Raw genomic sequence first — 144179 nt, forward strand, 5'->3', positions numbered from 1 at the left:
TGACACATTTCCTTACCCAGTTTGTGTATTAATTTGAAGGTATAAGCTGACAGGAATGTGGAACAGTGCAGGACTCTTGGGGACAGAATTTGGGGGGGTTGTTTGTTAACTGTAAAGAGTCCTAATAGAGGCTTGTGGTCAGTGAAGATTGTAAACTCTTGACCATATAAATAATCATGAATTTTTTTTACCCCAGCAACAATAGCTAGTGCTTCCTTGTCGATCTGGGCATAATTTCTTTCTGCTTTAGTTAAGGTTCTGGAATAGAATGCTATGGGTTTCTGGGTCCCTCCTTCCTCTAAGTGGCTGAGTACGGCGCCAGCCCCATACGGGGAGGCATCGCAAGCCAGGCATATGGGTTTATGCTCATTGTAGTGGGTTATCGTTGAATTACTAGACAGTAATTCCTTCAGTTCCTTGAAGCAAGCTTCATGGAGGGAGGTCCACTGCCACGGGGTGTTTTTATCTAAAAGTCTGTGTAAGGGCTCTGCCTTAGCTGCTTTGTGATGAAGGAATGTATGATAAAAATTTAACAGCCCCCAAAAGGCTTGTAACTCCGCTTTGTTTTTTGGTGTCGGTGCTTTTTTAATTGCCCTAACCTTTGATTCTGTGGGGTGAATTCCCTGAGCATCTATTCGAAATCCCAGGAACTCTGTGGATTTCACTCCGATGGAGCATTTTTCTTTTTTCAATTTTAACCCTGTGGCTCGAAATCTGTCTAATACTGTTTCTAATCTTCCTGCTAGTTCTGCTTCGTTTTCCCCGGCTATTAGGATTTCATCGAAATATGGACACACCCCCGGGATGGCTTTCAAGGTTCACTCCATGATTTCTTGAAAAATCCCTGGTGCGACTGAAATGCCAAACTGAAGTCTGTGGACTTTGAAAGCCCTGCGGTGGGTAACTATTGTCTGCACATTTGCGGTCTCCCTGGTGACAGGGAGTTGCAAGTAAGCATGCACGAGATCCAGCTTACAGAACATGGCGCCAGACTGAATGGCCGAGAAAACGTGCTTTACTGCAGGAACAGGGTAAGTATGGGGGTTCAGGGCCCGGTTCAGGGTTGATTTATAATCTGTGCAAATACGCACCTCCCTGTTAGGTTTTAGGGGTGTGACAATTGGGGTTTCCCATGTTCCTCCCTCTACAGGTTCCAACACCCCTAGTTTAATTAGGCATTCCAGTTCGTCCTCGATTTTTTTCTTGAGGGTGAATGGAACCCTTCGGGCTTTAATTCAGATGGGAAGGACTTCGGGTCTGAGTTTAAGGGATATTGGGGGCCCTGTGTATTTCCCTAATGTGCCATCGAAGACGTCTGCAAACCGTTTGCAGACGGATTCGTGGCTTTTGGGCTGGGTGTAGTGGACTCCTCCTATCCAAATTCCCAGGGCCTGGAACCAGTTTAGGCCAATTAGGCTAGCCCCACTTCCCTGGGCTACTAGGACTTCTAGGGGTCCCTGGAAATTTTTATACTGTTCGGATAGTGTGGCGATGCCCTTAATTTTTATTGGGGCTTGTTGAAAATCCGCCAGTTTCATGGAAGTTGGTTTAAGCAAAATCCTCCTTTTGCTGAGGCCCCGAATTTTTTGAAAGATGTTCATTGAAATTATTGAGACGGAGGACCCGGAGTCCACCTCCATTTCACAAGGAATTCCTTGTAATTGGACTTTAATCCTAATTTTGGGCCTCAGTAGCTGGTGGATTTTTTACCGGTTGTCAGGTTTCCCCAGCCAATTTGTGGTTTGCACTAAGGGCTTTGGGGGCTCTGCATTTACGAAAAGGGGCTTGATCATACCTGGCAGGGAGGAGTCCAGGTCGTTAATGTTGGCATGGTTCTTGCTGCGGCAGATGGTACGGATGTGGCCGGTCTTTCCGCATTCATGGCACCTGGCGTTCCTAAATTTGCAGGATGCCCGAGGGTGAGGTGCTCCGCAGCTTGCACATCTTTGTCCTGAGTTTGTCATGCGGGGAGTTTGTGGCTTGTTAGAGCCCCGTCTGTCATATTGTTGTACTTGAGCCTTAGTGTTTTGGAGTGCGTTGATCTCGTTATTGGCTCCCGTGAGTTTTTCCTCGCCGTCAGTATGCACACATTGATGGACCAAGTTGTTGGCCCCGTTGGCGGGGAATTCTTGATGCTTGTCGCGTGTGGCCTCGTAAGCCTGGATTTTGCTGACTACCTCAGCAAGCCTTAAGGTCGGCTTGGTGACTATCTTCCTCTGGAGTCTCTTGTCTGAGAGTCCGTGGACAATCTGGTCCCGGATCCTGTCTTCTAGGTCCGGGAAGTGGCACCGGCGTGTGGCATGTCGAACGGCCACGATGAAGTCATTTGCCGCTTCGTCGGGCCTCTGGGTACATTGGGCGAATTTGAGCCGCCAGTAGAGCTCTAATTGGGTTGGTACGAAATGCTTGTTCAGCTTGTCCATCAGCTCTGCGTACGGTATGGCACTCACTGGGTCCGGATTGCAGAGGCCAGCCGCGACATCATATACGGCCGTGCCACTGAGGCAAAGTAGTTATTCTGTTGAACAAGAGGTATCCTTCTACTTGACCCAGGTGTGACTCCCATCGTTCTGGGTATTTTAGGTCGAATTCCTTGATTTGTCCAACCGCTGCCATGCTGTCACGGTTCTTACTGCTTCACGGTAGTTCGGGAATTAATTTCCCTCAGTGACTCTGCTCAGTGACTAGTCAGCTCGTGACTTTGCTCTTGTTTCCAGTGAAGCAGTACCACCCTCATCGCCAGTTGTAGTGTTTGCAGCGGGTTGCCAGTAAGAAAGCAGGACAGCTGGCTTAACCCAACAGTTGTTTTATTTGCCTCACAGGAACAAACAAGTAGGGGACAATCTCCCCTTATATAGGGATGCCAGCTGGTGGCTAGCCAATCCCTGTCTTAGAACACTTCCCACCATTTCGGCTCCTTCCAATCCACGTGGACCATGTGTGCAGCTGTCAAACTCAGGTGTCAACTGTAGCCACGTGTGGAGCTGTCAACGGAAACCATGTGTGCGGCTGTCAGCTGTCAAAGGGAGCTGACATGCGTTTCTTATATTGAACAGTGTTGATAATTACATACAATACAGTTCCCATCTTCAGAAAAGAGGTGGGGGGGAACAGATCCAGGAAACTGCAGAAAAATCAGGCTGACATCAATATGTGGGAAGATCCTGGATGAGATAATTAAGCAACAGATCTGCAAGCACCTGGAAGCAAGCAAAGTTATAACTAGAAGCCCACATGGGGTTGACAAAAAGAGATTGTACCAAACAAATTGTATTTCATTCTTTGACAAAGGGACTAAATTAGTGGATCAGTGAAATGCTGTGGACTTAATATATTTGGACTTCAGTAAGTCATTAGACAAAGTAGACCACAACCTACTTCTTAGCAAGATTGAAAAGTGTGGGATAGATGGCACCACAAGTGATGGAGTTGTAACTAGCTAACAAACTGTACTCAACAAGCAGTTATTAATGCAACTGCATCTACATGGAGGGAAGGAAGTAGTGGGATACCCCAGAGTTGCGTTTTAGGCCTGGTTCTCTTCAACATCTTTATAAACAATCTACATGAGAGAATAGAAGGGGAACTCATTCATATTTGCAGATGAAACTGAGCTGGCAGGAATAGCTGACACCCCAGAAGGTGGGCTCCAGATGGATCACAATAGACTTGAACACTGGGCCCTCTCTAACAAAATGAAATTCATGGGAGAGGAAAAAAAGGTTCCACAAGAAAAACCAAAGGTACAAGGACAGATTTGGTGAAACGTGGCTCAATAGCAGTGACTGTGAGGAACCTTGGAGTCCTAGTGGACAATCACTTAAATATGAGCCAGTTGTGTGTGGCAGCAGCCAAAAAAGCCAATACAATCCTAGATTGCATTAACAGAGGGGTTGAATCAAGACCATGTATTAGCACCACTTTGTAAAGCCTTAGTAAGACCACACTTGGAATCCTGCATCCAGTTTTGGTAACCACAATATAAAAAAGATGTCTATACTCTCGAAAGAGTGCAGAGAAGAACAGCAAAGATGATTGGAGTCCTGGAGGCTAAAACATATGAAGAACAGTTACAGGAATTGGGAATATCTATGTGCTGCCACCACATGGCTGTTTTGGGAAATTATAATATGTTAATTGGGTCTACCAGCACCTTTCCCCTTTGTGATGTATTTCCTGTCCTGCTCATGATGCTGTACTAGGATCCACCCCTACTGGGTTGGACTTCTCCTTCTCCTTGTTCCCTTGTGTTCCATCCTCCATCGTAACATCTGAACACAAGCCATGCGGACAGTAATCCTGTTACTGTCTTTTGACCTTAAAGTACCGTCCAGACTTCACCTGACCACACCTTCTCTGCTGTAACCTTCTTCTACATGCAAAATAAAGGTATTTCAGGTGAACCAGGTGCTTTATGAGTTCACTGTCTGGAAAGGGCCGTTAACTGTGACTAAATTCACTTAAACAGACCAGTGCAAGTGTCTTAACAAGGAATTAAATCACTAGCACAATGAGCTTGATCCAGAATACTCTAGTTTAGATAAAAGAAGGACCGGGGGGACATGATAGTAGTCTTCCCCTAGCTACCCCAAAGAAGAGGTGGGGGAGGGTGTTCCACCTATTTTCCAAAGCACCTGAAAGTAGGACAAGAGCCTCCTCCAACCCCGAGTCACCCAGAGCTCCACTTAACGATCTAGATATTCATATATCAATACATCGAGGAGAATGGAGGGGGACGTTAGGTTTTACACTTCACTTAATGGCTGTCACACCCGGCAACCATAATAGGCAGACTCTGCCTGCATGTTTTACGATTATTATCATTGAAATGATAAAAATACGAGAAATGATTTAGTTATTAAATTCCTTTGCTTCCCCATTTCCCCACAAGATGACTCTGGGTGGCTTCCACTGTACACAAAGTTAGTGTAATTATTCCTGCTGATTAGTACAGCATTTGTGATGTTGTGAGCCCTGCACCTTCCCCTTTGCTCTTGATCTGCCTCTGTCTCTCTCTTGATCCTCCAGCCTGAGGAAGCTCCATCCCTGCAACTCATCACAACATCAGGCAAGGCCTGCAGACAAATTCACGGGGCAGGTTAGTAGCAGATTTCTCCCTTAGCCATAGAATTGGGGGGCTGAATTGTAATCATAAGTCGAGGACTTCCTGAATAGCTTCAGAAAACACAAAGGGGACAGGAGGACCAGCCAATCTTCTTCATGAGATATCTACCAATCTAGCAGGATGTAATATAAAATCTGCTTTTTCCACTTCAACGTCTGCTGTCAGGGTCTATTTGGGCTGCCGAATGCAACCCAGATTTATTTATTTCTTTTTTTTGTATATATATTTTACTAGAATTTTTTTCTTTAACATAACATAGATCATTGTAAAACAAAATGTTGTCTGGGTAACATTTATAAAACAATCTTTAACAATTAATTTCTATAATCTATATTCCATCTGTTAATTTCATTTGATTTCCCGTATCCTTAACGTATCGTTCCTCGCAAGGCATTAGATTGAAACAGTTTTATTTATTTAAACAACAGTTAAATATATAGTTTCAATAATCCTATATATCGTTTTAGTTGCCTTATCATAAATCCTGTCACTATATTTATTTCAGCTTATTTTCCCACCAAGCCAGATTTCTTTCTTGATCAGCTGCCATCAACCAACAGCCCAGAATGGATAGGATTGTTCATTTTTCTCCCAAAAATGCTTTGCTTTTAATAATAATAATAATAATAATAATAATAATAATAATAATAATAATAATAAGAAGAAGAAGAAGAAGAAGAAGAAGAAGAAGAAGAAGTTGGAAGGACCTTGGAGGTCATCTAGTCCAACCCCCTGCTCAGGCAGGAAACCTTATACCATTTCAGGCAAATGGCTGTCCAGTCTCTTCTTAAAAACCTCCAGTGTTGGAGCATTCACCACCTCTGGAGGCAGGTTGTTCCACTGGTTAATTGTTCTAACTGTCAGGAAGTTTCTCCTTAGTTCTAGGTTGCTTCTCTCCTTGACTAGTTTCCATCCGTTGCTTCTTGTCCTGCTTTCAGGTGCTTTGGAGAATAGCTTGACTCCCTCTTCTTTGTGGCAGCCCCTGAGATATTGGAACACTGCTATCATGTCACCCCTCACTCTTCTCTTCATTAAACTACACATACCCAATTCCAGCAACCGTTCCCTATATGTTTTAGCCTCCAGCCCCCTAATCATCTTGGTTGCTCTTCTCTGTACCCTTTCTAGAGTCTCGACATCTTTTTTACATCGTGTTGACCAAAACTGGATGCAGTATTCCAGGTGTGGCCTTACCAAAGCATTGTAAAGTGGTATTAGTACTTCACTTGATCTTAATTCTATCCCTCTGTTAATGCAGCCTAGCACTGTGTTGGCTTTTTTGGCAGCTGCAGCACACTGCTGGCTCATATTGAAGTGATTGTCTACTAGGACTCCAAGATCCCTCTCACAGTTACTACTATTGAGCAAGGTACCACCTATACCATACCTGTGCATTTGATTTTTCCTGCCTAAATGTAGAACCTTACTTTTTTCACCATTGAAAAGGACTGAAAAAAAGGGACACAGTGGCTCAGTGGGTTAGGACGCTGAGCTTGTTGATCAGAAGGTCGGCAGTTTGGTGGGTCGAATCCCGAGTGCCGCGTAACAGAGTGAGTGCCTGTTACTCGTCCCAGCTTCTGCCAACTTAGCAATTCGAAAGCACGTAAAAATGCAAGTAGAAAAATAGGGACCACTACGGTGGGAAGGTAACAGCATTCCGTGCACCTTTGGCGTCTAGTCATGCCGGCCACATGACCACGGAGACATCCTCGGACAAGCGCTGGCTCTTCGGCTTTGAGATGGAGATGAGCACCGGCCCCTAGAGTCGGAAACGACTAGCACACACCTTTACCTTTACCTTTAAGGACTGAAAGAAATCCAGGTTTTTAGTGCCTTTTCAAAGGTTGGCCTGAAACAACCAATAAAATACTTGGGTCCCCCAAAGGCTTCTGGAGCAGTGGGTGTTATACGGTTTTGTAACTTCTAGATGGTCTTTGAGGGAAACCCTATGTGGATTTGGATGTCATAATCCAACTGGGATACAAATAAGGCAGGAACCTCCCAAATGTGCCATTCTTTAAGACAAAAACCAAGATTCTCACATGTTCCCTCCTTACCCCATAAGCAAGACCCTCAGTAAGAAAGATCAGGGCCTTAAAAAATGGGAAATTATATCTGCTCTTCACACCTGTCCCTGGTCGAATGTCCAAATGACATGTGATCACAGACCTGAATAGCGAAAGGAGACAATATTGTTACACAATATTGTCACATGCAGAAGGATCCTGAGAGAGAAAGAGGCAGACCTCACAACTCCCCTCCACTCTCCCCAATGTATCGATAAATGAACATCCAGGTCGTTAAGCGAGACACCCAGTAAGAAAGGTCAGGTCCTTGAAAAACTGGAAATTATACCTGCTTTTCACACACGTCCCTGGCCAAATGCATCAGCCACACCATCAGCTCATCCACAGAGGATGATCCCTCCAAAAGAGGACTATCTGCCAGAAGGAAGGAAAGGTCGCAGTGAGCAAGAATCGCTCGCCTAATCAATTGTAGTTTTCCAAGTAAGCCTTAAGACTCACAAACTCTTAGGCAAGAAAAAGGATGCAATGATTATTCTCCAATTGTTGTAAAAGCAATAAGAGTCACAATAAAAAAAACTTAGTTTTATCTCATAAATATTCATTGTGGCAGATCATAAATTAATTGCTGCCATCTCTATGCCAATAAAGTTTGGTTCAACATACTGATGCAATCAAAAGTATAATGCTGTAAAATACGTTTATTGGGTCAAAAAGGTCCTAAATAGCAGGTTTCTGGGTGGCAAAGTTAATCATTCTTCATCCAAGAAATTTAACACTGTATATCCTGAATATATGTTTGAGAAATATATGGAATAAATATTAAGTATTTGAGATAAGTGGCTAAATAAATCCAAACAAAAAATGAATAATATTGATGTTGTCGGCTGCGTTTCATTGCACAGATTGTTACATGGTTTTTGTATGGTTTTCTTTTTACTTTTTAATATTTTAATGTTTTTATGTCGTTTTTAATTGCTCTAAGTTGTCCAGTCACATACAGTATCTGAGGCAGCTGTGAATAAAAGAATGAAGAAATTTTAAAAAAAACCACAGGCAGTATAAATAATTTAAAAGTTGGAAACTCATTTTTCAAACCTACCTCCTGTGGATGGCTGGAAGATCTTAGAATTCAGTAAGTTATCCATGTAACTTATTGAAAAGCTGGAAAAGAAAGATAAAACATTGTTTTCGTGTTAATATAGTTGATACTCATAGATTTCCACAAAATAACGAAACTTTAGTTGATTATAAAATGTTAGCTAGAACAGCTGAAAAGAACAAATTGAGGATTTATTATCAAGCAATTCTTAACGCCATTTCATTCTCTCTCTCTCTCTCTGTGTATAAAATCTACATCTATCTATCTATCTTTTATCTCTTCTATTTCTATCTAGCTGTCTAGCTACCGTTCTTTTTTATAAACTATTAGTAAAGCAAAAATCCAATCAAATGAAATTGCTCACCTTGCCAAAGCAAACGGTCTCTTTGAAAAGCGCACAGCAAAGCAGAGGAAGGTAAACCGAACCACTGAGGGAAAGAACGAGGGGGGAAAGGAAAAAGAAAAGGAAGGTGAACGTATGCAACACGCAAAGGTCTCCTACGCGCTAGCAGGGATCCCTCTGCAAATCAAAGAGCCTTGGTGGAGCAGTGGGCTAATGCCTCCTTAAGTAACACCAGCTGCCTGCAATTAGTGCAGGTTCGCATCCCACCAGGCTCAAGGTTGACTCAGCCTTCCATCCTTCCGAGGTAGGTAAAATGAGGACCCAGATTGTTGGGGGCAATTAAGCTGACTTTGTAATAATGCCGCTTGGGGTGTGTGTGAAAGCCCTAATAAGCAGGCATATACATAGAATGAAGGCTACTGCTAAGCTTGTAAGCCGCCCTGAGTCTTCGGAGAAGGGCGGGATATAAATGGAATTTAAAAAAAAATCCTAAACCAGGGGGGACCCAGAGGCAGATGGGGGTCTAAACAAACCCTACTCCTTAAACCATCTACTCCTCTGTGAAAGGCAATGGATGGACTTACAAAAGGTAGAATGTCTCCCACTCAGAGACAGTAAAAAGGCCATGGACCTTTGGACAGCCTGCCTGCTCTTCAAAAGGAGACCTTTTCTGAGCACTTTCTCAGCCCTCCGAAGTCCCTCTTTCCCCTCCACAATGGGGCAGTCAGTCTACTTCTAACTCAGGGCCTTTCCGTGCCTCAAAGCCCAACTCCCCCCTCTGACTCGAAGAATGCCTGATCAACAGAGCCTCTGCAAGGGGAAACTGTTGTGTAGTGAGTTCGTTGCGCAGGAATGAAGACGAGGTGAGTGAGTTCAGCAATGGTCATAAATTGCCTGCAGCAATTTATAGCCTGGCCCCTAGGTGGCAGCCAATAGGTTTAAAGCAACCCAATGCCACCTAGGGGCAGCCAATAGCAGCACCAGAGACGGGGTGTCTGAGTTACTGGAAGCCGTTAGCAAGCTCCAGGTTACCACGTGGTGTTACATTTAAACCCAATACATAACACCCCTCCCCTCTTAGAACGAACAACATCATAGCAACAATAAGCAAAATAATACAAGTTACAAGATTTAACACCAGAATGAATAGGCTCCCATTAACAGTACAATTAGACAGTTAACAACAACATAGCTTCAATATTGTTTCAGTACAGCAATAGTCAACAATACATACAACATTATAGTTCTTTTATTTTACAATATAGTCTGCTAAATAAGCAGGAGGCTTGCATGCCCTTGTGGATCGCCTCAAGGTTTCAGTCACTTTCTGGTCTACCAACCTACCCACCAGACCGGGCAGACCAGTGTCCTTTGATGCTCTTGAGCCAAAAGGATTGGATGCTCTCTGGCTGGCCCACCCCAGAGTCAGATTGTTCAGCAGAGTTAACATAGCAGCTGTGAAAATCAGGTTGGCCTGCTCCGTCAGGGGATCCAGGTTGCACTTCTGAACTCCCCTCCTCTATGACCAACTCCTTATTGCTTGTGCTGTAAGAGTCTTGAGAGTCAATGCATGGGCTGGCTTGGCTGCCAGTTTGGGGACCTTGGGAGGGACTTATGATGCAGTCCTCGCTTAGTGGCCCTTCTGGATTGATCTTTTTGAGTTGATCAATGTAGCATCTGACAACTTGCCCTCCCTCCAGCCCCACTTCATAAGAGAGGGGACCAGATGATTTGGTAATTTTTCCAGGAACCCACAGATTCCCATGTCCATAGTTTCTAGCCCATACCCCATCGCTCACTTGCAGCCCCCTCAGGGGTTTTGGTCGAGAGGCTTCTGCTGCCACTCTATCTGGATGAAACCTGTCCAGTTTAGTGATCAGTCGCCTCCCCCAACGAAGTTCTGCAGGGCTTTTCCCAGTAGCGGTGCAAGGCGTAGAATGCTGACAGAGTAAAAAATCTGCCAGTCTGTGATGCCAGTCTCCTGTTACTATGTATTTAAGTGACTCCTTTGTGGTCCTTACCATACATTCAGCTTGACCGTTAGTGGACGGGTGAAAAGGGGCAGACGTTGCATGTCTGATGAGATTTGCTCTCAGGAAAGCCTGAAATTCAGCAGCAGTGAATTGGGCTCCATTGTCTGAAACTAAGACATCTGGCAACCCATGTGTGGCAAAGAGTTTTCTCAGCACCTGGATGGTCCTAGCAGTAGTCATGTTTGCAACTGGGATTACTTCAAGCCATTTGGAGTGGCTGTCTACCACTAGGAGGAAGAGCTGTTTTAGGGTTACAAAACAAGGTGATTGCGAAGCCCACCGGGGACCTTCAAGAGGTCCTGGATGACTTAATGACACATGAGACCACCGACGTACGAGACTCCCCCCATCATAGCAATGGTGCGAGTGGCTCTATTCACCAAGAAAGCCTTGTGGATGGCGGAGTGGGAGACTTTGAATTCAAAACTGAGATAGACGAAATAACCCAAAGATTCAAGAGGACACCAATCAGAAATGACCACCGCGACACCGCAGGAAGGCAAAGGAGGTCAACAACCACAACCAGATCACAGAAAGACACAAACAACAGTTGTAGAGACATGGAGCAGAAATGCGGCAGCTGCGGGGGAAACCACTCAAGAGCATCATGCAGGTTCCGCAGTGCAAAGTGTCACGCCTGTGGCAAGATGGGTCACATCCAGGCCATCTGCCGAAGCCAGGTCCGGGACAGCCTCCATGACTTAGAAGCGTGGGCACCAGGTACCAAACCCTTTATGCGTCACGGCACAGAGCTCCTTCGGCCCCAGGCACTAACCGCTAACTGGGGAAGGGAGGTAGTATCCGTGGGCCGCTCTACCATACATCTAATGCTAGGCCCTAAAGTTAGAATTGAGGTCCTGTTGCAGGGAATTCCCTGCAAGTTGGAGATCGATTCGGGGGCTTCTATATCTATAATTTCTTGGGAAACATTGTCTGCAATTGCGGAAAAGAGCGGCCGTCGGATTCACCTCAAACCCACTCCAATTCAGTTAACAGATTTCCAATGGGCCTCGATTAAATTAAAGGGCAAGGCCACTATAGAAGTATGTTTTAAGGGATTTAAAGGCCCGTTGGAACTACTGGTAACTGAGGGCAGGAGAGCTAGTCTGGTAGGGCTTAATTTGTTCGGGGCGTTAGGGATCTGGTTAGGGGGAATCAATTCAATTCAACCCAAGAACCTCGAATACGTTTGCAAAAAATTTGCAGACGTATTCGATGGAACATTGGGCAAGTACAAGGGCCCCCCCATTAAATTCAATTTAAACCTGGAGGTCCTCCCCATCAGAATTAAGGCCAGGAGAGTTCCATTCGCTCTCAAGCACAAGATTGAGAGCGAACTGGAAAAGTTAGTAGGCCAGGGAGTATTAGAACCGTTGGAAGGAGGGCCCTGGGAAACCCCCATTGTCACCCCCCTCAAACCCAACGGGGAAATAAGGATTTGCGCAGATTATAAAGTGACCCTGAACAGGGCTTTAAATCTGCATGCTTACCCGGTTCCAACGGTGAAGCATGTCCTCTCAGCTATCCAGTCGGGTGCCATATTTGCTAAATTAGATTTAGCGCAGGCATATCAGCAGTTAACTGTAACCAAAGAAACTGCGGATGCACAAACCATCCTAACCCACAAGGGGGCATTCAGAGTCAACAGACTGCAGTTTGGCATCTCAGCTGCCCCAGGTATTTTCCAAGAAGTGATGGAGAGAACTTTAAAAGGTATTCCTGGGGTTTGTCCATATTTTGATGATGTGTTAATTGCTGGAGAGGATGAGGGAACTCTGGCTAACAGGCTAGAAGCTGTGCTTGAAAGATTTAGGGCAGCTGGCCTGAAGCTTAAAAGGGTGAAATGCTCCATTGGAGTGGCATCCACGGAGTTCTTGGGTTATAGAATTGATGCTCAGGGCATTCACCCTACGGAATCTAAAATCAAAGCAATTAAATTGGCTCCAGCTCCAAAAAATAAGGCAGAGTTATAAGCCTTTTTGGGGTTAATTAATTTTTACCACACATTCCTGCCACATAAGGCTGCCATAGCTGAACCTTTGCACAGGTTACTAGATAAAAAAACACCTTGGGCATGGAAGGAGGTTCATGTTAGGAGTTTTGAGAACCTCAAACAGTTACTGCTCAGGAAGGAAACCTTATACCATTTCAGACAAATGGCTGAACATGTGCTTTATTTCCAAAAGAGGTGGAAAAGAGAGAGTTAGGCATAGGGTTTTTTAAAATGATACCTTGCTTTATTTATTTTTATTTTTTCCTGAGAACAGCACAGCATGCAATTCTGCAATAGAAGAAAACTATTATAATAAAATTAGTACCTTATGACCTAGAGCTATAGGGGGAAAACATTTGAAAAATGAGTTAGAAATATTTTGCCTTTATTATTCTGGAACTGATTTTAAAAACTGCAATAAAGGCCCTTTTTTTACATCAAAGGAATAATAAGTGCCAGAAGAACCTCTGAAATCTTTATTTGGTTTTGAAATGGCAAAAGCCTCATAAATTATTATTATTCACTAATAATTTTTCAAACATGAATACAGGAAAATAATTATGAAGGTAGAAAAAACCCTAAATCCTTGTTTGTTTAAATGGGAGCTATTTCACTTTTATACATGTAAACTTTACTGTTTGGTTCATCTACAGAAATAAAATATAAATAATTCTCCTCAGGTTAGATTAACCCCAACTCTGACGGTTTTAGATGACTTCAAAGATTTGGTTGGGCCACCAAGTATGTGGAGTCAGAAGAGATAACATGGCCTCTGGCATTACTGTTGAAGAAAAAGAAAGAAAGAAAGGGGAGAGAGAGAGAGAGAGAGAGAGAGAGAGAGAGAGAGAGAGAGAGAGAGAGGGAGAGAAAGAAAGAGAAAGAAAGAGAAAGAAAGAAAGAAAGAAAGAAAGAAAGAAAGAAAGAAAGAAGAAGGAAGGAAGGAAGGAAGGAAGGAAGGAAGGAAGGAAGGAAGGAAGGAAGGAAGGAAGGAAGGAAGGAAGTTCATTCCAAAAGTTATTCCAGGAAATAAATTAATAACCATCCATAGGAGAAGATGATCACTGGCAGGAAATTATACAGTAGGCACATAAGGACAGGCACACACACCATCAACCATCTTACATGGGCCAATTCTTTCCTTATGGAAGTAGAATATAAATTTTCATACCATTATTTCAGTGGTCAAATTAGCACATTCTGAAAGCATTAGAAAAGGAAATTTTTACATTTCCTGAGCAACGGACTTTTGCCCTTAAAAAAATTGAAAAAGAGAAAAAAAAACATAATTACCATACTGGTAGAATCATCTGTTGCATTTCAACAGATGCAGCCTTGGTGGAGCAGTGGGCTAATGCCTCCTTAAGTAACACCAGCTGCCTGCAATTAGCTGCCTCCTTAAGTAACACCAGCTACCTGCAATTAGTGCAGGTTCGCGTCCCACCAGGCTCAAGGTTGACTCAGCCTTCCATCCTTCCGAGGTAAGTAAAATGAGGACCCAGATTGTTGGGGGCAATAAGCTGACTTTGTAATAATGCCGCTTGGGGGGGGGCGCGAAAGCCCTAATAAGCAGGCATATACATAGAATGAAGGCTATTGCTAAGCCCATTGGTTTGTGCTTAAATTGTAAGCCGCCCTGAGTCTTCAGAGAAGGGCGGGATATAAATGGGATTAAAATAAAATAAAAAAATAAAACTGCAAATTTAAATGTAAGGACAATTTTTGCATTTAAAGTTGCAACTGAATCATGTGCTCCTGATTAAAATATTATGTGATGGCTGTACAGAATAAATTGCTCACACTTGTAAACCCATCTGGTCAATCTAAGCTCGCTGTATTGGACACATTCCCTAAATACTGCAGAAATGATTCAAGAGTTCTTTATGTCTCAATTTCTGCAGTCCAATTTATTAGAAAAGAGTAGCTGTCTAGCCAATTTGAAAAAGGTACAAAGGCCAAGGAAATAAGGGAAAAAAGATGGCTTGTCAGGAGAAAGAAATTTATCTGGATATGGATCTCATGTAAGGAGCTAAGGCAAAGAGAGTTTCAGTCTAAAAGAAAATAACTGTATCTTTTCTTGAGACGGATGGATGGATGGATGGATGCATAGATAAAACAGAGACAGAAATGTTTCTCTATGTCCATTTTTTATTTTTATTTTTGCAATTTATCATATAAATCCCTAGTACTCGGCATCATTCTCTAGTCTTCCACAGTTTATGGAAGTTCCTCTGAGTGTTTATAGTAAAGCGTGAAAGTTTTAAAATGGATTTGCTCTTAGCAATTATTATGGAAAGATTTCGCACAGAAACTATAAATATAGAAATGCATTTGTCTTAAGAACACTGGCCTGGCAAAGGATCAGGTTTTGCTTTGGGGTCATTTGGGAAGGTGAAAATAAATTTCAGAAATAAGGTATTCCAAAGAGCAAGAGACTAGTTACAATATATACTAACTATACATGAAAATAAATGGAATCTATATTGGAAATTCAGCTCCGTTTATTTAAAACCCACATGTGCACATACACAGACACGCACATTTTTTTCTACTTAAACGTGCTCTTTTCCTCTCATACATACAACACACATAGGCTTCTACAGTTTTTGCAAGTAATCTCAGGAAAGCTAAACAAATGAGCATTTTTTTAAAAATTGTGGAACACATTTCATTAGCCCAGCCATTTCTCTTACTTCTTTCCCAGATAAAACAGTAGGAATCTTTTCCTTTCTATGGGAAAGTGGGGAGAGTTGCTTAGAGGGAAAGAAGCTAGCACACTGAATATCTTGTCCTTAATTTCCTTTAACTTCATTTTATAAAACTTTGGTAGAGAGAGCTATTAAACCCATATTGAATACAAACAAACAAGAATGGTCAGTATGTAGAGAAGGGTGACTTTAAATTATTAATAGTGACTCTCACCTCAATTTTATTTATTTTTTAAATATTTATTTGATAGTTTGATATAGTTCCTTGAGATATACATGTGTACTACCATTAAGTTGCCCTTTCTCTAATGAAGGAATTAAGTGGGATTTCCAGTACAAAATAAATTATCCTGACAATAATTATCATATATAAGGCCAGCTCAATGCAATTTTAGATATATAAGATTTAGTAATATTTTACAAAACAATAACTTGTATTGTTAATCCTTGACTTACAACCACAATTACGTGTAAAATTTCTGTTGTTACGTGAGACATTTGTTAAGTGAGTTTCGCCTCATTTTACAACCTTTCTTGACACATTTGTTAAGTGAATTATTGCAATTGTTATTTTAGTAATATAAATGAATGAATGAACCTTTATTGTCAAAGTACAACCATGTATACATTGAGATTGGCTGAGCCTCCCTTCGTGCCCCCACCCCCAACTTACAGTGACACAAACCCTCCATCTTATTATACCATGTAAGCTAATTGCACAACACACCGGCCTCGCAAGTCAATCATGCATAAAGTTTATAAAATTATATCCCGTTCAAAAGCCTAACAGCCCATGGATAAAAGCTGTTCTTCAGCCTGTTGGTATGGCTGGCTATACTCCTATATCTCCTACCCAATGGTAGGAGAGTAAATAGATACCATCTCAGTCATCCCTGAGAATTTTCCTCACTCTTCCAAGGCAGCGAGCCCTGGCGATTTCATCCAGTGGTGTCAGGGGACAGCCCACAATGTCTTGTGCTGTGCTCACCACCCTCTGTAATGTTTTCCTATCCGCGGCTGTCAGACCAGCATACCAAACCACAATACAGTACGAGAGGATGCTCTCTATAGTAGACCGGTAAAAGAGGGTCATTAGCCGTTGTTCTACCCTGTTCTTCCACAAGACCCTGAGAAAGTGAAGTCTCTGTTGGGCCTTTCTGGCCACCTGGGTTGTATTAACTTTTCAGGTCAGATCTTCGCAGAGGTAGACTCCCAGAAATTTAAAGGAGGAAACTCTCTCCACACAGTCCTCCCCGATGTAAAGTGGGGCAGGTTCCTCCTTTTTCCTCCAGAAGTCTAGCACCATCTCTTTCGTCTTGCCAATGTTCAGGTGCAAGTAGTTGTTACAACACCATATGGATAGTTTTTGTATCTCTGCCCTGTATGCTGTCTCATCCCCACCTGTAATAAGACCCACCACGGTAGTATCATCTGCGAATTTATCACAGTAGATGGGTCGGATGATACACAGATAGAGTACAGATAGGGGCTAAGCACACAGCCCTGTGACGAGCCGGTGCAAAGCTTCAGGGGGGTGGACAAAGCAGACCTGACCCTCACTGTTTGTAACCGGTCCCTGAGAAAGTCTTGAATCCAATCGCAGACGGAGGGGGAAAATTTCAAGTCAGTCAGCTTCTCGATGAGAGTGCTCGCCAAAATGGTGTTGAAAGCTGAGCTATAATCAACAAAAAGCATCCTGACATAGCTTCCAGGTTTCTCAAGATGACTTGCTACAGAGTGTAAAGCAGTAGCTATGGCATCGTCTGTCGACCTGTTCCCCCTATAGGCAAATTGATGTTTATCGAAATCCAGTGGGAGGCATGTCCTGGGATGTTGGAGAACCAGTCTTTCGAAGCATTTCATGACTACAGACATTAATGCAGCAAGTCTGTAGTCATTCAGGCACTCAGCTGCAGTTTTCTTGGGGACTGGGACATTGGTAGCTGCTTTCAAGCACGATGGTACACATGCCGTTTGCAAGGAGATATTAAAAATCCTTGTCAGGACCCCTGCTAATTGGTCGGCACAGTTCTTAACCACTATCCCCAGCACCCCATCTGGTTGTTAAGTGAATCTGGATTCCCCATTGATGGTTGCAAAAGGTGATCACATGACCCCAGGACACTGCAACTGTCACAAATATGAAGTAGTTGCCAAGCGCTCGAATTTTGATCACATGACCTTGGGATAAGTGTGAAAAATGGTCACAAGCCGCTTTTTCCGGTGCCGTTGTAATTTCAAATGGTCACCAAAAGAACTATTATAATCAAAGTCTACCTATAGTAAGAGAAACTCAATATTTAGGATTTGTTTCATCCTATATTATTTTTCAGAATACTTAAGTTTTATGATATTACCATCAATATGCTAAAACATTCCAATCTGATTTTTTGCATTTCCAACAGTTTTTTGAAAGAAGGTTGTTTATTCTGTCAGTCACCACCAAGATCATGTACCAGTGGAGGAACATCTTGTACCAATTTTCTCTTAGTATATTATTCACAGTGAATTTAGTTTTTGACTTCAGTTGATATTCCATTGTTGCATATCAGTTGTTCTGTTTAACTTCTGCATCCATTAGATCATGCCATATTAGGAGCAATTTATATATAAATTCTACAATGGTAAGAATTCTGTCCCCTTCATGGATTACTGCCTTGTCGTGGCAGAGAATAGCTAGAAGAGATAAGAATGCCTTCTTAAATGAACAGTGCAAAGAAATAGAAGAAAACAATAGAATAGGGAGGACCAGAGATCTTTTCAAGAAAATTGGAGAGATGAAGGGAACGTTTCATGCAAAAATGGGCATGATAAAGGACCAAAATGGCAGGGACCTAACAGAGGCAGAAGAGATTAAGATGAGGTGGAAAAATTACACAGAAGAACTATACAAGAATGAGCTTAATGTCCCAGATAATCACAATGAGGTGGTCACTGACCTCGAGCCAGACATCCTAGAATGTGAAGTGAAGTGGGCCTTAGAAAAGCTGAGCAACAACAAAGCTAGTGGAGGTGACAGTATTCCAGCTGAGCTATTCAAAATCTTAAAAGACAGTGCAGTAAGTGGTACACTCAATTTGCCAGCAAATTTGGAAAACTCAACAGTGGCCACAGGATTGGAAAAGATCAGTTTACATTCCAATTCCAAAGAAAGGCAGTGCCAAAGAATGTTCAAACTATCGCACCATTGCACTCATTTCTCATGCTAGTAAAGTCATGCTTAAAATCCTACAAGCTAGACTTCAGCAGTATGTGGATCGAGAACTACCAGAAGTACAGGCAGGATTTTGAAGAGGCAGAGGAACTAGAGATCAAATTGCCAACATACGCTGGATCATGGAGAAAGCTAGGGAGTTCCAGAAAAACATCTACTTCTGCTTCATTGATTATGCTAAAGCCTTTGATTGTGTGGATCATAACAAACTGTGGCAAATTCTTAAAGAGATGGGAGTACCAGACCATCTTATTTGTCTCTTAAGAAACCTATATGTGGGTCAAGAAGCAACAGTGAGAACTGGACATGGAACCACTGATTGGTTCAAAATTGGGAAAGGAGTCCGGCAAGGCTGTATACTGTCGCCCTGCCTATTTAACTTATATGCAGAGCACATCATGAGAAAGGCAGGGCTAGATGAATCAAAAGTTGGAATTAAGATTGCTGGAAGAAATATCAACAACCTAAGATACGCAGATGATACCACTCTAATGGCAGAAAGTGAAGAAGAACTAAAGAGCCTCTTGTTGCGGGTGAAGAAGGAGAGTGCAAAACTTGGGTTGAAACTTAACATTAAGAAAACCAAGATCATGGCATCTGGCCCTCTCAATTCCTGGCAAATAGATGGGGAAGAAATGGAGGTAGTGACAGACTTTATTTTCCTGGGCTCCAAGATCACTGCAGATGGGAACTGTAGCCAAGAAATTAAAAGACGCTTGCTCCTGGGGAGGAAAGCCATGGCAAATCTAGACAGCACACTAAAAAGCAGAGACATCACCCTATCAACAAAAGTGCGTATAGTCAAGGCTATGGTCTTCCCAGTTGCAATGTATGGCAGTGAAAGTTGGACCATAAAAAAGGCTGAGCGCCAAAGAATTGAGGCCTTTGAACTCTGGTGCTGGAGAAGACTCCTGCGAGTCCCTTGGACTGCAAGGCGATCAAACCGGTCAGTCCTAGAGGAGATCAATCCTGACTGCTCTTTAGAAGGCCAGATCCTGAAGCTAAAACTCAAATACTTTGGCCACCTAATGAGAAGGAAGGACTCACTGGAGAAGAGCCTAATGCTGGGAAAGATCGAGGGCAATAGAAGAAGGGGACGACAGAGAATGAGGTGGCTGGATGGAGTCACTGAAGCAGTAAGTGTGAGCTTAAATGGACTCCAGATGATGGTAGAGGACAGGAAGGCCTGGAGGAATGTTGTCCATAGGGTCGCGATGGGTCGGACACGACTTCGCAGCTAACAACAACAACAAGAATTCTGTATTTTATGTTATAAGTGTCTCAAATTCAGCAAAGGCTCGGAATTACTATATTGTCACCGTACCGTAATTCTTTCTGGACTGCACATAAGAAATATTTGGCACTGCTAACTATCCTAAGGAGAAAATCTCATCTCAGTTTCTTTAGCCAAAGCAGTTAAAAATCTTCTTAACTTGGACTTTGAAATTGGTACCATTTTTTATTATTTTTTTAAATCAAAGATAGGAAAACCTTGGGGACTAATGAGCATTTTTTGCACTTAAGAGGCTGTTGTGACCCCTTTCTCAAAATGGTTGTCCTAAGGAGTTTGTACATTTACAGTATGAGCTGCTGGGGAAGGCATGCACAAAGTCACAATGCACCCATTTTACTAGAAGACAACACTGATGTAGTCATCCACCCTTTACTTGCTATGCAAGGGTACGTCATAAAATCCTAGCTTACCTCTTCAGGTAGTCCTTTATTTACAATCATTCACTTTGTGACCATTCAAAATTACGTGACTTTTGATTGTTTTTCAGACTTTGCATTGCAGCATCCCCATGATCATTTGATCAAAATTTGGATGTTTGGCAACTGATAAGATAATCTTTATTGTCATTTTTATGAATAAGGCCCACTACTGTTGTATCATCTGCGAACTTTACAATATGGTTGATGGCAAACCTAGCACAACAGTCATGGGTCAACAGGGTGAACAGCAGCGGACTTAGGACGCAGCCCTGAGGAGAACCTGTGCTCAGGGGAAATGGTATTAGAGGTATTTGTTCCAGCTCGCACATATTGGGGCCTGTTGGTAAGAAAATCCAGAATCCAGTTGCACAAAGGGGTGTTTAAGCCTAAAAGGCCCAGTTTGTCTACTAGATGCTGGGGAATGATTGTGTTAAATGCTGAACTGAAGTCAGCTGGCGTGTATTTAATATGGTTGCAGTGTCCCAGGGTCATGGGATCGCAAAATTCCAAATTAACAACAACGATAAGAAAGGTTGTAAAATGGGGCATAAGTCACTTAACAATTAGCTTAGCTTAGCAAAGGACATTTTGGGCTCAATTCTGGTTGCAGGTCAAGGATTACCTGAATTTTACTCTTAGGCAGTTACCCAGAGAAATAATTGAGATGTTATTCAACCAGTAAAAATTCAGGTAGGAAAATAAATGGGGCAAAGTGCTTGATAGGGGCCAAGGGAATGACCTCTAAGCATATTAGGTTCATAGGAACAAGATTGTTGGCTTACATCTCTCAGTCTTCTGTTTGTTTCTTATGTACCATCTTGATGGCTTCTCAAAGTGATATTAAAATAATGCAAATAAATATAGGAGCAGTATGTTTGCTTTTCAAGTCTGCAAAATCACAAATAATCATGATTATGCCTAAATTTTGCATATATTTTTTTACCTTTTCTCCCTTTTAGTTTTTTGTTTTAAGCTTGTTTGATCCTTCAGTTGTCATTTGTGCCCTTTCTCCTGCTGATCTTTGCAAGGGAATGTATCCATCCAATAAAATATAATGTCAGGCAATGATACATCCTTCCACTAATTTTTTTTTTATTCCATTTATATCCCGCCCTTCTCCGAAGACTCAGGGCGGCTTACAAGCTTAGCAGTAGCCTTCATTCTATGTATATGCCTGCTTATTAGGGCTTTCGCCCCCCCCCCCAGCGGCATTATTACAAAGTCAGCTTAATTGCCCCCAACAATCTGGGTCCTCATTTTACCTACCTCGGAAGGATGGAAGGCTGAGTCAACCTTGAGCCTGGTGGGATGCGACCCTGCACTAATTGCAGGCAGCTGGTGTTACTTAAGGAGGCATTAGCTCAGGGGTGTCAAACTCAATTTCATTGAGGGCCACATCAGCATTGCAGTTGCCCTCAGGGGGCCGGGTGGGTATGGCCAAGGTGGGCGTGGCCTACTGGGTGGGCGTGGCTAGAGTGCATATGGCCTACTGGGTGGGCGTGGCCAGCTCTACATTGTTCACATCAAGGGTGCCTATGGGGGCCTGGTCAGGAGTGGGACAGATCTGAGGGTCTCTGGCAGAAGGAGGGTCTCTGGGCCAGGGCCAAGGCAGTGGGGGCCGTTCCCTCACTGTTTCCAGGATGGCTTCGCGGGCCACATGAAACCACTTCGCGGGCCGGATCTGGCCCCCGGGCCTTGTGTTTGACATGTCTGCATTAGCTCCACCAAGGCTCTAAGATTGGTTTTCAAGGTCTTATTTCTGAATAGGCTTTGAAGAAACTGCTATTTCAATAAATTTCAAGCTTCTAAATGAATCCCAAACATCCCTCACAGTATCTGAAATTATTGCCTATGTTCTCCATGTGCTAAATTTCTCAGAATTCATTTCGAAGTGTGAGCCTAATTTTGAACTTTCCGATTTGCAAATTGTCACACAATAGCATTCTGTGAAGAAAGACTAAAATAGCCTGCCTCCATCTTTGAGAATACAGAAGCTGATTTTCCCTGTCTTAGGGAAAGTTAAACAAAACTAAATCTTATTTGTTCTCTCTGTTCCATGCACAGAATTAAGAGAAATCATTCAAAATGATGTGTTTAAATAAAGTATGACACTATCAACCAACAACTGCCTTGATTCCAGAATGAAGAGAAGCCCTAAAAATATGTTGCCAAAAGCCCAGCACTATCTTGCATTTTTCACATTATCTACCAAGTGAAAAAAGACTCCGTTTTCTATCTTATTTAATGGAGTCATGAATCATGGTGTTTAAATAATGCTTTCCATTAAATCAATAGTCAACAGTATTGTTGTAATCTGTATGCAAGACTGACTTGTATTACTTATTATTTAAAGTACTCTCTCTATATATATCATTCAGCTCAGCTTCTTGCAGCTAAAGACACAGCCAGAATATTATCTGGGCTCTATTAACTCCTTATTTTCTGCAGCATCTTTACTTATATAAAAAAGTCTTACTCTTTTATTTAATATGTTGTTGTATCTTGAATGGAGACCACTTAAATAGATGATAAATAGAACAGCTAAATTGATATCTCTCAAATATACAATATTATTCACCCAATATCTTCCAGGAAATAAAATAAATAAATGTGAAATAAAATAAATGTGTGGTATCAATTTGAAATCAGGCATCCAGCATTGGTGTTGCCAGGTATTTTTGTATGTGTGTGTGTGTTAAGCAAATTGTGATTCTGTCTGATGTATGAACCAGACTAAAATTCCATTGATTTAAAGGCAGACTCGACTTTGTGGTATAACTGTGGTGTAGTTGGATCTGGAAGTTAAAAAAGATACAGATCAAATTTTATACATATACATTCAGGGCAAAAAGCCCCACCAAAGAATGTAGACATAAAGCAGAATCTAGCATTTTGAAAGGCAGGAGTTGAAATATTCTCTGCGATGGGTCATCTAATACCAGGTACCCAATGTAATGTATACATAGAACCTAAAGATTAAACCGTTATTTGGTGCTTTTTTATTCTTAAAAGTCTTTAAAGTTTGGTTTAGTGAATTAGTGAATAGCATTTCCCGCAGCTATATAGTATAAAAGTATATATAATACTTTTATCCTTATCAGAGATCTATTAAAGATAAATGTAATAGCAGACAACTGAGTGTATTTAAAGAAATATATGTATAGCTAGTCCTTGACTTATGACCACAGATGAGTCCAAATTTTCTGTTAAATGAGATATTTTTTAAGTGAATGTTGCCCTCTTTTATGACCTTTCTTGCCACAGCTGTTAAGTAAATCACTGCAGTTGACAAGTTAGTAACACACTTCTTAAGTGAATTTGGTTTTCCCATTGACTTTGCTTGTCAGAAGGTCACAAAAGTGATCACATGACTCTGGGACACAGCAACAGTCATAAATATGAACCAGTTGCCAAGCATCTGAGTTTTGATCACATGATCATGGGGATGCTGCAAAGGATGCTGAAAAATAGTCATAAGTCACATTTTTCAGTGCCATTGTTACTTTGAACATTTACTAAATATTTATATTTATATTTATTAAATTTTTATACCGCCCTTCTCCCAAAGGACTCAGGGCGGTGTACAGGGCAATAAACATTAAAAAACAAAGTACAAAAGTTAAAAACAATTAAATGATTTATGCCCGATATATACAATAGTTAAAACCATATTAAAACCCAACCCCAAACCCATCAGACCAGGCCGGCTTGCTCAAATAAATAGGTTTTTAGATCACGCCGGAAGGAGCGAAGGTCGGGGGGCAATCCAGAGCTCAACCAGCAAGCGGTTCCACAGGTCTGGCGCGCCCACAGAGAACGCCCTCCCCCTGGGGGCCACCAGTCGACATTCTCTGATCGGAGGCACTGTTTTAAGTTGAGGACTACCTGAAAACAATGGACAAAGTTTCTAAATTATAATTATTTATAATAATAATAATAGTAATAATTTTATTTATATACCGCCCTTCTCCCGAAGGACTCAGGGCGGTGAACAGGGCAGACATATAAAAAAAATACAAAAATACAAAAGTTAAAAAGAATTAAACATATGCCCAAGCTAAAAACAGTAAATAAATATATTACAAATGACAATAAAAACCCAACCCATCCCCCATCAGGCCAAGCCGGCTTGTTCAAATAAATGTGTCTTCAGATCGCGACAGAAGAAGCGAAGGTCGGGCGCCATCTGGAGCTCAACTGGCAACCGATTCCATAGCTCCGGGGTGCCCACAGAGAAGGACCTCCCCCTGGGGGCCACCAACCGACATTCTCTGATCGGTGGCACCCTGAGGAGGCCCTCTCTGTGGGAGCGTACAGGGCGGAGGGAAGTTGATGCCAGCAGCAGGTGCTCCCTAAGGTACTCCGGACCTTAGATTTTTATTTATAACATCCCACTAAAATATAAACCGTTTGTGTATGCTTCTTGTGCAAAATTTCACTCACTACAAAATGTATTTGTGACTTTAAGAGAATATTGCAATTCAATGTTCTCATCTCTTTTGGAATAGAAATGAACAGGGGGTTGAACTATAACTGTGGTGGCGAACCTATGGCACGCGTGCCACAGGTGGCATGCAGAACCCTCTCTGTGGGCACATGCGCCGTTGCCCCAGTCCTAGGCCTTTAGCTGGGTTTTATAAAACCTTTTCGCTTTAGGCCTCCACCGCCAATTACAAAAAAAAAGGTTCAATCAATCAATCCTTTTCAACTTCTCGCGGGAAAAAAAAGATCTCGCGAAGTTGGAATTGATTGACTGAACTTTTTAGTCCCACCCAGTCTGCCGTTACCACCACAGCCATGCCCACCCAATGGGCCATGCCCACCCAGCACCTGACAATACATAAGTGGGTTTTCGGTTGCAGTTTGGGTACTCGGTCTCTAAAAGGTTCGCCATCACTGGACTATAAGATCTCAAAGGTCCCTTTCAACTCTGTTATTCTGTTATATAGTTCTCTGTAGTTCTCTTATTTCGATACCAAAGAATCAGGCATTATTATTTACACAAAATCTTTTCTGTCCCCTTGAAAACAACAAAACAGTCTATTTAGATGGGAAATGACAAGGGGAGGACAATAAAAGCCATTTGGTCCTCAAAAGTAAAGCAGAGAATTGGGTGTATATCATGGGCTGTTTATGGTGATTTATATGAGTTCTTTTATGTTATAGGACTGATGCTGTACAGATAATTCTCAACTTACGACTAATCCCTTAGCAACCACTCATAGTTATGGTGGAACTTCCTGGAGGTACTTATGACCCGGATTCAAAGTTCCAGAGGTCACACACCCATGCGTGCACATAATGGGCAGGGTCCATTATGGCTATAACGTGAGCATGGCTATTGTCTGATGGATTTAAGTCTCCAGTGATCTTCACGCAGTGCTTTAAAATGAGATGGGAAACTAGGTTACTGCTTCATTTGCTCAAGGGAAATTTTGAGGGTAAGTTCACATATCATTTTGTCTCTTGGACTATCTGAACTCAGCTTTAAGAAACCATGAAAGGTCTTGGTTACAAGCAAGTTCTGAAATGAAGGAAAAAGTCAACTAGTTACAAAATAAGCCAAATATTTGGAATGGTGCTACCTGCATGCATGCTTTGTCTCCTCTCTGTCTCATTTCTCTTTATGCTATTAAACAGCAGTAGCTGCATGCAAGTGTTGGATGTAGAAGAATGACAATGGCGAAGAATTTGGCAAGGACTTCAGCTTTCTTGTCCAGTTACTTAGTCATAAAGGTGACTCATCTGCTTGAAATGTGCAGAAAGAAAAAAAGAAAAATGCACCATTGGATGCTGTATGCTAAGAAGCTTCTAATTCAGCCCAAAGTTTGAAATCTGGTGAGAAAGCACCAAACAATGAGTTCTATTTCTCTTCTTAAAGTTTCATAATGCTGCACAGCCATGCTCACTTAGGACAACATTGTATGTTACAGGGACATCTAGATCCATGCCTATATCAGAATTGCTGGTACAAATGTTGATCTTTGCTCAGAAAATAGAAGGAATCTAGTAGTGGGTTTTTTCTGAGTAACACATTTTTGGCATAGACGTTTTATGAGTTTATTTCATCAGAGACACAGAATGTCTAGACCGATGTGGGATTTAAATGGGGTGAAGGAAAGGGAAGAACAAGGAAGAAGAAAGGGAAGGAAAATAGGTTGGTTATGCAGATACAAGTAAGACAGATAAGTACCTTGCCAACTAACAATTGTAATATGTTGAAAGCCCGTTGTGTTGGTTCCAAGATGGCCTCACACTTTTTGATATATGTGGAGTTCACAATACTTGACCTCTGGGAATACAGTATAATATCACTAGTGCTGATATACTCCTGATTTCCTAAAACAGTCACTTTGGTCTCTACAATGGAGTTGCATTGCACTACGCTATGATATTCCTTTATCCTTGTTTTGCATCTTGATGTCAAACTTGTGTTCATTAATTCTTTTCTTGGTTTTGTCAGATTTGTCTTAGGTAGAAGCTATTTGTGTTGATGTGGGGGCAAATTAGACATGTGAGTTTGTTGCAGGGTCTGGTTCCCATGTCAGTGTTATGTTTTGTTGGTTCCTGTGAGGATCTGCTTCAAATTTGTGTGGTTGTGTGTATGAGTCTGCTAACAAGTGCTTGACAAAATGAGGTGTCATTGGCTATGGCATATCAATCAAGTATTTGAGTGATTTGAGATGTGAGCTGTAGTGACAATTAGTGGTATTCTGTTTTTTAATAGATAACAAGGCATGATCAAACAAGTTACCTTAAAATAATAAGGTAAAAAGATAAATAAGTCCCTGTGGATTTTACTCCACTAATCATTGCCCACTATAGGGGGCAGTGCTCATCTCCATTTCAAGGCCATTGAGCCAGTGCTGCCTGATAACATCTCTGTGGTCATGTGGCCAGCATGATGCTATGGAGTGCTGTTATCTTCCCACCAATGTGATGCCTATCTACTGTATCTACTTGCATTTGCATGCTTTTGAATTTCTAGTTTGGCAGGAGCTGAAGTGAGGATGGGAGCTCACCCCATCATGTAATGCTTGGGTCTCGAACCTGGGCTGCCAACTTTCAGGTTGACAAGCCCAGCATCTTAACTGCTGAACCACCATGCCACCCACTTTAAAATAACCGTCAACATTAATTCATTATCAATGAATGTAATAATTAATAGTTATTTGATGAATAGATCATTAAATAAGTAGTAGAAGAGCAGTTTTTGCCACCAATTAACCTTCCTTCCTTCCTTCCTTCCTTCCTTCCTTCCTTCCTTCCTTCCTTCCTTCCTTCCTTCCTTCCTTCCTTCCTTCCTTATCTCACTACGCAAAGGAACTCTGGGAAGCAAATCAAGTAGATTATGTCTAAGAAATTAAGAAGGAACCATTCAATGCCACATTCTTCCAAGTTCTCTCCTTAGATCCCACAAGAATATTTATTTATTTAATTAGATTTATATACCGCCCTTTCCCGAAGGACTCAGGGCGCTTTACAGGGTATTTAAAACAAGAAATACAAAAGTTAAAAACAATTAAAAATAATTACAACAGTCCCTGAAAAAGTAAAAAAAACCAATTAAAATTAAAATTAAAATTCTCAGCCTGGGCCAGAGAGCTTGAAGAGCCAGGTCTTCAGGTCCCGGCGGAATGAACGGAGGTCGGGGGCAGTCCTAAGCTCCAAGGGCAGCTGGTTCCAGAGGGCAGGCGCACCCACTGAGAAGGCCTTCCCCCTGGGTGTTACCCGCCGGCAATCTTTTACCGGCGGCACCCTGAGAAGACCCTCCCTGTGGGAACACACTGGACGAAGGGAACTTGATACTGGCAGCAGGTGTTCCCTCAGATATCCTGGACCCAAGCCATTTAGGGCTTTATAGGTCATCACCAGCACCTTGAATCTCACCCGGAGGGCAACCAGAAGCCAATGCAGCTCGCGGAGTAAAGGTGTTACATGGGAGTATCGGGAAACCCCCATCACAACTCGCACGGCCGCATTCTGCACCAGTTGAAGCCTCCAAGTGGTCCTCAAGGGCAGCCCCATGTAGAGAGCGTTGCAGTAGTCTAAACAGGAGGTCACGAGCGCATGAATGACTGCGCGTAGGGCATCTCGGTCCAGATAGGGTCGCAACTTGCGCACCAGGCGAACCTGGGCAAAAGCCCCCCTGGTCACGGCTCCTATATGGTCTTCAAAATTGAGCTGGGAGTCAAGGAGGACGCCCAGGTTGTGAGCCCTATCAACGGGGGATAACACCTCACCCCCCATCGTTAAAGGTGGAATGGTCTGGCTAACCCGAGATGCCGATATGCACAGCCACTCAGTCTTGGCAGGATTGAGATGAAGCCTGTTTCTCCCCATCCAGACCTGGACCATCTCCAGGCAACGGGACATCACGGCGAGGGCATCGCTGGGTTGGTTCGGGGTGGAAAGAAAAAGTTGGGTATCATCAGCGTACTGATGATACCCCACCCCAAAACCACGAATGATCTCACCCAGCAGCTTCATGTAGATGTTGAACAGGAGGGGTAAGAGAACCGACCCCTGAGGAACTCCACAAACAAGAGGCCTCGGAGTGGATCTCTGCCCTCCCATCAACACCGACTGCCCAGGAGATAGGAGAACCACCGTAAAACGGTGCCTCCCACTCCCAACCCACTGAGACGCCGCAGTAGGATACCATGGTCGATGGTATCAAAAGCTGCTGAGAGATCTAATAGGACTAGGACAGAGGAGCAACCCCTGTCCCGAGCCTGCCAGAGATCATTCACCAGTGCGACCAATGCCGTCTCCGTGCTGTGTCCGGGCCTGAAACCCGATTGGTACGGGTCCAGATAATCAGTTTCCTCCAGGAACAGAGGAAGCTGATGCGCCACCACACTCTCAACAACCTTCGCCAAAAAGTGAAGGTTGGAGACCGGACGATAGTTATTTAAAACAGCCGGGTCCAGGGCAGGCTTTTTGAGGAGGGGTCTCACCACCTCATCCTTCAAGGCGGTGGGGAAGACACCCTCCTTCAAAGAAGCAGTTATTACTGCCTGGAACCAGCCTCGTGTCTCCTCCCGGGCCGCATAAACCAGCCAGGAGGGGCACGGATCCAACAAACAGGTGGTGGAGCTCAGCCTCCTCATGATCCTGTCTACATCATCAGGGGAAACAGGATCGAACTCAGTCCAGATAACATGCTCAAGACCGTCCGATTCCTCCACGTCAGACTCTGCCCAGTCAGAGTCCAGGCCGGCCCGGATCTGAGCGATTTTGTCCGTCAGATGATGACTGAACTCCTCGGCCCGTCCCTGTAAGGGATCCTCCCTCACCTCCTTGTTAAGGAGGGAGCGAGTCACCCTAAACAGGGCGGCCGGGCGATTATCTGTGGACGCGATGAGGGCAGCGAAGTAATTAGACTTCGCCATCCTTATCGCCGCAAGATAAGACCTTATAAAGGTTCTTAGCTGCAATCGGTCAGATTCAGATCGGCTGGACCTCCAACTGCTCTCTAGACCCCATCTCCGCCGCTTCATCTCCCGGAGCTCCGCAGAAAACCATGGAGCCCAGTGGGATCTGCGCCGGGTCAGAGGTCGCGAGGGTACAACACAGTCAAGTGCCCTGTTGGCCGCCCTTTCCCAGGCATCCACCAAGGCATCGACTGGGCTGTGGGTGAGGGCGATGGGTATAGAACCAAGCGCCATCTGGAACCGTTCCGGGTCCATTAGGCGCCTGGGGCGGAACCACCTGGTTCTCAGAGAGAACCATACAATCTGATTTTAAAAATTCCTAAAGTTATATAACACTCCTGACCAGTTATATGAAGTGCCCCGAATACAAAAAAAAGGCAACATGGGTCATCCCATTATTTCAAATATTGGAACTATAAGAACTGATAGATAAACAGCTAGGTTGGTCTAGTGGTTAAGGCACCAGGTTAGAACTGGGAGACTGTGAGTTCTAGTCCCATTTTAGGCATGAAAACTAGCTGGGTAACTTTGGACCAGTTATTCTCTCTCAGTCCATTCTCTCCAGCCCACCTGACAGGATTGTTGTTGTTGGTGGGGAAATAGAAGAAGGAGGGAATATTAGGAATGTTTGCCCCCTTCAGTTATTTCTAAAAATAATAAAAGCAGGATGTAAATAAAGTGGAACATCAGGTGTCATGACTTCTGTCTTTTTACCTTATGCCATCAGCATTCCTATCTACATAAAAGACACCACAGACTTCCTAAGAAACGTCAACCACGCTCCTCCTGATTTTTGTCACTATAAACCATAAACAGCTGTCTTCATAGAATGATCTTTGCCAAGCTTTTGAATTATTGGGAATTATTGGCAGGAATGCCAAGTGGCCCTATTCTAGATGGATGGTGTTCTAAAGATTAGTGTTGTTCTTTAATCTTTTTTCTTCTGATTTCCTCCAGACCTCTTGCTAGCTTGGAAGTATTAACTTTTTAATAACCTCCAACTCTTTGGTGTAGCTTGAAAACAGAAGCAGAAATGGGCTATGGGTTTGTGTGCTAATTCTTGATCTGGTGAATCTGGCTAGTAAATTTTGTACAAATTGTATATGAAAGGAATGATAATTTGTGGCCATTCAGGCAATGCAGAAAATATGGGACTCTTGCTATGCAGACCATACTGGAGTACTACAGGTTCCATCGTTCTCTAAAAAAGTAAAGGTAAAGGTTCGCCCGCACATGCGTACTAGTCGTTTCCAACTCTAGGGGCCGGTGCTCATCTCCGTTTCAAAGCCGAAGAGCCAGCGCTTGTCCGAGGATGTCTCCGTGGTCATGTGGCCAGCATGACTAGACGCCAAAGGCGCACGGAGCGCTGTTACATTCCCACCGTAGTGGTCCCTAGTTTTCTATTTGCATTTTTACGTGCTTTCGAACTGCTAGGTTGGCAGAAGCTGGGACGAGTAACAGGCGCTCACTCTGTTACACGGCACTTGGGATTTGACCCGCCAAACTGCTGACCATCTGATCGAGCATTGCAAAATTCTTCTCTTGGGTAGGTGTAACGTGAACAGTTCTACAGTACTTCTGCCATGTTGCTTTCAAATATTTACATGTATCAATCAATAACAATAATAATATGCATGTTTATTTATTTCGGATGTATCTTTCATGCCATAGTCTGTTTTATAATATGCATCAGTCATGCATATTAAAAGCAACTCTGCTTTCTCATCTGCCATCAAGATGTCTTGTGAGATGGTTGAGAATTGCTTTGGTTACAATCCTCCTCGTCTAGAGGGAATCCTGTAGGGAATGCCTGTGATATTGTACGATGAATGCATGTATTTATGAATGCATGTAGATGCATGTATTTATGTCTCTATTAAATATTGAAATCATTAATTACAGATGTTCCACACCAGTTAAGAGTTTCCCTGGAATGAATTACTTATAAATTAAGGGGTTTTGTAAAATATTTATAGAGCTTTTGGTGCAGTTTGTTTGTTTTACTTCCCAGAGATCAACATTTGGATTATTTTGGCCATCTACCTTCACCATCCAATTGCTTGGGTACCTTTCTTTAACAGTTCAAAGCATTCCATAGCAGTTCATATTTGAGCCATTGGCTGCTCCTTTACAATGTACCACTTCATTTTTGAATTATTGTCTGTATCAAAGCTCTATAAAATACTGGGGAGTGGTTCTCTTTCAGCCATTTATCATCAAAAATGTCCTGTTCAGACGCATGCTCTCCAGCGAAGAGACATGTTATTCCATTTCCCAATCACTTTGACAACAGACCAACTCCAAAGTTGAGGTGACCTCCAAATTGACCTTGGAAAAGGGAAGCTGGCAGTCCACCATAGTGTCCATTCCACTCTCTAGCCTTTGATCTACATTTTGGCCTTGATCCTCACCCTTTTAATGGCTCTGGGGGATACTCAAAACTTGCACTCTCATGGATAATATTATGGAAGGTCTTCCTCATCCAATTATTTTTTTCCAAACTACTGACTTTGGTGTTTTTTAAACTCCCCGCCCCCATATCCTCATTCCCAACCCCGCCCCACGGATCAACGCAGCTCCTGTTCTTCACACCCCGACGAAGTTAAGGCAAGTGAGATTACGCGCCATCATCCCAAGGCTCTGGAGAATATAGCTTTCACCATCTCCAGTCGAGGCATCCTAGACTGCTGCGGAAATTGACACGGTCCTTCTAACTCAATGGATTAGAAGGGAAAGGTTGTTTTTGCATCTCACCCCCACCTTTTTTGGTGGGGAGGGGGGAAACAAGTAACTCACGGAGAGATTAAGTCGCAACTCCCGGAGGAGGACCCGGCGAGGAGGGAGGTGGAGTCCGGAGAGCGCGCAAGACCACGCGGCGGGAGTGCGGCGGGCACAGAGTGGGCGGACGGGTGGGCGAGGCGACGCGGCTCTTCGTCTGGCCGCGAGCTCCAGTCAAGGCTCCAGGCGGCGGGGGAGGGGGGGAGGCGAGAGCCCCGTAGTAAAAGCGCGCGGCTGCAGACGGGCAGCGCCGGCTGGACGACCGCATGTTCCTCTGGCTGCGGGAGGCTGCCCGCGCCAAGGAAGGTTGCCGCGAGTCCCGAGAAGCTGGGACGGGATGCAGCTCTCGCTGCTGCTGCTCTTCTCGACGTGCTGGTGGACGTTGGGGCCGGTGAGTAGGGATCCCTGGCGAGTTGAGCCTCGCCTGTCGGGCTTGGTCCTGACTGGAAAGGTCTGAGTTTCAGAGCAACGTGCAGAGCTCTTTTCCTGCGGCTTCTGCGAGAAAGGGGCGCGTTAGCTTCGACGCCGCGACCCTTTCAGCAGTGCCTCAGGGATGGAGAGACGCGCCTCGGATCTTGCCTTTCTGCTCTTCTTTTGGAAGGAAACCTACGGGGCGAAGAAGGAAAACGCGTCCATATCGGCTCCTGTTTGTCCCCCGGTTGTGGGGCTGACTCTGCGGGCCGAGTTTGGCCAGGGTCGGGCCCCCCCCCACCCTTAATGTGGGGTATGAACTTATTCCTCCCCTCCCCGCATCCCCTTAATACGTTACACATACACACAAACACGTACCCCGAATAGTTCCTATTATTAATACTTAATACTAATAGTTATCACTTTTTAGAATTGCTGCTTATTCTTATGTCCCTCCCATTAAAAAAGGAGCGAATGGGTCTCCTCTGGCTGTGCTGGATTACAATTCTTATTATTCCCTTCCATTTCAGGTTGGGGAGGATGCCAAGCCCATCTGCACAGTCCCCTGTTGAGTGTTTGGTTATACTACTGGGCTACTGTTAAATTTGAGCACAGGATAAGAAGCCAGCTAAATTTGAATCTCTATTGGGCTGATGTATAGGATTAAAATTTAATAAATAATTGATTTAAGGTGCACAGGGCTTTGGCAGTTCCAGTGTCTACTGTAACTCCCTGAAAAAAGCTAATTGAATTTTAATTGATATCAGTGAAATTGCTATAAACAACAGGATGCCTTATTTCAAGGAGTTTTAAAGCTTGTGAAAACTCCACCCTCCCACACATGCACCAGCTTTCAGGATCATTTAAAGCCAACAGATTTCACCACACATTTAGCACTCAGAAATATAACAGTGAAAAAAAGACAAAAGGGTGGAGTTTTCACAAGCTTTTCTTTATTTAAGGTTGGAGTGAAAATTCTGTACTACTTTAAGGCAGAAATTCTGTCCGTTTTAACCATTTTAATGGACAATTTGATTTTTGTGTATGTAGCACTGTAAATTTTGGTGCACTTATGGCATGAAGTTGTGAGGACTAGTGAACTTTAAAAGAAGACAGCAGATGTGATTTTTGCCAAGCATTTGCAAAATACAAAATATTAAGGAAAAGAAGGCTAAGCTAGGGATAAATGTGTGTTTTCTGGATAAATCAATTGGTTTCTCTTTTTCCATTGTTTGTTACCTGTTTTAAGTGAACCAAAGCAGGCTTATGTAGAGTTTATACCTGCAGCAGAATGAAGTATTCATTGACCTAATATTGTATATGTTTAAAAAATACAAAGGTCATCCCTGCCAGGAGCCAGATTGAAGACCTCCAAATAGGAAATAACATTTATAATAATTTATTAGAAAGTAGAGGAGAAAGCTTATGAGATTTTGGGGCTCAACTTCAGGGTCTATATCATGATTTTTGAGAATTATGAAGCAACAACTAAATGTCTTCAGACAGTCCTGTTGTGTCCCTCTTTTATAATCCTCCTTGAAAGCAAAAAAACCAAATGCAGTGAAAATGATTTTGTCTCTGTATAGTTTTCTAATTCCAAGGAGATAGTTTGCCCTGCCATTTGGTTTCTATCATTATGATAACCTCATTCTATGATATTAATTGTCCTAAACTTAGAGAGAATATGAAGTGGCCTAAGAAAAATCACATTAGGTCAATGTTTATCATTACATTTTATATAAACATTTTGGCTGTTGTGTATTCTCTTATTTGTATAGTGTATGATACATACATTCCAGAGCTATTAGTTTTGTTTACTAACTCCTATAAATGTAAAGTCTCTTTTGAGTCACACTTGATTTCATGTCTTCATAGATAGGTCCTTCTAGTTTTATTAGTTGCAGTATGGAATAGCTTACTACGGTATTCTCATTTTCAAGATGATTTTTTAATTTCTCAGTCTAACTTGCAGCTTTAAAGTGTTTTGATAGTCTCCCATTAAACCACTAACCAGACCCCCAAAAGTTTAGCTTTTTGATATGGCCTGGCTTGGTTAAGTCATCTGATAGTTGAGCACTGAAATATTATTGCACCTAAAACAAAAAAAAAAGGTCACAGCATTTCTCAAACAACAATACAAACATGGTACAACTGCTTACCACAATTGATTCATGAGGTTTTGTGGTAAAGCTAATCTTTTTGTTTTATAGTTATCACATATAGTCCTTAAACATGTTTTCATATTCAAGCAAGGAGCTACTAGATAGGTATTTGATAAGCAGATACAATTGTTATTAATCTCTATAAATTGATGATTTGGTGTTTGAAATAGTATACTGGAATGTTATTTAAATAAAGGAATAGTTGTGTTATGTGGATATGTAAGAGATGTATTTTTTAATGCTTATATGTGTGAAGCACAACCCAAAAAAGTTTAACTGAAGTTTAGAGCTTAGTCATCTTAATAAAAGACAAATAAATTCAGAATATCCCTGGATTATCTTCCGTAATAAAAAAAATTGGTTCCACTCCACTGGAGTAACCAAAATCTTTTCATTTCTTAGTCCAAACAAAGAGAAAATAGAAAAATATATAGAATCTAAGCTAATTGAGCAAAACACAGTTGCTTCTCTCTTATTGAAGAGGAGGAAGAAGTAGACAAAATTTATCCCTGTTAGAAACCCAGCATTGCTCTTAAATGATTTTCTAAAGTTCCTGAAATTCTAGTACAGAATGAGGAAGAAGATTATTTATAAACTCAACAAAGCTTCACTTTTGCAAAAAGAAGCTTCTATATTTTGCACTTGGTTATGCTATAGCGACCCAAAACTAAGTTGGATCAGTTCTTAAGTTAACATCAGAATTGGAACAATGTTTTCACCACCACAACATTGTTCTGTAAAAGTCTAATTTTTGACAAGCTTCTGATATTTTTTTACCTTAGTATTTTTTTTAAATTCAGCTTTAAAGTTGCTCAGATTAATTGTTGTCATTTTACATAATTTCATATCTTAAATTTTCTAAGGAAAAAGAACATAACTGAGAAACTGTTGTTTCATAGTGCCCAGCTTTTATGCTAGAAGGACATCTGTGTAGAAATTAGCAAGACTTTGGTTTTGTTAGTACAAAATCCTTAATCGGTCAATTACAAATCCTGAAGAGGCATTTATATAATATGCTAGATTTCACTTCTTTAGCAGTAAACTACATTATTGTGGCTTATTGGGTTGTTGCAAGATTATTTTGTTAGTCTATGACTTGTTTGGACTCAGAAAACAGAATAATTTGATAACTTAGGTTAAAATATGTATAAATGCAGTTTTTGAGTATGGAATTGTTTGGTTCAAATTTTGAACGTAAAGGTTAAAAAACCCAAAATCTTTGAAAAGGAGTTGTAGTTCAGAAGTAATAAAGTTCTTGGACTGAGCCAATAAATCATGGCTACAAACACAAAAACAACAATGAGAAAACTCTGGTTCTTTGTTGTCATCTAGTGTTCATCTAGGTTTTTGCAGTAGCCCTGATTTAGAATAAGATAATTTTTACATTAAAAGAGATTTCAAACTGTCTTATCCATTCCTCTGTTTAATGTAGGATCTACAATGTAGAATACTCTCTGGCTGTACAGATGGACTCCTTAGGGCAGAGGTCTTCAAACTTGACCCTTTTATGACTTGTGAACCAACTCCAAGAATTCCTCAGCCAGGCATGCTGGCTGAGAAATTCTGGGAGTTGGAAGTCCACAAGTCATAAAAAGGCCAAGTTTGAAGACCCCTGCCTTAGGGATATATTTGTCAGACATTAAGCCTTGACTTCCACAGAGTACCTTCTAAAACAAAGAATAGTGTAGAAATTATGAGAGCCTGAGGTACTGAGTTGTGGAAGGCTTATGAAGATGGATCTAATTCACAGTCAGTAGATTAGCCAGTCATGCCATGTCTCATTTGAACTACAGCACATATCTAAAGCATTAGAAGTTGAGCATCTAAAGCGTTAGAAAGCCAGGCTTTACTGTGGTTTAATGTTGGAATTGGGAAGAGCAGCACTGACATGGGGAGAGAGAGTAAAAAACATTGCAAGAAATTCTTGCTCATGTTTTTAGTTATTTTAAGTAGACGTTGAAGTTGCTTTAGCTGCTTGCTTGCAACTGCTGTACTCTGCAATAATAATTGCAGAGCAATACTTAATTCTTTGACACTTGAGACAAAGATAGGAAGTGAGAAAATACTTGTGTCTCTCAGGCATGACCAGAAACTAGAGTTCTACATAATTTATGGTGAATTGACAATATTCTACTACGTAGGTTTGAGGTGTGGTTTGCAACAGACAAAACGTCCAATGTGTGGTGTAACTCGGTGTTTGTCTCTCTGTTATTTCTTATTTATTTCTTATGCCTTCAAGTCATTGTTGACTTCTAAGAACTGCCTAGACAAATCCCTGCAGTTTTCTTGGCAATGTTTTTGGAAGTGGCTTGCTATTGTTTTCTTCCCAGAGTTGAGAGAGAATGGCTGGCCCAAGGCCACCCGGATAGCTTTGTGCCAGAAGGTGGAAGTAGAACTCCCAGTCTCCAGCTTCTGTGTCGGTGCGTTAACCCAGGGGTCTTCAAACTTGGCTCTTTTATGACTTGTGGACTTCAACTCCCAGAATTCCTCAGCCAGCGTGCCTGGCTGAGGAATTCTGGGAATTGAAGTCCACAAGTCATAAAAGGGCCAAGTTTGAAGACCCATGCTTTAACCTGTACACCAGATTGACTCTCACCAAAACTGTCCCTCTGCTAACTGTCTTTAAAGAAATAATTCTCAGAATGAAGGGAGTGCTTATTTGGTGTCCCAGATGAGGATATGGTTACAATATGAGTGTCTGCAGATGGAGATTTTAAAGAAGTCAGTCTGATGGCTGAGCCCACAAAATCAGTGCTCTGCCCTTTTTTATGTGTCCTACACACAAACACACACATGCACAGACACTATAAATGTTTTATGTAAAGCTGTGAGACATTTTGGTTGACATTTCTAAATAACTGGGGTTCTAATTGTCACCTGATGTTTTATTTTCCAATTTAGGAATCGCCAACATACAAACAAGGTGGCGTTCCTTAATCCAGCTATACAAAATTTTATGTGTTGAAATTTACATTTGGTCAGATATGCTTAACCAAACTGTTGAATAAATCAGAGTGCGTGGATATGCACAACCATAAATCATTATTTTGTTTGTTTAATCTTGGCTATGGTTGTATATTTATGAATCTAGTTTAGCATGATATGTGAAGCCAACCATATCGGTTAAGAGGCTGGCTTTTAACTGAACATCAGATGTTTGGGTCAAGTCATGTTTAAGTCATTATCTCTTGGATATAGTTCCTCAGGAGCTACCTTTTAGAACCAGATATTTTTTATCTCAGAATTAATGAATTCCCAATTGAAATTTAAGGAATCAAACTTTTTTGCTAAGCACATTGATTTGTGCTTTAGATTGTAAGCCACCCTGAGTCTTCGGAGAAGGGCGGGATATAAATGGGATTAAAAAAAACACACTGATATTGCTACAGCTATAGGTAATCTGCAACTTGTAGTAAGTCCTCAAACTTAAAACTATTGTAGTATGCCCCTCCCCACCTAGTTACATGATCAGTTTTTGGGCATTTGGCAACCAGCATGTATTTACAACAAGGTCATGGCAGCATCCTGGGGTCATGGGATCACCATTTGAAACATTCCCTGCCGCTTCCGTCATGCAAAGTCAATTGGGAAAGCCAAAGTCAATTGGGAAAGCCCGATTTACTTAATGACTGCATGATTCAACTGAGAACAGCAGCAGTGATTTGCTTAACAATCATGGCAAAAAAGATGTATAATGCAGCTTTATCAACCACCTTCCTTAGCAATGGAAATTAATCCCAGTTGGGGCTGTAAGTCAAGGACCATCTGTAATTTGTTGCTCTGACCCTTTTAGTCTTCTAAACATTTTGAAGATATTTCAGTTTGACATATAATATTTTTTAATAATAATGGTTGTTTGCAAGCTGATGCTCCCAAACTGTCATTTATCAGTATTGAGACATACTGGACACTAAAGTTTTCCAAAAAGCAGATGCTAGCTAATTTCAATAATTGCATAATTAAATAAGCCATAATTTGCTAGATTTTTAAAACAAACTGTACCGTAAAATATAGTTTACAAACAGCAAAGGCTGTTAGTATAACACATACTAAGCCAACACAAACTAAGTCGTGTTTATAAATTAGTGCAATAGGTGAACCACTTTTATGGTTTTTTCTAAGTTGCACAAGAATTTGGCAGAGAACAAGTTTGTTAGTGAAATTTAGCATAACCTGTTAATTTTGGGGCTCTGGTATCTTACGCCAGAAAGAAACTAGAGCATAAATCTCTAGTTTGTTAATGACTTTGTCCTCTTTTTCTTCTGGTTAGAAGAATTCTATAATCTTAGGTGAATTTTGGTAATCATATTATAGATAATCTTACAAATTATGCTCTTTTGTAGAAGAACCAGCAGGTGCACTTGCTGCTAAGCCAATCTTGGAACCTAGTGTCAACTACTTTTAAAAAAAAGGTTGGCTAAACCATTAACTTTGGTTGTCATGAATGGATAACATATTTGCTGCAAAATTCTAAACAACCACATGATGGCAACAAAGAGATTCGAAACTCAATCAGATTTTTGCAGCCTGATGTCAATAATCCTAGTGTGACTTCAATCTGTACTGGGGATCTAATAATATAGAAGTGCCTTTTATAATCTTTATATGAAGCATAGACTGCTCCAGGCATATAACTAGAGCAATAAATAAAAGCTTCCTATTATAACTTTTTTCCCCCAGTTGGTTTTTCTAGCATAGATATCCTTTCTGCAAAATCAAATGTTTTAGTTTTTGTTTTTATTCAACAGGTAAACAGTATTCATCCAGAATGCAGAATGCAACAGGAAATCTATCAAGAAGAAAAAAAGTGTATGGAACGTCTAAAGAATGCCAATACAGCGAGTTTAACAGGTAAGATAATGGCTTATAGCTCAAGATTCCAAAACAAACAAACTCACTTGGAATTTCAGCAACAAAGTTTTATTTAAAAAGAAGCATTTGCAAAGGCTTGGTGAGCTGAAGCACACGGAGTCCAGCCAAACCTTAAAGAGTTGTTTGACACATTTTTATATTATAGATTCCCACCCCTCCCCATCACACTCAATGCCCTTTCCCCAATCATCCAATAACTAATCCGGACCGCCTAAAACCACTATCCCTCCCATGTTCCAGGAAGACCCTTTGTGCACATCATATCTATCACCATCTAATTTTCTATCAACAAAGCTCAATTCTTATAATTATCTCTATATTTGTTTGCGGTTGTACCTTTGCTACCTTAAGCTCTAAACTTTATCTTCAGTTTTTGTGTTTCCTTTGTTTGCGGTTTCAGTTAGCTAGCAACTTCTGCTTTTCTTATTTGTATGTAATTTGCTTGTCTGACTATGACTTTCAGGTGGCTTCTGTCGACCTTTAGACTCATTAGAAATTTCTGAATAATAATCTACTCCTTTCAGTGGCATAGCAGTCACTCGGTAACAGTCCACTGGCTTTCTATACCGGCTTACTGAGGACATGATGATGTGGCACAAAATGGTACCTTGTTCTAAATTATAATATGATTTGGATTTTGGTTAGTGTTGTGAAGAACAGCCTGTGATACCAAAATGGTATAGTTTCTCCATTTGAGGTTCTTGGAACTTTTCTGGTGTTGATTGCTGAAAACTGGTAATGCTTTTTCCTGCTGTTTTCAGATGGAAAACATGAAATTTGAAAAACCTAAAATTAGCATTTATACCGGTAGTTTTTAAAAAGTAAAAGACCTTGCACAAATTCATTCCGTAGCTGGGCACTCCACATATATAATATGGCTCCATCCACATTGTAGATTGTTATCAGCAAAAGATAGTCCAACCCTGAGTGAGTTAGCTCTATTTCAACTGAAACATTCAACATGTAGAAGCATCATATCTGGTGTACAAACCAACAAATGGCAACCAAGAGTTTCATAAACGTTCTCTCCTGCCATCTGCTGGTCATCTCAACATTTGCAGACCTATATCTTGAGCCTAACAAGCAGCTGGCATAAAAAGTCTATACACCCCTGTTATAATCTCAGGGTTTTGAGATGTAAATCAGACCAAGATAAATCACTTCAGATTTTTTTCCCCCACCTTTAATATAATCTGTAAGATTTTACAATTCAGTTAAAAAACAAACTGAAATCTTTTGGGGGAAAATAAAACTAAAAAACTTAAAAGTAATATGGTTGCATAAGCATGCATACCCTTAAACTAATATTTGTTGAAGCGTCATTTGATTTTATGACAGAATTCAGTCTTCTGCAGTAGGAGCCTATCAGCAAATCACATCATGCCTGGGGTATCTTTGCTGACTCTTCCATGCAAAAGCATTCCAAATCTGTCATATTGTGAGAGCATCTCCTATGCATACCCTCTTCAGGTCACCCCACAGATTTTAGATAAGATAAGATGAGATAAGATAAGATAATCTTTATTGTCATTTTTTACTGTGAGAACACTGGCCCATATTAAAAATGAACTTCTGTTGCCTGCTCTCAAAAGAAAGTATATATCTACCCATATACATACATAACACACGTATACACATGCTATATACATACCTATATATTCCTACATCCATACACACACATACACATGTATGTGTATGTGTGTATGTATATATATGTATGTGTGTGTGTATGTATGTGTATGTGTGTATGTATATGTGTGTGTGTGTATTAATCATTGTCCATTTTGAATACATAGAAGAAAGAGGGCTCAATTGGATTCAGGTCCAGACTCTGACTCAGCGACTTTGATCTTTTTCTGTTCCATTGTTTTCTTGATTTGGAAGTATGCTTTGGGTCATTGTCATGTTGAAGGGTGAAAGTCTTCTTCATCTTCAGCATTTTAGCAGAGCCTTTGTGCCAAAATTGATTGATATTTGGAATTGTTCTTCATTCCCTTCACCTTGACTAAAGCCCCAGTACCAGCTGAAGAAAAGCAGCCCCAAAGCATAACGCTGCCATCATCACGCTTCATTGTGGGTAAGAGGTAATTCTGGTTGCGCGTAGTGTAAATTTTGAATCAAACATACATTTTGGAGTAATGGCCAAAAAGTTCAACCTCGGTCTCATCTAATCATAAGAAATTTTCCTACATGATTTTGTCGGACTTGATGTAGATTTTTGTAAATGTAACTGGACTTGAATGTTTTTCTTTGTAAAAAAATGCTTCCATCTTGCCACCCATCCCCACAGCCCAGAAGTAGGGGAGACTGTTGTTACGTGCCATACACAATCAGTACTTTCCAAAAATTCCTGCAGTTCATTTAATGTTGCAGTAGGTCTCTCTGCAGCCTCTTGGATCAGTTTTCTCATTTTTTAAAATAGTTTTGGAGAAACATCCAGTGCTTGGCAATGTGTCATTGTTGTGCCATATTTTCTCTACTTGTTGATGGCTGTCTTCACTGTGTTCCATGGTATATCTAATACCTGGACATTTTTTGTATCTTTCCCCTAACTGACAACTTCCAACAATGAGATCCCTTTGATCCTTTCTTGGTAAGCTCTTTCCTATTAGAGGCAATTGAGCCAATGTCAGAAAAATCCTACTAAAACAGCTGAACTTTAATATGGACTTCATCAGAGTCACTTTCATTGATGGCAGGTATGTAATGACTACTATTTAACATCAGTTTGAATGTGATTGATTATTTCTGAACATAGCCACATCCCTACTTATAAGAAGGTGGGCACACTTATGGCATTATATTATTGTAAGTTTTTTATTTTTTTATTTTGGTTTGTTTTTCAGTTGAATTGTGCAGCTTATGAGTTATATTAAAGGAGGAAAAATTTCTGAAGTGATTTATCTTGGTCTGATTTTTTTTATATATATATATATATACATACCGGCATCAAATGCCCTTCGCCCAGTGCGCTCCCACAGGGAGGGTCTGCTCAGGGTTCCGCCGGTGAGAGATTGCCGGCGGGTGACACCCAGGGATAGGGCCTTCTCGGTGGGAGCGCCTGCCCTCTGGAACCAGCTGCCGGTAGAGCTGAGGACTGCTCCTGACCTCCGATCATTCCGCCGGGGCCTGAAGACCTGGCTCTTTGAGCTCTCGGGCCCAGGCTGAGGAGAAAATTTTAACTGGGGTTTTAATCTACAGGGTGAATTTAATGCTTTTTAAATTGGTTTTAACTTTTGTATGTTTCGATTTTAATTCCCTGTAAACCGCCCTGAGTCCTCAGGGAAAGGGCGGTATACAAATGCAAATATTAAATTAAATACATACATACATACATACACACACACACACACATATGTGTAAATTTTAGATTGCTAACAAAGAATTAAAGGGAGACTGATATGCATTTCAAACTTATTTGTTTTCATCAGTCAACAATACCCTTCTGAGATTCGAACCTGGGATGATTGCCCATTAGGCAGTTGTTGTGGCCTAGAGGTTAAAACAACTGCCTAATGTGCAATCAGCCCAGGTTCGAATCTCAGAATGGTATGGCTGACTGATGAAAACAAATAAGTTTGAAATGCATATCAGTCTCCCTTTAAATTCTTTGTTAGCAATCTAAAATTTACACAAATATGAGCTGTCACTGTTGTGACTACTGCCTGTGGATGGCCTTCGGTTAGGCCGAAACAGGAAATAAAGATTTGTCCCATGTTTGGGGGACAAAGCAAGGTAATCTAAATAGTTAACAAGCATTTAATACACACACACATGTGTGTGTGTGTGTGTACGTACATACATACATACATATATAGCTCCTACACCTTCAATTCTACGTGGGGAAAAACCCGAATGACCAAAGATACACACACACACACACACACACACACACACACACACACACACACACACACACACATATATATATATATATATATATATATATATATATATATATATATATATATACATATATATATATATATATATATATACATATATATATATATATATATATATATATATATATATATATATATATATATATATATATATATATATATATATATATATATATATATATATATAAACCTGGCACTTTAATGACAGCATGCAGACTTTTTATATCCACTGTAGAAAGTATCCTTGGGCAGTTTCTGGGATTTGAGCCTTCTATCAAGCCTCAGGCTTTTCAGGAAGGTAGGAAATTGGTGGCTGCAGTTCATGTGTCAGTTGCCAGTTTATTTTTCTCATAATGCCATAGGCTTTATGGAAGAAACAAAATCATGGGTGTTGGAAAATGCTTCCCGTGGATCACCCTTGGAAAAGCAGATGGTATTGCAAGTAATCTGTGGCACGGATTATAATAAAATTAGAAACACGACGCTTTAGCCTATAAACCAGGGGTCCCCAGCCTTTGGGCCATGCCCCACTAGTGGGACATGAGGGGATTGCAACCGGGCCATGGAAATGGCCAGCAAGCATGGATAGATGGCCATCCACACTTGTGCAAGCAGCAGGTGAGTGCGTGCCCGCCAGTTCCATTTATTGGGCAACAAGCTCATATGCCCACCACTCACATGGAACCATCCCCTACCCACTGCTTGTCTGCAAGCCGTAAATGTTGGGGAACTCTGCTATAAACAATGATATTGTGGATTGATTCTCCCTAATATTCTTAGGGCATAGGCACTTACGGAAAAAAAGAAAGGAAAGGAAAGCATGAAAGTTACCTCTCCTGTTATTTTGTGCTCCCCTTAAAAAAGCTGTAATGTTTTAACAAATGCTGAGATATAGTTGTTCACATTTATAGAAAGTTAATGGCATTTTCTAATGACCAATGAGAGTTGCTTCACATTGCATATTCAGACCACCTTTTAAAAATGTTCCATGGTTACTGTACTTTAGGAGATGAAACTGTGATGAAAGGAAGTAGCTGTTTCCATTCCTTTTCTGTCTTTTAAAAGAAATTTTGTTGTCCCTTTAAGTCAAATGGAATAGAAGATTATCAAAAAGCAAATACAAGAAGTACAATATTTTCCACAAGTAGGTGCCTAAGTCAAGACCATCTGCTCATAGTGTAAATAAATGATGTTTTTATTCTTCTGGTAGGGAGACAATAAATATACCGGTGAGCTTATAAATGAAAAATAAGTGTATCTTTGCCAGGAGTGCAAGGAAAATATATCAGTAGCCTAATGTTACTTTATAGGCAAGGATAACTCTGTTAGTGTTATGCAAAGCTAAAATTCAAAGACAATTGGGTTGAATTGTCCTTTCAGATTGCATTTCTAAATGTGTTAGGTTGAATCAGTTGACATTCCTGATGAAAACACATTTTTATCATATTTAATCTTTAAACTGAACTGAGTCACTACAGAGTTTGAATTGCAATTCCGAATTCAACAAATAAGTCAAGAGATCTACTGGTAAATCAAATTTTCTAACCTCAGTTCTTGATCATGGCTAATCTGCATGGTCCTAATTTCTGTTTCAAAAGGATTACCTAGAATTTCATACTAATAGGACATGTGAACTAGTAACCAATCCAAATCTGGAAGATCCTTTCAATGACAAAGCTTAAAAACATTTTTGTCATAAATTCTAAAGGAATTTATAAGATAAGATACTCCCTACATTTTATCTTCAAAGGCTATTTTCTGAACTAGGAAATCACCTGCATTAATGAGCAGACTACTCTGATTGAACATCTTTGACCTTATTGAGTAGCCAATCAACATTGCTGCTCCCAGATTAATTAGCCAATTATAATTATACCTTATTTCTTGTGTTTTATTCCAGAGAAAACAATGCTATAAATATTTTGCTAGACATCTAAGTGGAATGAAATAAGGAAACTTTTACTTATATATCACCTATCACATATATTTTAATCAAGGCAGCTTAAAAAAAAATCTATAATTGGCTGGGTACACAGATAATGCTAAACCATAAAACATGATTTACTAATCATATTGGCTGCTTTGCCAATGAACTAAGCCAAAATGTCTGTTTGTTTTGAGTTAAGTAAAGTGTAATTAATTTGGCTTTGATTGCATTCATTATAGTTTATCTTAAATCAAGAGATAGGAAGGAATTGAACTATGCATAGCAAGAAGAGGAACACTACAGTACATATATTGTGATTCTGCAGATGATATAGTGGTGTCTCATTCATATGTTTCATTTTAGTGGCAATAATAGTACGTGTGTAATCTTTCTTCTTTTAATAGCCTAAACTGCAAAATATTTTTTTTCAACAAAAAACTATTTTTAATTCTTTGTCTTCTTGGTAGAGTGAATTTCAGTAAGAATGATTAAATTACTGTTCATTACTGTTTTTCCAGACCTATTTTCTCTCCCCACCCCCGCCTGGTGCCTTTGAGTCAGCATTGACTCTTGGTGACCCCTGGTTCCTATAGTTTTCTTAGCAAGGATTTTTCAGTTACATCTTTCCTAAGGTTAAAAGAAAGTGACTGTCTCTAGATCACACAGCTGGCTTTATGCCTAAGGCAGAACTCGAACTCAGAGTTTCCCGGTTTCTAGGCTAATGCCTTAACCACTACATGAAACTGGGTCTTCTGCTGTATCTCCTCTGTCATTTCTGCATCTTACTGTATGCTTGGAATATTTGCTTTCTAATCTCCTTTTTTAATTCTGTTACATTCATTAGGAGTCTTAATAATAGGTTTCTTAAACTTTTGTTCTTTGAAGAGATAAGCCTCTATTGGCCAAAGAAATTACATGAAAATGAAGATACTTAATATGGAGCAAAAAATCTGTCTTTAGGTAAATTGCAATCCAATCTGAACTCGAGGAAATAACAAGAAGAACGGAAAGTTGCAACTGAGAACCAAATTTGTTTTTAGATAGCTGAGAAGCTCTTAGTTCTTTTTTTAAACTGCATTGTGAGCTTTTCCAGAGAATGATACAAAAGCTAGGGAAATAATATTGTAATCTACTGTACCTCTGTGATCTATATATAGAGCATACAAATATTGCTTTAGTTCATCCATGTATGAATCACATTTCTGTGGGGACCATTGACTTAAATGCAGGTGCAAACACATTACTTTTCTGAATTGATGTTGTTCAGAAAGGAACCCATTAAAAAAGACACCCTTTATTGATTACTAGCTTTTCCAAAATCGGAATATGGTCAACTTACTTGTAGTTATAAAACTCCCCCCCCTTTTTTTTAAAGTGGAGATAGCAAGCTGAAATAGTGTACAATAGTTTCCATCTGTTTGGGAGCAGCCTTTACCTGTCTGTCACTCTAACCTATTTCACAATATGAGAATAGAATTGGGATAAAATAGTTTGAATATTGATGTACTCATAATTTAGTCTTCTCTTCATGAATCAGCTACTTAATCTACAGAGCTGCTTGGTTAGCTCCTCTTATTTAACTGATTAAGTTTATATTCTTCCTTTTTGCATTTGTAAGCATTTAGGTGGCTAATGGTTATCTGTCTATCTTAGATAATCTATCTATATCTATCTATATCGATCTATCTATCTATTGATCTATCGATCTATCTATCAAATGTATATATCTCTCTATCGATAGATAGATCGATAGATAGATCGATCGATCGATAGATAGATGATAGATAATTATTGCAGCAAATGTATCCAACATACCTTCCTTCACCTGTTTTCCCCATAAAGGCAACAACCTTATGCAGTGAGTTGGCTGAAAGAAAGTGATTGACTCAAGGTCATCCAGCTGGCTTTCATAGCTCAGACAGGACTTCTTTCTAGCCTGGAGCCTTAACTACTAGACACCCCTCCCCCCTCTCATTAAAATGAAACAACTTTGTAATATAAAACATGACATTTAAGATCAATAAAATCCAAATGGCTCTAACAGTTAAAAGCGAAAATATGTTTTTGCTGCTTTCCTGGGAGAAAGGAGGCTGAACACTAGAGATATGGGGTGAAAAGGTTGCTGGGGTACACACTCAACACTTGTCAAAAACTTCTTTAACAAAGTGTGTCTTTCCCTGGGATTGTGCTGCAGCTGTAGAGAGGGCCTACAGAAGTGCCCTTGTATAGTCTGAAGGACTTTTATTCCTTAAGAACAAAAGTCCTGCATAGCCTGCCAAACACTTCTTCCCAAAGAGCACGTTTTTGCAGTATTGAAAGTCCTACAGAAAAGAAAGTCCTAGCCCGCATTCCAGACAGTTAAGCTTTGGGTGGAAAAGACATCTTCAAAAGTTGTTACTGCTGATTTAATAACTAGGCAAGTTCTTAGCAAGAGAGATGTTTTAAACAGTAGCACTTTAAATGTTGATAAACAATTAGCAGCCAGTCCAGAGCTTTCAATGCAGACATTTGTATTTAATATCTTGTATCACTTATACAACTTGTCTGCTGTATTTTGCATTAGTTGCAATTTCTGGAATTTAAAGCACTTTGCAATAATTGAGACAGGTTATATCCGAGGCATGTGTAATTGTTGCTAGGTCTGACTAATAAAGAAAGGATATCAGGGGGTTTATTACTGTAGTTGCGCAAATGAACTTGTTGCTACAATCTCCATCTGTGAATCTAGTGCCAAATCTGGGTCACAGAGCATATAAAAACAGCAAAGTTGTTAGGGGAATGCAGTAGGTGGGAAGTTCAGAGAACAAAAGACAATGTATGAATTTGGGTATCAATGTGATGAAAGCAAGGAGGATGTGCAACCATAAAAAGTTGTTGTAAAGTAACTTTAGTTATATTTCCTTTTTTCATACTTCATGCTTTTTTTTTTAAAAAAAAGAAGCCTTCTGGGTATATGTGTATTCTTTAATTCCTCAACTTCCCTGTCTCCTTGGTCTGGTTCCCAGTACTAAAGTACAATTAATATTAGGATTACAATAACTGTACTTTCAAATTTTACATGGTCACCAGATGGCATTAGGTTTTTTTCAGAATGTTCTGTAACTTTGTTGCCATCTAGTGGTCATCCCTAAAAAGCAGAGACATCACCCTGTCAACAAAAGTGCATATAGTCAAGGCTATGGTCTTCCCAGTTGCAATGTATGGCAGTGAAAGTTGGACCATAAGAAAGGCCGAGCGCCAAAAAATTGAAGCCTTTGAACTATGGTGCTGGAGAAGACTCCTGCGAGTCCCTTGGACTGCAAGGCAATCAAACCGGTCAGTCCTAGAGGAGACCAACCCTGACTGCTCTTTAGAAGGCCAGATCCTGAAGCTGAAACTCAAATACTTTGGCCACCTAATGAGAAGGAAGGACTCACTGGAGAAGAGCCTAGTGCTGGGAAAGGTTGAGGGCAAGAGAAGAAGGGGACGACAGAGAATGAGGTGGCTGGATGGAGTCACTGAAGCAGTAGGCGTGAGCCTAAATGGACCCCAGAAGATGGTAGAGGACAGGAAGGCCTGGAGGAACGTTGTCCATGGGGTCGCGATGGGTCACATGACTTCGCAGCTAACAACAAGTGGTCATCCAGACAGTGCAACCCAGATATGGTGACCTTATGACAACTGCTCCTTTAAACCTCAATGCTTTCCCAGTGTTTATACATGAAGATGAGCAGGGACAGCTTTCTTTTGAATTAACTCATAAAACAACAACCCATCATTACATCTGTTTGCCCCAGAATTCTTTTCATACCTGAGAAAAATTCATAAAATTTTTATTTGTGACGGTTGCAGTATCATGGGATCACTTTTTGCAAGAAAAAAAATCAGATTCAGTTAATAACCCTGTTATTAACTTAACAACTGTAGTGATTTACTTAGCAACTGTGGCAAGGAAGGTCATAAAATGGGGCAAAATTCATTTAACAACGGTCCCACTTAGCAACCAAAATTTGGGCTCAGTTATGGTTGTAATTCAAGGACTACCTGTACTTAAACTCTTTTCAATCGACACAGCAGTTTTTTGTGTTGGAGACTAATGGGAGCTCCAGAATATTTAAAGAACATCACAAATCTGTATATGTTTACTAATAATCCTTTTCTTTGGATTAATTAGAGATATATGGTCATTAGTAGCCTTAAAAGCAATTTGAGGCTGCATAAGAAGAGATGGTGCAGTTGTTTGTCGGATCACGTAAGTGGCAATATTATAGGGACCATTCAGATACAGGTAGAAGTCAACTCGCAACCATTCATTCAAAGTTACAGCAGTACTGAAAAAAGTGACTTGAAGATTGGTTTTCACATTTATGACTGTTTTGGCATCCCCAAGGTCATGTGATCAGAATTCAAATGCTTGGCAACTGGCATTTATTTACAACAGTTGCAGTATCCTTGGATTGTGTAATCACCATTTGCAATTGTGCATCTGGTTTTCAACAAGCAAAGTCAGTGGGGGAAACCACTTACCGTAACCACTGTATGGTTCACTTAACATCTGTAGTGATTTGCTTAACAACCATGGCAAGAAGATTGTAAAATGGGGAACAGTTCACTTAACAATTGTCTTGCTGAGCAGTCAGGCTCCATTGTGTTCTAAGTCAAGGACTACCTGTATATTAGTGTCTCCTGGGAACAAATTTGTACAATGCTAGTTTTTACCGGAATTCAAGAAATAATATGAATTGTCCACCTGTTTTGCTAGGGGTCATGGCAGTGATCAAGTGCCCAGGCAACTGATTCTTTTAGATCTGGAGACAATGAACTTTCCAATAAATAAAAGGTTTTTAGACTTTATCACTAGCTCAAGCAAACATTTAAAAGCACAACATAAAAGACATATATTTGGGTTTGTATGCTGTCCACTTCTGGATAGGTCTGGGCCCTCTGTGAGAGAGAGGTGCCCGATCTGTCTTGGGAGTTACCTAGCCAGCTCAAGTGGCAGGGAGCTGGTGGACTGGACATTGTTGATCTTCTGTCTTACATCTTTCCGAGTGACTATGGGACTGCCTGGCTGGATCTACCCGAAAAATGGTTTTATCCTACTCAAGCACGGACTTATTCGCGCTCAGGGGTGCCCCCCCTTCCTGGGCACGACCCGCCTTTATTTCAATCTATCCTCTTGATGACGGGCCCAATTACTGGGACCCTGAGAGATGGTTGGGCAAGGACAGGAGCCTCCATCACAAATTTAATAAGAGGCCCCTGGTGCATTTTTAGCTCAATTTTTTGTGGGGTTAGGGAGAGGGGAGGGTTCTAAAAAGGTTTGGTTGGAGACTGGGCGGGGTTCCACCAACCGTTTCTCAGACCAGGCCGCGGATTGCTCACGCCGTGGTGGGGCTTGGTAGGGAATGGCCGCCGTGGTGGGGCTTGGTAGGGAATGGCCGCAGGTGTATGAACAGAGGGCTGTATCAATATCCGGGAGTGCGTCCCCGCTGTCTTCAAGCGGTGATGCGCTCCGACCCTCTGATTTCAGCCCGTGGTACCAGGAGCGAGGATGAGCAGCCACCTGTGGAACCGCATTCCGGTTGAGCTCTGGATGGCCCCCGACCTGCGCTCCTTCCAGCGTAATTTAAAAACCTATCTATTTGAGCAATCTGGCCTGGTCTGATGGGTTTGGGGTTGGGTTTAAATAAGTTTTAACACATTTTTAGTATTGTATTTTTGGGCATAATTATTTAATTCTTTTTAATCTCTTTTTTAACTTTTGTATTTACATTTTGATATTTATTGCCCTGTACACCGCCCTGAGTCCTTCGGGAGAAGGGCGGTATATAAATAAATAAATAAATAAATAAATAAATAAATAAATAAATAAATAAATAAATAAATAAATATTCTAAGCAAGATAATACCCAAAGCTTTTACAAACTGCCAGGAGCTTCTTGACAACTGAGTTACCTTGAAGGTGGCCAATTTTTCCACAGTACCCAGAGCTATGCTCCATGCAGGAGCTTCTCACTAATAACCCCACAGGTTTTATCAAAATCTGACACCAGAACTTCATGATCCTGTTATAGTCAGGAGCTTGCAAGACCTAACATTGACTGAGTGAGACATGACTTCAGGACAGGAATCGAAAGTCCTGAGACCTTCACAATGGCAAAAGTTTTGAAGTTATGAGCATAATTTTGGATGTTAACAGAGAGTATCAAGGATAATTTAAGAGAAAGGTGCTTTTCTTAATCAGAAAGGATCGTAAGGTTTTTAAAGAATGCACTGTATATATTTTTCTTAGATTGGTGAAATTGGGTAGTATTGTTCTGAAAAAGTATTATAAGTTATAGATTTCTTAATAACAGTATCAAGGATAAGAGGCAAGGATTGTAAAAGATGGATCAATAAATGTCTCAAAAAGACATTTCTAGACATAGAAATTTCCAATATTTCATTTCTGAATGCATTTCTAACACAAAACAGATTTTTCATTGGGAAGAAATATTGAAGATGTGCTTGCCGAGGACTCATTTAAAAAAAAGTTATTTTAAACTTGGTGAAAAATTTGAAGTCACTGTTAATTCTAATTTATGCCTGTTTATTGCATTTCTTTAAACAGCAAATGCTTATGTGGCTCTTACTTTTAGAAAATCCAGGCTTGAATTTTAATAACATTTCCATAGAGAAAGGTATTCCAGAGTTTAAAAATGTCATTAAGGTGCAAAATATATGGCTTCATTTGCAGGTTGCAAATGAATGAATGAATGAAGGCTACTGCTAAGCTTGTAAGCCGCCCTGAGTCTTTGGAGAAGGGCGGGATATAAATGGATTTTTTAAAAAAAAGCTCCTCTAGGTTTCATGAACATTTATATTTGTGCATGGAAAACATGATTCTGTCATTTTGTTTTAAGGGAAGATTTTTTTTTCTAGTGGAGAGCTTTAATATGCAGAAATATATAAACAAGTGTATTACTGATCATGAAAGAACAAACTGTGCTCCATTACTTACCAAGATCTTGCATGACTTTTAGCTAAAGCATGCACTCAAAAAAAATCAAGTAGATAATCAAAGTTCCATTGGGATATATTTCTCTTGGGATCTTAAATATACCATATTTATCTTTAAACCATTCTCTGAAGAAAAAGTATCTTTCTCTTTATTGAAACACAAATCTGTTAAAAGATTACAAGGTTAGTTTAGCAGAGTATAATACTATATTCACATCACCAAATCCATAAAGCATTTTTTGTATTATGGCATAACTGCTTATTAAGTCTACCTGAATTAAGTACACATATGAGCTATTCATTTTGTGTAGCTGAAATAGATTCTCAATCAGTTACCTTTTATTTTTCTCCCATCCTCATTTATTTCCTTCTCATTTCATGTTTCAGAGATCATTATGACCTGATAAAATAATTTTCTTTCCCAAATCATTGGGTCAAATATTGTAATCAAAGTGTATGTATGTAAGTAAAGATGTAGAGTTTAATACATGGAGTGTTTCACAGTATTTCCTTGTACAACATCTTTGCCACTTTCTGGGAATCTGCACACAGACCTTATCTTTTGTAATCTTTCTTAACTTTGATCTAACTGATGCTTCTTTTAAACACTATATCATTAGATATTACAGTAAGAAAAAAAGCAGTATCAATTTTTTATTCCATTATTTGCATCCCACCTTTATTATTTTTACAAACAACTCAAGGGAGTGAAGATATCCAACACATCTTCCTCCTATTTTCTCTACAACAACAACCTTGAGAGGTGGGTTGGATTGAGAGAGAAAGAGAAAGATAGAAATGTAGGTTTGAATTTTTGCATGCCTAAAATCAATTGGGACTCCACTGTTTGTGGCCTGAATCCTCTCTGGCATGGCAGGGTAGACAGAGCAAGGCATTAAATAGGAATTTTGCTAGGCATTGTGAAAATGAAACTCCAACCCTTTGATTTCCAGGCTACCTTGTAGCAACAGTAAGGATAAAAACAGCAATATCCTCTTCTATAGTAAATATACATTTCCTACCTCTATTTGTGCATTGTATATATTCCATAGGACCACAGTGGATACTAAATTGGGGAAGGGGGAGGGACACATCTCATTTCTGTTGCAATTCGCTGTAAGTAGGTAAAAAGATGATTTGGAGATTCATAGTTTAGATGTGAATTGAGTGAATGGAAGCCTATGAAAAAATGGACATTCCTATCCTCTTTCAAGCCTTGTATAGAAAGGCAGTTGATTTGAGCCACACTAAAATTAGCTAAGTACATGCATAGTACAAGGGGGTTGGATATTTTGAGGAGAAACTGACTTGCTTCAATAGTATTCTACAACCTGCCTTTTACCACAGTATCCCAGTCTATTTTAATGTCTGGAATGGGGGATTTAAAATAATAATGCCAAACATTCCGACAACTCTAATCAGAACTATTACGGTTCTGCAAATAGGAAACTGATCCTGAAGCGGTTGGTCTCATGATTTCTCTAAGGCCAAAAAAACAAAATGAGGCCTGAGATTCAGCCTTCAAGATCCCAGCCGGAATTCACTGGTTCTTATGTTGACATTATGAAACGCATAATATTTACAGTAGTGAAAAGATGCTTGGATCCTTCTATTATACTCACAGAGACCTGGGTGGAGTAGCTTGACTATGAATAGCACAGGACTGTCCTGTAATTTCTGTTCTTTTCTCTTTTTTAAAAAAAATACATGTCTTTTTTGACATGAAAACAAAGTTAATCTGCATAAGATAAGGCTGCAGTTTTCTTTCAAGTCAGAATATCTGTAGATTATAGGAAAGAATGATACTTCCTTTTTTCCATATAATAGACACAGTGCATCTCACCGATTCCCAGCTACTGTTATTTCAGTGATGATTATGACAGAGACATTACTCTTGCACCCAAAAGTAGGAGGTTCAAATCATCATCTCAGCAGGGCAAAGAAATACTTTTATCTTTATTAAACAAATAATAGGCATGCAGTAGGTACTTTAAAGGTAAAGGTAAAGGTTCCCCCGCACATGCGTGCTAGTTGTTTCTGACTCTAGGGCAGACATGTCAAACACAAGGCCCAGGGGCCGGATCCGGCCCGCGAAGTGGTTTCATGCGGCCCACGAAGCCATCCTGGAAACAGTGAGGGAACGGCCCCCACTGCCTTGGCCCTGGCCCAGAGACCCTCCTCCTGCCAGAGACCCTCAGATCTGTCCCACTCCTGCCCAGGCCCCCATAGGCACCCTTGATGCGAACGATGTAGAGCTGGCCATGCCCACCCAGTAGGCCATACGCACTCTAATCACACCCACCCAGTAGGCCACGCCCACCCAGGCCACACCCACCCGGCCCCTTGAGGGCAACCGCAATGCTGATGTGGCCCTCAATGAAATTGAGTTTGACACCCCTGCTCTAGGGGCTGGTGCTCATCTCCGTTTCAAAGCGGAAGAGCAAGCGCTTGTCCGAGGACATCTCCGTGGTCATGTGGCCGGCATGACTAGACGCCAAAGGCGCACAGAACGCTGTTACCTTCCCACCGTGGTGGTCCCTATTTTTCTACTTGCATTTTTACGTGCTTTCGAACTGCTAGGTTGGCAGAAGCTGGGACGAGTAACAGGCGACCCGCCAAACTGCCGACCATCTGATCGACAAGCTCAGCGTCCTAACCCACTGAGCCACGCATCCCTAGTAGGTACTTAAGTTTTCTAAATGAAGATTAGACATTGCCCCTTATAGAATTTTGCACAAAATGGAACAATGCATTTATTATGTGTGCTTTTAATTATTAGGGGGGGGAAACAACCGCTAGATAATAGAAAAAAGGTTTTTTTAAATAATCATAGAATAAGAAGTAATTATGTAACTATGCTTATATTTGCTGCAAAAGAACTGGAAGCTTTCTTTTCTTTTTTTTATTCTTTCTTTCTGGATTTTTTTTGTCTTTCTTTCCTTGCTTCTTTTATTCTTTGTTGGATGAGTTAGTTTTTATGTTCTTTGTAAAACCTTTAATAAAACCTATATTAAAGATTATGATTGTAGACATTTATGACCCGTTCTGAGAATTATGGGAAAGTCACTTATAATGTATGTAAATATTCCACAAATTCTTCAGGCACTCTGCAAATGCAACAAGGCCAAAATATTGTGTGTTTAAATATTCTGAAGATGTTTTACTTATTTATATAGGAGTTTGCTTCATATCAACTGAGGAATTTTATTTTAAACTAAAAAAACATTAGTGAATAAAGCAGAAAGTAGTTTGCTCTGAAAAGTTAGGATGGATTAATTTGTATTGCTTTCTGTAACATATGTTTTTCAAGGTCATGTTTATTTCATCCCACTTACACAACAGTGGTCAGTTTTTTTAAAAAAAAAACATTCAAAAACCAATAAACATTTTAATGCAGAAGTTTACTTAATACATATATGTTGGATGCAATTTTATATGTGCTAAATTACATGTACCGTATTTTCCGGCATATAAGACGACTGGGCGTATAAGACGACCCCCTACATTTCCTGTTAAATTATAGGGTTTGGGCTATACTCGCCGTATAAGACTACCCCTCTTCCAACGCACACTAAATAAAAATTAAAAAACATAAGATTTGATTTTAATATGGTAATTTTAATTCAAATGCTTGTGACATGCAGGTGCTTAGTAGGAAAACTGTCACTTATAAACATAAGGCTGTTTGTCATCAAACATGTAAACATAAAACAGTGCAAGTGGATTAAACAACAACAACAACAACAATGATAATAATAATAATAATAATAATAATAATAATAATAATAATAATAATAATTTGGAGGGGACCTTGGAGGTCATCTAGTCCAACCCCCTGCTAAGGCAGGAAACCCTATAAACCCTGTAAAAAATCACAGACTGCAGCTTCTTCTCCAATTGGTCCTACTTTCCCTGCGCAGACTAAATGGGAGATCCGCTCCAGGTTTTCCAGCCAGCCCTGTCCCTAAATTTTCAGTACCCGGCGTATAAGACGACCCCTGACTTTTGAGAAGATTTTCATGGGTTAAAAAGTAGTCTTATACGCCAGAAAATACAGTATTCAGTATTTCCAGAGTGTCTAGAAAGGAGATTAAGATTTCAAATGTTCCCTAAGGCATTGAAAAATTTGTAAACCAAAAAATAATTGTGTGGTGGTTCACACTTTTATTTGGGCAAATGCAAATTGTCAATTTACATTAAAATATAAAGCAAGCAACTTTATACTAGGGAAAAAACCCCCAAAGGTCATCAACGGATAGCAAATAGAATTCAGAGTCACTTTTTCCAATGGAGTTATGGCATGCAAGACAGCTTGATATTGTATTTCTATATTTCATTTCTACTAGAAGCTCAAGACATCATAAGCATTCTTATTCCACTCGTTTATTCTTACAAGAACAAGAAGAGTGTGGTCTAAGTTATCCTAAGGAATACAGGTAGTCTTCTTTGACTTAAAACCATTCATTTAGTAATCATTTGAAGTTACAACAGCACTGAAAAAGTAACTTATGATTGGTTCTTTCATTTATGACCATTGCAGCATCCCTATGGTCGCATGATAAAAATTTGGGTCCTTGGCAACTGATGTGTATTTATGACAGATATATTGTCCTAGAGTCATGTTATCACCACTTGTAACCTTCCCAGCCAGCTTCCAACAAGCAAAGTCAGTGGGAGAAGCCAGATTCATTTAATGACTGCATGATTCACTTAACAATTGCTGTGATTCACTTAACAACTGTCTTACAACAAAAATTTGGGGCTCAGTTGTAGTAGAAAGTCAAGGATTATCTATATTAACTGCTTGATATAAAGACATTCTTGAATTTGGGAACTTCACAGCTGAATGGAAATTTGAACCTGAATATTTAATTAGAAGTCAGCCTACTGATCCGTGGGCCAAATCCAGTCCTTCAGCTATCCCTGTCCGGCCCATGGCATTGGCGGCAGGAGGTGGGGCAGCGCCAGCACCAGGAGAGATCAGGGGGCTCTGTCTGGGTAGTGGGCGGCTTTAGTGGGGGCTTTTCACAAAAGTCCCAATTTCTCATGTGGTCTCCTTGGAAAAATTAATTGCCCATCCCTGGCTTACTGCCTTCTAGAGCAGGGGTCCCCAACCCCCGGTCTGTGGACCGGTACTGGGCTGTGGCATACTAGCAACCGGTCCGCACAAAAAAGCAAATCCCCATCCACAGGATGCAGGCAGCACACAAAACCATGCCCCCTCTGGTCCATGGAAAAAGCTCTCTTCATGTAACCGGTCCCTGGTGCCCAAAAGGTTGGGGACTTCTGTTCTAAAGAACTGAGAGTAAAGCAAGTTCTGGTTTCATTTAATTCGTGATGCAGATGTAAAACCAAGCTCTCCATGCATATTACTATTAAGGCTTCTGCTGTACATTTCCTCTATCAAATAAATCATGATTAGATAATGATTAGATAAAATTACATAAAGTTAAATAATGGGATATAGAAGTTCAAACAAGCTTGTGGTTGTTACTTAGGATTTACACAGTCTTCCGAAACCAGCAAATGTGTCCAATTAGCCATAAGCAAAGGATATGGCTGTTCTTGTGCCTCTAGAAGAGCTTGATGTACAGACGTATTTTACATGGGAAACAATAATTTAATCATTTTCTAATATTAGCTCTTAAATGCACTTTTAATGACAGGAGACAAAATTGCTTCTTTTTGCTTGCAAAGCAGTTTAATTGCCCATACTGAATTAGGGCGCAATCTGGAATCTTCCTGGACTGTCAATTCCTGTTCAAGGAACAGGTAGTAGGTCTGGCCAGGATTGACTTTGCACAGCTATGTATTGTATGCCAGTTATGTCCTTTCCTAAACCACAACAACCACAGTCTATTCATGGTTGCTCCTGCTCTAATCTCCTTCTAAATGGACTACTGCAATGCACTTTATGTGGGGCTGCCTTGTAGCATCTGGAAGCTACAAATGTACAGAATGTAATGATGGGTACTCCTCGATCAGTTCATGTTACACATCTTGTTTTCCAGCTTCATTCATTGCCAGTTTGCTTCTGGGTGAGTTTGAGGGGCTGGTTATAAGTTATGAAGTCTTTTATGGCATGGATTGGGTTCTTTGAAGGACTTCCTCTGCCTGATTATTCCCCATCCCTATCCCATTAGATCTGGCAGAAGCAGCATAGTCCAGATGCCACCTGTTAAAGAGTGCCATCTGGCCTTTTCTGTCATGGTGCCCATCATTTCATATATTCCCCCAAATGTTAAGCTGGCCCCAATTTTTATAAGGCTTGCAAGATGTGATGTGTGTGTGTGTGTGTGTGTGTGTGTGTGTGAGGAAATGGTTCTGAGCCCATACATGGGTTGTGCAGATTTGTTATTACTAGAGTTATTTTTACTTGACTTTAAGTATGTTGTCTTTCTTTTTTTTCTGTTTTAATGCCTTTTTTTCAATATTGTTAACAACTCGGGGTAATGAGTTTGAGATGGTGGCCATAGAAATCAAATGGATAGATACATACATGATGGTATGTGGTAGGCTAAGATGCCAAAATTCACCTATTCATATTTTGGAGGGTTTTCTCTAGAAGCTGTTGGACATAATGTAGATCTTTTCAGAAAAAAAGTCTTACCATTTAAATATGAGAACTATTTTGCTTTTCCTATAACTAAGATATAGGAGATGCTAAATTATGCTTTCCCAGTCTGGCTAATAGTTGTGATAAATGATTTTCATAATTATGACTTTTATTCCTTCTTATCTCATCTGTGACTGAAATGTTGTATAATAAAAAATCCAGATATATGACTAACAAAGGTTCTTAGTTAATAGCATTATTTTTCATAGTTTACCATAAATTGGTTTCCATTAAAAGGAATCAGTTAACGTTTAGACAGCAAACATTATAAATCCGTGGAGTTAAGAGATCAAACTAAAACTACACCAGTCAGAGAGAAATGGATTAAAAGAATGGACTTGTAATCTGTAGATATTGTTGGGGAGATAAACATCTGCTACCAAGCTTTATTTTGGTTGGATTCCTCTTCATTTGCATTGCCAGCCCTTGTAAAGATTGGAAGTATTTTGAAAGCAGCTTGAGACACAGGATTTACAGATGGGTGTCATTAAAAGCAGGCTCTCCAATGATATATAGATAGCTGGTTTGAAAAATTACTTTGAAATTGCATGAGAGTCATTTGTCTAGCAGTAGAGCAGCTGTATAAATATATATTTAACTAATCCTTCATTGATATTAAATTCAAATCATTATTAAGAATCCACCTCAAAGAATGGTTAAGTAGTAACTATTTTTATTAATTTGTAATAAATGATGGTTTCTAGCCCATCATTTATCTCTCATAATAGCTTGAAGCAATTCTTTATGTGCTGATTTAACAGGCATTTTTACTTTCTTTAATAAATAATTCTTGGGTTTAAATAATAAAAGTGGCATCTATTAATCTCAAAAGTATCAGCATTTTATACAATTATGTAAGCCTAATAAAGAATATTAGTGTTATTATGGTAGTTGGAAAATATTAGTAATGCTGAGCAACATCTGAAGGCTGGGACTGTGACTGAAGGCTAAAACATATAAAGAATGATTGCTGGAATTCGGAATGTCTAGTTTAATGAAGAGAAGGACTAAGGGTGACATGACAGCAGTGTTCCAATATCTCAGGGGTTGCCACAAAGAAGAGGGAGTCAAGCTATTCTCCAAAGCACCTGAAGGCAGGACAAGAAGCAACGGATGGAAACTAATCAAAGAGAAGAGACATAGAATTAAGGAGAATTTTTCTGACAGAACAATTAACCAGTGGCACAACCTGCCTCCAGAAGTTGTGAATGCTCCAACACTGGGAGGTTTTAAGAAGAGACTGGACAGCCATTTGTCTGAAATGGTATAGGCCAGACATGTCAAACACAAGGCCCGGGGGCCGGATCCGGCCCGCGAAGTGGTTTCATGTGGCCCGCAAAGCCATCCTGGAAACAGTGAGGGAACGGCCCCCACTGCCTTGGCCCTGGCCCAGAGACCCTCCTTCTGCCAGAGACCCTCAGATCTGTCCCACTCCTGCCCGGGCCCCCCTAGGCACCCTTCATGCGAACGATGTAGAGCTGGCCATGCCCACCCAGTAGGCCATACGCACTCTAGCCACGCCCACCCAGTAGGCCACGCCCACCCTGGCCATATCCACCCGGCCCCCTGAGGGCAACCGCAGTGCTGATGCGGCCCTCAATGAAATTGAGTTTGACACCCCTGGTATAGGCTTTCCTGCCTGAGCAGGAGGTTGGATTAGAAGACCTCCAAGGTCCCTTCCAACTCTATTGTTGTTGTTATATCTTTTAAACTTCCTTACAACATAATCATGATAAACATTAATTTTTGGCAAATGACAAAGTTAATAACTTTCTGTTGTATCCTTCTCTATTGTAATATAAATCTGACTAGGTTGCAAATAAGATTTATTACCTTGTCTCAGGCACAGTCATTTATCTTTGCTTGCCAACACTGAATATCTACTTTTATTTCATCGTTTGGTCTGTTTTCTCAACCTGGCAATTTCCAGATGTGAAAACTTCAATTCCCATAATTTCTTAGCCATCTTGGTGCCAATGTTAAAAATTCAGAGGATTGAAGTCCATGTTACTTGGAGTCTTGCTTTGATCTAACCTGTTCCTGTTTCTGCTAAGTAGTAAAGAAACAGATTTATATTGCATGATTCAGATTTAGACCAGGACATTTAACATCTATGGGGTCCTTGGTGCTCTCTTGAGTTTGATTATTTGCTTGCAGACATTTCAGTACCCAACTAGGTAAAACCATCAAAGCTAGGATGAGCTGTGTGAAGCATTTTACCCACATATGGTATCAATAAAAGGGAATATTTGTAGCTCAGAACTGAATTGTGGGTCTTTGGTGTTTTCTGAGCTTGACTGTTTCTTGCAGATATTTCTTTAGCCAACTAGGTAACATTATTGGTGCTATTCAACCTCTGGTAGTGTATCATTCTGTACCATTGACCTGAAGTTAGCATTTGATGCAATTCTAAGAAAAATTGGGGAGACAGCTTCGTTTGACTTCCTGTTATTTGGATAGATCATACTGCTCCATGAAAATATTTATATGAATACAGTACCAGTGAAATCCTTGCTAATCTTATTCCCATCACATTATCAGTTTAATAGAGTAGAACTCTTGACCCATTAATCATAAACTTCTATTTTAATAGTATTATTTAGGCTCTTTCACAAAACACATTTCATGCACCAAAACTGACACACTGACCCATCCCTACATTACTGTTGATGCCATTCTTTCTGTCTCGAGTAGAATTTCAGCAAAGCATCCAAATATAGATAGCCCTTGACTTATAATCAGGAGTTTAATTATCTTTTGAAGTTATGATGTATTTTTTAAAAGCTTCTTACAACCTGTTCTCAAAAGATATAACTGCTTCTGCAGACATATACACACACCCTGACGCCATCATGTCATTGCATTTTGGACACCAGGCAACTGGCTGTGTTTGTGACCCGTTGCAGCATGCTGTGGTCATGTGACTATGATTTGCACTGTTTTTTTTGGCAGTTTCCAGTTTTTACTAATCAAGGGCAGCAATGCATGATTTCTTCTGGCCAGCTGAGAAGATGGCTGGTTGCCCATTTTTTCCCCTGTGATGCATTATAAGGGAATCATCATAGCATTTTATGACTTCTGCAGAGACAACATGTTCTGGTTCATCTGCTGTGCTTCCTTTTATTGTAGACAAGTAACTTTAATTCCAGTTGTGCACTACACACCATCTTCAATAGTTACTATCCTTCATGATAATTTTTTGTGCCCTCCTAGCTTCCTGCTTCCTTCTGAAGGTACTTCAAACAATGGATCTAGGAAGATGGACCAATCAAATGCTGTTTATTTTTCCTTCCAAAATTTAACTGATGGACTAATAAACAGTGGAGCCTTTGCCCCCAGTTTTTTTAATAAGATGAAATTGAGAAGATTTCCTCCAATGTTCCCTTCTGTTGGTATTGTTGTTTCCTCTGGAAACATTAATTTGCTCAACAAGTTGAATGTTTTCTACTTATTTTTCAGGATGTGCTGGGAACTGGGATAACATTACCTGCTGGCGTTCTGCAGAAATTGGAGAAACTGTAACAGTCCCTTGTCCGAAAATCTTCAGCAAATTTTTCAGCAAACAAGGTATTAAAATGTCTTTCTGTAATTTGGACTGATGTGTATCTTTGGTTTCTGTGTGTTTTAAATGTTGGAAATAATGGTTATTTCATTAGGCGGGATACAGATTGAAAGGAAAATACATTTGACAAGTGCCTCTTAAGACTTGTGTTTTAAGACAGGTACAACCACCACCATAGCAGGTGGCATGCACCTCTTGTTGCAATTTCAGATACTGACTATATTTAGAAAATAGTCTTGAACAAGGGTTAAGGACAATGAAAAGTATTTTATAGCTTTGATGTTTAATGAAAGGAAATTCTTTTCTCTGATCATCTGTTGGTTTATGATAAGTTTTTTACTATGAAGATATGGGAAATCCAGCAGAGTATTTGGAAAGTCAAATTCATTTTCTTGCATACTTCAAAAGAATCACAAGGATTCTTTTAGGACCCTTATTCTAGGATCAGATCTGTGCTTTCTTTTTTGTTCCAATATTAGCCACCCCGCCATTTCTTTAATATACGAATGGATGATATATTTGCCAACATGTCTGGCTAGGAGACTCTGGAAGCTGAAGTCCACATAGCTGGAAATTGCCAAGACTGAGAAACACTGCCCTAAATGGAAAAAGCAGACTCCTGCCCCATATAGGGCCAACTGATAAAAGTTTGCCCTCCCGCCCAAGCATGAAGAGCAAGAGGCAGAGAAAAAAACTGATCAGGGTTTGAATTGGCCATAGGTCACCAATCTAGCCTTGTTGACTACCATTACATTCTGGATTGGAATTTGTTAAGTCATCTTCAGGAACAACTCTGATCGATGGAGGAGACAAGCAGATTAGGCTGACACAAAGGATTGTCCAAAAAAACTCTTCCTCAACTTTAGCCTTTCTTCCATGTTTGGATGAGTGTTTTTAAAAATGCATTTTTACCATTCTTGTGTGTCAGATGTGCATTAATCTCTGACCAGTAATTCATCACAGGAACTGAAGCCTTTGATACTCTTGCCATAGGTCATTCAAAATCACTTTAAATAATGATGTTGAGTAATGAGAGACTTTTATGGAGACAATTTAATTTAAATTATTCTCCCATCCGGCACATAGCCTCAGATTAGTTGTATCTAAAGCTACATATGTTGCTTTAAATGTTAAACAAATTTTTCTGGCCACCGAGTTTCCTTGAGTAGTTGTCATATCCTTAATGACAGACACTTTCTCAGAAAATGAAGAGGGAATCAAAGTCAGTTTGTGCAATAAACTAGGCCTATCATGACAAGCAAGCAACACTTTGCATGGGTGCAATAAATAATGTAGTATCAAAGGAAGTCCAGGAATGTGAGATTGCAAGGAAAAACGTACTGGGAGTGATGTATTTGGGAATCATTTTTGTTTCCAAATCAACTTACCTCAAACTGAATTATATACATAGGGTTCTGTTAGATACAAAGAAACATTTTTATATAAAGTTTTCCTTTTCCCCCCAAAAATGGTTTATTCCCAGTTTCAATATCTTGTTTGCTCCTATGGCCACCTCTTTTACATCCAAATCTTGTCAGTTGGATTGATATCTTGGATTTTGATATTGCCTTGTCTGGTGAGTTATGGGTTGAAACTTTGATTACCTTACCTTGGCTTTTTAATAAGCTATGCTTCTTTGCTGAATCTTATGACAAGAAAAGTGCGTATAGTCAAGGCTATGGTCTTCCCAGTTGCAATGTATGGCAGTGAAAGTTGGACCATAAGAAAGGCTGAGCGCCAAAGAATTGAGGCCTTTGAACTATGGTGCTGGAGAAGACTCCTACGAGTCCCTTGGACTGCAAGGCGATCAAACTGGTTAGTCCTAGAGGAGATCAACCCTGACTGCTCTTTAGAAGGCCAGATCCTGAAGCTAAAACTCAAATACTTTGGCCACCTAATGAGGAGGAAGGACTCACTGGAGAAGAGCCTAATGCTGGGAAAGATCGAGGGCAATAGAAGAAGGGGACGACAGAGAATGAGGTGGCTGGATGGAGTCACTGAAGCAGTAGGCGTGAGCTTAAATGGACTCCAGAAGATGGTAGAGGACAGGAAAGCCTGGAGGAACATTGTCCATAGGGTCGGACACGACTTCGCAACTAACAACAACAACAAAATGACATGTTGATTGCATGGGAGAAACTTTAATCCACCCAACTAAATATCACTGTGTTACACTGCTGTTAAATTTTGTCTGATACATTTGGATACAAAGTAGAACAGTTTTTCCAAAGTATTATTATTCCAATAGGAAAAACACTTGGAAATACAACATATTATCACCTAGCACTGATAAGAGCTGTGCTAGTTGTCAATGTTAGTTAGGAGTCTCAGAGTCGTCGTCTCAGTTTATCTGGAATCCATGAGGTTAGAGAAGATTAAATAATTTAATAAAAGTGGAAGATCTAACAAATAAGTTTTAAGGTTAGAGGTTTTGTTGACTTAATGGTGGTGGGAATGTCTGATGCTCATAAAATATATTGCAGTTCTCCCTTGTTCATTTTCTTAGGAAACATCAGCAAAAATTGTACAAGTAAAGGATGGTCAGAGATGTTTCCACATTTTTTCATTGCTTGTGGATTCAAAGATATCGAAGACAACCCGGTAAGAAAAACTTATTGAAAAATACTAAAGAACCATCTTCATTTTTAAGAGATCTGGTATTTGTATGACAGGAAATAAATACAAACGTCCATCTGATTGCATGTTAACCACTGAGTTATTAGCTTCTTTAGGACGATGTTCTGCATTGTCTGTCTTTGCCTCCCTAGAGAAGTCAGTTTTGCAGGTTAAGTTACCAGATTTGGATTGTAATTTCTTTGCTTCCAAAGTATCTTAGCTTTATGCTAGTTAACACAGAGCTTAATGGCAGAAAGTGAAGAGGAACTAAAGAGCCTCTTGTTGCGGGTGAAGAAGGAGAGTACAAAAGTTGGCTTGAAACTTAACATTAAGAAAACCAAGATCATGGTATCCAGCCCTCTCAATTCCTGGCAAATAGACGGGGAAGAAATGGAGGTAGTGACAGATTTTATTTTCCTGGGCTCCCAGATCACTGCAGATGGGGACTGTAGCCAAGAAATCAAAAGACGCTTGCTCCTGGGGAGGAAAGCCATGGCAAATCTAGACAGCACACTAAAAAGCAGAGACATCACCCTGTCAACAAAAGTGCGTATAGTCAAGGCTATGGTCTTCCCGGTTGCAATGTATGGCTGTGAAAGTTGGACCATAAGAAAGGCTGAGCGCCAAAGAATTGAAGCCTTTGAACTATGGTGCTGGAGAAGACTCCTGTGAGTCCCTTGGACTGCAAGGCGATCAAACCAGTCAGTCCTAGAGGAGATCAACCCTGACTGCTCTTTAGAAGGCCAGATCCTGAAGTTGAAACTCAAATACTTTAGCCACCTAATGAGAAGGAAGGACTCACTGGAGAAGAGCCTAATGCTGGGAAAGGTTGAGGGTAAGAGAAGAAGGGGACGACAGAGAATGAGGTGGCTGGCTGGAGTCACTGAAGCAGTAGGTGTGAGCTTAAATGGACTCCAGAAGATGGTAGAGGACAGGAAGGCCTGGAGGAACATTGTCCATGGGGTCCTGAGGGGTCGGACACGACTTTGCAGCTAATAACAAAAATCTTTTTTTTCTCTATAGAAGTGGGGTCTTGCCTCATTTTTATTTAACTGGAGAGCAGTATTTCACAATCTTGGCCACTTCAAAATGTGTGGACTTCCATTCACAGAATTCTCCAGTCTGCCATGCTGACTGAGGAATTCTGAAAGTTGAAGTTCATACAGCTCCATGTGGCTAAGGTTGAGAAACACAGCTGTAGGGGATCATTTCTCATTATAATTTTATTACTTCAGCTTGTAATGACATTCTTTGAAATGATCAGAACAGAAGGTTTCCAAAGCCCATCCTGGAGATATGACTTCTATGAATATGTCACGTTATATGTGGTTTGCACCTGTAATTCCTTTACTTAATAAATCTTTGAGAAAGTGACATTCTGGCAAAAATGTCTGTGTGCTTTCTCTTGTGAGTTTTGACAGCTATAATAAGTTTATTTCTCCTTTTTTCTCATCAAGATGCATCAGGGCTATCCATGTGTGAACATATGTCATGCGTACATGTCTTATATAAATATGGCAGCTGCCTCTAGGCTTATTCTGAAGGATTTTTTTTAAAGAAAAGAATGATTGTTTCATGAACTTTGTAAATTAAGGGATTTTTAGAAGGCTAAACAGTTGTAAGTTCTCATGGAAGTGGAATGAGTTTGTTCTTCCAGATGGTTTTTGTCATTCCACATGTCTGGAATACCTCCTACTAACACATGTTATGGCCCCTGTCCAAAGCTCCTTCTCAAATAGCAGATCCTACACTTATTGGCCATTGTGAGCCCTTTGAGGTAGTCCAGATAATGAGCACGACAATGAATACTAAGCCTATCTTTATTGTCAGGTTACATTAACAGAATCTTGCAATCTGAATATCCCTTCTGATCCTTACTTTTGCTCTTGAAAAGTAGGGAGGGCCCCTTCTGAGGTGTTTTATTTTACTGTACACCTTCAGACTCGAATTTTGTTTATCAGACCAATCTAGTCTATGGCTTTTCTTCCTGTCTCTTAAGATCATGCCATTACAGAATGAATGGAGCAAAAAAAAAATTAGATGCTAAAGGGCATTTGGGGAAGGCAAATGGCACAATGGGAATTTGACAGCCATGCACAAAGATGCGTTCATTAGAAGGAAAGCTGGTGAAGATAATCTCCTTTAATCCCTTAGGATGGTGTCTGTATTTCATCTTGCTTTTTGTCTTTTTCTTAGGCATGGGAAAAAAGAATTTTTGTTCTATTAGTATCCATGTAGAAGTATAAGAACCCTCAAGATGAGTCTTTCTATTTTTAAACTACTAACTAATTTTTAGAAATAACTTGTGGACTTCAACTCCCAGAATTCCTCAGCACATTGGTCTAATGCAGGGGTCGGCAACCTAAAAAAGGAAAAGAGACACTGGGAACCGGTTCCATCACAAATTAAAAAAAGTGGGAGCCGCGTGCATGTGTCCATGCACGCGCATGCGCAAAATTGCGCAAAACGGTTTTTTGCGCATGCGCGGACGCACACGGCTGCCATTTTTTAAAAAAGTGAGATGGAATCGGTTCCCGGTTGCCCGACGGCGACGGCCCGTCTGCAAAGCTGCCGCTTTCGGCAGCTTTGCAGACGGGCCGCGGCAGCCTCCTCAAAGAGCGGCGCCCCTGCCCATTCCGGGAGGTGCGCGCGTACCTCCGCGCGAACGGGCAGCGGTGCCGCTCTTTCAGGAAGCTGCCGCGGCCCGTCTGCAAAGCTGCCGAAAGCGGCAGCTTCGCAGACGGGCCGCGGCAGCTTCCTCAAAGAGCGGCACCGCTACCCGTTCGCGCGGAGGTACGCGCGCACCTCCCCAAAGGTTTGGGGAGGTGCGCGTGGAACTCCGGTCGTTCGGAGAGGTGCACACGCACCTCTCGGAATGGGCAGGGGCGCCGCTCTTTGAGGAAGCTGCCGCGGCCCGTCTGCGAAGCTGCCGCTTTCGGCAGCTTTGCAGACGGGCCGTGGCAGCTTTCTCAAAGAGCGGCGCCCCTGCCCATTCTGAGAGGTGCGTGCGCACCTCTCCGAATGACCGGAGGTGCGCGCGTACCTCCGCGCGAATGGGCAGCGGTGCCGCTCTTTCAGGAAGCTGCCGCGGCCCGTCTGCGAAGCTGCCACTTTCGGCAGCTTCGCAGACGGGCCGCGGCAGCTTCCTCAAAGAGCGGCGCCGCTGCCCCTTCGCGCGGAGGTACGCGCGCACCTCTCCAAACGGGCGGTGCCACTCTCCATTTGGAGAGGTGTGTGCGCACCACTGCCCGTTCGAAGAGGTGCGCGCGCACCGGGCGGCTGGGAGCCGCATGCGGCTCCGGAGCCGCGGGTTGCCGATCTGTGGTCTAATGCATGAGTTCCTGGTGAGGAAAGCTTCATGTCATGAATGAAAAGAAATCTCACTCCAAAAGTCTCAGACATGAGGCATTTAAAGGGAAACCTACAATTGATCTATCAATCAAATATGGATGCCAATAGGAAGTTCAGTTATTTTGTGAAAAATTATCTGAGTTGTTTTGCCTTTGTTCTGCCTTCATTCTTTGTCTGCGTCCATGTGTTGCTGGCTGAAGGAACAAGCCGAGATAATCTCTTTAAAATCATTATTTTCTTTTGTTTCCTTCCTTTTTTTTGTTTTTCATCCCTGTTTAGTTACTTATTATTCATATACATAAGTTTTGAATTCTTGCTGAATTGGTTGTCTTATTCTGAAAGGATTTTCACTTAGCGCATGCATCAATTTGTTCAGAACTTTACCTGTTTCAAGTAATTCAGTCCTAGAGAACATAGAGAACCAGAGACCATGTACATTTCATTAAATAAGTAGATAAGGATAGTGGCAGCATTTACATAATAGGACATCCACAGAAGTATGGGAGGGTACAGTAGGATTTGATGGGGAAAAACAAAGGGAAACTCACTTAAGTCAACTGAGAGACCAATTCACCACATCTGCATCTCATTACAATAAATAGGAGCAGCAATGCAGCTGGAAAGGACATGGGTTCAAGTTCAACACAATAAAAAAGCTGGTTAACTCCTATGGAGTTTCTCAATTTGCAAAAAAGTTTTGTTATTAGATATTCCGAGCAGCCAAGCTTTGTCAGCATATGGACAAAGAGTGCGGTATCCTTGCAAGAACAATGTCAATGTTGAAACTTCTCAGTTAAGAATATATTCAATCATCAATTAATTTGAGGCTGCACATTGCCCTTTCCCAAACTATCACCCTCCAGTTGAATTTCCAACTAACATTTTTAATAGAATCTATTCCACATGATGGAGTAACCATTATTGGATGATTTCAGAAGTGCTCTAAACAAATGAATGAAACTACGAGGGCAATTTGGAAATAAACCTCCATTTAGTTATCAGTGACAGATATAGAACTTGTACACATTAGAAAACTACAACTTTACATTACTTTTCGACCTAATCGCCATTCAAACTGAGGCACTTGTCATAACGTCTTACAAAGTTTGAAATTCCTTCTACAAAAAAGGAAGGGCGGGGTCTTTATCAATTTGAGGGTGGATGTTGGTTTGTGTTGGTGGGGTGTGGCTGGGGTGTGGCCGGACGATAAAGGAGCATTGGAGCAGGATGCTGCCAATGCTGACTTTGTTCCGGTTTAGTCTTTTGTTTGGCTGCAAGACGAATAAACAACATCACTCGTACCTTGGACGTGTCTGTGGTTTGTCAGCAAGGACGGTTCGTGATAATCTCCTGCCTGAGAATGAAGCCACCCTGTAACACAGTATTGTGAAGCGCATTGTCATAATTGAAGTGATGTGACACAAGCCACTGTTTCATTTTAAAAAATGGTTCATTTTCAATTGATCTAGAGGATGAGTCAACTGCAACACAACTTTCTCCTTCCATTCCTCACTGCCTACTGAACTATTGCGCAGGGCGCCATAGGACAGGCGTCACTATCCCCGCCTATTTCTCGCACATGCTCAAGTGGAGATTTATTTCCAAATTGCCCTCGTACATAGAAGCTTCACAGTATTGCAAGGAACACAACCAGAGGTGTGGTGTTGCCTGCAAGCTTTGTTTTTAGACTTTCTAGAAGAGCATTTGATGAACAACTGAGAAGGAAATAAGAGTGATAAGCACACTAGGATAAATCACTTAAATTTCAACTGGATTGGATTGGATGTGGGAATGAATGGAGGTAGTCTAATTTTTCTCAAGGTGAGATTTCCCTTCTAATGTTTTTAAAATAGGCTTCAGAAAGGTCAACATTAGAAATGCCATATTTTTGAAGAGCAGAGGCCATACTTCTGACATTGGCCCTGACCATATAATATATTCATAACACCATGCCAACGGTGTCAGGAAAGGAACATTCTCCCTTAAACCCAGCCCTGCTGTCAGTGTAAGGACCTCTGTAAATCAGTTTTATGAAAATCAAGAGAGGCTTTTCACCATTTTAGGAACATGAAAACAATTTCTACCTGTACCTGCCATATATTTATTCCTATAAAGAACAAGCTATAGTTAGCTCCATCGTGCTATGGAGCATCTAGAGATGTACCGCAATGAAACTCCTAAATTTGCTCCTGGCAGGATGTGTGGCAGAATTCTTTTTTAATCTCTTAGCAGAAAATGAAATCTATGTGGCTCTTTAGTCTAATCCTACAGAGCCCTTTTAATATTTTCAATATGCCCTGTAATTTAATTCAAATGGCAATTATGTTAAGAGTGTGAATGAAACCAAAGTGTCAAATGTCATGTAACTTGTTCCAGAGAGAAAAATGATACATTCTGCAATTCTAAGGCTTTGTGCACGGAAAGCAATAAATTAACACTTTTTCCCCCACATTAAGCAGAAGTGAGAAATATACTTGAAAAGTAGGGGGAAAATGTCCCGTCAAGCAAAACCTGAGCAAGTTAATTTCAGCATAGTAAATCCAATAATAATAGCAGCACTAGGTACTCTTTTGTGATGCTATACATTTTTAAAGAAATAAAATATTCTTTTTTTATTGAAAAGTTTTAGAATACATTTTAGAATACAAAACCCTCCCTCCCCCTCCCCTCCCCCAAGCCCTCTCCAACCCTCCCCTCCCCCCTCCCCGACTTCTCAGAGCTAAATACAGGGTATAAAAATACAAACAAACATAATCTAAAATATGCAAACAACAATAAAATATTAAATTCTATCGCACTTTAACTCTTAGTAAAATAACTACAAGCTAATTATACATCATATAAATCCGCTACTTATTCAAATGCTAAGTGAAACTTAAGAAATAAAATATTCTTGATTTGAAGTAAATGTATTTTGATTTAAAATAATGTACCAATACAATTGAATAATAGCTTTTCAAACAATAAGCATCAAGCACTATATAAGCTGAAAGAACATTTTCCCAGAATTATTATAGTACCATTTTAGAATATCGGCAAAAAGGTTAGCTTTTTAAAGGATTTTTACTTTAAACATAACTTCTGAGGCTATTGTTCCTAAAGATGTGGTGAGTTACTCTTTCAAATGCTGCAAAATAACAGGAGCAAAACCTCCCTCAGAGTGTCTTGATTCACACAACACTTAACTCCATAAAGTGGTTTGATTAGTTTTGATTTCTGTATTATATGAAACCAGTTATTTTGTGTATATCATAATTTATGGCAAAAGGTGGAATAGGCAACATCACCACCAGATGGATTTGTAGCTGGCTGGCAAACCATACTCAATGAGTAGTCCTCAACGGCAGTACATCCACATGGAGAGAAGTAAGCAGTGGGGTACCACAAGGTTCTGTCTTAGGCCCAGTACTCTTCAATATCTTCATCAATGACTTAGATGAGGAAATAGAAGGGGAACTCATCAAATCTGCAGATGACAGAAGTAGCCAACACCCCAGAAGACAAACTCAGGATCCAAACTTGAACAATGGGCCCTGTCTAACAAAATGAGTTTCAGTGTGGAGAAAAGCAAAGTTTTACATTTAGGCAGGAAAAATCAAAGGTACAAGTATAGATTGGACAAGACCTGGCTTAAAAACAGTAAGTGTGAGAGGGACAGGAGTCCTAGTGAATGATCACTTAATCATGAGCTAGCAGTGTGCAGCAGCAGCCAAAAAAGCTAATACAATCCTGGGTTGTATAAACAGAGGCACAGAATCAAGATCACGCAAGGTATTAGTACCGCTTTATAAAACTTTAGTAAGACCACATCTGGAATACTGCAGCCAATTTTGGTCATCATATCACAAAAAGATGTTGAGAGTTTGGGGGAAAAATTCAGAGAAGAGCAACTAAGATGATCAAAGTCCTGGAGACTAAAACATACAAAAAACGGCTGCAGGACTTGGGTTTGGCTAGTTTAAAGAAAAGAAGAAACGGGCAACATGATAACAGTATTCCAGTATTTGAGGGGCTGCCACAAAGACAAGGAGGTCACATTATTCTCCAAAGCACCAGAGGGCAGGAAACAATGCTTGGAAACTGAACAAAGAGAGAAGCAACCTTGAATTAAGGAGAAACTTCCTGACAATGAGGACAATTAGCCAGTGGAACAGCTTGCCTCCAGAAATTGTGGGCACTCCATCACTGGAGATTTTAAAGAAGAGGCTAGACAGTGGTGAAATTTTGGAAATATGAACTTGGGATGGGTTTCTGTTCTCTGGAACAATTTCTCCTTTCCCCTGTATATGATATCCCAAAGTCTTCTTGCCTTTAGGAATATGCTTAATATTTGGCTCTTCCCCCAAGCATTAGTGGTCAGTTGTGTGAATGGTTGAGCGCTTGGTCACCATTTTACATTTGTATATTGTTTGCTTGTTGTTAGGTGGGTTTTTTTCTTCTTTTTGATTTACTGTGTTTATGTTGTATGGCAGAGGTCCCCAGTCTTTTGGGCACCAGTGACCGGTTCCATGGAGAGAGGTTTTTTCATAGACTAGAGTGAGTATGGTTTCATGTACTGCCTGCATCCCGCAGATGGGGCTTTGCTTGTTTGCGCAAACTGGTTTCTGGCATGCCGCAGTCTGGTGCCAGTCCATGGACCGGGAGTTGGGGACCCCTGTTGTATGGAACCCAGAAGCACACAATCTGAGTTGGGCTGTATTATAAATGTATGACTGACTGACTGACTGACTGACTGAATGAATGAATGAATGAATGACTGTTAGATGGTTGTATGCTGGGGTTTGTCACTTACACAATATTGACCAAGATTCTGGAAAGGACAGTATTTTCTGCCTAAATAGTGAGATGTGCAGTACACAAATTTAATAAATAAATAAATTTCTCCATTTGACAGGTACAAAAGTGTTTTATGTAATATCCATGGTCTACTGTATTTAAAAGGCAATTCTCTTGCTAAATCTTTTCCAAATGTCTACTCATGGCAATTAATTAAAATACATCTTTGCTCCATAGGTTTTCTATGTTTGGGTGAAAGCAGTTTATACCCTTGGACACAGTGTTTCTCTCATTGCTCTGATCACAGGAAGCATCATTCTTTGCGTTTTCAGGTAAGTTTGTTGAAACATTGGCAGGGACTAAGTATTTTGGAACAGTGGTAGAATAGGAAGAGGTAGCATTCTCACTAATCGCTTAACAGGTCCCTTATTTTATTTTTTAAATAAAGCCTCCTTTGAATCAAAATCAGCTCCTGGTGATCTGAAGGACATGACCATGTAGTTATCTTGGCAACAGTATATAAATTGTTTATTGTTATCTTCTTTGGAGAAGGGACGCGGTGGCTCAGTGGGTTAGGACGCTGAGCTTGTCGATCAGAAGTCGGCAGTTTGGCGGGTCGAATCCCGAGTGCTGTGTAACAGAGTGAGCGCCTGTTACTCGTCCCAGCTTCTGCCAGCCTAGCAGTTCAAAAGCACGTAAAAATGCAAGTAGAAAAATAGGGACCACTCCGGTGGGAAGGTAACAGTGTTCCGTGCGCCTTTGGCATCTAGTCATGCTGACCACATGCTGACCACATGCAGACAATCGCTGGCTCTTCGGCTTTGAAACGGAGATGAGCACCGGCCCCTAGAGTCGGAAACGACTAGCACGCATGTGCGGGGGAACCTTTACCTTTACCTTCTTTGGGGGTATTTTTGGACTTCTAATCTTCTATAATTTTAGAGTCTTCATCCAAAATCTTAAATAGTTTGTAGGCTGATACAGATGTTAAGGTTTTGCATTTGTTCAGATGTGTTTAATTGCAACCATTTAATTAAAATGATAAATGGAAAGCAACAGGTTTGCTGCAAGCCAGAGTGCCATTCTGCAGTATTATCTATATTTCTAAAAATTCTTTCGGAACCGAGACAAGCCCTATAGAAATGTAGATGAATATAGTCCTGTGCTTTGCCAGCCCTCTGGAGCCCAGGACCTTGCAGTCCAGCAAAGAGGCCCACCTGCTGAGGCAAATAGGTAACTGGGTGGGGAGATCTAAATGAGGTAATGTGGGACAATCTTATTGAATTGCCTTCTAAAGAAGAGTTGTTTTGAGGCTGGCTGTTGTTGTCAACTCAGCCATTTTCTGAATGGGCAGAGCTTTCCCTCGACAGGCATTTTATGTGAATACCAACATAATTTCAAAATTCCTAATGTATCCAGGGCCTAAAATGGATTTGGAACAGCAGCAGCCATAGACGATTTATTGTTTTATTAAAGAACAGTGCTGATTAGTGAACCTAATTTAAACTGGGCAGTATTATACTGCAGAAAGCTTGTGGGTTCAAGGGCAATTCTAGAGAAGATTGCTAAAGAGAGTTGTTGGGTAAGAGCAAGAAGGGATCACAAAATGAGGAACAGGATGCACTGCAAGACCTTCCCCCTCCTTTGCAAAAGATGTCCCCAGGACTAATGTAGTTAGAAAATGTTCTACCAGTCAGTCAGGCAAGAAGGCAGTGTCAGTCTAAGAAAACGAGGATGGGCAGCTAATATACAGTATATTTAGTCCTTTCTTTATTGTATCTTTAGGATGTAAATAAAAAAGAATAATTAGGAATTGCCATTTATACTTACACAATAAAGCAATAATATAACTTGCAAATATAAACAGTTAAAAAAACAAGGCTATGATATTTAGTAGTAGGAAAAAGAGTTAGCTCTGTAAGGAAGCAGCTTAAAGAAGTGAGTGCTGAAATGCAACTATCTTACTTGTAAAATCAGGTTCCCCTTTGAGGCAAAGGGTGTTCCTGGGACAGATCAGTGAGGAACATTATAGGCAGAGCTTTTTTGTAAAAGAAAAAGGTGCCGGAACTCACACGTCATACAACCTGCCTTGCCTACAAGGTTCCATCTAAAAAGGTGCCGGAACTCTGTTCTGAGCATTCTATGAGAAACAAAGCCCTGATTATAGGATTTGCCAAAAATATGTACCCCCAGCAGGGTCCCCCAAGACATGCAGGTAATCCTAGCTGCCCAGCTAAGCCAACATAATGGCCAACAACAATATAAGATGTTGGAGGTGGATTATCACTTTAGTAACAATGGCAAAGACTGTTCTGTACCAGCCTGCTACCGGCCCTGCAGAAAAGGCAGGGACAACCCCTTTTACAAGAAGGCAAGAGGCTGGAACTAAGCCTACCAAATTTATGGATACAAAAGCAAACAAGACACGAACCATGAAACAGGAGCTATTCAAGCGGTTGCCTTCAGCAAACCAGCCCTCCCACGCATTCCCCTTTTATACAGTTCAGGGCATGGCTTCTCTCTGCCTCCTTCTGAGGTGCCCCATTGCCTTCCTCTGTTTACTCCTGATTGACTGCCTCCTGCGTCGGGCGTCCTTGAACAGGGCCAGCTGTGGGTCATCTTCATCCACGCTGTCAGGCTCACACAGCTGGGTCTGCGTCGTGACCAGGTGGGAGGGGCCTGGCTGAGGGCTCTCATCAGCAAGCTCTCCAACCCCCTCAGCAAGCTCTTCAACACCCCCCCTCCTCTGAGTCGTCCGACCCAACTGCCGAACCCACAGGCTGACCCTGAATCACAACAAAGACATCATTTCATACTGCATAGAAGAAAGCAGTATAAACCATATTTTGCCAAGTAGACCATATGGATAAGCAGAAGTAGAATGTTGTTAGGTAAATAGGTACCACAGAACATCTCGCCATCTTCCATGAGAAAACTTTACAAAGAACAGGAAGCTGCAGTCAGGATGCAGCATGTAGAAATAATCTGTCTCTTGAACAATAGACTGTTCTAGGAGGTTTAACACATCTATTTTTAAGGGAAATTTTTTTGTTGTTTAGTTGCTAAGCCATGTCTAACTCTTCACAACCCCATGGACCATAGCACACCAGACCCCCATCCTCCAGTGTCTCCTGGAGTTTGCCCAAATTCATGTTCAATACATCAATGTTACTATCTGACCATCTCATCCACTGCCATCCTCTTCTCCTTTTCCCAACATCAGGGCCAATGGCCCTCTCTTCTCATTAGGTGAAAAAAGTATTTGAGCTCCAGTTTTAACATCTGTCCTTCCAAAGAAGAGTCATAGTTGATTTGCTTTAGAATTGACTGATTTGATCTCCTTACAGTCCAAAGGACCCTCAAGAGTCTTCTCCAAGACCACAACTCAAAAGCATCAATTCTTCAGCACTTCCTTATGATCCATCTCTCACAGCCATACATAACTATTCTAAAACCCAGCTCTTTCAAGTAAAGGCTAAAATGTTGGCCTTATCCTTTCACAACTATAAAACTATAGTGCCTCCTTGTAACCCTCCAAGGAGAGAGAGAAAAAATAAGAAAGCACATTATCTCATCCCTGCCTTAAAATAAATCACTTTAACAATTCTTTCAAGTTAAGACATAGCCATCAGTTTTTCTTAGTTTTCAGTGAAATTCCTCAAGATCCCTCATTTGTCACACAAGAACTTGCAAAAAAGAGCAATTTTGCATTTTGTTGTTGTTGTTAGCTGCGAAGTCGTGTCTGACCCATTGCGACCCTATGGACAACGTTCCTCCAGGACTTCCTGTCCTCTACCATCTTCTGGAGTCCATTTAAGCTCACGCCTACTGCTTCAGTGACTCCATCCAGCCACCTCATTCTCTGTCGTCACCTTCTTCTCTTGCCCTCAATCTTTCCCAGCATTAGGCTCTTCTCCAGTGAGTCCTTCCTTCTCATTAGGTGGCCAAAGTATTTGAGTTTTAGCTTCAGGATCTGGCCTTCTAAAGAGCAGTCAGGGTTGATCTCCTCTAGGACTGACCAGTTTGATCGCCTTGCAGTCCAAGGGACTCGCAGGAGTCTTCTCCAGCACCAGAGTTCAAAGGCCTCAATTCTTTTGCGCTCAGCCTTTTTTATGGTCCAACTTTCACTGCCATACATTGCAACTGGGAAGACCATAGCCTTGACTATACGCACTTTTGTTGACAGGGTGATATCTCTGCTTTTTAGTGTGCTGTCTAGATTTGCCATGGCTTTCCTCCCAAGGAGCAAGCGTCTTTTAATTTCTTGGCTACAGTCCCCATCTGCAGGGATCTTGGAGCCCAGGAAAATAAAATCTGTCACTACCTCCATTTCTTCCCCGTCTATTTGCCAGGAATTGAGAGGGCCGGATGCCATGATCTTGGTTTTCTTAATGTTAAGTTTCAACCCAAGTTTTGCACTCTCCTTCTTCACCCGCAACAAGAGGCTCTTTAGTTCTTCACTTTCTGCCATTAGAGTGGCATCATCTGCATATCTTAGGTTGTTGATATTTCTTCCGGCAATCTTAATTCCAACTTTTGATTCATCTAGCCCTGCCTTTCTCATGATGTGCTCTGCATAAAAGTTAAAACGGCAGGGCGACAGTATACAACCTTGACAGACTCCTTTCCCAATTTTGAACCAATCAGTGGTTCCGTGTCTAGTTCTCACTGTTACTTCTTGGCCCACATATAGGTTTCTCAAGAGACAAATAAGATGGTCTGGTATACCCATCTTTTAAGAATTTGCCACAGTTTGTTATGATCCACACAATCAAAGGCTTTAGCATAGTCAATGAAGCAGAAGTAGATGTTTTTCTGGAACTCTCTAGCTTTCTCCATGATCCAGCGTATGTTGGCAATTTGATCTCTAGTTCCTCTGCCTCTTCGAAATCCTGCCTGTACTTCTGGTAGTTCTCGGTCCACATACTGCTGGAGTCTAGCTTGTAGGATTTTAAGCATGAGTTTACTAGCATCAGAAATGAGTGCAATGGTGCGATAGTTTGAACATTCTTTGGCACTGCCTTTCTTTGGAATTGAAATGTAAACTGATCTTTTCCAATCCTGTGTTCACTGCTGAGTTTTCCAAGTTTGATGGCAAATTGAGTGTAGCACTTTTACTGCATCGTCTTAAGATTTTAAATAGCTCAGCTGGAATATTGTCACCTCCACTAACTTTGTTTTTGCTCAGCTTTTCTAAGGCCCACTTCACTTCACATTCTAGGATGTCTGGCTCGAGGTCAGTGACCACCTCATTGTGATTATCAGGAATGTTTAGCTCATTCTTGTATAGTTCTTCTGCGTAATTTTGCCGCCTCTTCTTAATCTCTTCTGCCTCTGTTAGGTGCCTGCCATTTTGGTCCTTTATAATGCCCATTTTTTCATGAAACGTTCCCTTCATTTCTCCAATTTTCTTGAAAAGATCTCTGGTCCTCCCTATTCTATTGTTTTCTTCTATTTCTTTCCACTGTTCATTTAAGAAGGCATTTTTATCTCTTCTAGCTATTCTCTGGAATTCTGCATTCAATTGGACATATCTTTCTTTTTCTCCCTTGCCTTTCGCTTCCCTCCTTTCCTCAGCTATTTGCAAAGCTTCCTCAGACAGCCATTTTGCTTTTTTGCATTTCTTTTTCTTTGGGATGGTTTTGGTTGCTACCTGTTGTACAATGTTGCGAACCTCTGTCCATACTTCTTCAGGCACTCTGTCTATCAGATCTAATTCCTTAAATTTATTTGTCACCTCTACTGTATATTCAACAGGGATATGATTTAATTCATACCTGAGTGGCCTAGTGCTTTTTCCTACTTTCTTCAGTTTAAGCCTAAACTTTGCAATGAGAAGCTCATGGTCTGAACCACAGTCAGCTCCTGGTCTTGTTTTTACTGACTGTATAGAGCTTCTCCATCTTTGGCTGCAGAGCATATAGTCAATCTGATTTCTGTGTTGACCGTCTGGTGATGTCCATGTGTAGAGCCATCTCTTGGGTTGTTGGAAAAGAGTGTTTGCTATCACCATCGTATTCTCTTGACAAAATTCTATCAGCCTGTGCCCTGCTTCATTTTGTACTCCAAGGCCAAACTTGCCTATTATTCCGGTTATCTTTTGGCTTCCTACTTTAGCATTCCAGTCCCCCAGGATGATGATGATGATGATGATGATGATAATAATAATAATAATAATAATAATAATAATAATAATAATAATAATAATAATAATAAGTTGGAAGGGACCTTGGAGGTCATCTAGTCCAACCCCCTGCTCAGGCAGGAAACCCTATACCATTTCAGGCAAATGGCTGTCCAGTCTCTTCTTAAAAACCTCCAGTGTTGGAGCATTCACCACCTCTGGAGGCAGGCTGTTCCACTGGTTAATTGTTCTAACTGTCAGGAAGTTTCTCCTTAGTTCTAGGTTGCTTCTCTCCTTGACTAGTTTCCATCCGTTGCTTCTTGTCCTGCTTTCAGGTGCTTTGGAGAATAGCTTGACTCCCTCTTCTTTGTGGTAGCCCCTGAGATATTGGAACACTGCTATCATGTCACCCCTCACCCTTCTCTTTATTAAACTACACATACCCAATTCCAGCAACCATTCCCTATATGTTTTAGCCTCCAGCCCCCTAATCATCTTGGTTGCTCTTCTCTGTACCCTTTCTAGAGTCTTGACATCTTTTTTACATTGTGGTGACCAAAACTGGATGCAGTATTCCAGATGTGGCCTTACCAAAGCATTGTAAAGTGGTATTAGTACTTCACTTGATCTTGATTCTATCCCTCTGTTAATGCAGCCTAGCACTGTGTTGGCTTTTTTGGCAGCTGCAGCACACTGCTGGCTCATATTGAAGTGATTGTCTACTAAGACTCCAAGATCCCTCTCACAGTTACTACTATTGAGCAAGGTACCACCTATACTATACCTATGCATTTGATTTTTCCTGCCTAAATGTAGAACCTTACTTTTTTCACCATTGAATTTCATTTTGTTAGATAGTGCCCAGTGTTCGAGTCTGTCCAGATCCTTCTGTATCTTAAGCCTATCTTCTGGAGTATTGGGCTATTCCTGCCATTTCCCCATCTATCCCCTCATCCAAATCATTAATGAAGATATTGAAGAGCACTGGGCCCAGAACAGAGCCCTGGGGCACCCCACTACACACTTCCTTCCATGTAGATGCGGTTCCATTGAGGACCACACGCTGAGTACGGCCTGTCAGCCAGCTACGAATCCATCTGGTGGTAATGCTATGTAACCCACATTTTTCTATCTTATCAAGTAGTAGGTTGTGATCTACTTTATCAAATGCCTTACTGAAGTCCAAGTAAATTATATCTAAGGACATCATTTTTGGGTGTTAGTTCTATAAGGTGCTGTAGGGCTTCATAGGGCTTCATCCTCTTCAGCACCGATGGTTGGGGCATAGACTTGGACTAGTGTGATATTGAATGGTTTGCCTTGGATTCGAAGTGAGAATATTCTGTCATTTTGAGGATTGTATCCCAGTATTGCTTTTCCTACTCTTTTATTAACTATGAAGGCTACTCCATTTCTTCTGAGGGATTCTTGCCCACAGTAGTATACCTAAAGGTCATCTGAATTAAATTCACCCATTCCTGTCCATTTTCGTTTGCTGATACCTAAGGTGTCAATGTTCAGTTTTGTCATCTCTTGTTTGACTACGTCCAGCTTTCCTTGACTCAAGGATCTTACATTCCAGGTTCCTATGGAGAAAAAATCTTTACAGCATCGGACTTTCCTTTCACCACCAGACACATCCACAGCTGAGCATCCTTTCAGCTTTGGCCCAGTCGCTTCATTCTTTCTGGCACTACTAGTACTAGCCCTCTGCTCTTCCCCAGTAGCATATTGGACAGCTTCCGACCTGAGGGGCTCATCTTCCAGCGTCATATCGTTTTACCTTTTGGTACTGTCCATAGGGTTTTCATGGCAAAGATACTGGAGTGGGTTGCCATTTCCTTCTCCAGTGGATCACGTTTTGTCAGAACTCTCTGCTATGACCTTTCCGTCTTTTGGCTTCCTACTTTAGCATTCCAATCCCCCATGATGATAAGGACATCATTTTTTGGTGTTACTTCTATAAGGTGCTATAGGGCTTCATAGAACCGGTCAATTTCATCCTCTTCAGCACTGGTGGTTGGGGCATAGACTTGGACTACTGTGATATTGAATGGTTTGCCTTGGATTCGAACTGAGATCATTCTGTCATTTTGAGGATTGTATCCCAGTATTGATTTTCCTACTCTTTTATTGACTATGAAGGCTACTCCATTTCTTCTGAGGGATTCTTGCCCGCAGTAGTATACCTGATGGTCATCTGAATTAAATTCACCCATTCCTGTCAATTTTAGTTCGCTGATACCTAAGATGTCGATGTTCAGTCTTGTCATCTCTTGTTTGACCACGTCCAGCTTTCCTTGATTCATGGATCTTACATTCCAGGTTCCTATGGAGAAAAAATCTTTGCAGCATCGGACTTTCCTTTCACCACCAGACATATCCACAGCTGAGCGTCCTTTCGGCTTTGGCCCAGTCGCTTCATTCTTTCTGGCGCTACTAGTACTAGCCCTCTGCTCTTCCCCAGTAGCATATTGGACGCCTTCCGACCTGAGGGGCTCATCTTCCAGCGTCATATTGTTTTGCCTTTTGGTACTGTCCATAGGGTTTTCATGGCAAAGATACTGGAGTGGGTTGCCATTTCCTTCTCCAGTGGATCACGTTTTGTCAGAACTCTCAGCTATGACCTGTCCATCTTGGGTGGCCCTGCACGGCATAGCTCATAGCTTCATTGAATTACGCAAGCCCCTTCGCCACGACAAGGCAGTAATCCATGAAGGAGTTTGACCCTTTTAGCAATCTCAAATCCAGTTAATCCTTCTAAAAGAGCCTTTTGCGATACTGTCATATTTTTGGCCAGAATTTTAGTTTTTTGTGCATTAACTTTAAATCCAGAAACCTTCCACATTGCATTATTATCTCCATCAGGTCCACAACAGACATGAAGGGGAATTTTTAATAATTTAATTTAATAATTTAATTTGTATACCGCCCTTCTCCCGAAGGACTCAGGGCGGTGAACAGGGCAATACACAATAAAAATAGAGTACAAAAATTAAAAAGCCATTAAACAATATGCCCTTAAAATTAATACATATTAAAATTAAAACTATTTATAAAAACCCAACCCCATCCCGTCAGACCAGGCCAGCTTGTTCGAAAAAGAAAGTTTTGAGATTGCGCCGGAAGCTATGAGCTATGAGCAAAGGAGGCAGGTGGGGACCCAAGCACTGTTTGGAACCGCTCAGGGTCCATTAGGCGTCTGGGGCAGTACCATCTCATTGGTTCAGTGACCCCACGACGGGGAGTGGCAAAACGGAAGACCATCCACAGGAGATGGTGATCGGTCCATGACAGGGGTGAATTAATTGGGGAAACCCCCCCCCAAGATCATCTAACCACCGTCCGGATAGAAAAACCAGATCGAGTGTGTGACACCCCCCCCGTGAGTTGGGCCCAGAATAACCTGCTTCAGGTCCATGGCCGTCATGGAAGCCATGAACTCCCGAGCTAACTCAGATGATCCCCCCAGGGATGGTAGGTTGAAGTCACCCAAAACTATAAGTTTGGGGAACTCAACCACCAAACCTGAGAGGATATCGAGAAGCTCAGGCAGGGCTGCTGCCACGTGTCTAGGTGAAACGTACACCAGCAGCAAGCCCAAATGAGCTCTGGGACCACATCTCAGGAGGGACTCACACCCGGCTATCTGGACTGTGGTGGCCTCCCTCACAAGAACTGCCACTCCACCGCCCCTACCCTGAGCCCTAGGCTGGTGCAACACCCGGAAACCTGATGGGCTAAGATCAACCAGGGGGACCCCGCCCTCTGGGCCCAACCAGGTCTCCGTAATGCAAGCCAGGTCCGCATGCTCCTCCTCAATCAGATCACGAATGAGAGGTGCTTTATTCATTACAGACCTGGCGTTAAAATACACGAGCCTGAGCTCAGGTGGCTGCTCATCCTCGCTCCCGGTACCACGTGCTGAAATCAGAGGGTCGGAGCGCATCACCGTTTGAAGACAGCAGGGACGCACCCCCGGGTATTGATGTGGCCCTCTGTTCCTACACCTGCGGCCATTCCCAACCGCCATGGGAATAGATAATTCCACACCCCGCCCTGGGGCCCCGTAGGCCCCCAGCCCAGCCCCCACCAGGGCACGATCAGTCCCTGACCTGGTCTGAGAAATGGTTGGTGGAACCCCCCCTAGTTTCCAACCGAACCGGTAAACCCACCCCCCTCCCTAACCCCTCAAAACATTTGGCTAAAAAACACACCAGGGGCCTCTTGTTAAATTTGGAAGAGGCTCCTGTCCCTGCCCAGCCATCTCTCGGGGTCCCAACAATTGGGCCCGTCATCAAGAGGAAAAATCAAAAGACAGGTGGGTCGCTCCCAGGAAGGGGGGGCACCCCTGAGAGCAAACAAATCCTTGCTAGAGTAGCGTAGTCGAGCCATAATTGTCTATGAGAGTCCAGCACGGCAGACCCATAGTTAATAAGAAGTCTTGAAACAGAGGAAAATAAATGTCCAGACCCCCACACCAACTCTACTGCCACTAGAGTTGGATAACCGCTGAGCAGGCCAGGCCCCATCCTCTCACGACGGTTCGCTGGCCAGGATCAGGAAGCGGAATAGAAAAAACATCCAGGATAAGGCCTACCCCCCATAGAGTTCACACCTCAAGGGGGGTAGTAGATGGTAGTTCCGGGCCACTCTCTCACAGTGGCACTACACCTGGGGCCTTCTGAGTCTTCAAAAGGGAGGGAGAACCAAAGAGACAGTCACTGGGGTAGATATAAAAGCCTGCTAGATGGTAGAATAAGCAGGCGTCCCCGATGTAAGGATTTTAATCCATACCTAAAGAAATTGGGCAAAGGTGGGTATAGCACTGGTTGATGGAGTGCAGGAGCTATAAAGCCCCCTCTGCCAGTCATGATAGATAATATTGCTGTTCCTCACCATGCCACCATTCCACAAGTCGCATTGACCGTACCAACCGCAGCTCTACCGGCTCCGAGAATCAGCTAGCAACAGTCCTAACATGACAAAACCAGCTGGTTGGAGCCGTTACAAGCCGCAGCTCTTCCGGGATCTTCCGGGCCCAACCAGGGTCCTCCGAAGGTCGTCGGAGCTCAGGGAAACAGCTGCAGGTCCCGTTGCCACTCTGCTGAACCAAATCACACATGCCCTTCTTCCGCGTGTCGCTCCGAGCCATAGCTCCAACGGCTCCGAAAAACCACCGGTCGGAGCCATTACGGGCCCAAAACCAGCGGGTTGGAACCGCTAAAGCCATGGCTCTTCCGGGATCTTCCGGGCCCAGCCAAGGCCCCTCCGAGGGTCACCAGAACTCGCAGGGACGAACCTCCGGGTCCTTGGGAACCTCCGCTGCTCCGCTGCTCCTCAGTTTAACGTTCCAAAACGCTCCCTTCGCACGCTGTTTCGGTGAAACTCTCCTCCTCGTTGTTCTAAGCAGCGGCTCCATCGGCTCCGAAAATCAGCTGGTCAGGCTATTATCCGCCGAAAACCAGCTGATGGGAGCCAACCCAAGCCGCGGCTCTTCCGGGTCCTCCGGGGCGAACAACGATCTCACGGAGGCAATTTTAGGTATGGAGAGTCATTCTACAGTTCATTTCAGTTCTCTCCTGTCCTCTCCAGTTCTCTCATTCCATCTCCCCACAAAAGAAGGCAAAAGTCTCTCTCTGTAACTTCCAGGGTCGCCAAAAAGCCGGAGCCCCTCACGGAGCTCGAGCAAGGACGTCCGCCATCTTGGGCATGCGCATGTAATGTAATTTTGCATTTTAGCAACTATTTAATTTTTATGCTGTTCAGATGGAGCATGAGACATCCTGATCCTTCACTGCTAGCTTCAATGTATGGTGCCTCAGGAGTTTCTGGACTAAAAGCAGAGATTTTGGCATTATTATATCTTAACAGTAAAGTTGATGCAGCTTGTAGAATAGCAGAGGGCAAAGCAGAATATAGATATGGTGCTCTCAAGAGCTACACCTACATTATAATCTTTTCATAGTTCTATCAAATAACAGAAGGTAAGTAGAAAGATTTTCAGCTATACTTTGGTTCCAGAAACTACTTTGTTTTTCTTTCCATATGTAGGAAACTTCACTGCACTCGGAACTATATACATTTGAATCTGTTCCTGTCTTTCATTTTAAAGGCAGTCTCTGTCTTAGTTAAAGATGGAATCCTCTATTCCGACACTAGTACAGATAAGTGTTCAGATGTTCATGCTTCTTGGGTAAGTAGTTAATATTACTTAATGTGTTTCCTTTCTAATGATCTTTGAGATGGTTGTAGGTTATATCAAACCTCACATGAGATGAGTACCAGCAAGGGCAGTGAGGCTTTTGTTGGCTTGCTGGAAAAGAATTGGAACAGAGTAAGAGTGTCTATGGAGATTCTTAGTCATCCAGTTCATGGTTGTCCCAAAAGTGCTTTTTCAGGAGGCAACTGGACTTTCTTGTTTTTCTTTGAAGAAATTTCACTTCTCAATCAAGAAGCTTCTTCAGCTCTGTCTGGGTGGTGGGGAATGGAAAGATTTATATTCCTTGCAGACAGAATTATTGAGGCTATTTGGAGTTGTACCTGTGTCCTCAGGGTCACCTGAGTAGTGCAAATGTGCGTGGAGTCTTTTCTGCTGCAGGATGTTTTCTGCCCTGGGTCCCTTCACTGTTGAAGACAGGCAGAGGCTGTTGGGGATGTGTTTTGTTCGCGGCGGGTTCCAGTAAGAAGGAGGACAGCAGGCTTAAAGTTCAAACAGCTCTTTTTATTTGCCTCACAGGAACGAATGGCAAGGGGACAATCTCCCCCTTATATAGGGATGTCAGCAAGAGGCTAGCCAATCCCTGTCTTAGAATGCTTCCCGCCATTTCAGCTCCTTCCAATCCCCGTGGACCATGTGTGCAGCTGTCAAACTCAGCTGTCAACTGTAGCCGCGTGTGGAGCTGTCAACTAAAACCGCGTGTGCGGCTGTCAGCTGTCAAACAGAGCTGACTCGCGAATCTTTGTTAAACAGTATTGATAATCACATATAATACATCCCTTCCCCCCATAAGTAACCATTTAACTTATTTACATTATAAAGGTTGTTTTTAGATGTCCATTTGGCCTACCCCTGGGGTTTCAGCCAAACGTAGTCTCATAGGTATGCAGGCGGCTTTCTTTCTCGGTTGGAGCGTCAGAGAGGTTGGTACGTCGCTTTCTCCCTGGGGAGGGAGATAGTCTCTCTGCCGGCTCGGCTTCCGGGCTTGTTGGGGTGCTTGGCATTTCTTTGGGGTCTGGGCGGCTCCTGTTCCTTTTGGGCGGTGTTGATTCTCCGGTGTTTGGGGTGATGTAAATGGGGTCTGCTGCAACTGGATCTGCCGCCGGTTCAGGGTTGCTCAGTCCTCGTTTTCTAAGCTGGTCGAGGTGTCTCCTCATCTGACGGCCCCCTTCCCCCTCAACCAAATAAGAAATTGGTCCCGTGCGTAGAATAACTGTCCCAGGCAGCCATTTGTCCCCTTGGCCGAAATTCCTAGCCCAGATAAGATCACCTGGGTTAAATTGTCGTGGTAGGGGTGGTAGCTCGGGTGCAGTAGTTACCCTGTCGGGGTGGAATCTGTTCATCTTGGTTGTTAGTCGACGCCCCCAGCATAATTCTGCCGGGCTCTTGCCAGTAGTTGTGCAGGGGGTTGAGTGCTGTGCGAGCAGGAATTGTGCAAGCCGCTGGTGCCAGTCTCCTGAGATGATACGCCACCAAGAGTCTTTGGTGGTCCGTACCATAATTTCTGCAAGGCCATTAGTCGCTGGCCGGAAGGGAGCCGTGGTGACGTGCTTAATTAAGTTGGATTTGATGAAGATCTGGAAAGTAGCAGAAGTGAATTGCGGGCCGTTGTCGGATACAATAACGTCTGGGAGACTGTGCGTAGCGAAGAGCCCCCTAAGCACTTGTATTGTGCTGGCTGAGGTGAGAGTCCTAACGGGGACGACCTCTAGCCACCTGGAATAGCTGTCCACTACTATGAGGAACAGCTGTCCTTGGAAGGGTCCAGCATAATCTATATGGATTCTTGCCCAGGGTCTCTGCGAGGGCTCCCACTTGTGCAGCGGTGCATGGGGGGGTCCTGGTCTGCATTGCTGGCATGGGTAACAGCCTGCAACATAATTCTCAATGTCCCTATCTATACCCGGCCACCATAAATAGCTTCTGGCCAAGGCTTCCATTTTAACTATGCCAGGATGACCTTCATGTAATGTTAAGAGAGTTTTGGTTCTAAATTTTTCGGGAATTACTACCCTGCTTCCCCATAAAACACATCCCTGGTGTGTTGAAAGTTCAGTTCTTCTATTGTAAAATGCTTGTAAATCGCTGCCTGGGCAGTGGTTTTGCCAGCCCGAAGTTACCCATGCTAAGACTCTGCTCAGAATTTTTTCAGAGGCTGTAGCTGATGCTATGTCTTTAACCTGAAGAGGGCAATCTGGTAGTTCGTTGATGGCTAGGATTTGTCCCCCCGGAGCAGGGTCTGGGTCGTAACCAGGAATGGGAAGCCTACTTAACCCGTCTGCGTGACACATTTCCCTACCTGGTTTGTGTATTAATTTGAAGGTATAAGCTGACAGGAAGGTGGACCACCGCAGGACTCTCGGGGACAGGATCTGGGGGGTTTGCTTGTTGACTGTAAAAAGTCCTAATAGAGGCTTGTGGTCTGTGAAAATCGTAAATTCTCGACCATATAAATAATCATGAATTTTTTTAACCTCAGCGACAATAGCAAGTGCTTCCTTGTCAATCTGGGCGTAATTTCTCTCTGCCTTAGTTAGGGTTCTGGAATAGAATGCTATGGGTTTCTGGTTTCCCCCTTCCTCTAAATGGCTGAGTACGGCGCCAACCCCATATGGTGAGGCATCGCACGCTAAGCATAGGGGCTTGTGCTCATTGTAATGGGTTATTGTTGAATTACTGGACAGTAATTCTTTTAGTTCCTTGAAGCACGCTTCATGGAAAGAGGTCCATTGCCACGGTGTGTTTTTATCTAACAGTCTGTGCAAGGGCTCTGATTTGGCTGCTTTGTGATGAAGGAATGAATGCTAAAAATTTAAGAGCCCTAAAAAGGCTTGCAATTCTGCTTTGTTCTGTGGTGCTGGTGCTTGTTTAATTGCCCTAACCTCTGATTCAGTGGGGTGAATTCCCTGAGCATCTATGCAAAATCCAAGAAACTCTGTGGATTTAACTCCGATGGAGCACTTTTCTTTTTTTAATTTTAACCCTGCGGCTCGGAATCTGTCTAAAATGGTTTCTAATCATCCTGCTAGTTCTGCCTCGATTTCTTCATTGCTGGCAGTGTGCTGGCAGTGATGTATAGAATTGTTGGCCCCATTGGTAGGGCATTCTTGATGCTCGTCACGGGTGGCCTCGTAAGCTTGGATCTCGCTGAGTACCTCAGCGAGGCTTAAGGTCGGCTTAGCGACTGTCTTCCTCTGGAGTCTCCTGTCTGAGAGTCCGAGGACGATCTGGTCCCGGATCCTGTCTTCTAGGTCCGGGAAGTGGCACCATCGTGCGGCATGTTGGACGGCCGAAATGAAATCTTTGGCCGCTTCGTCGGGCCTCTGAGTGCGTTGGGCGAACCGGAGACGCCAGTAGAGCTCTGACCGGGTCGGCACGAAATGCTTGTTCAGCATGTCCGTTAGTTCGGCATATGGCACGGCACTGACAGGGTCAGGATTGCAGAGGCCAGCCGCGACATCGTACACGGGTGTGCCGCTGAGGCAAAGTAGGGCCGCAGCTTTCATGCGGTCATCTGTTATCCTGTTGAACAGCAGGTACCCTTCGACTTGGCCGAGGTGTGATTCCCATCGTTCTGGGTATTTTAGGTCAAACTCTTTGATTTGACCGACTGCTGCCATGCTATCCTGGTGTTAACTGCTTCACAATAGTACGGGAATTAATTCCCCTTAGTGACTTCGCTCGGTGACTAGTCAGCTCGTGACTTCGCTCTATTGTCGTGAAGCAGCACCACCTTCATCGCCAGTTGTTTTGTTCGCGGCAGGTTCCAGTAAGAAGGAGGACAGCAGGCTTAAAGTTCAAACAGCTCTTTTTATTTGCCTCACAGGAACGAACGGCAAGGGGACAATCTCCCCCTTATATAGGGATGTCAGCAAGAGGCTAGCCAATCCCTGTCTTAGAATGCTTCCCGCCATTTCAGCTCCTTCCAATCCCCGTGGACCATGTGTGCAGCTGTCAAAGTCAGCTGTCAACTGTAGCCGCGTGTGGAGCTGTCAACTAAAACCTCGTGTGCGGCTGTCAGCTGTCAAACAGGGTTGACTTGCGAATCTTTGTTAAACAGTATTGATAATCACATATAATACAGGATGAGTCTGTGTTGTTTGCATCTCAGGATGAAGCACAAATGGCTCCTGTAGTCTGCAATGTTTTCTGGAAATCCATTTGTACTCCTGCACCATTCGAAGGGTGTACATCCCAAAGTGCATAGCTAAATGTCTATGGAGATTCTTCCATTCCTCACCATCCAGTCAGAGCTGAAGAAGCTTCTTGGCTGAAAAGTGAAAATTCTTGAAAAAAAAACCAAGAAAGGCCAGATGCCTCCTGAAAAAGCACCTTTGGGACAACAGACTAAGACTGCAAGGGGGAAAAGTTATCTATTCTGGTAATGGCTTCCACTTTGCTTTTGGGAAGACAGCATTAGATGCAGCTGATATGCAGATTGATATAATTAAAATTAAGGTTCTCCTTCCTCAACCTTACATCTTGTAAAGAGATAGAAACAAGAAGTTGGAATGGGATCTGGAAGCCTTTATTTCAGGTTTAATAATTGTAAAATCACTACTGGCTAGTGCAGTGGGCAAAATGCTGCTCAGTTCTGCATCTGAAACTTTGATCCATCTGTCACTGAACTTGCAAAATCTTCCTAGTCAAAATGCGTTTTCTAACTTCCTAACAATGAGTGGTGCTAGAAATGGGAAAGATAATTTGAATATTTTTAAAAAATGAATAGTGATATGTGTGAGTGTGTGCATGTAGTTTTGCCTGTCAACACCAGACAATATTAATCTGTCAAGCATCTTAACTTTTGAAATTAAGAAATAAAGATAACAACCCTTAGCATGCTTAGTTTGGGAGGGATAAACACAATTCTGGTGAATACGAAGGGATTTATAGTGAAACTTGCTTGCAAGAGTGTCATAACACAGACACACCCAAAGGGAGAACTCTCAGAGGGCATTGAAGGATATGATTTCAAAGATGTTGCTACTCAGTATGAAACTCTTGTCTTGATGGGGAAGACAACTTGAAGAAATATGGCAATTAAATACTTAAGTGCAAAATTTCAGTTTCTCAAATCCATGGATATTATGATTCCATTCTTTTCTGCTTAGTTAATAGGAACTGAGGATGTTGGTAACAAGTGGAGGCGTTTTAGTCTTCAGCATGATGCTTCCTCATATGTAATCCCTCTCCTTCCCCCGTTAATTAAATCGTGACGTGGCTTTTCACAAAAGTGCTCTGTGATAAAAAAAATGTAAAACAATGGATCACCTTTCATATTTTGCATGTTCAGCCTCATACAAGTCAGACTGGAGTGACTTGTCTTGGCTAATTTAAGAGGGAATATTCTCCTTCTCCTCCCCCCTCCCCCCATTTCTGATTAATTCTTCAAAGTCCTATCTTGCTGGCCTCGTTGTAATATGGTCCATGTGTTAAAAGATCTGCAGCAACGAATCACTTATGCTGTGCTCATTCTGGTTTACTTATACAATAGTCAAGCAAAACCTTTCAGTTTTTCCTCAGGGTTGTACATTCCATGAGCTATTTTTTGCTTCTGGCACAGCTGCTGTAGAATAAACTAACTTTAAAAAGGGATGGGAACATGTTTCCCAAACCAAATTGCTCCTGATTAATGGGTGGTCTTAAATACCTCTGCCCTCTCCTGATTCTCAAAGGAGGTGACGTTTTTATTCCTGGGCCTTTTTGCCCTGAAATTTGTGAGAAAGTGTGAGAGAGATTTCATTATAAAGACAAACACAATATGATGAATATGCCACTACTTTAGGAGGTAACAACCAAGTACATCAGTCTCAAACCTGGTTTTGAGAAGCACTTGGCATTTGCATTCATTCATTGGATTAAGTCCAAAACAGTTGAAAGAGGCTGTTTCAACCCATCAATAGCTAAATTCATGGAAGGAGAAATCTCTTGTCAAAGCTTGTATCTATCAAAAGAGCTTTTAAACAAAGGAAACCATTTACTGTATTACAGCAGTTTCTTTGCATAAACATTTCATCTTTGATTTGTAACTTTTAGGTCGGCTGCAAGGCTAGCTTGGTATTTTTCCAGTACTGTGTAATGGCCAATTTTTATTGGCTCTTAGTTGAAGGACTTTATCTCCACATCCTCCTCATGATCATGTTCTCTTCTAACAGACACTTCACCATGTATCTCCTTACTGGATGGGGTAAGAAGGTCAATACAGTATCTCTGTTTTTTATTCCCTCAAGAGACTTTGGTATCCTACTTAGGACCTCTAAAACAGGGGTGTCAAACTCAATTTCATTGAGGGCCGCATCAGCATTGCGGTTGCCCTTAGGGGGCCGGGTGGGTGTGGCCTGGGTGGGCGTGGCCTACTGGGTGGGCGTGGCTAGAGTGCGTATGGCCTACTGGATGGGCATGGCCAGCTCTACATTGTTGGCATCAAGGGTGCCTATGGGGGCCTGGGCAGGAGTGGGACAGATCTGGGGGTGTCTGGAGGAAGGAGGGTCTCTGGGCCAGGGCCAAGGCAGTGGGGGCCGTTCCCTCACTGTTTCCAGGATGGCTTCACGGGCCGCATAAAACCACTTCGCGGGCCGGATCCGGCCCCCGGGCCTTGTGTTTGACATGTCTGCTCTAGAATGTGAGACTTGGCAAACTCCATGTTCTCTGTGCTGGTGGTATCTGTCCCATCTTTGACCCACTGTTGTTTTGAAAGTTCAGGCACATGCAAAAATACTGGAGATGCATACAGAGCTCTTGCTCCATGACTGATGGGATTTATATAGTTTGATAGGTCACAAATTTTGTAGTCCTCTGACCTTAGTGCTTGGACTACAGGTAGTCTTTGGCTTTTGACCTCAGTTGAGGCCAAAATTTCTGTTGCTAAGAAAGACAGTTATTAAGTGAATTTTGTCCCATTTTATAACCTTTCTTGACACAGTTAAGTGAATCACTGCAGCAGTTAATAACACAGTAGTTAAGCGAATCTGGCATCCCCATTGCTTTTGTTCATCAGAAGGTCACAAAAGGTGATCATATGACCTCAGGACACTACAATCGTCATAAATATGAGCTAGCTGCCAAGCGTCTGAATTTTGATCACTTGACCATGGGGATGCTGCAATGGTTGTAAGTGTGAAAAATGGTCATAAGACAATTTTCAGTGCTGTTGTAACTTCATTAAACGAACTGTTGTAAGTCGAGGACCACCTGTACTTGGAGAAACAACTATAGAACTCCTATAGAGGAGCACGAGAAAAATTCTCAAGTGAAACCAAAACCATGCTGGAAAGAAGAGTCAGAGTTGCTAGGTACGATAAAGTCTTGGCCTAAATCGAGTAAACTTTAATTTTCCAGAAACAAAATCAGGGAGTCATATTGAGGCACATTCAGTGAGCGTTCCCAGTTTCACGACACCCTGCACAGCTGCTTATAGTTATATAGACAATTCTGGATGCACAGATGTTTTAGTTATTTGTTGGATTTGGAGACCACCCCAATTGTAGATGACTAAGGATGGTTTAAAATACAGACACAAAGACCAAATAGTAATAAACGTGTGTACAGAACACTAAAAACAAGGTCTATTAGTGATTTCCCTTCAGCTGATTCTCATGCTATGTCATATTATATAGTTTGAATTCTTCATCTACAAAGTGATTTCTGTTTACATGATTAATTTTGTCAAATCAAGTATTGTTTATATATATATTCTTTTCCCCCCTTGCTTCCTCTGCTGTCTTTCTTCCAGGAATCCCTACAGTTTTTATAATCATATGGATAATAACTAGAGTCTATCTAGACAACAATGGGTAAGCACTAATTGAATAGCAGCATATACATTTCCAGGCTTTATTGTACAAGATAACTGCTTCTGCTTGCATGATGTCGAAAATTTAATCCTGTATATATGGGTTGCAATAGATAATATGCATAGATATGTTAAACATAAACTTGAATTGTATTGTCAAGGTTAGTTGCCTTTTCTTAACTAGCTGCTTCTGTTTGATGCAGAATGCCTTTATGGGAAAGGGGGTTGAATCAGAACCTCCTGATCTTCTGAAGCATCATAGAAGATCAGTTGGTTATACCAACAAAAAGAACGCAGCTTTCTGATGAGATTTTAAGTGTGAGGATGGAACTCTTACTTTTGAATCAAAATGGTATCATTCAAGTGGAGTCAGTATTGCAATGCTGAGGTGCTGGATCATGCAAATGGGGTGGTTGGAGAGTCCATTTATAGGCATAGTCCTGATATGGAGTAAAGACATCTAAGCAGTAAAGAAGTAACAACTCTGCTCCACAAAATAATGGCTACATCTGATGTGAAAACAAGTTTCATGTCTTGGAGGAGGAAAAACCCCAAATATAATGTAATGAATTTAATGTATGATCTTTATTTAAAATGCAGAGCAAATAACTGAAATATAATTTCTGAACACTGTGTTCCTTCCTTGTTCCCTCCCCCTTCCATCTTACCTGACAATGACCATAATGTGGTTGCCCATTCTAGACATCATTTATTTATATAGTAGATTTACAAGCTTCCTGATACTGGGTAGCTTACACTTAAATGGGAAAACAATAAAAAGAATCTAAGTGTCCAGACAAATTCTGTCACAGCCTCCACAAACAACCTCCCACAAGGCCTGGGAGAACAGCCAGTCTTTTAAAGACTTGCAGAACATCTTTTTTTTTCATTGATTGATTATGTCTCGTCAAGCTGGTGTTGATGCTTGGCAACCACATAAATAGATATTTCTCCAAGAAACATAGTCAGAAAGGGTGCTATTTGGATCTCTAGAGGGGTAACTTTCCAGAGGACAGGTGCTTCAACAGAGAAGGCATGCTTTATGGGTCTTGATAGATGGCATTACAATGATGCAGGACAGTTGTCAATCAAGTAGGAAGCCATTTCAGACTTTACTACCACCAAAAAAAATCAGTGTCTATGCCCTTCATAGTATATATTGTTTGTGATATACAGGTAAAACTCTCCTCAGTGCAACTTGCATTAATTATTCTGGGCTTTTATTTTGAGACTTGCTTATTTCACAGCAAGATATGAAATGCCTCAGATAATAAATATGGACTGTAAAATGATATGAAGGCTTGTCAGAGACGTGAAGGCCTGGAAAAACGTATAAATGCAAATAAAAAAAATTAAGTGTTTTCTTCCGCCATCCAATATTTCCAATAATTTTCCCAGGCTAAGACCTCTGTGACTGCTAAACTGATAACTTAGATTTGGATTTGTTGAAAACCATAAAGTTGTACCTGGCTAGGCTTTTTAAAAAAAGGAAATTAAGGATAGTGAATCTCAAACAATATCAGTGAGGATGAAAATTAGGAGATATTAAAAACAAGTAAATATAGTTTTATAGGCAGCTTATGAAGGAGTTGAGTCAACTGAAGATGCTTATATGGAATGGAAGGTAAAGCAGACAGCCAAGGAAATTCAGAAATGTAGAAAGTTAGGAAGACTCACAGGGAAGATTTCTTCAAATAAGTCAATAGCAGGAGGAAGGCGTAAGAAAGGAAAAATCAATGTTAGTCCAAGTGGAGAAATCTTGACATATGACCCCCCCCCAAAAAAAGGAAACAAAGGAAGTCAAGTGCTATTTTCTGTATCCAAAACATATGGTCATTTAAGTAGCTTCGATTTTAAAAGAATATTCGCAGGGTGGATTGAAGTCAGTAGAGATGTGGTAAAAGAGCCACTTTGAATGTCTTCATGCTTGTGAGAGGAGTGGAGAAGAGCAAATTATTGCTTCTCCTCCTCCTCCTCCTCGTCCTCGTCCTTCCAAAAAAAAAATCCAGTAATTATTGACCAGTCAGCCTAATATTAATAGCTAGAAAGATGTTAAGTAGAGCAGAAAATAAACATATCATTTGTAAACTTGTAAATAGTGCTTTGATTCCTAAGTGTCAGCATGGTTTTGTCAAAAATAGGTCATATGAGACAAATTTCATCTCCTTGGACAAGATAATTACTTTAAGGGAGTAGGGAAATGCTATGTATATCACTTATTGGGAGAAGAAAGTGGAGATGGATGTGGAACGCACATTACTGGACAGAGAGTAAAGCCTTTGCTTTCTCTTCCTTGTAGCAGTTGATCAACCAAAAGAGACAAATGTTTTCCCAGTCCTAATCTGCTACCAAATAAAAGCCCTATATATATAAAATAGAGAAGGAATGCCTAGTTTTTAAATTTATTATTTATTAAACAGGTGTATATAGCCCCCAACTCACACATTTATTTATAAATTTTATTTATTTATAAAATTTATATTTTTGTGACTGTAAGCTACCCCGACTGGTCACTCATCTTATCATAGGGTAACTCTGGGTAGCTTACAGTCATAAAAATATGTCTTTACGTATACAGTTAAAACATAATTAAAATCAAACTTTAAAACTTAAGGACACTTGGGGAGGGCAGGAGCAGTGTGGTGGAAGGTGGGATCTGTGGTTACTCGAACAGTCACCTCCACCGTGCTGTTCCCCTCACTGGGGCCTCAAGCTGACTGGCAGATCCATGTGTTTAGGTGCTTACAAAGGGAGGGTTGGGCAAGAATCTCATCAGAGGGCAAGATGCTCCAGACCAAGAGAAGGGGAGGTTGGAAATTGGACAAAAATCATCTAGGCAGGTGGAATCCAGTGATGGTTTTTTAAGGAGGGGGCAAACTTGGGCTTCCTTAAAAGCATCCCGAAATGTCACTGCCTGGACCCAGCCACTAGTCACCAACCTGCAGGCTTTCACCATCCAGGAAGGACAAGGATCTAAATGACAGGTGGTGCCACTGACAGCATCAAAGACCTTGTCCACTTCATCAGGGCTAACAGGACCCAACATTACCAGATAACAAAGCAAGACCTCTCCCTGAGCATCTAACATCTTCACACATGGGATCCAACTGGGAACAGATCTGAGTAACTTTGTACATCAGGTACGGAACAAGGTCCTCTGCCTGTCCCCCGGCACTCTGGGGACTGAATAAGAGCAGAGAAATACTAGGTTTTGCTGCTCTTACCGCCATGAGATAGGCCTTAATAGCGGCTCTAAGTCATGCCTGGTCAAAGTCATCCCTTGTGTTCCTCAGCAGCACTCGTGGAATCTCTTGGCCCTTTTCAGAAGCCATAGCTCCTCCATGAACCATGAAGAAGGTCAGGGCATTATCCTTAGATTTCAGGGCATTATCCTTAGGCCACAACCATAGCTTCAGTGGGACTGTGTAGCAACATCTCCTGGATATCCCTAGTTCTCTCTGGAACCCATCAGCATCCATCAATCACTGGGGGCAGACCATCTGAATGGATCTGGCCTCCATGTGGAGAGGGACAGTATACAGAGGTGACAAAATTTTAAAGATCTACCATATAATAAAAATCCATTTAAAAAACTCATTCTATTCCTCATGGCAGCAACAACACAATCAAATCAGCCACTTAATAAATTGTAGAGTGTGCTGTCCCACTCACACACCGCAGTGGATAAAAGGTCTTACTGAGCTACCCACGCCCAATTATTCAGTCCCCAGCAGTTTTAGAATTGCTAAAATCCTTTTTCTGGAGCTCTAAGAAGTCAATAAGTGCGGGTTAAATTACCAAACTTAGGCAATGGCTAGAATGACCGGACAGCAAGGCAAGAGTCCAAGGCAAGAGGTAATCCATGAGGCAAGGCACAAGGTCCAGGCATCAGTCCAAAGTCCAAACACAAGTCCAAAGGCAAGAAACATGGGAAACAAGAACATGAAGCAAGGCAAGCAGGCACCTTGTTCCAGCAACATCCTTCTCTTTGGACAGGCCTAAAAAGTTAAGCACAGCTCCTCATGATAGGTGAGGCTGCTGCCTTGCAAGTAACTTGGTCGACCAGTGCTGTTCTTGGCACCTCTCCTCCCTGTGCGCTCCTGGATCAGATTGGGGTGTGTGGTTGACTTCACTTCCTCATCCTCACTGGCCACTGGCAGCTGCCCTCACTCTGGAGCCTCCAGGCTAACTTGTTGCAGCTGTGTCTCACTCTGCTCGGGCTCAGCTGGCTGCCCGTCCAGTCGTTCCGGCTGCAGTTGAGCTGGGTCTCTCTATGCCCTGGTCTGTGTCTCCCACAACCCCTGGACTCACTGCCCAGAGGTGCCAGGGACCAGGTCATCCTCTTCCTCTGAATTAGCGTTTGGAGAGGACACTGGCAGCACATTACATAGAGAGGTTGTTGTCCTGGTACTACTATAGCTCCCCTCCCACCTATCTATTGTCATATAGTCTAAAAATAGTACCTGTTTCTGATTTACAATTATATTGTAGTCCCCTCTGCTTTTTGTTTTCAAATTTTCTCACAATTTTGCTAGAGTTAAGTAATAATTATGGTACAATGACACAGGATTTATGTTTGTTCATTATTTTTTCCTTTTTTAACAGTTGCTGGGATACAAACGAGCATAGTGCTCCTTGGTGGATTATACGAGTACCAATCCTAATTTCCATTTTAGTAAGTAAACTCATAATTGGAAATGAATTATGTTAATGTAATTTTTCACACTAGTTTTTATCCCTTGAAATTTCATACACAGATGTTGGTCTGGGCAAAAGTCTAATATTTTTCATTATTAATTTTAAACCCACCCTTCAGCAACAGAAGAAGCAGCTAATAATAAAAATTCACAAAAAACAATAATTAGCACTACAGAAAGCAATTCCACATTCCTAAAAACAAAAACGAACAAAAAATCAAGCATTGACATTCTTTCTATTAGATAATCCCTGGTGAATTTCAAAAACCTTAGTTTATTTTCTGAAAGAGTAGCTAAAATTTATTTATTTAAATTTATTGGGTGCCCAAGTCCAATTGAATCTGGCCAGTGGGCAAAACTAAAAAAGTCATCTGCCAAAAATATTAAATGAAAAAGCTTTCCCATTATTAGTTTGACAAAAATCAACATTTTTCTATATTAGATATTGATGTTATAATAACTGCCCCAAATTTAGTTTTTATGTATACCTTACAGAAATATAATTCAACTGTATCTCTCCAAATTGTAAGTACATATAGTCCCACTTTGGATTACAATTGGGACAAGACATTCTGTTGTTAAGCAAGGTGATTGTTAAGTGAGTCATGTCCAACTTTATGACTTTTTATTGCTATGAGTGTTAAGCAAATTCACTTGTTAAGTGAATTCAGCTTCCCCCATTGACTTTCTTTGTGAGAAGCCAGTGGGAAAGGTTGCAGGTGTGATCACATGATCCTCGAATGCTGTAAATATATCCCAGGTATCAAGTGCCCTAATTTTGATTACATTACCAGAGAGGATGCTGCAATGGTCGCAAATATGAGGACTGGTTGTAAATCACTTTTTTGAAATGATTGAGGGTGAAGTTTCATTCTCCAGCATGACGAATGGAGAATCCACAGATGGGTTGATCTTGCCTTTCTGCCCTAGAGATTAAGTCGATCAACCTTTGACATGCCTCTCTTCTTCCGGCTAGGAATCTCCAGTCACGACTTAGTCTTAGCCCAAGAGAGACGTGGTGAAGGTTGGCTTTAGTAGAAAGGCAACACCATTGGATTCTTCTCAGGTTGTATCTTTCCTTCCCTTCCCTTTCTCCGTGCTGATATCAGTGCTGAAATTTAAACCGCTGTGAGGCTGAGCGGTTTTTTTACAGACTTCAGCTGAAGCCTCAAGGTACTTTTAGCTTCTAGGCAAGCCATGAGTGTTGTTGTTGTTGTTGTTGTTAGCTGCGAAGTCGTGTCCGACCCATCGCGACCCTATGGACAACATTCCTCCAGGCCTTCCTGTCCTCTACCATCTTCTGGAGTCCATTTAAGCTCACGCCTACTGCTTCAGTGACTCCATCCAGCCACCTCATTCTCTGTCGTCCCCTTCTTCTATTGCCCTCGATCTTTCCCAGCATTAGGCTCTTCTCCAGTGAGTCCTTCCTTCTCATTAGGTGGCCAAAGTATTTGAGTTTTAGCTTCAGGATCTGGCTGTATTATATCTGTAAACAGTTAAAATATATATGTGTTAACAAGTTAAACCGTTATACGTTGAGGGAAAACCAATCTGACAGGAGAACACGCGGGAACTTTGACAGCTGTCAAAGTTCCCCGCACGGCGCAGGCGCAACCACTGACAGCTCGCGGCTGTCAAAACACCGAGCCATGCGGAAGCCTGAACTGTCAAGAACAGACGACGCGGATTGGTCCGGATAGACGCGGCGCCAAAATGGACGTTCCTGATTGGCCCTCACTGACAGCTGCCGGCTATAAAAGCCGGGCAAGTTATTCTGTTTTTGTCTTGCTCTAAATAAACCTTTTGTTAAGTAGCCTGTCGTCCCGAGTGGTCCTTCGGCTACTTCACTGGCGACGAGGGTGGGATCGCTCCTGAGCTGAAGTCACAGCCGCGGAAGAGAGTTCCCGGCCAGAGCTGTCACTGGAAGTTTTAACTTCCAACGGAGCGAGACCTAGGACCGGACGACATGGCAAACTTCGGGCGCGTGAGGGAATTCGACACCCGCCATCCCGAGAGATGGCAATCACACCTGGGGCAAGTCGAGGGATTCCTCCTTGTCAGCAAAATCACCGAAGACAGAGCAAAGGCCGCCGCGCTTCTATACATCAGCGGACCCCCAGTATACGACGCTGCCGTTGGGCTGTTTAGCCCGGTACCTATCACCGAGGTCTCCTACGTGGACCTGGTAGACCAGCTTACGAAGCATTATATGCCAGCCCGATCCGAACTGTACTGGCGGGTACAATTCGCCCAGAAGAAACAACGTCCAGACGAACCCGCAAACGATTTCATCGCTGGGGTCAGACACGCCGCGCGGAACTGCCACTTCCCCGACCTAGAAGACCGCATCAGAGACCAGGTGGTGATCGGGTTGAGGGACGAACGCCTTCAGAAGAAGCTGACATCTAAAACCGACATGAGCCTGGCAGAATTGACCAGAGAAATCATGGCCTACGAGTATAACCACAAGAAGAAACCGACTACCACGACCCCCGAGAGCCCAGCGACCGTCTTCCAAGAGAGCGCAACACTCAGCGACAGCAACGAGTCGGTGGACTTCACCGACGGAGAAGCCCTTCAGCGCAGAATGGAACGCAGACAACCGAGAAGAAGCGACACTTCGGATCGCCGAAGGTCCAGGAACCCCCCTCCGCCACTGCCGCGTTACGAGCAACGGGCCGCCTGCGCCAGCTGCGGGGGCAATCATGCCCGAGGAAGCTGCCGGTTCAGAAACGCTAAGTGCCACAATTGTGGGAAGACTGACCACATCAAACCGGTGTGCCGCAGCAAGGGCCGTGACAACGTCAATGATTTGGAGGCAAATTCCCCAGGTAGGCCAGCTACCCGGGCCAACAGAGGAAAAACGCCAGGGGCCCTGGTAGAAACAATTGATAGGGTAAACAGCCTAAGCTCAAAGGTTAGGATCAGGGTAAAAATTCAGGGGGTGCCCTGCCTCATGGAGGTGGATTCCGGGTCAGCAGTCTCCTTAATTTCAATTGAAACATATCAGGAGATCTGCCAACAAAGCAAGGGAAAAATTCCTCTGAGACAAACCCAGGTTCACCTAGCAGACTTCCAAAAAACCCCTATTCCTCTGGAAGGGAGGGCTAAGGTTACTGTGGAGTATAAAACATTCAAAGGTCCCCTAGAAGTTCTGGTAACGCCCGGAAACCGCACCAACCTGATAGGGCTGAACTGGTTCGGGCCTCTAGGGATCGCCATAACGGGGGTAAATACAGTCCAATCACCCAGTCTCGAAGCCGTTTGCAACAAGTATGCAGACGTCTTCGATGGCACACTAGGAAAATACACCGGTCCCCCCATCTCTTTACAATTAAACCCAGCAATCCAACCCATAAAGATAAGAGCTAGGAGAGTACCCTTTGCCCTTAAAGAAAAAATTGAAAATGAACTAGAGCGCCTCGTAGGGCTCGGGGTGCTCGAACCTACAGAGGGGGGAAGCTGGGAGACCCCAATAGTCACCCCTGTTAAACCTAACGGGGAAATAAGATTATGTGCGGACTATAAGGCGACCCTCAACCTAGCTCTCAGCCCCCATGCTTACCCGGTGCCAGCGGTAAGGGACGTATTTGCTTCCATCCGCTCAGGCGCCATTTTTGCTAAACTTGATCTTACGCAGGCGTATTTGCAACTGCCTGTCACAAATGACACCGCGGAAGCCCAGACAATTGTCACCCACCGCGGTGCCTTTAAAGTAAAAAGGCTACAATTCGGCATATCGGCAGCCCCGGGTATCTTCCAGGGTATCATGGAGAAAACCCTGAAGGGAATACCCGGGGTCTGCCCCTATTTCGACGATGTTCTCATCGCCGGAGAAAATGAAGCAAACTTAGCTGACAGACTGTCAGCTGTGCTGAGCCGGCTCAGAGAAGCCGGCCTCAAACTTAAGCGGGAAAAGTGCTCCATTGGAGTCACATCCACAGAATTCCTAGGGTACAAAATAGACGGCCAAGGTATCCACCCCACCACAGAAAAACTAAGGGCTATTCAAACAGCACCAAGCCCAAGGAATAAACAAGAACTCCAAGCCTTTTTAGGATTATTAAACTTTTATCACGCCTTCCTTCCCCACAAAGCCACTATCGCAGAGCCTCTGCATAGACTCCTGGATAAGGGAACTGCCTGGTCCTGGACCAAAATACATGAAAATAGCTTCCAATCATTAAAAAAGATTATTTGCAATAGTTCAACGATCACCCTTTTCCGAGAAGATACACCAATATGCATCGCTTGCGACGCATCTCCCTATGGAATTGGGGCAGTGTTAAGTCATTTATACAAGGACGGCACCCAAAGACCCATAGCCTTTTATTCACGCACTCTATCAAAAGCAGAAAGGAATTACGCACAAATAGACAGAGAAGCCCTAGCAATAGTCGCTGGGGTTAAAAAATTTCATGACTACCTTTATGGGAGACCCTTTACTATATACACAGATCACAAACCCCTACTAGGGATATTCACTTGGAATAAAATAACACCTCAGATTCTCTCACCGAGAATACTACGGTGGTCCACATTCTTATCTGCCTATTCTTATCAGTTAATCCATAAACCAGGAAAGGAATTAGGACACGCAGACTGCCTCAGCAGACTGCCAATTCAAAGCAAGGATCCAGACCCAGCCCCAGCTGGACTGATCCTAGCAATTTCTCAACTTCCAGACTGTCCCCTCTCTGCAAAGATTATAGCAAACAACTCAGCTAAGGACAAAATACTCAGCAGAATTCTCAGGTGGGCCACAACAGGGTGGCCAGCACAAAACCCACACCCCCAATTCCAGCCATACTTCAACAGGAAAAATGAAATATCTTCACATAGGGGATGCCTGCTATGGGGAAATCGAGTCATAATACCAAATAAGAACACAAATCAAACGTTAGACATCTTACACGAAGGACACCCAGGCATTGTCAAGATGAAAGCTATGGCCAGAAGTTATGTCTGGTGGCCTGGCATAGATAAGGAAATAAAAAAATATGTGGGAGGATGCTACACCTGTCAAGCAACCCGAAACGAACCACCCCAGGCACCAATTCACAAATGGGAAACGACAAAAAACCCATGGTCACGCATATATTTAGATTTTGCAGGACCTATCCAGGGACAGAGTTTCCTAATTGTAGTGGACAGTTATTCTAAATGGTTAGAAGTCACTCCCCTTAGGAAAACAACGTCAGGAGCCACTATACAAGCCCTAAGGAAAATATTCGCCACACACGGCCTCCCAGACACCATAGTTTCAGACAATGGCCCTCAATTCACCTCTCGTGAATTTCAGATGTTCGCTATGAAGAATTGTATTAGGCTGGTCACGTCTGCACCCTTCCACCCATCGACAAACGGGATGGCTGAAATTATGGTACGTTCCACAAAAGAAGCTTTGAAAAAATTCGTCAAGGGGAACTGGCAGCGACGACTCAGCCAATTCCTAATGTCACAACACGCAACTCCATGCACAACAACGGGCAAATCACCGGCAGAACTAAGATGGAGGAGGCTGATAACACGGCTCGACAGACTACATCCTGACACATACCCGGAAGAAAACGAGCAAACCCCCCCCAACCGCACACTCAAACCAGGGCAAATGATATGGGCACGATCATACACAGATAAAAACAAATGAGTCCAAGGGACAGTGCTAAAACAAACAGGACCCATTTCTTATCTAATATCCACACAAACTCACGGCAACCTACGCCGCCATATCGACCAACTCAGACCCAGACAACCACCACACACCCCAGAACCCCAACCGGAGGAACTCAACCTGCAACCCCCTCCAGAAATACTACCGTTGCCAAACCAAGAGGAAGAGGGGCAAAGAGACGCACCACCGGCAGAACCAGACATCGCCCCACTTCCACATCGTTCCAACAGGAACCGAAGGGCCCCCGCCTACCTAAAGGACTACCAGTGGGCAGGTTCCAACGACCAAGAGGGAGGAAACGCTCCAGGGGAGGGGTAAGGGGTGTATTATATCTGTAAACAGTTTAAATATATATGTGTTAACAAGTTAAACCGTTATACGTTGAGGGAAAACCAATCTGACAGGAGAACACGCGGGAACTTTGACAGATGTCAAAGTTCCCCGCACGGCGCAGGCGCAACCACTGACAGCTCGCGGCTGTCAAAACACCGAGCCATGCGGAAGCCTGAACTGTCAAGAACAGACGACGCGGATTGGTCCGGATAGACGCGGCGCCAAAATGGACGTTCCTGATTGGCCCTCACTGACAGCTGCCGGCTATAAAAGCCGGGCAAGTTATTCTGTTTTTGTCTTGCTCTAAATAAACCTTTTGTTAAGTAGCCTGTCGTCCCGAGTGGTCCTTCGGCTACTTCACTGGCCTTCTAAAGAGCAGTCAGGATTGATCTCCTCTAGGACTGACCGGTTTGATCGCCTTGCAGTCCAAGGGACTCGCAGGACTCTTCTCCAGCACCAGAGTTCAAAGGCCTCAATTCTTTGGCGCTCAGCCTTTCTTATGGTCCAACTTTCACTGCCATACATTGCAACTGGGAAGACCATAGCCTTGACTATACGCACTTTTGTTGACAGGGTGATGTCTCTGCTTTTTAGTGTGCTGTCTAGATTTGCCATGGCTTTCCTCCCCAGGAGCAGGCGTCTTTTAATTTCTTGGCTACAGTCCCCATCTGCAGTGATCTTGGAGCCCAGGAAAATAAAATCTGTCACTACTTCCATTTCTTCCCCATCTATTTGCCAGGAATTGAGAGGGCCAGATGCCATGATCTTGGTTTTCTTAATGTTAAGTTTCAACCCAAGTTTTGCACTCTCCTTCTTCACCCGTAACAAGAGGCTCTTTAGTTCTTCTTCACTTTCTGCCATTAGAGTGGTATCATCTGCGTATCTTAGGTTGTTGATATTTCTTCCGGCAATCTTAATTCCAACTTTTGATTCATCTAGCCCTGCCTTTCTCATGATGTGCTCTGCATATAAGTTAAATAGGCAGGGCGACAGTATACAGCCTTGCCGGACTCCTTTCCCAATTTTGAACCAATCAGTGGTTCCGTGTCCAGTTCTCACTGTTGCTTCTTGACCCGCATATAGGTTTCTCAAGAGACAAATAAGATGGTCTGGTACTCCCATCTCTTTAAGAACTTGCCACAGTTTGTTATGATCCACACAATCAAAGGCTTTAGCATAGTCAATGAAGCAGAAGTAGATGTTTTTCGGGAACTCCCTAGCTTTCTCCATGATCCAGCGTATGTTGGCAATTTGATCTCTAGTTCCTCTGCCTCTTCGAAATCCTGCCTGTACTTCTGGTAGTTCTCGATCCACATGAGTGTAGCGGTCGCCATTTTGGGTGCTGCTGTTGTTGTTCCTGAGGGGGGGGGAAATCCTCCCTTCCAGCGAGGGCAAATTAGCAGCAAACAGACTTAATTGGGCACAGCCAGCTAGCAACTTTCTTGCCCCAACCATTGAATCTGCTGCTACAATTGGTTAATTGTGTCTAGCGTTGGAGCAGGAGCTTGTTTTTACTGGCGGCCGCCATTTTGAATACACCATTTTGAAAACTGCACGATCATTTCTCAGGCCATTCAGAAGGACAAAATCACTTTCTTCAAGGTGCTTTCAGACTACTGGGCAGCTCTCATTATAATCACAAAACAGCAACAACAGCCTCCAGCCTCATAGCTTTTATGGAGGTGTGCAATCGCTCAGGCATTTCCAAGGTTCAGGGCGTGGCTGGGTGCCTGCCTTAACTACCTCCATTTTCCTAGCAGTTTTACTGCTTATAGTGTGCTGGCTACCCCATTAACTTGGTCTTGCCGCCACCAACAGAATATTGGAGTGTGCTAGCCATACCACTAAGTTGGGCTTGCTGCCGCCAACAGGACTTTACGTGTGCTGGCCGTACCAAAAGTTGGGCTTGCCACCACCAACAGATTCATATGTGTGCTGGCCGTACCATAAAGTTGGGCTTGCTGCCAGTATTGGAGTCATACATCTGCTGGCAGTAACATTAAGTTGATCTTGCCGCCACCTCCAGGACTGTGCAAGTGCTGGCTATCCCATTAAGTTGGTTGAGTCGCCACCACTTCAAACCACAACTAAACTCTTTACTATTGAGTTCACCTTGCTTTTGTAAACACATTGTGATTGCCATTTCCAGGATATCTCTAGTGTCATAATGGCAAATGAATCTACAGCTCAGGTACAAAGTGCCTCTAGCAGTTCACCCAGATGCAAGAAACCCAAATCGGCCAAGCAGGAGGCTGCTGGGAAGCTCAGATCCAAAGCTATCGCTGGCAAAAGGTCTTCCAAAGCTGCGGAGAAAGAAGCACGTAGGAGGCACCAGGCATTGGAAAGGCAATTGTCCAAAGCTGCAAGGCAAAAGAAGGATACAAAGGTTGGTCAGAGTACTTCTGTTTCTATGGAAGCATCGGTTTTTGGCCCTCACCAAGCTCCTTCTTCCGCTGCTCCCAGTGCCTGGTCCAGAGGGTGAGGCAGGTCAGTTCAGTTTTCCTGTGATAGAACAGGTGGAGATGGCTTCCCCTTCCAGTGAAGGGTTCGGCCTTCAGATCCCTGGTCCTCCTACTACAGCTAGGCCCCTGGGCCCAGAGGCCACATTCACTCCAGATGCTACGCTCTCCAGATGCTAAGGAGCCAGAACTGTCAGAACGACTTCCTTTGCTGATTTCTCAGGCCATTGCCCAAGGCATAGCTTTGACCCTGCACCAGGCAGCTTGGCCTAAGTCAATAGCATCAGAATATCCATCTCACAGCAACGTGCCATATCTTCCCCAGGTGGAGTCTGCCGCATATCAGGGATCAGTTTTCCCCTCACATTCCTCCAGAAGTAGGATGACGTTCATAGGGGACAAGGATCAGAGAGAGCAGGGGATGTCAGAAGATGAGGACTTATCTCCTTTCGTAGGCTTGTTTAATCTGGCCCTCTTCAAATCCTTGCTTCACAAGGCCAGAAGCACTGCCCAACTTGGTCCTGAAAGTGTTTCTCACGCTGAACCTTCCACCAGCCAAGCGTCTACCAGTAAGGTTTTTTCGGAACCAACCTTTACTCAATAGGACATTCCCTGCCCTTCCCTTTTTCTCAATGTTGTCCAAAGACAATGGGGAGCAGCAGGTACTTTTCCATCCCCGGGGGGAACCGACAAAAGGTTATTTAATGTGGCTCCAGCACTGTCAAGAGGTGCTAGCAGTCCCCACAGTAGATGAGCCCTTAGCACCTTTGGTTTCATCTTTTGCTGTGTCTGGAAATATAGCAGAGGCTCTGAAGTCCGAGGATAAGAAGGCGGAGCTTAATTTCTGCAGGACCCATTGAGCCTTAGCATGGGCAGTGAAGGCAGCTTCATCAACTTCTTTTTTCACCAGAACTTCTCTGGCTTTGCCAATTGCAAATTCCCTCCAGAATTGGTACGGATGCACCAAGATCTAAATAAATTAGTGGCTGCATCTGAATACATGGCTGATTCATCTTTGCACGCGGCCAGATTTTCCTCCCAGGCATTAGCATCTAACATCATGTCCCGCAGACTTCTGTGGCTCAGACACTGGCAAGCGGGTGCTAGATCCAGTCTCAGCCCCTTACAAGGGGGGGCAGTTATTTGGAGAGGCACTAAATCCTTATCTCATCAAGAATAAGGATAAGCGTAAGGTCATGTCCCCTCTGATCAGGAGAACAGACAGGAGAGCTACCCGTTATGCCCACATGCAGTCCTTTCGCCTGACCTACACAGGCTCGGAGTTCATTCATTACTCCCACCCTTATCCTCCCAGACCAGAACGTCAATTCGACAGATCTGGTAACAGGGACAGACCCAGACAGCAATTTCAGGCCAAACAGCCCTTTTGGGGCATAGGAGGCCATCCCTTCAGACGGTCCAAGTGACAACAAGAGTACCTCCCATAGGGGGCATGTTGGCTCTCTTTGCACACAGATGGGAGAACATCACTACAGATCTCTGGGTCCTCAACACCATCAGATTTGGCTTGACTCCGGAGTTCAACTCCATTCCCCCGAGGCATTTTGTCTCTTGCCCATCTTCCAAAAATCCGGTCAAAAGACACCTCATGAAGGAGGCGATTCGACATCTCCTGGAAATTCAGGCCATAAAACCGGTATCAGCAGGGCAAAAAGGATGGGGGTTTTATTCTATTCTGTTCATTGTCCCAAAGGCATAGGGAAGATGGAGAGCAATCCTGGATTTAAAGAAATTAAATACCCACTTGGTATATAAAAAATTCAAAATGCAGACGCTCCAATCCATCTTAGTGGGCATCAGAAGGGGGGACCTCCTGATGTCCATCGATCTGATGGAGGCCTACCTGCACATTCCCATCTTTCCCGGGCATCACAAATTCCTCAGGTTCTGCTACACTTTCAATACAGAGCTTTCACTTTCAATACAGAGCTCTACCATTCGGCCTGTCATCGGCCCCCAGAGCATTCACAAAGGTCCTGGCTGCGCTGGCCACGCATCTGAGAACCATTCCAGTGCATGTCCAGTGTTATTTGGACGACATCCTTATCCAATCCTCCTCAGTCCAATTAGCTCAGTCAGACCTGGCATTGTCCATCAAGATTCTTCAGAACCATGGGTTTTCGGTGAATTTTCAAAAGAGCCAGACAGTTCCCTCCACCCACATCCTTCACCTGGGCACGGTGATAGATAAAAAGAGGTGTGAGGTTTACTTGTCTCAGGAACATCAGGACAGTATCCAATCTAAACTCCCAAATTCAAAGAGAGTGAGTAGTTGCCCTGGCAATTGTTTCGCAACTGCTAAGAAAGATGGTTTCCTGCATAGCAATAGTTCCTTGGGCTCAACTCCACTCCAGACCCCTCCAATGGTTCCTGCTCCTGTTCCAGAGACTAGGCACCAGTTCCTCCAACCACAGGGTATGGGTCCCATCACAAGACCCACAATCCCTCCAGTGGTGAGTCTCTCCAGCAATGGACAGGGGGACCTTATTCAAGGAGCCCAACCGACTCATCCTAACATTGGATCCCAGCTTGTTTGGCTGGGGAGCACAGCTGCAATCCCAGTTGGCCCAAGGTCGGTGGTCCCAGTCAGATCTGAAGCGCAACATAAACTGGTTGGAGCTCAGAGCTATTCATCTGGCTCTACGCCACTTTCGCCACACAGTGACAAGGTGACACGTTCTAGTCCTCACGGACAATGTCGCGGTGAAAGCCCATATCAACGGGAAAGGGAGTACCCACTCCAGGTCCCTCATGGCCGAAGCTCAATTATTAGGAACCTGGGCAGAGACCAACCTCTTGTCCCTTAAGGCGGAGCACATCTTGGGAGAGATGAATCGCCAAGTGGATTTTTTGAGCAGGGCAACAGTGGACCACTCCGAGTGGCATCTGCACCCAGATCTCTTCAGGGAAATATCGGAGAGGTTCGGTCATCCAGCGCTGGACTTGTTCGCTACCCAGGTGAATTCCCAGCTCCCGAGATTCTTATCCCGGTTCCCGTCTCCAGGGGTGGAAAGGGTAGATGTGCCCAGAAAGCTCCTGTATGTGTTCCCTCCTCTCCCTCTGATCCAAGCAGTTATCCGAAAGAACTGCAGGAATGGGCAGAGGTGATACTCATTGCTCCCCACTGGCCACGACGGCCGTGGTATACCGACCTCATAGGCCTATCGATATCTCTTCCATGGAGGATACCTCAAGATCGGATCTCCCTCAGCTAAGGGGCTCTACAACATCCAGAGCCTCAGTGGCTCCAACTAACCGCCTGGCATTTGAAAGGAGACTCCTAGCAGAGGAGACCTACTCATCAGGCATGATTAACATGATTCAGGCTTCAAGACGACCTGCGACCAATAGAATTTATGATTCCACATGGAGGATTTCTGTAACTGGTGTGGGAGACAACAATTAGATCCAAGTACCATTCCTGTTCCAAGAATCTTGGATTACTTACTGGAGGGACTTCAAAAGGGTTTAGCACCTAACACTATTTGCAGGCAAGTCGCTGCTCTGTCCACGGTGCTCACATATGGCAACTCAGAACCCTTGGCTCAGCACCCCATGGTATGGTCCTTTAACAAGGGAGCAGTCAACACCAAAGCCACCCGTGGTCCACAGATATCCCTTGTGGGACCTGTCCAAGGTCTTGCAGGCTCTCACTTCATCTCCATTTGAGCCCATCAGAACCTCCTCTATGCGGTTTTTAACACTTAAGGTCACCTTCCTAGTAGCCATCACATCGGCTAGGCGCATCTCAGAATTGGCAGCACTTTCTATTAGAGATGTCTTGTGTATTTTTTACAAGAAGCAACAGTGAGAACTGGACACGGAACCACTGATTGGTTCAAAATTGGGAAAGGTGGTCTTACGCTTAGACCCCTCATTTGTTCCCAAGGTAAACTCATTGTTTTACAGAGCACAGGAGATTGTGCTGCCAGATTTTTGTCCAGAGCCATCCCACGAATTGGAACATAAATAGCACACCTTGGACGTTCATAGAGCATTGCGTCGCTATATTAAGTGAACCGCCTCCTTTCGAAAATCTGAAGCCCTCTTCATTTCATTCCAGCCCTCTTCAGTGGGTCAGAAGGTGTCTGCCTCTACTATAGGCAGATGGATTAGGGCTTGCATAGTGGGGGCGTACCAGGCACACTCCTTGCCAGCCCCAAGGCGAATTACTCGCAGTTCTGCAACTTCAGTGGCCTGGGCAACAAAGGCATCGATAGAGGAGATATGCAAGGTGGCGACGTGATCGTCCCCTTCCCCATTTGTGAGGCATTATAAGTTAGATAAGTTCGCCTCAGCAGATGCTTCATTTGGCAGGAGAATTCTCCAAAGAGTAGTAACAGATAGTGGGACACAGGGCCAGATGTCTTCCCGCCCATAGGGACAGTGAGGCTTTGGTATGTCCCATCCGTGGATTCTCCATCGACATGCTGAGAAAAGGCATTCACGTAAGACAACGCCCCTTCTCTGAGCTTGTGGGTTGGTTTCTGAAGGTTTCGTTACCAGGCTAGGTGTAAGGAAGCCCTTATAAACAGAAGAACACTGACAGTGACTTCCCCTAAATCCACTGGAGGTGTTATCTAGCCTGGTAATGAAACTTTCAGAAACCAACCCACAAGCTCGGAGAACAAATCTTCAGATATATGCCATTATTGCAAACTTCAAATGTTTGCTAAACAAATGATTATAAGTTCACCTGTGTAGAATAATTTGTTTGTTTGCATCCCACTTTTGTTATTTTTACAAATAATGCAAGTCAGCAAACTTATCCAACATACTGTCCTCCTCCTATTTTCCCCACAACAGCAACCTTGAGAGATGAGTGGGGCAAGAGAGAGTGACTGATCCAAGGTCACCCAGCTGGCTTTCATGGCTAAGGTGGGACTTGAACTGAGGTCCTCTGGTACCTTAACCAATAAACTGGCTTATGATATGCAACACTAGTTATGTTATGACCTGTAATATTAGTGTTAGTGACAGTAAAATGGTGGTAGAAATGTGGGAAATAGAACTTGAATAAAGGATCAGAAGAGAAATTTATGGCTCCTAATTTAAAGAAAGAATATAATTTTGAGACAGGTGAATGGACAGGTGTATTATACAGAGGCCTGTTTGTCTTTCTTTTAAAATTTTATTTCATAAAACCATACCTAAAGGCCAATTATTTTTTAAAAGGTTCAGAAGAAAGATAAAGTTATTAAATATCTTTTCCCTCTCTTTAATTATCTTGCAATGCCTTTATAAAAACTGAATGTTCATGGACAAGTTTGTGCAATTATTATACTGCCGTTGTTAGTTGATCAACTCTTAGATGCAGTTCAGTATTGATTTGTCCCAGGATAAGCCTCTTTGAATTCCCTGGGAATTGATTTTAAGTAAATCAATATAATGAATTATGTAATTACAACTGGATGTATATTTAACTACAAATATATCCTGTTAGATACACTGAAATGTAATTCATTCTATATTTAACTGAGAATAAATTTTAATCTGCACATTAAAGCAGTATTTTTCATCCTCAGCAAATTTAAAATAGATGAATTTCAACTTCCAGAATTTGGGCTGAGAATTCTGAGAGTTGAGGTCCATTTAACTTAAAGTTACCAAGGTTGAGAAACACTGCAGATATATTTTTTTTAGAACATCACTACAGGATTTAACTTATCATTGAATGATTGGAAAAACTATGCATTTTATACAATTATTAATGCCTCTGTTAATTCTTTCATAGGTAAATTTTATAATTTTCATTAGCATTATAAGAATTCTGCTCCAGAAGTTAAGATCTCCAGATGTTGGAGGCAATGAACAATCACAATACAAGTGAGTGAAACACAAATCTCTGTTTCTCTTGATGGAGGCCCATGTTGGCAAAACATATATCAGAGGAGTTCTGACTTATTCTAATGAGCTTATTTTATGTGTTTACTTTTAAGGAGACTTGCAAAGTCAACGTTGCTTCTGATTCCACTCTTTGGTGTTCACTATGTGGTGTTTGCAGTCTTTGGCGTTTCTAATTACTACCAGATAGTTTTTGAATTATGCCTGGGCTCTTTTCAGGTAGTATCTGAGCAAGTTTTCCTCTTAAAATAATTCTGATTTAATTTTATTACTGTGTTTTAACTTGTAAGTATTTTGCCCTTGCAGGGACTGGTTGTTGCAATCCTGTATTGCTTTCTGAACAGTGAAGTAAGTTTATATCTTTTTGTGATAAGATTGGGGGCAGTGATAATATTTTAGGCCATTATGCTGTTGTTCAGCTGTTGATAGAAGCCTTGAGATTCACTTTGCAGTATATGGAGGTAGGATTGAAAAAGTTCCATCTTGGGCAAGGGGAAATAGCTCAATTGAGAGAAATGAATGGAATCTTGTTTTAAACATTGCAAAAAACCATAGCATGTTTTGAATACTAGTTGAAGGGACAGGGTTGTAAGGTGAGTACCTTGTCAGATCGGAGTGGAGTCAAGAATTTCCTTCCTTCCTTCCTTCCTTCCTTCCTTCCTTCCTTCCTTCCTTCTTTCCCTTCCTTCCTCCCTCCCCCTTTGTTTTTTAATATATACTAAATATGGCTTAGCCTTACAATTCTACTGTGTGTTTCCATCTTGAAATAATAGCTAGCCACCAGTTTTCCAGAGTGTGGTTGGAACAGACTCTAGGAGCCTCTCCAATGAGTCTGAGGGTTACTTGTAGCCCTGGACTTCAGATTTCCTATTCTTGCCTTAAAGCACAGTTTACAAACCACAGTGCCTGCATATAGCTAACATACTGTGGGATTTAAAAAAAACTGCATTCTTATGTGACATGTGAACTCAACTAGGGGGTGGTGACATGATAGCAGTGTTCCAATATCTTAGGGGTTGCCACAAAGAAGAGGGAGTCAAGCTATTCTCCAAAGCACCTGAAGGCAGGACAAGAAGCAACGGATGGAAACTAGTCAAGGAGAGAAGCAACCTAGAACTAAGGAGAAACTTCCTGACAGTTAGAACAATTAATCAGTGGATTGCCTCCAGAAGTTGTGAATGCTCCAATACAACAATTTGTCTGAAATGATATAAGGCTTCCAGCCTGAGCAGGGGGTCAGTCTAGAAGACCTCCAAGGCCCCTTCCAACTGTTATTCTATTAAGGCCTTTTCCCCAAAAAGAGGGAAATGCAAAGCAGGAGAGGCATTAACTATAAATATTGCTAGAAACAATGCCTTTTTTGCAATCCAAATCTAGTGCCACCCCAGACTTGAAATAGCCATTTGTGGACTTAGTTCTTAGATGGCTGGTAGGGAAAAACTGGGTTCTTCAATAAATACAATTGTAAATGTCTAGGGTAACATGAGGAGAGTGCTGGATGATTTGATGAGATTTTGTAAGTTCATGCTTGTGACATTAGGGAAGTATCTACCTTCCCTTCTGTGGGCCTCTTCCTCAGTTATCTTTGATTTTTTTCAAACATCTGGATCCTTTTTTGCCTTGGTATGAGGTATCCAAAATATTTAAGCTTTAGCTTAAGTGTTACTGCTTCTAGTGAACATTCATTGGATTTAGCACCTCCCAAAAATAAATATAGTGATACCCTGCAAGTGTTTAATCAGTTAACAAGTGTCTTTTTCGGCTGGGAGTTACTGAGAGAATAATTTTCAGATATTTTCAAATGCCTTTAATCTGCCAGTTGCTGGGTTTTAATTTGGCACCAACCCAAAATTTGGAAATAGATTCCTGAACTAAGAAGAGATTTAGTTTCAAATAAACATGCCTAATTTTCAGTATGTAATTAAATTTTTAAATCAAAACCTCTGCTTAGACGTTAAGAGAGAGATAAAATATCTTGACTTCAGTTTTCTTGGCAGCTACAGAGACACATCCCTATTGGTGATCGGAGTATTGCCTTTTTTCTGTTTTTTCCAGGATGTTTGGGTTTTTTTTTACTGTTTTTCTCGGTCTAGTGCTAAATCAATTTGATTGTTTTTTTCACCACCACTTTAACACCTTTAGATATGGAATACTTTGAACAAATGAACTTATTATTTTTATTCTTTACTCTTTTATTAGCACCCCAACTATAGCACAGCATGTTGTAAACTGTCAAGCAATTTCAATACTTAGCATAACACGTTTTATTTAAAAAATAATTATAATGCAGTTTTATTAAATGTGGGAACCTTCTTTGTAATTCTCTTTCCGATTTACCTCACCTTCTTGTGTAGGGGGGGCTCTTAGTGCTCTCTAAGCTTGGTGGTTTTCTTGCAGACATTTCATTACCCAAACAAGGTAACATCATCAGATTGAAATGTCTGCAAAAACTCCAAGCTCAGATAGCAAAAAGGACTCCTTATTTCAACCATATACGTATATTTTCTTTTTTTGTCTTCTTGCATATTCAAGCACATTTTCATCCCAAAGGGAATTAACCCCAGTGCTAATAAATTGCATGCTGGTTTCCTGTTTGCCTTTAGGTTCGGGGAGAGCTGAAAAGAAAATGGAAGAGCTGGTGTCTGAATGAAAGAATAAGCCGCGATTACAAAGTTCACAGGTCTTCTGTTTTTCCAAATGACTCAGAAGGTGGCTCCCATTTGCATCGCAATTCGGCCACTCAATTTTCTTCTCAGACAGAAACTTCAGTGATATAATTCATCTAGGTGCCTATGTAAAAACTATGGGGCATATCCCTGGGCATATAGTTCATTCATTGTGCTATTTTCTAATGTGTAAAGTTTGTACTCCACTTTATCTGTAGGTCAAGATAGAGGGATTTCCAGCCTATGACAGCTGTCTTTTGTACTTGCTTTTAGAACTTGGTTATGATGAAACCTCTCTCCTCTATTAATTCCTTGCCCCCAACTTTGTATGCTGCAAATAGCCGTAAAAGTTTAATAGTCACCATCCACATTTGGTTTAAACCTCTGAAAAGTCATCAAATCATGCAGCAATTAGTTTCATCTGTTGAAGATTTTTTTTTTTACAAAGCTGTTTCCAAAGATTATATATTTAGATATTAAATCTGTTAATTCTGCTACAATTATTGTCCTTTTGCAGAATCTTGACTCTCATTAGTGTATCTTCTGTGCAGGTAGTCCTTTTTAGCAACCATAATTGGGGTCAGCAACCTGGTTGTTAAGCAAAACAGTCTCTAAGTGAAATATGATTTTTGTGGTCTTTAGCTTTCCTTTGCTTTATGAACACATGAAGGTCATAAATGTGAGGGACTGGTCACAAAGTTATTTTTTCATCATCAGCGTAATTATGAACAGTCTAAGAAGGACAGTTGCTAAATGGGGGCTACTTGTAGAGAAACCTGCTGCTTATCTTTGCAATATCATATGACAGAGGACCATGAATTTGCTTGGTCTTTAGAACCTAGAAGGGTCATATGTACACAGCACTGGCTTCCCATTCCAAACAAGCTGCTTACACAAGTATGATTGTAACCATAGAATTGGCGCTTGTGATCATGGCTCAATTGAGTTCTCATGTAGATGAACAATTGAAGGGATTTGAATGCAAAGTAAAAATGAAAAACTAAATGTTGTTTGTGAGTTGTCAGAGCAGATAGTACGTTCTTGGCAGATGGAATAGATTGAAATGCATTTGAAAAAGGGGAAATTTTCAGTGTCAAGCTTTTTTTTGTCTTTTTCATGTTTCTGTGATCTTCCAAATGCTGTCAATTTATCAGTTTTTTCATATGTTGTTTTAATATTATTTATTGTGTGCCTTTTTGATATTTCCTGTAATGTAATATATTTTGATTATTCCCAAGGTTTTCTTTTTTGTTAGCTTCTGTGGATTTCTGTAAAATAAGACTAAAGCACTTATTGAGAGACATCGCTGCCACCTCTCCATAATGTTACCTGATTTTATTAGATTTCTATTTGTTTTTAATGCCGTGGCCACGGAATCCCAACAAAAAAATTCCAATCTCTTTTTTATGAAGAGGGAGGCAGGCCCTCAGCACTAAAAGTAAAAGTGTGGTCATAACATAGCCTTTTGTTTTCAGATACGTTAGGGTTGCAACTTCCAACACAACTTGTTTCATTGGATTGTGCTTTTATAATGTCTGAAAAGAAGAATGATAAACCTGTATGCCTAGGGCCAGTAGTGGACTCCAAAACAATTAATTTCCCTGAGTAGATTCATTTTCAGATAAATATTTATGGCAATTTCAACCAGAATAGTAGTAACTCAGTTATTTTCAGTTTTAGGGTGTCCCCTCCATTATACTACTGTATCTGATTTGCATTGCCTCTACAAGGAAGGAATGAGTCAAGATGAGTGTAAAATACTTTGCTTTAGAATATACAGCATATTTCATCTACTTGATATCAGTGACCTTTACAGCACAATCCTATTCAAATATTCCGATGGTTCTGAATGGGAATAAGGCATAGTAATGAGTTAAATGAATATTTTACAAGCTGCTGGGCTTTAAATGCATTGGATTATTATTCCCAGACTTTCTGATCAGCCAGTAAGAATTCTGGGAGATTTTACTCACACACAGGTAGTCCTCATTTATCTACCACCTTGTTCAGTTACAACACTGATGAAAAAGTAACTTTGCAACCAATTTTCACATTTACAACCTCTGCAAGTCTTTAAAAGAAAAGAAAGCTGAAATAAGATCATAAGCACAATCACCAGCTTTATTTAGCAAGTGCTTTGCTTAATGATGGAATTGCTATTCCCAGTTGTGATTGCTAAATGAGAACTATCTGTATTTTAAATCTCCAGACGCTAGATGGTTAGTCTAAAGCTAGTTAATATCTTTGGAACAGCAACTTGCTCTAAATAGAAAATCAGGCATATTCCTGGAAGTAAGTCCCATGAATTCTGCAGAGTGCTGCCTCTCTTTGGCTGTTTGCTAAAGCTGGTCTGTATATGCAGAACAGTTTATTATTAATTAGTATTTTTTCCTTTCATTTTCCCTAGAATGAAAAGGCTAGTTTTCTTAAAGAATGCAACAAATGCACCCACTGATAAAAGGCAAAATAAAAAGCATATTTCTGCATAATCATAAGGCTTTTTTGATTTGATATAATTATCTTTCTAAGTTTCCTTTTCCGGTATTCTTTTTGTCAGTGTTCTGTTCTTTTCCAGAATTTTTCAAATTGATTGAATTAAATTTTTCTTCTTGTTGGATCCATTCCTAAAAAGTTGAAAAGATCCAAAATGTGGAAGACTTAACTGTAATTAAAGTTTTAGATTTTTTTTAACAACAAGATGAAAAATATGTAATAATCTGGGTATATTAGCAAGTTATCACTCGACAAGAGGAGTAGCAAAAAAAGTCATACAACATAATTTTTTGCCATTGCTTTTTTCTAGGATTGTTTTAATTTTCTACTCTAACCTGCAAATTTAGTCTTTCCAAATATTAGCTAAATTTAAGTTTAATCACCTTTCATTGAATAGGCACAATGACAATCAATTTTTTTATATAAAAGATGCATTGAAAACCATTTTATATAACAAAACAGATTGAAAACATAGAACCTCATTATAATTTGTAATCTTATTATAACATATAGGTTCATGTTGTTTACAGGTAAGATTGTATGGATAAATTCACATTGCCTAGGGATGTGGCTGTGCTTGATGACCATTTGACAGACACTTAAACATCACTAGGGCCTTAAGATGGCTCAATGGCTGTTTTTTCCAGTAATACTCCTGTGACTTTGTGTTATATGTTAATTGTTAATGTTAAGTATTAGTGTTGGAAGAAATGTTAACCACTGTATGAGGTAATAACCATGACAGGAATACACGTGGTAGCTTTTGACAGCTGTCAAAAGCTGCCGCCGGCGCAGGCGCAGCAAGCTGACAGCTCTCAGCTGTCAGCGCAGCTCACCACCACACATGCGCAAACCGCCACGAGGAAGCGAAGCTGTCAAAACACACCCCGCAGCCGATTGGCTCAGCTGTCCAGGTGGGAGAGGAACGAGCAGCGGATTGGTGCAGCCAGCCGGCGGCCGGCTATAAAAGCAGAAGCGGAGCATATGATTGTCCGGTACCTCAATAAACTGTTAGACCGAGCCAGCTGTCTTGAGTGGTTCTTGAGCCACTTCACTGACGATGAAGGTGGGATCTGCTTCGCCAAGCTGAAGTCACCGCCAGGGAAGAGAGTTCCCGGCGACCAGAGCTAGTCACGGCTGAAGTCACAAACTGGAAGTTATAACTTCCACAGACGCGGCAAAGCAGATAAACGGACCGAGAAAGTATGGCCAACTTCGGACGCGTACGAGAGTTCGACATCCGCCACCCATCCAGTTGGGAGTCGCATCTGGGGCAGGTCGAAGGGTTCCTACTGGTCAGCAAGATCACTGAAGACCGAGCCAAAGCGGCAGCTCTCCTCTATATAAGTGGCCCGGCAGTGTACGACGTCGCCGTTGGCCTCTTCAGCCCAGAGCCGATAGCTGAGGTACCCTACGCAGAACTAACGCAGAGACTCAACAAGCATTTCCTGCCTACGCGCTCTGAGCTGTACTGGAGGGTACAATTTGCGCGTAGACACCAGCAGCCGGACGAATCTGCGACCGATTTCATTGCAGGAGTCCCGCATGCCGCCCGAAGATGCCGATTTCTGGATTTGGAAGACCGGATCAGGGACCAAGTAGTTATCGGGCTAAAAGATGAGCGCCTCCAGAAGAAAATTATAGCGAAACCACTTTTAAATTTAGCGGAGGTCTCCAGGGAAGTTCTGGCGTACGAAGACCAAGGAGACCCCGCACGGCCCGCCATCAAACAACATGGATCGGTGCATCAAGAAGGGATAACCCTAAGCAATGATGACGAACTGGTAGACCTGACCGACATGGACGCCATACAACGGCGACTCGAGAGACTCCAAACCCGCCGGAATGACCACGGGGAGAAACAAAAATCCAAAAGCTACAGTTCCCCAAGAAGCTACCCCAAGGAACAGCGATCCACCTGTGCCAGCTGCGGAGGAAACCATGCCCTAGCCGCCTGCCGGTTCCGAAATGCCAAATGCCATAACTGCGAGAAAACCGGGCACATCAGGACGGTATGCCGGAGCCGACCCCACGAGAATCTGCATGAGTTGGAGGCTACCTCCCCAGGTACGAGACCCACAAGGGCCACTAGCGAAAAGCCTCCGGGGTCCCTAGTGCAGGCGGTAAACAGGGACAGGGAAGCAAAAGGAGTCCACCAGCGAAACCCAAAGGTTAAAATCAGAACAAAATTACAAGAGGTCCCCTGTGACATGGAAGTAGATTCTGGATCCTCGGTCTCACTAATTTCCCTTAAGACCTTCAGGGAAATTTGCCGGCAAAACCAAAGACAAATTCCATTAGAACCCCCCCAGATACACCTGGCAGACTACCAGAAAACCCCCCATTCAATTAAAAGGGAAGGCCCGAGTGATAGTAGAATTCAAAAAATTCCGAGATCCACTAAATGTGTTAGTCACGCAGGGAGATCGAACCAGCCTAATCGGCCTGGACTGGTTCAAGGCCTTAGGCATTGCCATTACGGGAGTTAACACAACACAGGCCGCAAGCCTCGAAGCCATCTGCAATCAATTTGCAGACGTCTTCGATGGCTCCCTGGGGAAATACACCGCCCCCCCATTTCTTTAAAACTCAACCCCAAGGTACAACCAATATGAATTAGAGCCAGAAGAGTTCCGTTCGCCCTCAAAAAGAAAATTGAGGACGAACTGGAACGCCTGGTTAAATTAGGGGTCCTAGAGCCTACCTACGGGGGAAGTTGGGAAACCCCAATCGTCACCCCAATTAAGCGTAACGGCCAAATTCAGCTCTGTGCCGACTATAAAGCTACCCTGAACCGAGCATTAAACACACACGCTTACTCAGTCCCTGCTGTAAAAGACGTCCTCTCTTCCATCCGCTCTGGCGCCATCTTTGCCAAGTTAGACTTGGTGCAGGCGTATTTGCAACTCCCTGTAACCCAAGAAACCGCGGATGCGCAGACCATAGTCACTCACCACAGGGCTTTTAAAGTCAAGCGGCTACAGTTTGGCATATCAGCAGCCCCGGGGATATTCCAAGGAATAATGGAGAAAACCTTAAAAGGAATCCCCAGGGTCTGCCCCTACTTCGACGATGTCCTCATCGCCGGCGAATCAGAGCCAATCCTAGCTGACAGGCTGACAGCTGTTCTTAATGGATTTAGAGCAGCCGGTCTAAAACTGCAAAAAGAGAAATGCTCAATTGGTGTTCCATCCACTGAATTCCTCGGCTATAGAATAGACGCCCAAGGTATCCATCCGACCAACTCCAAAATCAAGGCTATCAAATCAGCCCCCACCCCAAGAACAAACAGGAGTTACAAGCCTTCCTAGGGCTTTTGAATTTCTATCATGCATTTTTTCCCCATAAAGCAACTATAGCCAAACCCCTAAATAGACTACTGGATAAGGGGAGCCCATGGATCTGGACATCAAAACATGATGCCAGCTTCCACAATCTAAAAAACATCCTATGTAACAGCTCCACGGTTACACTACTCAAAGAGGACCTGCCCCTATGCATCGCTTGCGACACATCCCCATACGGAATAGGGGCAGTCCTAAGCCATCTAACAGAAGAAGGGACACAAAGGCCAATAGCATTTTATTCAAGAACCCTGTCCAAAGCGGAATGGAACTATGCCCAAATTGACAGGGAGGCATTGGCAATTGTCGCCGGCGTGAAAAAATTTCACGATTACCTCTAAGGGAGACAGTTCACCATTTTCACTGACCATAAACCCCTTTTAGGTATATCCACATGGGACAAACTAACACCCCAAATCCTGTCACCCAGAATCTTAAGATGGTCGACCTTCTTATCAGCTTACACATATAAATTGGTGCACAAACCGGGGAAAGAATTGGGCCATGCAGACGGACTCAGCAGGCTTCCCTTGCCGGCCATTGACCCCGACCCAGCCCCGGCCGGGCACATCTTAGCAATTTCAGAACTGCCAGAATGCCCATTGTCCGCCAAGGACATAGCCTCGGCCACAGCCAAAGAAAAATACATTAGCAGAGTACTGCAGTGGGTCACTGCCGGGTGGCCTGCGAAGTGCCCAGGGCCGGAGTTCCAACCATTCTTCGCTAGGAAGCAAGAACTGACATCCCATATGGGGTGCCTTCTATGGGGTAACAGAGTAGTGGTTCCAGGGAAACACAGACCACAGACATTGCACACACTACATGAAGGACACCCAGGAGTGGTAAAGATGAAAGCCCTAGCTAGGAGCTATGTTTGGTGGCCAGGAATAGACAAGAACATTGAAGACCATGTGCCAGGATGCTACCCCTGCCAAATAGCAAGACCAGCCCCACCCCAGGCCCCGGTCCACAAATGGGAGACAACCAGGAACCCATTGTCCCGGGTACACCTGACTTCGCAGGGCCCCTACAGGGGCAACATTTCCTAATAGCTGTGGATAGTTTCTCCAAATGGCTGGAGGTTATCCCAGTCAACAGTATCACCACAGCTGTCACTGTTCAGGGACTTAGAGGGCTTTTCGCCACTCATGGCCTCCCCGATGTCTTGGTCTCGGATAACAGGCCCCAATTTACTTCTCGTGAATTTCAGATATTCACCAGGGAGAACTCTATTAGTCATGTCACGTCGGCTCCGTTCCATCCCTCGTCTAACGGTATGGCTGAAATTATGGTGAGATCTACTAAAGGTGCCTTAAAGAAGTTCATCAAAGGGAACTGGCACCGGCGACTAGCCCAGTTCTTACTGGCCCAGCACACCACCCCTTGCACAACCACGGGGAAATCACCAGCTGAACTACAGTGGGGAAGGAGACTAATTACCAGGCTGGACAGAATGCACCCAGACAGGACAAACTTTGATGCAGAGCAGCCTCTTCCGCTAAGGTCCTTAAGGAACGGAGAAACCGTTTGGGCAAGGAACTACGCTGGGGGGCAAAAGTGGGTGCAGGGGGTTGTTATAGACCAAACCGGACCTCTGTCATATCTGATAGATACTGGCCGCAACGGGCACATCCAGCGACACCTCGACCAACTAAGGAAACAGAGCCCCCAAAATACAGCAGAACTGGCAAATCCTAACATAGGAGAGGAAGGAACCCCACAAGAATGGTATTATGTATTCACATGTTATTATTGTACACACAAGTTATGAATATAAGTTCAACGGGGCTGAGGTAAGAGCCGCAGCAGCTTTTGACAGCTGTCAAAAGCTGCCGGAGAACAACTGCGCAAGCGCGAGCCGGCTGACAGCTCTCGGCTGTCAAAGTCGCCGGCTACCACGCAAGCGCCACTAGTTTGACAGCTCCGAGCTGTCAAACCGGCCAGACACCGATTGGCTGAAACTAAACAAGCGGGAAACTGGCACAGCCCCGATTGGTTAATAATCTGACAGCTGTAGTATAAATAGAAGCTCTGTTTACTTGTTCCTTGCCTGGTTCCAGAATAAAGTTAGTTCTGTTAAGCCTGCTGTCCTGCCTGCTTCTTTAAAGCACTGGCGACGAAGGTGGGATTCTCTGCTACACGTGGCTAAAGTCACCATCCAAGGGAAGAAGAGATTTTTTCCCTTGGTCTCGAGCTAAGTCACTAGCTGAAGTCACTGACTGGAAGCACAGCTTCCTCTATAACGCGAGCAGAACCCACGACCGGACAGCATGACGAACCACAGCCACATCCGCGAATTTAACACTCGCCACCCAGAGTGCTGGGAGTCACACTTAGGCCAGGTGGAAGGGTACCTGGTGGTGAAGAAGATAACCAACGACCGGGCCAAAGCAGCAGCGCTTCTCTGGCTCAGCGGGCCTGCCGTATATGATGCAGCCGTAGGTCTATTCAGCCCAGAACCCATCGCAACCATCTCATACGCGGAACTCACCGAGGGACTGAGCAAACATTTTATGCCGACAAAGTCCGAGCTGTTTTGGCGAGTGAACTTCACCCGGCGCGTACAACTCCCCGACGAACCTGCCAACGACTTCATAACACGAGTCAGGCATGCTGCACATCGATGCCGGTTCCCTGACCTGGAGGACCGGATCCGTGACCAGATTGTCATCGGGCTGAAGGACGAGCGCCTTCGGAAAAAACTAATAGCCAAACCCACTCTAACGCTTGCAGAAGTAGCCATGGAAGTCGTGGCCTACGAAGATAGTCACAGCGCCAACCCCGGCCTCCTGATAGCGGACCCAGCGGGTCCGTGCACCAGGAGGACGGTGCCTATAGTGTCCCAGAGGAGGACGACGTCTCCGCGGACATCGATGCCGTTCAACGCAGATTTGAGAAGTTCAAGTCCCAGCGCAACAACCGAGGGGGTTCCTTCAACAACAAAAGCCCCAGCTATCAGCCCAGCAGAGTCAAATGCGCCAGCTGCGGAGGGAACCACCTGAGAGCATCGTGCCGTTTCCGCAGTGCCAAATGCCACGGCTGTGGCAAAACAGGTCACCTCAAAGCCGTATGCTGAGCGTAGCCTGAGCCGAGAAAACCTACACGAATTGGAGGTGACATCCGCAGGTACGAACCTACCTACGCCCAGGGGGCAAAAAAACTTCCAGGCCCCTAATACTAAATGTCAGGGAAAACACGAGGAAAAATACGGTCCACATAATCCTTAAGCCCAAAATCAAGGTGGACGTCCTAATCCACGGGGTTCCCTGCGAGATGGAGGTTGACTCGGGGTCCTCCGTCTCCCTCATCTCATGGCAAACTTACAAAAACATTTGCAGCCGTAGTCGGCAGCAACCTGTTTTGCGACCCACTAACCTCCGCCTAGCGGATTTTCAAAAAAACCCCATCAGTCTCAAGGGAAAAGCCTCAGTCCCAACGGAATTTAGGCATTTTAAGGGACCCCTCACAATATTAGTCACACAAGAAAACAGAACCAGTCTGCTGGGGCTTGACTGGTTCGAAGCATTAGGAATAGCACTAACAGGCGTCAACGCCACCCAGCTGTCAAACCTAGACACCGTCTGCCATCAGTTTGCGGACGTTTTTGATGGCTCGTTAGGAAAGTATACAGGACCCCCGGTGTCACTAAAGCTGAATCTTAACGTAATGCCCGTAAGAATTAAGGCTAGAAGGGTCCCATTCGCACTAAGAAACAAAATAGAAAACGAACTAGACAGGCTAGTTAAACTGGGAGTATTAGAACCAGTCGAAGGGGCTGAATGGGAAACACCTATAGTAACCCCAATCAAGCCCAATGGCCAAATCAGACTCTGCGCTGATTATAAGGCCACCCTGAACCGCGCATTAAATGCCCACGCTTACCCTGTCCCGGCTGTCAAAGACATCCTCGCAGCCATTAAGTCAGGTGCCATTTTCGCTAAATTAGACTTGGCGCAGGCGTATTTACAACTGCCTGTCACCCCTGACACCGCCCTAGCACAAACAATTGTCACGCACAAGGGAGCCTTCAAAATTAACCGCCTACAATTCGGCATATCTGCAGCCCCAGGGATTTTTCAGGAAATTATGGAGAAGACACTCAAAGGAATCCCTGGGGTCTGCCCATATTTTGACGACATTCTAATTGCAGGGGAATCCAAAAGGGACTTAGCGGCCAAGCTGGCAAAAGTTCTCCATAGATTCAGAGCAGCAGGGCTTAAATTAAGAAGGGACAAATGCTCCATAGGGGTGCCATCTGCAGAATTTCTAGGCTTCAAAATCGATGCAAAAGGGATACACCCCACTTGTTTTTGTCACCCTCTAATACAAAGTTATATAAAAATAACTGAAAAATTATGGGGAAAAATTCAAAAAGAAATGGAGAGCTGGGGAAAATTGCAATTGTCTTTGTTGGGAAGAATCGCAGCAGTGAAAATGAATGTCCTGCCTAAATTTTTATTCTTATTTCAAATGATAACGGTTCTTAAGAAAGATTCTAATCTGGAAGAATGGCAACGGGATATCTATAAATTTGTTTGGGCAGGGAAAAGGCCACGAGTTAAACTTAAGATTATGCAGGATACTCGTGAAAGAGGTGGTCTCAAAATGCCCAATCTTAAATTATATTATGAAGCTGCTGCGTTAGCAGGAATAAGTGATTGGATTAATTTGACACAAGAGAGATTATTAAATCTTGAGGGCCACGACTTGTTATTTGGCTGGCATGCATATTTGTTGTATGATAAGAAGGTAGATAATGTGTTTAAAGTGCATATTTTAAGACAGGCATTGTTGAGAGTTTGGAAGAAGTATAGACATAAGTTAGACTGTAAGATGCCATTGTGGGCAATTCCAAAACACGCAATAGAAAACATAAATGTTGGTTTCAAACATGATGTGACTACGTATAAGGAGATTTTAAGTTTGGAAAGAAATGTCTGGTGTTTGAAGCCATATAACCTCTTGCGAGATGAGAAGATTGTTCAAACTTGGTTTCAATATACTCAGTTACGGGCCAGGTGGAAAGAAGATCAGAAAACTGGTTTTGCAATGACTGATGAAAATTTGATAAAGCAAATTAGAAATCAGGGTCCAGCACATATCAAACGGATATATCTTGCATTGATAGAAATTGACTCAGAAACAGAACTTGTTAAAGATTGTATGATAAAATGGGCCCAGAACATCCAAGAAGTTATTACAATGGACACGTGGGAAAAGATCTGGGTGAGGAACGTAAAATTTACACAAGCTCAAAACTTAAGAGAGAACTTTTATAAAATGTTTTATAGATGGCATTTAGATCCTAAAAAGCTTGCAAGTATGTATCCGAATTATCAGCCAAAATGCTGGAGGTGTGGTGGCGAAGATGCAACATATTTTCACATATGGTGGACTTGTAAAAAGGTCAAGGCTTTTTGGATAAAAATTTGGTGGAATATGCAGAAGATTTTCAAGCAAAGGATAAAGTTTTGTCCGCAACTCTTTTTGTTGGGTATAATTACAGATGCTACAGTTGTGGACACTAAGTTGATGTTGAATTTAATTACAGCAGCAAGACTTTTAATAGGTCAATATTGGAAGAAGGAGGAATTGCCGACTATAGAAGAATGGACTTTAAAGGTTTCTGACCTGGCAGAGATGGCAAAGATCTCGGCTTATTTGAAAGATCATTCGCAAGAACGTTATATTATGGAGTGGAGAAAATGGATTGAATATATCCAGAACAAATACGGGACTAAAAAGTTTCATTTAGCATTTGAATAAGTCTTCCTTTTTATTTCTTTTTTTTCTTTATATGTAATATTAGTATTGTTTGTAGTTATCTTATATGAGCTAGAGAGTGATAGATTTAAGAATTTATTGTTGGTAGCATATGGATGTTTATGATTGTTCTTTGTTTTTATACCCTGTACTTAGCTCTGGGAAGTCGGGGGGGAGGGGGAAAGGGGGGAGGGGAAGGGAGGGATAGGTGGGGGGGAGGGGGGATTGTTAAAGATAAAATGTATTTCAAAACTTTTCAATAAAAAAAAAGGGATACACCCCACCGAGTCAAAAATCAAAGCCATCAAAACAGCCCCTATCCCAAAAAAACAAACAAGAACTTCAAGCCTTCCTAGGGCTAGTTAATTTTTACCACACCTTCCTGCCGCATAAGGCTACCATAGCTGAGCCTCTCCACAGGCTTTTGGACAAGGGTACCCCGTGGTCCTGGTCCCCGCAGCACGATTCGAGTTTCAGACTCCTTAAAAACTTACTGTCTAGCAATGCCACCGTAGCACTGTTCAATGAACAGTTACCCCTTTGTCTAGCATGCGATGCCTCCCCCTACGGCATCGGAGCAGTCCTAAGTCACTTAACGGAGGAAGGAATCCAAACCCTGATAGCATTCTATTCCAGAACGCTGTCAAAACCAGAGCGCAATTACGCTCAAATCAACAAAGAGGCTTTAGCCATAGTGGCCAGCATGAAGAAGTTTCACGACTACCTCTATGGACGCCAATTCACCATTTTTACAGATCACAAGCCTCTGTTAGGAATTTTTACATGCGATAAACAAACGCCCCAAATTTTGTCTCCCCGCATCCTCAGATGGTCTACCTTTTTGTCTGCTTATTCCTTCACACTAGTACACAAGCCAGGGAAGAGCATGGGTCACGCAGATGGGCTAAGCAGGCTTCCCCTGCCCGAAATAGACCCCGACCCTGCCCCAGCTGGCAATATTCTGGCAATATCTGAATTACCAGAGTGCCCCTTATCAGTCAAAGACATATCTTCCGCCACAGCAGCAGACAAAATCCTGGGCAGAGTCCTAGGCTACGTCACTTCAGGGTGGCAACCCACATCCCCAGGGCCTGAATTCCAACCCTACTTTTCAAAACAAAAAGAATTATCTTCCCACCAAGGGTGCATATTATGGGGAAGCAGAGTAATAATCCCTGAGAAACATAGAACCAAAGTCCTAGCAACCTTGCACGAGGGTCACCCAGGAACTGTTAAGATGAAAGCTTTAGCCAAAAGCTACGTTTGGTGGCCTGGCCTCGACAAGCAAATAGAAGCACATGTGGCTGGTTGTTACCCCTGCCAACTTGTCAGAGCCGCCCAACCCCAGGCTCCCGTATACAGGTGGGAAACAACATAAAAACCCTGGTCCCGCGTCCACCTAGATTTTGCAGGTCCCTTCCAGGGACAGATGTTCTTAATTGTGGTAGATAGTTATTCTAAGTGGTTGGGGTGGCTCCGGTCACGAGCACAACCTCTGCAGCCACAATACAAGTGTTAAGGGGCTTGTTTGCCACACATGGACTCCCAGATGTGTTAGTCTCCGATAACGGCCCCCAATTTACTTCCCACGAATTCCAGAGTTTCACAACGGCGAACTCTATTAGACACACCACTACGGCTCCGTTTCATCCCTCGTCGAACGGCTTGGCTGAGGTGATGGTAAAGTCAACCAAAGAGGCACTGCGGAAAATCATCATCGGCAATTGGCACCGCAGACTCGCATAATTCCTGCTAGCACAACATACCACCCCCTGCACAACCACCGGGAAGTCGCCAGCTGAACTCCGCTGGGGCAAGCGACTCACGACCAGACTTGATCGATTACACCCAGATAGAACCCCCGCGGACCCAGAAATGCCCATCCGGCACAGAACTCTCAATGCCGGCCAAGCCGTCTGGGCTAGAAACTACGGGGGTGGGAATAAGTGGATACAGGGGGTTATACTAGAACAAACTGGACCCTTGTCATACATCATCGATGCAGGAAACAACAACCACCTCCGCAGACACATAGATCAGTTGCGACAGCGCAGCCCACAAAACATGGGGGGAAGGGGGAGCAATGAAATGCCATCACACCGAAACCCCCCCAAGCAAATGCCATCACACCGAAACCCCGAGCATAACGACTTTCCCCCACAGCACGCGTCCAACGGAAAGAACCCGGAAACCGAGGAGCCAAACCTTCTGCCCCCCGAGCCAGACTCTAACACTGACACAGCACCGACCGAAGCAAGGGATGAAGATCGGACGGAAGAAACACACACCCCCGAAGTTCAGTAAGAACAAGGAAACCCCCCGCCTACCTAAAAGACTTTGAATAGGGAACACCACAAAGGAACAACCGGGGGAACCTTCAAACCAGTCAGAGGGAGGGGTAAGGGGTGTTATGTATTCACATGTTATTATTGTACACACGAGTTATGAATATAAGTTCAACGGGGCTGAGGTAAAAGCCGCGGCAGCTTTTCACAGCTGTCAAAAGCTGCCAGAGAACAACTGCGCAAGCGCGAGCCGGCTGACAGCTCTCGGCTGTCAAAGTCGCCAGCTACCGCGCAAGCGCCACTAGTTTGACAGCTCCGAGCTGTCAAACTGGCCAGACACCGATTGGCTGAAACTAAACAAGCGGGAAACCGGCACAGCCCCGATTGGTTAATAATCTGACAGCTGTAGTATAAATAGAAGCTCTGTTTGCTTGTTCCTTGCCTGGTTCCAGAATAAAGTTAGTTCTGTTAAGCTTGCTGTCCTGCCTGCTTCTTTAAAGCAAATGTGACCAAGAACTAACTGACCAGACACTACCAGAGACCACCGCTCAGCAACTACCAGAACAGGGGGAAGGGAGCAAGGCGCAGAAACACCCATACGTCGCTCTGGGCGAACAAGGAAACCCCCAGCCTACCTACAAGGCTAAGAGTGGGCAGGCAGCAATCTGCAACTACGGGGGGGGGAAGGAACTGATCCAGGGTAAGGGTAAGGGGTGTGTTATATGTTAATTGTTAATGTTAAGTATTAGTGTTGGAAGAAATGTTAACCACTGTATGAGGTAATAACCATGACAGGAATACACGCGGCAGCTTTTGACAGCTGTCAAAAGCTGCCGCCGGCGAAGGCGCAGCAAGCTGACAGCTCTCAGCTGTCAGCGCAGCTCACCACCACGCATGCGCAAACCGCCACGAGGATGCGAAGCTGTCAAAACACACCCCGCAGCCGATTGGCTCAGCTGTCCAGGCGGGAGAGGAACGAGCAGCGGATTGGTGCAGCCAGCCGGCAGCCGGCTATAAAAGAGCAGAAGCGGAGCATATGATTGTCTGGTACCTCAATAAACTGTTAGACCGAGCCAGCTGTCTCTGAGTGGTTCTTGAGCCACTTCAGACTTAAAGGAGCTGAAGTCAGTACTCCAATCAGGAAAGAGCCTTCTCCCCAGTTTTTCTGTTTTCTGGCTAACAGCTGCAAATTTATTAGCTCTGGCCTAGCCTGATCTTGAGGCTCCATGAAGATCAACTGCCCTGCAGATATAGGTAGTCCTCAAATTACAAGCATTTGTTTAATAAACATTTAAAATTACAATGGTACTGAAAAAAGTACTTTATAACCAGTCCTCACCCTTACAACTGTTGTGCCATCCCCACGGTCACCTGATCAGAATCCAGGCACTTGGCATCTGGAACGTATTTATAACAGTTGCAACATCCTAGAGTCATGTGACTGCCATTTGAAATCTTTCCAGTCAGCCTTCAACAAGCAATCAGTGGGAGAACCAGATCACTTATCAACTGCATGGCTCACTTAACAATGCAGTGATTTGCTTAACAACTATGTCAAAAAAGAGGAAAATTTGGCATGACTCATTTAACAACCCCCTTGCTTAGCAATGAATGTTCTAGTCCGAATTGAGGGCATTATTCAAGGGCTACCTATATAGGGCAGGAACAAATCCCAGATACTGAGATACTGCAGCAGAACTGTAGCCTTTCCAGTAGCATCTGGTCTTCTCAATCTCATGAAAATAAAATATAACCATTGCTCCAACCCATCTCCAAATACAGCTAATATTTTATAACTATCTGGCAATTGTTGAATATATCAAACTATATTGTTGGAATTTAGAAGGCTATGTAAGTCATTTAGAATAGAATAGAGCTGGAAGGGACCTTGGAGGTCTTCTAGTCCAGCCCCCTGTTCAAGCAGAAGAACCTATACCTTCTCAGACAGGTAAATGTCTAGCCTCTTCTTAAAAATCTCCAGTAATGGAATGCCCACAATTTCTGGAGGCAAGCTGTTCCACTGGTTGATTGTCCTCACTGTCAGGAAGTTTCTCCTTAATTCCAGATTGCTTCTCTCTTTGTTCAGTTTCCAACCATTGTTTCTCGTCCTTCCCTCTGGTGCTTTGGTGAACAACCTGACCCCCTCTGCCTTGTGGCAGCCCCTCAAATACTGGAACACTGCTATCATGTCTCCCCTATTTCTATTTGTAATATCACTTTATATCTCAGTGCTGCTGACTGCCTGTTCAAAGTTAACAAGAGTGAGGAAGAAAAAAGGTTTGACATGATCCCTTTTTAAAATAACCATAAAAGGTATAACCAAAAGAGGACTTTTTGTTTTGTTTTAACATACTGTCTTATGCAGCCATTGTAAAAGGACACAAAGCTGACAAGTTTTTATAAATAGAAGTGTGGAATATCTGCAGTCCTAAGAGAAAAGGGCATAGCCGCGTTTACTTTTGTTGTCGCCTATGTCTGTGGCTTTCTTAAATAATAAACCAAGTTTATGCTGCTGTACTTTTCCACAAGAGCTGCTTGTCCCTCAGAATCTGAAGTGGCAGGTTTCTAAGAAATAAACACTTCCTCTGGTTTGCAATTCAACCTGGCTAATGCAGTCAGCAGGTTTCTTAAAAATTTTTAATTTGGGCATATCATCTTCACCCTATTTATGCCTAAACCCATTTATTCTCAGGTAGAAGCTGCACATGAGAAAAACTGCATTTCTAGACATGGAGCAAAAGTGTTTATGCATCATAAATGCCACAGATTCTGTTTTGCATCTGCTTGGTTGCTATCTTTAAGTCAAGTCCCTGGAAAATTACTGCAAAAATGATCAGGAAAGCCCAAGGCCTCTATTAAATATCTAATATCCTGGTCCTGGAGTATCCTCAGGAGGATAGCATGTAAAAAAAAAGGTCAAAATGGCTGCCACAAGCATAAAATTGAAGTTCTGTCCCTTTGTGTATATTCATAAACGCAATACACATTTAAAAGAGGCAGGGTTTCAATCACACAACCACAAACAGGAGTTTTGGGACTCCACTACCCATTTCCTTCAAGTACTGATGAGATTACATAGCTGGGTAATTAAATATCTGCAAGAAAGCAACCAAGTTCAAAGATGATCAAGGACTCAGTTTTGAAGCCACGAGTAAAAAAGATTTTTCCCATTTTTTCAGGAAAAAATAGAAATTTTGGAAAAATTGAAAAAAAGTTCAGTTTTACCAACTGCGTGAAATGCAGTGTACATAAAAGTATTATGCTTGCAATAAAGCAGGTAACCACCCTCCTTTCCCTCAAAATCAACAATCTATCTTAGATATCTGAGTGAAGGATGTTAATCGGAAAAGATTGAGGTGGAAAGATTCACACCCCTTCCACCTTCTAGTTGTGATTCTATTCCAACCTATAACCCATGGATTTCCTACTTGCTTTAAAAACAATTGTAATTTAAAAAAATTTCATTAGATAAAGTCTAATTGTATTGTAGCATGTAAACAGATGCTCAGCTTTATTTTCCAGTCAAGGGTTCTCCTTTACCATGAGTGACATGCTGGGAGAAAAAGAGGTGAATCCAGAATATAAAACTACTTAATCCATTTACTGCCTACATATTTAATCATTTTTTTCCTGTCAACGTTGAAAATAGCAAATTGATAGGAACCAAAGTTATGCACTTCTGAAACAGAAAAATCTGGAATTCATAAAATTGAAAACTAAATGCATCCTGTTGCAATGTTTGAATTCACATAGAATTGACTACTATAATATTTCAGGTTGCAAAAGAAGCCATAGGTGATATTTCATTTGCTGTTTATTTGAAATACGGTTCAGAATGCAAGGTGGTAAATTCAAGGCTTACATTTGCCTTCACAACTTGGCACCCTCAAGGTGGGTTGAATTTCAATTTCCTGGTTTCTTAGCCAATACGTTTGGAAGGAACCCCAGAATCAGGAATTCTGATTCTGTTTTAGGTGTAAGATCAGGGTTTTATTTTCCTTTCTGTCATGGGCATCACTGACCAATCAAATAATCAGCCCATTTTGTTCAAATATTTCTGTATATCCTTTCTACCTCTCTGGAATTTAGCACAGACGTCATGCCAATTATTGTACAATGACAATATAAATACTTTTATTTGAACTATTGTAGTAACTATCTTTTAAAAACCATGACTATAATTATCTTTGTGAATGTATACACTAGAGATACAGAAATAAAGCCATTCTGTATAAATTATAGTCATGATTTACATAAATGGTATACACATTTATCTTTGTGAATACATATACTACAAATAGACCCAGTTTTGTATTAAGCATCGAGCTAGAAACTAGGAGACCCTGAGTTTTTTTTTTATCCCATTTATATCCCGCCCTTCTCCAAAGACTCAGGGCGGCTTGCAATCTAAGAAGCACAAATCAATAGGCATGAAACCATAGGCCGCTTGGGGGGGGGGGGCTGAAAGCCCTAATAAGCAGGCATATACATAGAATGAAGGCTATTGCTAAGCACATTGATTAGTGCTTCTTAGATTGTAAGCCACCCTGAGTCTTCGGAAAAGGGCGGGATATAAATGGGATTAAAAAAAAACCCAGCTGGGTGACCTTGGGCCAGTCATTCTCTCCCAGCCCTAGGAAGGAAGCAGTGGCAAACCACTTTTGAAAAACCTTCCCATGAAACTACAGGGATTTGTCCAGGTAGTTTCCAAAAATCGGATGTAATTGAATGGAAGAAAAAACTACAAATGATATCTTCAAGATTTTTAGTAAACTTTGACATAATTTCACATCAAAATTTCATGTAAATGAATTTTATTTTTTATAAGGTGTACAGATTTATGAAATATGGATAAACAAATATGCATAGAGCGGCCATTTGTGTGTTCATTTGAGTCTTATGCAATACTTTAAGCTATAAAGTATTTGATAAAAATATGTAGCAGCAGTGATTATGAATTGTTCTCTGCAGTGTTAGAAAGTGCCTGTAAACCTGCTGCGCTGAACATAAGATAGCAAACACATTCCACTTCACGTTTTAAAAAATGCATTCAGGCAATTCAGCAAGGGCCAATGAACATGGCATAGTAGTGGGGCTTCCAGAGGTATGGCAAACACAAGACAACTCTGCAAAAGCAGATCCCACAACAGGAATTGTTCAGTAGACTGGCTCTTTGAAACCTCTCCAGATAGGGAGAGGATGGAAGATCCTGTGCTCCAGATGGCTACTTCTCACAAGTAGACAACAGGACGTAGATAGTTTTCTATCTAAAGGTTTGAACTCTGAGATCATGAAATTAACTATCTTCCCTGCAACTGCAGTAGAGACTTACAAACCTCATTTTCCAATCACTTTTGGAAATTACTCATTTACTTCTAAGCTATTGAGAACTTTTAGATAGACAAGTCTGCAAATGTAGGTTGGGTCTGCCTTCAATTCTGAATGAAATAAAATTTTAATCAAAAGCTTAAAAAATTAAAGAATCTGAAATAAGCAAAATGCTTACATTGATTCTTTATGATCACAGTAGTCCTGGTTGTTTCAGAGATGTTTTTGATGTAAGGCAGTGTTACTCTCTTTGTAGATTGCTTTGGTTGTACTCTAGTGGGTTTAGTGGCCAGGCACTTTTTGATAACATTGTGTAGTATCCATTTTATTAAAGGATGTATAGGCAGTTGGCTTACTTTTTCTGATGCATTAGGTTGCTCAAGTGCATTTGTAGTGATGTGAATAATGTACTTACACAGCTCTTGTAGGAAGTTGGATTGTTACTTTACTAAAGGAGCATTTGGTTAGTGTGGTTGTTTTTCAGTAGACTTGCATTTCTAATTTGCCAACATTTCCTCTGCTGGTAAGGATATTCAAGTAGGATAGTGTATTGTTTTCTTCTTCCCTTGTGAATTTTATTCCTTTGATGATGTGGATTGTTTCACGTTTCTTTTCTAGTTGTTCCTTTTTTATTAGAATGAAGGAGTCATCACATACTGGATTCATATTTTCAATTGATAGTGTAGGAGTGGTATAGTATTACATGTTGCATTATGGTCTCCAGTATGAGTCTTGAGAGTGGCAGTTTATTGTTATATTTGTTTATCAAACAGAAAATAGGTAGTGAGGCAGAGGTTGATGAGATCCACAGCTCTGGGTGTTTCGATCCTAGTGTATTTGGCTAGTTGCATGTCTGGTAAGTTACTGCTGCTATGGCATTTTTTTGTTTTTGTTTCTTGCTAGTTCCATATCTATAGAAGTAAAAGTACACTGGTATCAAATGAAATTATAATCTCATCTTCATTTCTTTGCATTTTGATTTTCTGGAGGCACTGTAGTTGATAGAATATTAATTCTCCTCTGTGAGCTGTACAAGTTTTTTGTAAATACTTTCATTGTATTAGATTTTTAGTAACAGTACAATTGAACAAATAATACATTGGCCTTATGAATTTTGGGGCATCCATAGAAGCGTGAGAGAATGGTCTTTTCATTTGCCTCTATTCTTTTGTGATTTGCTGTTTCTTAATTGTATTGTTGATCAGATTGTTTAGTTTTTGTATTGGGTTAGTGGGATGTTTCTTTGTCTTCCAATAAATCTTTGGGTTTTTGTATGTATTATATTCTGTGTATGTTAACTGTTGTTCAGCCTTTATTGGAAGGATGGTGATGGTTTGGTCCTTCTTTAGGTTTGTGAGGGCTGCTATCTTCTACTTGCATATGTTCTGATTCTGTGTTCATCTGATCTGTGGTATTATTTCTTAGGTCTCAGGCAAGATGTCCTGTAATTTTAAATGCTGCTTCTAAAGCTGTAAAACTTGTGACTGATTAGTGCCATATGTATTACACCTTTTTGGAGCAGTGGATAGTGAGCTGCTGGGCATATTGACTATCTGTTTGGATTGATGTTATCTCTTTGCTTCTGGAGTTTAGCTTGAGTAGTTTGTTTGGAATTTTGTTTTCCTTTTTCAGCTTGTCTTAGAAACGTAATCTTGATTGTGGTTGTCAGCATTTTTGTGTTTATTGGGGTTATGGTTGGTTCCAGTTGCTCCTTGAGACTGTTTATGGTGTATCAGATGCCATCACCATGAAACACAAACCAACTAATTACTGTAATTTAAGAAGAAAAAACAGGAGTAATCTACAACATAGTATAAGGAGTGTAACATATAACAGACAGGCAGAAGACTACAGAGTGCATCCATGGACACCAACAGGAGTCAGAAAACACAATGAAAACTCCTTAATCTCACAACACTTGGACAGACTCAACTCTAAAACTGGGGAACTGAGACCATCCTAGTTTAAGCCGGATCCAAAAATGCTAGGGAATTTCTGGAAGATTGCCATTCAGAGAAGTCAGCCATCAATAGATGCACAGAGATAAACCATATTTTTAAAAAGAGTATGAAAAAGTTAAGAAAAAACAAAAAGACCAGGACACATCGTCTCCAATACCCTGCACCCAGATAAGCAAGAATTAGCACCAAACAGAAAATAATATCGTAATCAAGGTACTACCAAGGAGAAAACCAGACCCCAACATAGGCAGGGCAAACTACTATATACAAATAGGGAGCAAACTTCTCACGTACTGATACTGGGTAGTGAAAGGTCTGCAAGCAAAAAAAAAAACCAAGCTCAGAGAGCACCAAGGATTCCACAGTGTAATCCTGAGCTAAGAGATTGTCTTCTATTGGACTGCATCTTGAAAATACAGAAATGAAGAAATTGTATTTTCTACTGTTTCCTTTGTGGCAAGTTTATGGTGTTCTTTCAGTTTTTTCAATAACTAATGATTCAATATTGATTTAATCTGAATTCTTGGTCTAAAGCCAGAGGTGGATATAGTTTTCCCAGGATTGCCTTGGTATAGAGGTGACTGTTTTTTCTGCTGTTTCTAGCTTAGCAAATAAACTGGAAACATACCAGCAAGTGTTTTCTGTTGTGATTTTCCTGAGCTTCTTGTGCTATTTTGGAATGAGTGATATATTGCTCTCTTAATGGAAGATGTGCTTTCTGACCAATGAACACTTGCCATTAGCAATGGTGATTATCTAGATGAAACCTTAGGTTTGTAGGAATGAGAAACCGGAAGGGAAGGAAGGCCCAAACAAGAATAATTTATCCCAAAATGCCATGTATGCCATGTAGACAAAAGGCTAGATAGGTCCAAGAGTGGCTGTGATACACATGTTGTCACCTATAATAGACTAGAGAATACAACTCATTAGGAATAAAAAGATGCTGGTCATCCAGGAATTATGCTAATGAGATGTGCAAGAAGATAACCATCAAAGTTAAATAGTTGTCAATGTTAGTCTATCAAGAAATCTCAAAGCAAATGAGACGTTAGCAAAGATAATCTGTGGGCCTTTAATAGTGTAATTAGAGTGCAAGCAAAATGTATGAGTTAAGTGTCAACCACCTATTTGGTAAATTCAGCAAAAGAAACTTCTGGGACATTATTTTACCAAGAGTATAACTTTACTGATAATCCTACATAGGCATATTAGTAGAAAAGCCAATTCTAAAGTTTTTGCACAAAAACCAGCATAGGTAATAATTTCCTTTTCCCCCTGGGCTTCCCCACTGACTGTTCACTGTCCATCAATCAGATTCATTTGTTTTGGGAACAATCTAAGTCTCAGCTTTCCCAGCATTTGACCTTGGGGTGTTGGGACTGTCCCAGGCTGCAGTCGGCTCACATGCATCCCTCAATTCCCTCCCAAGCCTCCTTACATTCCAATACCCTCCCTACCCCTCCCTGTTTCCGTTGTCTGATTGCAAGCAGGGGTGCAGAGCAAGTCAGGCATGACAATCAATCCTTGCTGCATCCACGGAATAGCAAATGTCCAGTTAAGACTTGAGATAGGGATGTATTCCAGATCAGGCCTTGGAAAAGGAGAAGGATAAACTAGTGTCTGGAAATCCAATTCTATCTGGTCATATGTGATGGCAATGTGGAAGACTATTGTATGTCATTGAATTTAGTGATATTCTTTTGATTTCTCTATTATATTAAGAAAAAGGCCAAAAGTTTAGAATTCGTTCTGAGCTAACCTGCTTTTTTTCAATTTGCTGAATATATTCACACAACTGCAGTTTTATTTGTGAACGCCACTGCCTGTTACATGGCAATACAGGCATGTGGGCATGCAGACATATACACAACAGATTTATGCCAGATTTATTTACTCTGCACAAGCAAAGTAAATTTACCACCGAGCAAAGAAATCATCCAAACAGAGGTACTATTGGAAGTAATTTTGCCAGGGCAAAAGAAAGTGCCTGTTGCCATCAGCAAATCAGGCTCTTATTGTCATGCCCACCAGAAACCTGGAAGGGGGGGAAACCACCAGAATGGATCGTGCCTTGCATAGATAGACTAAACCACACTGCTGTATCAAGAACAGCCAACCCATAATACTACTGAACTCTGTGGCCACCCCTTACCAGGACTATTTCTCACTTATGACCCCTTCTGTGTTCAACAATAAATCTGAAATCATGAACTTTCAGTAAAATATCAAGACCGAACATTAGTCTTTTTACTTTTCTTTTACTTGAATCATCATAACTTATTAAAATTTAAAAAAATAAAAATACTTTTATTTTTTATTGTTATACATATCCATATATTTTAATTAGTTCAGTTTTGCTAAATTAATTAATCCCAATTCTGTAATAATTTATTGACTCCTTTAGAAATACTCAGTAAAACTGATGAATCAATAAATATTCCAGACAATATGCTCAGCCCAATACAGCAACACATCTTGAAAGACCTAAAGTAAGATCAGGACATTATTTTGCCGGCAAATAAAGGCCACTCAACGGTGGTGATGAACCATATAGATTATGAAATGAAGGCATACGCCCTGCTCAATGATTCCTCAGCACACAGGCCATCAAAGACATCAGAGATGAGAACAATGGTCTCACAATTGAAGAGAGAGACGAGACACAAAATAGGAGTCCTCCTCAAACCTATTGTAGTGCTACAAGATACTCCTACCTACAACCTGGCTAAATGGCTGGCACAATACTTAAACTTCCTTACCCGCCCCCCAAACAGCATGGTCACATCATCCACATAATTTCTGACAAAACTACCAGGCTTGAATATGGTTCCTGACTAGATCATGGTCTCCTATGTAGTGTCCCTATATACATCCATCCCTCCTCCCTTAGCATACCAAGTAATAGATAAAAAACTAGAAGAGTATAACACAGATCAGAATGACCTAACCAGAACAGAAATCATGAAGCTACTTCAGTATTGACAACATACCTACTTCACATTCAAAATGGAAATGTATGAGCAAATAAATGGGACACCCATTGGATTTCCAGTATCAGGAGTCATTGCAGAACATTGTGCATTTCAAAACTACACACCTAAATTTTGGTGCCCCTATATGGATGACATGTTTGCCATCAACAAAAGAAGTGCACTTAAAGACACTCACACCTTACTGAACTCCATCTTCCCATACATACAATTCACAATGGAGGAAGAAATGGCTAGAGACAATTACCATTTTCAAATGTGCTTGTCAATAGCCAGGAAGATGGAAGCCTAGAAACCACAGTTTATCACAAGGCCACCAACTCCACACATTCTTAGTTTCAACAGTATTTATCCAGTCACACAAAAAGAGTTGCATGAGAACACTATATGTTCTGCATGAGAACCCACTGTAGAATCCAGCAAGTTAAACAACTGGAGAGAAGCTATCTACATGAATTCAGGCAGAATGGGTACCCAAAAGCATTACAAGATACTAAGAAGAGAAAGGAAGGAAAGAAGGCACAAGACCAACTATATGGCACACCTTGCCATATATACATCAAAAACATTTTGGAAGCAATAGAATACAGCTTCTGAGATTTGCAAGTGGGCATCACACACCACCCAGAGGCTACCATACGAGGACAAATCATGCATTGCAAAGATCACTTGGAGGTAAGATACTTCTAATGTAATCTACTGGATCCCCTTCATGGATTGCCCCTGTGACTATGTAGTATAGACTGAGAGGAAGCTAACCATCAGATTGCAAGAACAAGTGAGTGGTCAGACTAGGAGACACAAATTCATTGGTAGCCTCACATTGCAAAGACATACATTAAATTTTGCAGCTAAGATCATTGGCCATGCAGATACCAAGATATTTTATTTCATTTTATTAAATTTATATGCCGCCCTTCTCCCTAAGGACTCAGGGCGGCTCACAACAATAAAAATTAAAAAAAACAGAATAAAAAATTTAAGAGAGAATTAAATAAATACAATTTAACCCAATAAAAAGCCTAATTAAAATCGTAGTCAGTCCAGGCCCGCTTGTTGATAGCCAGGGAAATGATTGAAGCCTGAGAAACAAGCTCTTTGTCAGTCAACAAAAGTGCTGATTTACCATCAGCATATCAGGTATTTAGATACTGTGGACTTGGCAGCACAAGGAAACAACAGCCAATCGTCGGCCATCAACACACCAATCAACCAATAGGAAGGGACCAGATAAATACAATGCATAGAACAGCCCAAAGCACACATTCCAGTAGAGAGAAGCTCCCTGAGGGTGGGGGCTCCTACAAGAGTCCAAAAGCTCGGAAGACTAAACCTCTGATCCAATGACTGACCTAGATTGGATTCCAGATTAGATTGGATTCCAGCTATAGCTCCATTATATTCTTTAATGGGCCTTTCTTGGCTCAGAGAGCTTGAGCTATTGCACTATGAGGGCTTCGTCCTCACATTATTCCTAGAAAGACAGGAGGAGGAAAGACGGAAGGTAATCCCTCCCACCAGATCAGCCTGGCAGGGGTGGGGTGGAGTGGAAAACCAAATGGCACTGAAAATAGTGCTTGGAGCCCCCAGAACCTGCAGGAATCTGTGGGCGCCCTTTATAGTCATCCTGCCCAATGGGTTTATGCGTGCATGCATCGGTGGCTGCTTAGGCATGTCTGAAGTGTGGCGTTGAGGTTTTGAATGCTGGACAGGACCTCTCCCAACAGAAATGTCTTCCCCGCTTCCCTTCCAGAGCTTATTGCCTTTGCATAATCAAGCCCTGGAAGACAATGGGAAGAGTGTGCTTAGAAGCAATGTGCAGCCTTTCCTTGTAATGAGAATTGCAGGCAATGCTGTTTATAAGGGATCAATGACTTTCTCACAACAGCAATATTGATGATGAGTGTAAATGATAAGGCAGTTTCCAAAACCTCCCTCCCCCATCAAATGAAATCTGAGTTGCCTCCAAGACTCGGATGTCTCAGGATTCCCAGCTCTCTTTCCCACTCTTCCGCAGAGGAAGAGAAAGCCAGCAAAGCCTGCGGGGCCGTGCAGACCACCTCCCAAGGCTGCTTCAGGGTGAGGGTGAGAGAGAAAAGCTGATGGTCAAGGCCCTGGCCAGTCCCCACTTCCGCCCACCTGATTCCCCAATCCAGGGCAGGGATAGAAAAGAGGCAGCCTCTGCTTGCCTCAGGCCCCGGCAATCTAGCCTGCCAAAAACAGATGGTGAGAGAGAGTGGGCAGGCTCTTAACCAGGGCTTATATTAGGCCCACTCCAAAAAAATCAGGATAGGGCTTATTTTCAGGGAAACATGGGTAGGGGGCTAACAGATCTGGAGCCTTTAAAAGGCAGGTGACTTTAAGTGTTTAACTTAAGGAGAGATCTTTAGCAGAAACAGAAGACACTCTTTTGGAAATTTTCCTAACTGCCCCCCCCCCTTAATCAGCAAAGAGCATTCTAAATTGCGCAAGGGCACCATATATCCATACAGATATATGACACAACCAAGAGGACTAACTAGAAAAGAAGATCTATATTGATGCTATTACTAATTGGATAAATGTTGGAAAAATGTTTATATTTAACCTCTTTGTAACTAAAATACTAAGAACTGTATTAACCTAATGTTTGCAAAAGAGAACAATATGGAAAGAAGAGAAAATCAAGGAAAGCTGTTATATAGAGTACGATATGATAGAAGTTGACTATTATTGATTGTTGTGAAATGTCAACCCAGACAACATGCTGTTTACTAAGCACCAGGTTGTTAATTTTTAAAAAAATCAATAAAATATATATTAAAAAAATATTATCGACTTAAACTGGGACAGATAAATGAGGTACTTCTGAAGTTATAGTACAATGTCCCTTGGCAGCTATGGACAAATAAAAATAACAGATTAGGCATTCCACTCCATAGATATATGAGGATATGGGGTTTAAACTACCCTGTTATCAAGTGGAAATTACACAGCTCCTCCACCCAGACACAGAAAAGGCTCAACTGAGCATCATAACAGGAGAATGGCATATCTGATTCTGCAGAAAACTATCTCCCCTTGTAGTATAGAAAGGGAATTCTCTACACAAGGTAAAGGAAAGGGAGGAAGACAGTTTGGAGCTTGTTTACTTTTTTGTAGGATTAGGAAGTAATAATTTATCATTCAAACTTGATTGTATGTGTTATGTACTGGGCTTGTGGTACCTCACCACGTGTGTTGCTGGAGAACTAACGGTTCTCCAGCAACCCAGACAGGACATCTCCGGTCCTGCAATTGGTCAACTTTGGGCAGCAAGCATGGGTTTAATCCGATTGGTTGCTACCAGAGGGTCTGGCTATATATTGTGGTGGGGTGCACCCAAGTTCTCAGTACAGTTCCAGCTTAATAAAAGAATGAGTTCCTCTGTACTCAACTGTGTGTCTTCATTCCTGCTCATCTGAGCCCACGACATAATAGTATGTATCCATAGGTTGGCCCATGATGCTTAAAAAGCTCATTCCTGCGCTTAATGCTGCTATTTTCTGCAAAGATGTGAACGAGTACAAGGCTTTTTTCTTTATGATTTTTTTTTCCTTGCTGGAGAAAAGGGTGTAGTGATACCTATTTCCCCTTACCTAATCCACAATAAAAATTGGTTTACTGACCAACATATTAGATTAATATTAGATTTATATCAGGATATGCATAAATTTTAATGGCTGTATCTGTAGAATTCACCAGGGATGCTTGGAGAAGTTTGGATCTCTTTCCATATTGACTAAAGTATGTTTGATTGATAACTTGATTAGGTGATCTGATATTGCCTAATTCTTCTATTTTACCTAGATTAAAATGGATGGATGAAACAGCTTAATGGCCAGAGTTGAACAATTGGTATTTTGAAAGAGACAGATCCCAGTTTGACATTCACATCCTTGAGGACATAAATTGTAGAATTCAGTGACTTAATAGGTCAGGGGCTTCCTTGCTGGCAGAAACCAAATTCTAAACAGGTTGCTAACCTAAGAGGATTACCAAGCTTCTTTTTTTCCTTAGCGGTCCAAAAACAGTTCCTGAAAAGGCCACTGTGTTATTGCTAGGCAGCTGTTAAATGTGCCATTGTCTTACAAAGATCTAACAAAAAATGGGACTTTGCAATCACCTTTAGAGCAAGTGGTGTTGGAGTTCTAGAGCAGAACAGGGAAATTTGTGTTGTACTCCCAATTTAGGCACAAAATCTAGATGGGGAACTTTGGCCCAGTCCCTCAGCCCCAGGAAAGAGATGGCCTGGCAAACCTGGCAATCCCCTTCTGAAAAGCTATCAGGAGTCAAGATTGACTCCAAGCCATTAAACAAACAAGATAACTACACAGATCCAGGGGTGAGGGGAAAGGCTCAAGAATTCAGAAAGAGAAAATAGGTCAGGAATCAACCACAAGATACTGAAATGAGCGAGATGAATCCTGAGGGGAAATGTCTCTCCACCTCCAAGATTTCCCCTCCCTTTCCTGTGATTGGGTGGCTACCAGTGGCCTGATTACAAACTTCCCTGAT

General features: G+C 42.2%; 1 protein-coding gene across 1 annotated transcript; it reads left to right on the forward strand.

The window, feature by feature from the left end:
* Nucleotides 1–32804: 32804 nt before the first annotated feature.
* On the forward strand, nucleotides 32805–115587 carry VIPR2 (vasoactive intestinal peptide receptor 2; the record flags this gene model as incomplete). The annotated part of the gene is made up of 13 exons (XM_083378629.1): nucleotides 32805–32858; nucleotides 39789–39891; nucleotides 62801–62908; nucleotides 65410–65504; nucleotides 73884–73978; nucleotides 85825–85966; nucleotides 92027–92177; nucleotides 93723–93783; nucleotides 98388–98457; nucleotides 112701–112792; nucleotides 112906–113029; nucleotides 113117–113158; nucleotides 115414–115587. 13 exons carry the CDS (start codon nucleotides 32805–32807, stop codon nucleotides 115585–115587), a joined length of 1311 nt encoding a protein of 436 aa, XP_083234755.1.
* Between the last annotated feature and the right edge of the window lie 28592 nt (nucleotides 115588–144179).

Source organism: Vipera ursinii (assembly GCF_947247035.1).
Source record: "Vipera ursinii genome assembly, chromosome: Z".
NCBI lineage: Eukaryota > Metazoa > Chordata > Lepidosauria > Squamata > Viperidae > Vipera > Vipera ursinii.